The sequence below is a fragment of the Bidens hawaiensis genome, unplaced genomic scaffold (assembly GCF_021521415.1).
Source record: "Bidens hawaiensis isolate Kalapana, Puna unplaced genomic scaffold, B.hawaiensis_p1.1 tig00008566_1, whole genome shotgun sequence".
NCBI classification, from domain to species: Eukaryota; Viridiplantae; Streptophyta; class Magnoliopsida; order Asterales; family Asteraceae; genus Bidens; species Bidens hawaiensis.
The window spans coordinates 780,787-924,965 of NW_027491617.1; the positions used below are offsets into that span (position 1 = coordinate 780,787).

Below are 144,179 nucleotides of genomic sequence, written 5' to 3' on the forward strand. Positions count from 1 at the left end.
AGGTGCGTTCATACTTTGCTACGGTTGATTCAGGTACATATATATTTTTGTTGTATCCGAACTTTGTGGGTGTAGTTCACTATAAACCCTCACGAGACCTTACTCGTCCAACCGGGCTACCGGGGGGTTTAAAGGGCTTGTTGCATACGCTAAATGCAATCGGGATTCCTACGAAAGTGAGTTAGGTCTTTTAACAATTTTACTAGTTTAACAAATTTAATTATGAAATTTATATAACTTGACTTGGTAATTAAAATTAACGGTTTTGCAAACGGTTTAAAAGACCTATCCTAATGGTTGTGAGAAGCGTGCTTCTACACGTGTGAGAGTTTGCAGATACTGTTGAGTGAATTGAGGAGCAGGGTTTGTTGAGCGCAACCAAGAGTATATTTGAGTGGTTTATTTTCTGATCAGGTGATTTTGTTTTCATAATTCTTTTTGTTTTATTAGTTTTATTGTTAAAAGTGTAATTGTATAGTTGTATAATTTCTAAGGCCATCACATTAAGCCCGGTTTTAAAATTTATAATCAGTCAATTTTAACCCCGTCCTCGTTAATGTTCTTTTAAATGCTAAATTTTAAACATTGAGGACAATGTCAACCTCAAGTGTGTGGATGGGGGTAAAATTAAAAATTTTGCCTTAGAGTGCCTTGATTGTGCGCAAAAGCCGGAATTGTAAATAGTTTATTGCTATTATTAATGCCAAGTAGAGGTCTTTGGTCATGGTCAGTTTTTAAGCTTCTCGAAAGTCTTCCATGCAAATGTTTTTCAAAAAGAAAAATAAAATGGACCGTTTAGATGGGGATAACAAGTCATGGGGACAGGTACACATGTTTATATCAGCAGCCTTATTCCTCCGGTACGTGTGTGAGTTGACCACATATATAATACACATATAATACATAGTATATACACATGTCATACGATTGCCATTATAGAGAGTTACCAGTATGTCCATGATATCTAGAACTTGGTTGTCTCATGCATTTCGAGATCTTAATACCACCACCTGTATGGAGAAATAGGACTGTAGAAACCCACATTATAATGGCCTTTACATATAAAAATAAAAAATAAAATAATACTCCCTACCCTACATTATCCCTTAGGAGCCAAGTTTGTGCCTTTTCCCTTTCGTTTGTTTAACCCACATTACAAGCTGTGTTTGCCTTGGTCTTTATTATTTTTAACCATGTGGATGAAATTCGGTATGTCAAGAGTTGTATATAAGTTGTTTGTCGATCATAGTACACAATGTACGTATGTCTCGATTCAGTGGTTTGTATATATTGATGTTTTACATTAAAAAAAAGAAAAAAAAGAAGGAAAAAAAAAGTTGAAAAATCAAAGAAAAGCTCAAAAAGAGTCATGTTTGAGTTAATGTCGTTTGTAAATAATAGTGAGTGAGTTGTTTGTTTGTTTGAATAAATTGGGTTTCATCCACCATAAGTTACTAAATAAATCCACTTCCACACCCTAACCTAAGCCACAGCAAAACCCTTAGTTCTATTCTCTATGCAACCGGTGAGTAATGGGTGGAGATATGACTTGCTTCCAAGCTTATTACATTGTGATCATACTTGGTATAGAGGGCAGAGAGATACTAGCACATTTTTTGCTAGTCCAGATATTAAACCGAGATGAGAGATGTTATATTATGAGGGGTATGACCATGTGTGCCTTAACCGGAAACAAAGTACACTCGTTTGGGCGGTTCCATAGTTTTAAATTGTAACATTAAATTATTTGGTGGGTTATTAACCTTGACAGTGTTAGTTCTTGGGAATTGGGTATGACCTTATACCTCACTAGTATTAATCGTGGTAATTTATGAATTCTCGATCGAGGTGTATGTGTTGCATGAGAGTTTGCTTGAGGGCAAGCAAAAGATAAGTGTGGGGATGTGATGGTCGGGCAAAAGTCGTGTATATTATTATATTATTTGTTTAATTTTAGTTTAAATATTATGTGAACTTTGGTACTTCAAGCGTGTTTATGTGTTTCAGGATACCTGACGTTAAGGACGCCTATCGGGATGAATTACGGGCTTGGAACAAAGATATAGAAGACTCATGATGATTGGCACGCTTTCCTATGCAAAATAAATGAAGAAAATAAAGAAAATTCTGTCAGACGCCTTTAGCGCGGTGCTAAAAGGTCCTGATGGTGATGTCAGCGTATCTCTAAGGTCATCAGAATTTTGAGTTTTTAGCGCCGCGCGAAAATCACACCCCTGGGATGTTAGCGACGCGCTAAGATCCTCCTGACGGGAAAAATAGCCCTAACTTTGATATAATCCGTTTTTCAGCCCCCATTCGACCTATCCTTCATTCCTTCAACCAAGTACAAGCCCTAGGATGATTTTCCACCATCCCGAAGCCTCCGGTTCGTCCGTTCATCACATGCTTTCATCTTCTCATCAGATAAGCGAATCCTTTGTGATGCCGATGTCAGTCTAAACCACTGTATTCACTTTAGGCTAGGGTTTTGTGTAAACTAACTTTGATCAGATTCTATGTTTTGAATGAGTATGAACTTGATTAATTGTTTTTAATCTTGTTTACATTATGAATTGATTGTTTAAACAGTTTATGATTTTGATTATCAAACTTTGCATCACTTTTCTGGTTGTGTTCATCATATGTAGGGTTAACTCTTATGTCATTGAACCAATAATCGTTAGTCATTGCTTATAACTGATTTTCATATTTTAAACTGGTAATTGGGTAAACCGGAGTTCAGTTGTGTCAACAATTCGGTTAGGGTATCGTTTGTCCTCACAACCCAACTGTTAGGTTTAGTAATTACTGCGCAATTAATCTTTTGAATCTGTGATTAGTCGGTCATCACATTACCTGAACCTGAAGTGAATCGTTTTCTCATTATTGTTTACAAACTTTTCCAAGTAACCGTGTGTTCTTATAATCATCTTTATAAACTGCTTGACATCGATTGTCCGCTTAGAATAATAATTAATAGTAATGAACTTTACTTGCACTTTCCACTGATTCCCTGTGGAGACGACCTTACTTACCCGTACTAGTTATAGGTATTTAAGCTTCATAAATACTTATTTTTTATTAGAGCACGACATCTACATCATTATTTTTTGTTCGTATTTGCTAATTTTCGATTATGAAACATTAAGTATTTGTTGATTTATATTTTTTATTATTAGATTTTTTTTGATGTCATAACTTATAAGTATTTGCTAGTATTTGATATTATTTTGTTTTTGACTTTGATTCGTTTGTTGTAATTTTCAGGGTTTTTTCTTTGTAATTATAAATAATTATTTATGTAGATTGCTTTTGTAGTTGTTATTGTTTCTTATGTACTCATTTTTTTTAATTGGTATTGGTTCCTACGTTCTCATATTAATATTAAAATGTGCATTAACTTTCCTTTATATATCATTTAGTTATTTTTGTTTAGCTACTCACCACATTATATATATTAATTAATAATTATATATATATACACACACAAACATGTATATATAAATCGTATAAATGACAGGCTCATTTAGGCACGCGAGCCGCCTCGAGCTCGATAAGTTAAGCTCGGGCTCGTTTAATAAACGAGCTTACATTAAGGCTTGGGCTTAATTAAGCTCGGCTCAATTAAGCTTTTTCATGAGCAGATCTCGAGTAGCTCGCGAGCGGCTCGGCTCGTTTGCGCCCCTAGAACAAAAGTGTCTTAACACCTTTTATAGGCCAGGCAAAAATTTGGGATAAATACACATACTAATTATCCATGTTTACTTAAAAAATCAAGAACATTGATTTGGTTTCAGCTGGTTGTTTCCTCTCGGTTTCCTTGGGTTCGTCCAGGACCGACCCAAAATCAGAATTCAGGAAAAGTGAAACCCGAGGACCGGACCAGCATGATGGATGCTCATTTCTTGACTTCCATAGACACCAACATGATGTACTAATCACCGATTGAATTGCTTTACATTTAACTTTATCATAACCGCCACTGTGGTGGATTTTGAAAAAATCACGTACACCGGAGGGATACCACACCATCTACTATCATATTGGCATATTGCCATATCACCGATGCTACATAACAAGATTGTAGGATGTGTTCCGCCAATTCCCTTTCTTCTTCACAAAAAGTGGGCATCAATTAATTTCATTTACAACCTTTCTTTTATATAGTGAGTACGAAGTAGCAATTCGACCCCTTTCCGTCTTCCATCCAAAAAGGTTCATTTTTATAGGAACCCATTTATTCCAGTCCATTACAAACTCCGATAATAGTAATACAATTAAAATTAATTCTCTCTAAAAAAAATAAAAAATATTTTTTTCAAAAAACTAATAACCATGCATGGGCGGCATGGCTGGTCATCTTCCTAACTTGTGATTGGTTTACGAGACATTTAATTTGTAAGGCCTTTGCAATCTGCCTGTTCGTTTTCCATGCCTACACACACCATTATTATATATATTGTGATACCTCATAGTTCTTCTTTTGTAGTTGTTGGGTTGTTCTTTCAAGCTAGACAAGAAACCAAGTTGATATGGTATGTATATAGTTTCATTTTAATTCGTGGAAGTTTGTTTATGTTCTTCATTTATAAACGAATGAACATGAATAAAAAGTTTGTGTTCATTTAATTAAACAAACAAACATGAGCATTTATGTACATGGAACATGTTTTGTTCGTTTTTTTAACTTGTTTGTGAACATGGTTTATTTGTTCGTTTATGTTCGTGAATGTTTGTTCATTAGTGTTTGTTTTTATATGTTCTTTTTTAGATGAAATTTCGTTTATGTTTGTTTATTTTTAACGTTTGTTCATTTGTGATTATTTAAATGTGTTTATTTGTTTGTTTGTGTTTGTTTACTTTTGTTCATATATGTTGTTAACATTGTCCATTTATGCTTGTGAACTGTTCGTTTGGATTTTAAGTGTACGGACATAAACAAACACAAACATGTTCATTGTTTAAATGAATGAACACGAACACGAATATTTTTCCGATTAAGTGTTTGTGTTCGTTTAAAGTTAAATGAACAAACACAAACATGCACTTATTTGTGTTCGTTCGGTTCGTTTACAAGTTTAGTTTAAAATGTAATGCTACTTTTATTTGCAGGGTGGTACAAGGGATTTTGAAGGGTGCATAACTCATGGACCATGGAGTATGTCAGAAGGACACCGATGGGTTTATATGCCTCAAGGTTTAACCAAAAACATACAGATAAAGGCTCAATATGATTCTTTTGTTTACTCCATCGAATTCAAAAGCTACTCTAGTGAAGGTGAAGGCCAAAGATCGCTTTTTGGTAGTCATGGACAGATTGGCCATTCTACAAACGTTGTAACTAATATTCATCAAATACTGATTGTTATCATTACACGCATGTTACGGCGTTTGCAACTTATAAATGTTTTGTTTCTATTATCGCAGATTTGCATTGACAATACGAATGAATATTTGATGTCAATAAGTGGAACATTTGGTAGCTTGAGATATAACACTAAATATGTAGTCCTGAAATATATGCTTTATGACAAACTTGAACCTTTTTGGCCCTTATGGTACCCAAGCTGCTGATGATCATGTTTTCTCACATGATCTTCAAAACGAGGTGGTCGTAGGGTTTCCGTGCTAGAAGTGATATCACTGCTATTGGGATTTATGTAATGCCTAAATCACCTGCTTCAGGTTGAAACTCTACGAATGAAGGCAGTCATGACCGAGGTACATTTTTGTCACTAATGCTTTTGCTTATCTCAGTCACGCTATATATTGATGTAGTTCTTAAGTTGAAATGTTTATTTAGGTATGTAGTTACTTGGGGGGTGTTGTACTTAGTTTACAAAAATATGTAAATCGCCAATGCTAAATGCTACGTACGACCCATTTGTGATATATAAAAAAAGGAGAAGAAAAGAAAACGCAGCCCCTAAAGCAGGGCCGGTTCAACAATTTTAGAGACCTGAATGAGATTTTGTGGCCCTTTTATGACAATTGTTTTAAAAAAACCTATAAAATGCTAATAATGAATCTTGAACTCGGGATCTGCAACTTAGCATCACACAAGTTTGCACTAGACCAATAGATATATTTGTTTATAATCCGACGATTAAATATATATCTATATATAATGTTATGTTTTAATTCGGAGGTCTTAACTGAGTGTGGTCCTGAAGCCCTATCTTTATCTTTCTAGCCCACGGTCCGGCCCTGCCCTTAAGTGATTAGAAACCTAAATAAAGGTTATGTATTTTGTTGATTAATGTTTTCGCTACAGTTATCCTCAAGCATGCCTAGAGTGGTGATGTCAAGAGACATAGGCCCATGGGGGGCAATTGGAGGTAAATGTTGGGACGATGGAGTTTTCTTTACCATCAAACAAGTGCGTGTTCATGTAGGCGAGCTGAATGTGATCTACGCACTTCAGTTTGAATATCAGAAAGCAGATGGTTCGTTTGTATTGTCACGTATTCATGGAGGAACAGATGGACTTGAAGTACAACTGGTATGTATGCTCAAAATTTTATTTTTGTTTATTTTTGTCTGAGCTGAATAAGATCATGACTTTGGCAGGTTAATTTGGATGAAAACGGTGAGTTTTTAACTGGAATATCAGGGTTTTACGGGCCGGTTGAAGGGTATAATGGATTGGAAGCTATAACATCTATTAGTTTTTACACTAACAAGAGGATCTACGGGCCATTTGGCGAAGAAAGAGGTGCGGGATATGTTTATTTTTGTTCAACATCATCTCCTGGGAAAGTAGTTGGTTTTCATGGCAGGAGTAATGGCTTTTTAAGTGCCATTGGTGTTCTTATGGAGTATTTTTATAGCTGAAGAATTCTTGAGATTTTGCTAAAATGCATACTCTTTTGGTTTTTATGATTTCTTTTGTGATGATGTTTTAAATATATTTGGTTTTCTTGAACTCATCTGTATCATCTAAATGTCTAGCATCATTTGGTATTTATGACAGGTACTTATGCCATATTATTCAAATTAGTACTAGTTTTTTTTTTAACGATCAAATGTTACACTGTACGGATCAAATCCTTGACCTCATATTATACACCCAAACCACCTTACCGCCCCACCAAAGTAGAAATGACAATTACTACTAGCTAGTTTTGGTTGGCTAAGTTGTTGTGAAAAAGATCTAAAAATAATACTTTTTATAGATAGTAAAATAGTTTTAAAAAATATATAAAAAAAAGTTCTATGTTAAGCATGTTTATATTTCAAGAAAATGAACCACCAAAACCTTAAAAGATTTGAGGAATAGGTATTTGAAATTATGGGCCATACACATGGACTAACTGCATGGGTTCTATTTTGGTAGTTATATACTTATATCTAGAGGGAAAAGAACTGTTCGGAACCGGTTTGGAGCCCGGCCCGGCACCATTCAAAAAGCGGTTTGGGCAACTTATATCTAGAGGGAAAAGAACTGTTCGGAACCGGTTTGGAGCCCGGCCCGGCACCATTCAAAAAGCGGTTTGGGCCAAACCGGTTTCAAAACCGAGCCAGCCTGGCAGCCCGTTTATAGGTTTGGACTTTGAATAACTAAATCGGTTTAAGAATCGACCCCATTTAAAAAAACATGCTTTTTGTCCCAAACCGGTTTGGACACAACCCGGTTTTGACCACTTGTTGACTAAACCCGGTTTTGTACACCTCTACTCGTATCTACTTCGTAGTGTAGCTGAGTAGGAACGGAATTAATCATTTCAAAAGCTTTGGTTGATTTAAGATATGCCACTAAATAAGTCTCATATACATTTTTTTGAACGACTAATTTTTTTACATTTTATAGTGTTTGAACCAATGATCTTCTATTTCATACCTCAACCACCCCATCAAAGTCTCATACACATATATTTCATATTCGTCTTTAAAAAATGCATTTACTAAAATGAAGAGATTGAACATATTTCATATGCAATGAAATTATCGCATCAACCTTATACAACTGACACATATCTAATATCATGCCCGTTTTAAACCCAAAAAAATTTAATAACTAATCTCATACTCGGTCTCATACCCATAAACACGCTCCACTATTTTGCGTTTTGTTACTCGTCAGGCATGACGTTTTTTACCGTCCCTATATATTGATTCTATCTTAACGATTATTAAAATGCAAGTAGGTATATAATTGCTATTTGTAACTTTATTCCATCACGTGACAGAGACAGAAAGTTATATATTAATGATTTTGAGATTTATATAAAGAGAATATATAATAATCAATTGGTATTTTATATTACAAAAAAACACATTTTTTACTAATTATGATAGAAATAATAATTGTATGGTAGTGCATCACAATTGATCATGTAGTAGAAAATAACTAAAGAACTATAATATAGAAAATAATCCAACTTGTAAAAGTATTTTTAAGTTTTAACTATATCTTTTAGACAAAATAATGGTTTAATATTAATTGTGAATTATGAGTTTTCAAATAAACTAAAAATAACACACTAATTGATATTTGTATAAATTATTTAAGGTCGAAAAATAATTATTGTGTAATAATTTAGTTAAACATTACAAAAACTTGAAAATAGATTTGGCATGTAACGAAAATAACAAAAATTGATACTCTTAATGCAGAAACTCATAAGTTTGCTTTAATCGTTTGATGGCATGCTTGGTTCGTAGAAATTTGACGAAGTTACAATTAAAAATACCTATCATAAGGTGTTTTATTGTTAAAATTAGTGGAATTTTCAGTGATTTCGTGTTGATTTTATGATTATTATTCTCAAAATAATATATGTCTGTTTATGTTCATTTATGTTTGTTTATGTACATTTGTGTCGGATGGTGTCGATTAATGTCCAGCTACGTTTGTTTGTTTTCGTTTGTGTCCGTTTACAAATTTAATAAAAAGACATGGACGAAAACGAAAAATCTCAATTCATCAACAAACACGAACACGAACACAAACACAAAATTTCGTCCGGTAAAGTGTTAACGAATCATCCATTTTTACAACAAAAACTTAGCAACACAAAACAAAATCTCTACTATAACAAAAGGAAAAAAAAAGTGAAATAATAAAGCATTTTAACGATTTCTAAGGTTAGTGGTTGACTCACCTTTTAGTGACAAGACATAATGATAAAAAAAAATATAGCCACTTTTAATAAATTAGTGGTGGCTAAAAATCAAACGTGCTTCTTTATTTTGGTAGCGACACTTTTATTTTATATTTATTGAGGGGCCTTTCGTTCTTGACACCATTCTTTTTCTATGCACGTTTATTTAATGCGTCTTCCAATTATTTATTTTTAAACTAAATAAATTAAAAAGTTATCTAGAGTAGAATATGTGTTGCTTGTTCATTGTTAAGGTGGACGGAGCGGGTGATATGTGGGGCCGGTATTAATCGGTATCAGTTGTTACATCTGTTACATCGTTCTGTGGTGATATATGGTTGTTTTTAGCTGTTAAATTTTAATTTTTAATGATAAATATATTTTGACACTGTGAATAATCAACAGCTCTTTACCGTTCTAGAAAAATTATAAAAATCATTTTAGAAAAACTATAAATATCATGTATATCTGTATTATTTTACACAATATGATGTTATAAGACAAAGGAATAACGATTTCATTATTATACATATTCGATCATCCAAACATAGATGAGGTTAACGATAATATTTTAGGGGAATTACATGATCGTAATACACATGGACTTTCGATACAAACTTATTAAGCACAAGAAAACACCTATAGTATTATAATACCCCTATCTAGAAGAGTAGTTAATTTTTAATATTACTTCAAAATCATGTAACTTTTAATTTACTAATAAAATTACTTTTTTTTTTAAATATTATTATTATTTTAGCTTTTACATATTCGAATTAATTATTAAATGGTGAATGATGAAGATTACTCATACCACATTACCACCTCATGAAAAGATGAAGAAAAATTGAATGATGAAAATCTAACGTGACACGTTGAGAGATGTAATTCTAAGTTCGCACAAGGTCGATAAATCTATACCTCTAATGCACATCACTACAAGTCTGCCACAGAGGCTAAGTTAGTTTTGGACCACCCACGGGCATAGGTAGTCACAGAGCGTCTGAGGGGTCTAAGTCGAGCTAATAGACATCTATTACACCCAAATTTATTGACCCCGGTGGAAAAAAATCTTGAATCTAACACTTTATACAATAAACAAGAGGTTTTCATCATACCACTTATCATATAATTATTTTTTATTCACCACGCCCAAATTTATTGGCGTTGGCGAAAAAAAACATCTTGAATCTAACACTGTATACAATAAACAACAAGAGGTTTTTATCGTACCACTTTTCACATAATTATTTTTTATTCACTACGCCTAGATTTATTGGCGTTGGCGAAAAAACAATCTTGAATCTAACACTATATACAATAAACAACAAGAGGTTCTAATCGTACCTCTTTTCATATAATTATTTTTTATTCACTATGACCGACATTTATACGATTCTCATAGTTCTACCGTTAAAATTGGTTGGATGTTGAGCACAAGTTACACACATCAAAATTCAAGTTAGGTGTTTGTGTATAGTGTACACTAGTCAGAAAAACAAATATGAGTTAGTTGTCATGGTAACATGAATCTCAGTGTCTGTATAACAGGCAACATAATATTTGATTATAAGAATCCAAATAAACATGAACCATAACATTAGTATTTAGTAAGATTTGATTTTACATATAAACAAAGAGATTATACATAAAATTCACTCTAGAAACATAGGAATCAACCTAAGTATATATTACTATTACTACTACTACTACTATGTTACATTAAAAACATTAACTCATGCATCTTCATAATGGATCTAAAAGTCTCTTAGTTAAGGCTGAGCGGAGCTGACTTTCAGTATACAACTGACCGCCCATTTTCACGGTAGCTTGTTGGATCATCAATTCATTCACCACCGACACACTCGCGTGGCTCACTTCTAACTCGAGTTCTTCCAACCCCGCCATTAGCCTGGCGGCCGGGTGGTTCTTTTTGTTACATTGGACTCGAATCATGGCGTCCCACCCCATAACCTTAACATCCACGTCCAAATCCGTAATCGGACGGTGGCCAGTGGTGGCGGTAATGATTGTTTTCCACGAGTTTTTGGTTGCTAATTCATTCTTCAATGCTTCAAGTTTGTATCGTAACTCTTCTCTTGCGGATTCAGTGTTTTCGAGCTTTGATTTAAGCTCGTTAATATACGAAATGGCGTCGCCTAGTAACGAGGCTTTGTCCATTTTTGAGACGTTTGGGACCACGGCTCGTAACGCGTAGAACCGCTGATTTAGCTTCTCTCGCCTTTGTCTCTCGGCTTCCACGTGATTCAACGGCTCTTCTCGCCCGTTAGCCGGTTTCCGTCCCCTTTTTCGTGGCTTTTTCTCCGGTTCCACCATCGCGCTACTTTCCACTTCTCGAATCACACACGCATCAAGATCCGAATGCCCCGAATCCACCCTAGTCAATTTAACACCACCAGATTTCACAGTAGTACCCGGTGGGACCGCACCGGACACAAAAGAGAGCATCCCCTCTTCGTTACTCGAAGTAGGGGATCTCTTTTTCTTCTTATTATTATTAGTATCACTATTTTTATTATTATTATTAATATTATTATCATTATCTTCCTCTGCTCCAGTGAAGTGATTTTGACCTGAAAAACTCGTAAATTTACCCGATTCGGGCTTATTATACGACCAATCACCGTTTCCGCCACCGCTCGCTCCGTCAAACGATCTGAAACCCGAGAAATTCAACTCTCGGGTCCCAAAACTCCCCGGATTTTCAAAAGACAGTTGTTTGGCGGACTGGGACCCAGTTACCACCGGATCAGTTCCCCAAATCGACGATGGATCATTATTACCCTGATCCATATTAATTCGCGTCAGATCACTGACACAATTATTACTATTAATATTACTATTAAAATCAAACGAAACCCGAACTTTCTTCATCACATCCAAACTTTGAAAAATCAATTCACTCGAACCCAACTCAACAACACCATCAACCGTAGGAATACAAACAACGGTTTGCAACCCAAACCCTTGCGCCTGGCATGCTCGCTCACACGAGCACGCCATAAGCCGGTCTGGGCCAGCAATCCAGACCGGCTGGTTAGTAAGCGTAGCTTGACCAGGAAGCCCATGCCCATTAACAAAAGATTGTGTCATAGATATCAAATAAAACCACTCGGTATCGGTCACCTCTTCATCCACAGCTTCGGTTTCGGGTGATTGTACTCCGGATATCAACGAGTTAAGCTCGCGGAGTACTTTTTTACGGTACTGTTGTTCGGCTAAAGAAGCCGAAGAAAGCGGTTTGGTTTGCAATTTATATCTGTCTTTGTCTTTATGTGTTTCGCCTTTATAATACCCGTCACCCCACCCGAGGACCGGGTGACCCGAGTACTCATCGGTTGATAACTGCCAAAAAATAGCGTAAGTCCACGACTCACGAGACGTGTCGATTAAATTTTGTAAACGTTGTTGTAACGTATCATGAGAAGACTCGTGTATTGTCGTTGAAGCTGATGATGATGCGGGTGGGACTGGGGTTGGTGTGTTAGCCCATATGGATGTCATGTCGGATGACATAAAGGCGTCGTCCTGAGTCCAGTGGTTCATGACGGCGTAGGCAGGTAAAGAGGAACGGGTCCGGCAGAACTCGTACAAATTATTTTGTGAATAATAATGAGTGTGGGGATGAGATTGGGTGTTGTATATTATTGTGTGAGGAAGGAATCATGTGGTTTCGAATAAGTATTAAAGAATTGTTATATTTATCACGTTGTTTTTTTTGTTGTATTGTTTGATAATAATTGTTTTTGACATGTAGTGTATTTGATTACTAATTGTTATTATATATGGAGTTACGTATGATTAGATGATTAGTTATTAATCCAACTTTATCTTATCCAATGAACTTAATACACATCCAGGGGCGTAAGCAATTAAAGAGGAACGGCCGAACGGGTGTAAAAAGAAATTTAGTGTTATATATTCGAGCATTTAGGCATCGCACCTAGAGGTGCACAAACCGGTTTAAAGTTTAAAATCGGTTTTGGTTGAAACCGGTTCGGTTTGGTCAACAAAAGTCAAAACCGGTATATAATCGGTTTCGTTTCGGGTTGAACCGGTTTCTTGACCAGGTTATGATCGGTTTCAGTTCGGGTTTTAGTCGGTTTTGGTTCGGGTTTTGACCGGTTTTTGCCCAGTTTGGCTGGTTTCGGTTCGGTTAACCGGTTTGGAACCGGTTTTGGTGGAGAAAACTACAAACCGACTCCAAACCGACGGTTTCAATCGGTTTAAAACCGGTTTCTACATAATCGGTTTCAAACTGGTTCGGTTTCGGTTTGATTTTCGGGTCAATTCGGTTAACCGGTTATTTGCCCATCATTCACACCCATAAAATTTCGACATCGAACCCGTAGCAACATTTACATTTAACCCTTAGAAGCCTTGACAACGATCATGAACCCACTTTATAATTAAAAGTACTAGCTTGTTACGGCCATAATATTAACTTTTTTCCATTTTAATTTGATTTTTGCTATTTTTTATTATGTGACTTAATCGAACCGCTTAACCGGACCAAACAGAAAAACCCAACAGTTAGTGATAGATAATCGGTCATTCGTCCCTCGAAAATTTCAAAACTGTAATGTAAGCAAAAAAATCCTGGCTATGCCATACGTCTAGTTTGTTCTAAGGTTGATGGTTTAGTATCAGAGACAAAACTTGTTAAACAATTAAAGTTTTGGATTCAAGTTTCAAGAAAGTACGAAATTTGTTGTTTAATAAGAATAACACATGTTTATTGCTCTTTTAGAAAAGGTTGAATGTTTTTATTAGTTTTAATGGTTTTAAAGTTGTAACTTTGATGTTTACAAGTCTCTTAGTGCTTTTAGTCTTTTCACCATTGCATTAAAAGGAGATAACAAAGTAGTTAGGGAACTTTGGCCAAACATTGTCTTTTAAGTTGCCTAACAACTCATTCCAATTAATCCGGTTATACATTTGTAATGTTTTATGTTGTCGGGCTTTTTTAAAGTTTGAAACCTAACACAAAGAGTTTTCCCACATCGGTGGATTTCCTTCCTGATGTGGTTCTTGGACAAGTCATGTCTGAAAGTCTGAAACATCAAAATCAGTATTAACTATTAAGTATAGACAATTAACATTCCGTCTTCAGAAGGCTCATCCGGGGATTGGGGGTGGTTCCAAATACTATTACAAAAATAAGCATTTTCATTTTTGTTAATTTAGCAACCAATGTTAAAGTATTTAATGTAGCAATGGTAGTCTAGGCACTTGTTTGTAATATGTATTTTTTTTTTGGTAGAAAGTGTTTTTGGAGAATGATACGGAAAGTAATCTCTTTAAAATAGGTTTGTACTTTGTCAAGATAGAATAACTCATAGGTTTATTAAATGTTTTCTTGCGGGTTTCCCTTAACATAAAAGTTGTAGGTGTGTTTAGTATATGCATCAGATTCGAGGAACTCAAAATTCAATTTGAATTCGAATTTGAAGGTTTGAATTCGACTTTTAAAAATTCGATTTCTATTCTGTTTGGATTTTATTTAATAATTGAATTCGAATCGAATATAAAATTGTGATTTTATGATTCAAAATTTGAATACAAATTTTATATATTATATTTTTATTATATGTACACATAAAAAATTTGGAAGTTCACCATTTTAGTTATTAATTCATAATATTTTTTTGTGAATTGCTATTGTAATAGGGCATGGCCACTTTTAATATTTAGAATAATATTTAGAATGTTGTAACTTTGAATGGTTATTAACATATTAGAAACTTGTATTTTTATTTTTTTGTTAAAAAGCTCATGTGTGTATTAGTTTTGAAATTATAATTAAAGTAGTTTATACTTCTTTTACTTGATTCGATTTAAATTTAAAACTCGAATTGAATCTCAAATTGGCTATTTTGAAATTGAATCGGACTTGTCGAATATATTTTTGAATTTGAATACAACTCAATTTGTTATATTTTTTTCTTTATTTTGAGTGTTGATAAAATTAACACGAAATTGGCATTATATTGGTGTGTATTATAATTCCAGTTGGTCACAATAACTAACAAATAAATAAATTAATAAATTATTCCAACTACATTAAAATTAATACGTGAATAGTTACTTTAAAATAAACAATCTTATCTTATGTGATCATAAAATAACTTGATAAATGTGCGTATTTTCTTTAATTTATACATGATAAAAAGATACTAATTTTTTTGGAAACTAATCAAACATGTAATTTGTTAATAAAAATTCTAACATAGACGGTCCTTAACACCTGACATTATAAAGTAAAAAGAAATTTACAATCTTATAAAAATGATATAATCGGACTAACTTATAGCAAACCGACTACCCTAAGATAGGTTAAGAAATTAATGACTCAAGAGTCGAGACGTGAGCAATCTTTTTGTCATGAAATGGTGTAAATGGATTCTGTGTATGTGTCAATTCCATGTGTGGAGGGTTGAATTGAACAAAATACGTACTCAAGATGCGTTAATCAGGTAAAACATTCAAGTTCAACTAAGTAGGTCATGTGGGTTTTATGGCTCGGCGCCTGCATAAATGGATATTTTTTCAAATTGCTCGGTGGCTTCGAAGGTTTGGAAGTGAGTTAGCAACTGGTATAAGGTGCTGATGATCGCGGCTTCTTTAGTTAGATATTTACTTATGCTTCATGATCAGGTATGTTTGGGGAAAGTCGAGAAAGAGGCTTTCCAAGGGATCGTGGTTATAACCTGCTGGAGTATTTGGAAAGCCAGAATTGAGAAAAGATTTCGCGGTAAAGATATCAAGATTGAAGATATTATTGTAGAAATAAAATCGTGGGGGTTTCTTTTGTTCAAGTGTAGGTCGAAGTTTAGAACGATCACTTAGTTTGATTGGTGTTCTTTTAATTTGATGTAAAGTTTGGTGTGTTTGGCCTCCCTCTCTTTTTAGAGAGGGGTGTTTGGTGGTTGTTTTTACGGTAATGTTTATAAAAGTTACAGTCCTTAACAGGTTTTTCTTCAAGGTGCTACAAAACATGGCTTGTGTTTGAAGCAAATTCTAGCTTAGCTACCGTTGGAGTCTTGTCATATAGAATACCGTTGGAGTCTTCATGCTTGTGTGGACCTTACTAGGGTGTCCCCTCTTGTCGGGCTAGGGACATCGGGTTTGTTGCTAGGAAGGTTGTGCTAAAGGCAGAAGCAGGAAAAATTGCTAAGCACGAGAAGGCGTGTGCTGAGAATCAACATGCCTTCATGCCTTTTGCTTTTGATACATTTGGGTCCCTTGCCCCCGAGGCTGCTACGTTTTTAAAAAGAGTTCAGCGGGTCGTGCACGTAACTCAACGACGCCGAAGAACGATAACTTTATGTTTAGTAGGATCGGCTTTGTCATTCAAAAGGAGATGGCGGCGCAACTTGTTGCCCTCTTACCTGCCTCCATATTGTAATTGGATCTTTTTTTTATGAATATTTGTTTAAAAAGTATTATGTTAGGATTCGTCCCACTGTTGTGTAATTGTTCTTCAAAGGTTCATAGGCCATAGCAATTACATAAAAGCAATTGTAAATTCCACAAACATAGAATCACACCAGCACATATAAATAGGTATTCACATGCGAAGCATGGAAAATGACTAATTTAAAGCAAAATCCACCGAGGGCAGACATAGTATATATGTTAAATCTATTTATATGTTGCGTAATTGTCTGTACTTCTAGAATAATTATCTTTTTATAACTACAGTAAATATCGTTGTAGTGTAATTACTCTAGTTATAAGTAAAGTAATTATGTTAGTTGTATAAGCAATTACGCTACTTATAACCATCTCACCCTTTACATAATCCACAATGTGCTATTTGCACTTCTTTCACCACATGTTTTGATTCGCACGCTTCGCACATCCATAAATATAGACATTGGATCAAATAAAACGTGTCTTATATAAATATGCTAAGAAAGTTTATGAAACTGACACTCTTTAAATCAAGATTAAAGGGCGTATTGGTTAAAAAAGATTAACTCTTTTTTGTTTTCTCAAGTATAACACAAACATATAGCATAGTAATGCAATACACTAATACAACACAAAATATACAACACAATCATATAACACAATTATCTAAATATGCTAAGAAAGTTTATGAAACTGACACTCTTTAAATCAAGATTAAAGGGCGTATTGGTTAAAAAAAATTAACTCTTTTTTGTTTTCTCAAGTATAACACAAACATAAAGCATAGTAATGCAATACACTAATACAACACAATCATATAACACAAAAACACCGTATAGTTTCGTATATTTATTTAAAATTGTCATTTTTATATTGCATTAAAGATATAAGTGTTTGATAACGTATTTTTGTGTGTGTGTGTGGGGGTGGTGTGTGGGTGGGGGGTGGGGGGGAAGAATGTTGACCAAAAAAAAAATCATGAATGTTTAAATAAGGTGAAAACTTTCAAAAATCAAGTAAAATGTCTACTCAAAAAAAATACCATTTTTCCTACACTTTGATATCGTGATTTTCTTATGACTTATGAGTTGTGAACTTTGACCGGACGATAATAGGGTTGACCGGTGCAAGCATAAGGTATGTATACTCTAAAAGTTTTATTGACTGGTGCGAACATGAAGTATGTTATATACTTAGATCATTAGATCATGAGTAGTCATAAATTTCCATTTCCAGGCATTATGCGTTACGTAGCGTCCAGTCAAAGTTATGATTAAAACATGTTGTAGTCATAACTCTTCACCCCAGACATTATGCGTCACGTGGCGCCCAGTCACTTTTACACTTTTTGTTTTTTTTTTAATTTTTAATAAGAATAATCAAATAACAATAATATTTTATTAGATAAATGTTACATGAAAATAAAAAAAAAAACTATTCGTCGTCCTCGTCGTCTTCGCCCTCTTCGTCGTCTTCGCCCTCTTCGTCGTCGTCGTTGTCGTCCTCGTCGTCTTCGCCCTCTTCGTCGTCGTCGTCGTCTTCGTCCTCGTCGTCGTCGTCCTCATCGTCTTCGCCATCGTCGTCGTCGTCTTCATCATCATCTTCATTGTTACCCTCGTTTTCACCAGGCAAAGGCAGATATATCCAAAGATGTTGGACCAAATCCTCCTTTAGTGTGTTATGTATCTCTCTTGATCGCACGGAATTCGAGTTTTAGAGTCTTTGCTCCATACTTGCCGGAGTCCGTGGTGGATCCAGTTCCGGTATGAAAGTTGGACATATTGTTCTTCCCTCGTCCTCTATGATCATGTTATGCATTATGATACACACATACATAACACATTTCATTCTTTATAAAGACCAAAGACGACAAGGATATTTAACATAATGTCATCGTTGTTGAAGAACACCAAAACACCTCTCGATATCCTTTCTCGCAGACTCCTGCACTTCTTAAAATACTGTCTTTTTTCATCCATAGGGTCTCTGAATGTTTTAACGATTATCGCGTACTCTGGGTATATTCCATCACCCATATAGCAACCATGATGGTAGAAGTTATCGTTAGCCCAAAATGAAGCGACGGGAACAATCCCAGATATGTAACTCTCCATCACAGGAGACTGCTCTGAGACGGTTATGTCATTGTTGGAACCTGGAACACCAAAGAATGTCGACCAAATCCAAAGGTCGTATGAAGCGATCGCTTGAAGGCTGACCGTTGGTCCCTTTTGGTCACCTCGTGTGAATTGACCTCGCCATGCAGTTGGACAGTTAGCCCATTCCCAATGCATGCAATCTACACTCCCTATCATGCCCGGTAAACCATGCACCCTTTTATGTGCCTCGTAAAGACGTTGTATATCGTTACAGTTGGGCTCTCTCAGATAATGTGGTCCATATAGTTTCAATATTCCTATATTTTACAAAACTTTTAGAAAATAAATGATTAAAGTAAACAAGTTATAAAACTATTTAAATAAAACGTACCGTAACAAAAATACTCCAAGGTGTCCCGAGTTGTTTTGTCGGTCATCTTTAAATAATCGTCGTTGATGTCGGCCGTGTTTCCGTAGGCGAGCACACGTATGACTGACGTAACCTTCTGAATAGCCGTGAATCCTAGCGTCCCTCGACCGTCAGGCTTTTGCTTAAAGTAATCAAACTCACGCTCCAAATCATTGGTGATGCGCATAAATAAATTTTTAGACATCCGAAAACGACGCCTAAAGGTCTTCGGGTTCTTGTATCTCGGCGAGTCGCAGAAGTAATCCGCCATCAACCGGTTGTTGGCTTCGGTACGATCTCATTCGATATATGCTCTTTTTGAAACGGGGGGTGGTGGAGAGCTAATCGCACTCGTAACGGAACTCATATAAGTTGTCGCGAGCGTAATCGCACTCGTAACCGCCTGTTCCTCCGCCGCGTCCTCGGCTTGTTGGTCGGGCCCGAAAAACTGTTTATATATAGATGAGGATCCATTTATATAGTGAATTTTGTGTGAGAAATTATAGAGTTGAAAGAGAATTTTTATAAATTTGATGAGTTTTGATTGGGAATTAGTTGGTTTAATATATAGAAAATTAATTTTTTTTATTCCATTCCAACGTTAACATTCAATGGCTTTTTTTGATATGTGTGCCATTTATAGCGTTGTATATACAACGTTAAAAAAAATAGCCAAAACGCCGGGGGGGGGACGGTGTAACCTGGCGCTATACCCCATAACGTACACAAAACTTGCCCACTACGGATGGTGTTATATGTATACTCTAAAAGTTTTATTGACTGGTGTGAACATGAAGTTGTATTGTATGTATTAAATTCTTATTGTTGGAAGTTGAAACACTATGATCTTCTGATGTACACCATGAGAATGTTTAATTATTATTTAATATAATTTAAATTCTTTTAAATTTTAGGTCTGTTAGTGGTGGAGTGGTAATAAAGAGACTTGTGTTTCATTTGACACAAGTTCGATTTATGCCTCCAACATTTAATTTCAGCGACACAAAGGTGATGATGAAATACTAGGCGAACAGATGGTTTTTACTAGTCGGATCATCGAACTGAACGAGTTTTATCCCACCATACTTTCGTGCCTTCGGGTGAATGCTCACGGTCGTTGGCCTTAGGTTAGGGCTTTTCGCAGATCGAAACGAGTGTATCATGATGTGATCAATAGAGCCGATAGGCCATATAAAAGATTCGTTTTACGTTAAAAACAGAATATCTAACTAAATGAGCATGAATGATTATTGTTATTGTCGTTTAGTTAAAGCCTACCCTTGTTTCAACAAAGAAATTGCCTGGCTAAATTTAGGAAAAGTAATAGATAGACAACAAAAGGCCTTGTGGGTCGACCCAACCCAAACAACTAGAGCATAGTCCACAAGATTGCATGTGAAATTGGTGAGACTAAAGCTAACTTCCATCAAATTTGGTGAGTGGAAATGGATTATTGATCATTTGGGTGGGCATTTCATATTCAAAGTTTTCCTTTTTTTTTTTACCTTGAAACCACATGTGCTTTTTTGTAAGTTAGACATAAGTAAGTTATCATTAGCTTAGAAGGGTCTCATGTATTTATTATAAAATGTTGATTGTGTATAATAATATAACTTGCTTAGTCTTGGATATGGGTATTGGTTTAACAATGAGACCCCTTCTAAGCTACTAATAACTTAGTCTTGGATATGGGTATTGGTTTATTTACATAATTTGGCTAACTATAACACATAGTGAAGTTTTGCAAGAGTGTCCTAATCATCACTAGGTGAGAGATAGGCTTGACAACGGGACGAATACATGACTAGTATCGATAATCCTAATCTTAAATCCATTGTAAAACCGTGTCTCATACTTGATCCAACACCCGTTGGCCATTAGGTATATCCGACCATGCCCACGAGTATCAAATGTACCCATTAGTTTGTTATAAACTGTCTATCCTAATTTTCAGATATATTAAATATTAAAAACTGCACCAGTCGCCTATTTGAATCTTGGCCCAAATTGTTTTGTATTATTTCGTTTTCTTTTATTGAGCTTGGCCTTTGTATTCAAAAGAAACAAAATCATTTTCCCAATTGAGTTTAATTAATATTCACCATTTATATATCTATCATTTACCCATTTGGGTTAATGTTAGCTGAATTGTCCTCTTTTAACACACTAAATCTATAAAATATAAAAAAAGCGTGCAAAGTAAAGTTAGTTATACTTTACACGTTAAATAAATAAGGGATATTGATTTTTGATACTTTTAATTTTTACCTGCTGACTGATAATACTTTCAATTTTGATTTGTTATCCATCATTTCCAACTTTCACCCTATTTTATTTGTTTTTTACCCCCTCACTAACCGACGACTGACTTCATTAGTGGAATCCCGTCGGATGCACTTCACAACCGCCAGAAAGCCTTTGCATATGATCAATTGGCACTCTCTTTGCGTTAATCAGACCTTATAGTTACCGCAACCGCCTCTAGCTGATGTCCGAATCACCCTGAATCAGAGGCCGCCGCCCTTCGTATATATAAGCCTCAACCCTTACCGTCCCGACACGTATTCCACTCTCGTACAAGTACAACCCCCTATACCGCCCCTTTAAAGCCCACACCATATGATCCAAATGATTTTCAGAAAGTGCCCTGATTGTAGGTTTCCTGTGGTCTATTTACCAGTTTGATCCCGGGCAGAGGTACACAAAACACTCGAACCCGGAATCGAACCTAAGAAAACCCGGAAACGGTTTTTGTGATACACTGGTTTTTAATACCTGAACCCTACCCTACCCGTAGGGTATGAACAATGTATGCATTTCAGTACCAAAACCCAAACCCGAACTGGACACGATTTATACCCGGTAATACCCAAAAACCGGAACCGGTTCCATACCCGGAATCGGGTTTTTCAATACCCGAAACCGGGTTTTTCAAATACCCAAAATTACCCGAAAAATATCAAAAAAAATACCCCTAAATGGTGCAACCCCTTAAAAAATCCAATATATACCCAAAAAATATCCAGAAAAAAGCCCGAAAATAGGACTTTTCCAATACCCGAAAATAGGGTATCAAATACCTAGTTCTATACCTGACCCGAACCCGATACATAGAGTATGATTTTTAAAGACAATACCCTGACCCGAACTCGAACCCAACCCGAGTATCGTCAATACCTGATCTTTTAATACTCGATTATACCCGAACTCGGTTTCAAACCCGAAACATGGTATTTAAAAACCTAATTTGTACGTAGTCCAAGTTTTTTGCTTTAAAATAAAGTATTAGTTATTAACCCTTTCATTTTTTTCATAATAAAAATGGCGCCTTTTTTCCCCCTCCAATTTCAAACTTTCAAAAACCCCCAATTCTTAGAATCTTGATTTACCCATAATATTCAAACCCTATAAACTATAAACCAAAACCCTTAATTTTACAGCACCAAAACCAAATTGATGACTAATTCCACACAAACCCAACTCGCACAATCAAAACCCATCATGCCGTACACCCAATTGATGGAATCAATCCCTTGCCCCAATTTTTCAAGATTACCATTACAAACCCTTGACCCGGATGATTCCGGGTCACCCGGATTGAAAAACGAGTTGGGTATGGGTAACCCGTTGATGTCAACTGTAGTGATTGAAGATTCTGATGATAAGATGACTTATTCTCTGGCTGCTGCTGAAGCCAATGCTGATAATAAGTTTGATAGTATTGGTATTGAGACTGGTGAGTTGGGTTTGGGTAGTCGAAACGAATGCGATGGAGATAAGGTGGTGCGATCAGGTGCTTCGAGTTCGTTGAGTTGGAACGAAGATGGGTTCGGGAAGGCGAATACGGTGGTATGATTTGTTTAATTACTTTGAATTCATTTGGATTATTATTATTATTATTATTATTATTATTATTATTATTATTATTATTATTATTATTATTATAACTTAGATGGATGTTAATCAGTGCTGTCGGACCGATACGAAACAAAAAAACCGAGAAAGTCAAAAACTTTAGAACTTACTTTATCGGGTTGGGCTTAGTTACTTCATGTTTTTGGGTCAACATGTTGACCGGGTCATGCTCGGGTGGCTCGGGCCCGCTTGATGTCAGCATTGGTTTTCCAAAATGGGACGCACTGTTTGGGCGGTGGGATACTGGGGTGAGAAATAACTGAACTGTTAACTACTGAACCGAAAGCTGACTAAACTAACCGATACTAATCGAAACATGGTTAACTTGATTATCGGTATTTTTGTATGCTTGGTTAAACGGAATTAACCTAACCAAACCAAACCGAATCATTTGTATTTTTCAAATGTTTCAAGCTTTTATGTTTTCATTTCATGTATTTCATGTTTTATACCACAATTTGATGTATTTCATGTGTGTGTGCTTACAAAAGTTTAAATTTTGACCCATTTCTAACGAGCTGGCCGAAGTTTGACTAATTTTGATCCATTTTGACTTTTCCGATCAATGTGATCGATTCAGTTAAATTGTATCTGCCCTACGCTGATTTTCCGCTTTTTCCAACACTGCTATTAGTGGCAAAGCTTGGACTAAAACGCCGGGGTGAGCCAACTCAATACACATAAAAAAATTCATAAACCGGGGTGGCCATGCTCAAATTTTTTGGATGAAAATGGGTAAATTTACATGATGTATAAAAGTTTTTGAACGAAAACACATAAATTTACACTACTTAGCAAAAAACGGAGGTGACCACAATACAATCTTTGCCTTTGGCTGCTATTAATATTGTTTCTTTATAAGTATTTAGTTTATTCAGTTATTTGAGATTGCTATCTGTTACAGAAATTATTGTAATATTATCTTTTGTGAGAAATTCTGAAATCAATTTTTCTATTTGATTGTTTTTAACTAAAATTCTTGAGACATGATATTGATGAAAATAAGTAAGTAACCTCCATGGTAAATTAGATTAGCTGTTTTTTAATTTAATGCAGTATTTGAAATTTGCTAATTTAATTTATGAACTTGCAGGGTGCAGGCCTTGGAAATCTTGGCAACACTTGTTTTTTCAATGCGGTTTTACAGTGCTTCACGCATTCGGTGCCACTCGTTCAGGGTCTATATTCACACACGCATCCAACGCCTTGTGATTGTATGTCTTCGTCTTTTAGATAATAAAATTTCTTTGACCACATTGGCTGTTGTGAATGTCGCATTTTGTTCAAGAGTTTTTAATGAAGCGTATGATTATTAATATTAAACCGTGCGTTTGCAGGTAGCTATGATCGGTTCTGCTTGATCTGTACTCTGCGGAAACACGTTGAAATTTCGTTATCATCAGCTAAAAAAGTTATTTACCCCTGGAAATTTATTAAAAATTTGAGCTGTATCCTTTGATTTATTACAAATTATAGATAATATTTATTACTTGAACCTTGTCTTTTATATATATATATATATATATATATATGGAAAAGATCCAATACAGTAATAGCTTATTGTACAATAGGTATGCGAATCCCTTTTTTTTACAAAATCGATCCATGAAATCACATCCCAACATCTCGGAATCGTCAATACACATCCAATTAATAACTGGTCGAAAAAAAAGTTTTGGATCGTTAATTGATCAATTTTTTACTTTTTTCAAGAAAACCGTATTTGAGCGTTTTAGGTTTTTGGTTGAGCGTTTTTAGGTTTTGCCTTTGAGCGTCTCGCATACCTATCGTACGTTAAGGCATTATTGTACAGTATCTCGACCCTATATATATTTGTATGTATATGTAGTCCTTAATGAATATCAGATTTTTCGTCATCATTCCGAAGATATCAACAAGAAGATGCTCATGAATTCTTGCAATGCTTCTTGGATCGACTCGAAAGTTTGTTTAACATTTTAGAAACAAAAGATGACGGTTCGACACAAACTAACAATATGGTCAAACAAGTGTTTGGAGGTCGGGTTATTAGCAAAGTAAGAATTTTATATTATTCTCGTGAACTTCTTTATATTATTAGATCTTGTTATACTAATTATATGAAATTTATATATATATATCCAGTTAAGGTGTTGCAACTGCAATCACGTATCTGACACATACGAGCCATCAGTCGATCAAAGTTTAGAAATTGGAGACATTAACAGTCTTGCAACCGCTCTTGAATCGTTTACAAAAGTCGAGCACATTGAAGATGAAGAGATGAAGTTCACATGTGACGAGTGTAAACAAAAAGTCTCTGTTGAAAAACAGCTTTTGCTGGATCAAATTTCTCCTATTTGCGCTTTCCATTTAAAAAGATTCAAAAACGACGGATCTCATGTTGAAAAAATAGACAAACACGTTGATTTTCCGTTAGAGTTGGACTTGCAGCCGTACATGTGTGACAGTCAAACGGGCTTGAAATATGACTTATATGCAGTTGTGGTTCATGCAGCCTTTACATCTACCTTTGGTCATTATTATTGTTACATCCGTTTCGCACCCGATACATGGTACAAGTTTGATGACTCACAGGTAATAATAATAATAATAATAATAATAATAATACATGTAATTTGGATATTTGAAGTTGACTTATATTTTTTATTTTATTTTATTTATTTTTATTTTGTCAGGTTATTCGAGTTACGGAAGCTCAAGTGCTTGCAGAGGAAGCATATATACTGTTTTATGCAAAACAAGGCACACCTTGGTTTTCAAATTTTATGGAAACATATAAACCTTTATTTTATCCAAACTTATTATCACCCAAATCAGTACCGGAGAATGTGGACCCACCAAGTGTTAAATCTGATGTGGCGTTGATGAAGCCAAATGTTAATGAAGTTAAAGATAAGCCTCTGTTTATCTTGAAAGAATACGGTTCTAACCACAAAAATGAAGTTGCAAAGAATATATATGTCACTCCAGTTAATAACTCGAAAAGGAAAATTTTTATTGATAACTTATTATCACCCAAATCAGTACCGCGTGTTGTGGACCCACCGAGTTTTCAGTCTGATGTGACGTTGATTGAGCCAAGTGTTAATGTAGTTAAAGAAAAGTCTCCGGTGATCTTAAAAGAATACGATTATAACCGTGACACGATTGTTAATGACTTGCAAAAGAAAATTGATTTTGACGAGTTAGATTCTGACGATGAGATTGAGAATTCAGGTTATTTTTACTTATCTTTATATTCTTTAAATGGCGTAAATTTTGTAATATTTTAGTAAAATTTATTAACTAACGTTTTAAATGTTGGCTGGTTAATGGTTATTTAGGAGTGGTTTTTGCTGCAAAGCCGAAGCAAGTGAAACTCGTGGAGAAAGTGACGTTTAAACGACAAAGAGACAACAAAGTCGACGATTCTGCAAAACGTGAGGCGATGAAAATGTGTAAGAAGATGCCTGGTTTAAGGGGGGCGTTGTTAATGGCTGCATTGTTGTCAAAGAGTGAAAATTCGTTGGCGAAGAAGAGCAAGAAGATGACGTCGTCTTCAAGAAAGAACGGCTGCAAATCAGTTGATCGTTTTGGTTCTGGTAATGGTAAGTCGGGTCGTTTAAGTTTTCGGTGAAGTGTTTTGGAACTTATTTTTGGTTGCTGAGATATAGTTGGATTAAAGTGGCTTTAGGTGGCTGGTATCATAAAGTAGTTAATGTTTTAGATTATTTTTTGTTAATATCAGATAGCGTGTACCGATATCTGATCACGCAGAATAGATTCAAGCAAAAGTTTAAGTAAGTTATTTTTTTGCATATTGTTTTAGTAAACATATTAATGTTGTAGTCATATACATACTTATTTGAATAACAAAGTCTTAAGTGTTTAAAAACAAACATACAACTTGAATAAGGCCATGTCTGTCAAAGTTCCTTGTGTCAAACAACCTCCTGATGCCTTCTACGACACTTTCTACTCTTATAGCGGCTCTGTTTTTCTATAGATCCAATTGTTGGTCGCATCCTGGTTTTTGGGTGTTACACTTAAGTCTTGACTTTATTTTCACATGAATATATACAACAAATCATTCTCGATGTTTTATTTTAACACGATCCTCCTTTTTCTTGTACGTGATCAAGTCAGTAATCTTACAAGAACTCTACAAATACGCATGTTTTGCACGATTAAGTCACTAAATTAATATGATGTACAAGATGCAGGCCAACCTACATTTACCTTTTCCGCTTTTCTTGAATTTTAAAGTTATAATATGGAAAATATGATCTAGACTAGGGGTTAAGATTAAGTATCTCGTACGAGAGGTTTGGTATTATCCGGCACAAATGAGAAGAAGTGAAGAACCACATACCAAACAGAACATCATGAGCTCGCTACGAGAAGGACGGGGTGGGGGTGGGGGTCTTCTCGTAACCACCGTCCCGCATGAGAATCATTATATGGTTATGAATATAAGTAAAATGACACGCTCTGCGGAATGCTAGAGAGCATTATTGTGCAAGAGTCCAGATCCTTTACTGTTTGGAGGCAGTGAGTATTTATAGCGGGATTGGGGGGGGGGGGGGAGTGTGGCCACCTGCCATGTCGGGAATTCCACCAATCAGGATGCTTGTAGGTGCATTAGGGGAGTTGGTGGGCAGTATGTCCGACCAACATTGACGTTTTGTACTATTGACTGTTTGTTGTCAATTTTCTATTGGCTGGATGTTCTTTTCCATGATGATACCTTCCTTTTGTACCATGCTTATGGAGATCTTTGGCGCTTGATGATGTATTATCCAACATCATGATGTGTATCTTGCGCTTGGCTATTCAGACTGGCGCAAGCGTGTAACTGACCAATAGATAGGTTTGGGATCCTACCTCTACACTTACTATATAAGTAATACATTTGATACACATTTTAATACAACATTTCGTTGAAGCTAGTTATACGAGTAATACTAAATTCTCATATTTAGTTTTATGATACAAAATGACCATTTGGTTATTTTCACAATCTAGCATATGATAGGCACATTGTTATAAATAAAAAGAAGGAAAAAGTAGAAACAAAAGTTATGAATATGAAGTAATGACAAAAACTGTATATGAAAAGAAGAGAGTACAATATTTCAAACAAGTCCACTTACAAAATCAAGAGTCAAGATTGCTTGTGCATGCAAAACGCAATCCTAGAGTAGTGACCTATTAATGTTATGTTGGGTTTCATTTGAGATGTGAACACTTGAAGTAGTAAAGTAGGGCTTTTCACTTTTATGTGTTGAAAACAGATTTTATTTGATCTTTTAAGGCAGTGCTCCACTAAGCCCATGTGGGAGATCACATGGTGAACCAATTATACTGGTTTGGTTTGGTTTGGTTTGGTCTGGTTCATGAGTAGAAGTATAGCCCACCACTTTTGATTGGACAACCCAATTATAGTAGAAGGCCGAGTGCTGCGGATAACCGCCCAAGGCCGCTAACCATCCAAGAAAGTACCAAGTGGCAGCCCGGAGGGGGTAGCACGATGGTGACTTGACGTGGTGGCGGATGTGGATGGTGGTGGCACCCCCGACGTTAATCAACTACGGACAATCTGTGTTTTTGGATAGGCTAACACATATTTTAATTGGTTATCAAAATTTAAAGATTGTTTGTAAGGAAAAATAAATCTTTAATATCAATTGTTTGGACACCAAAAAGGTGAAATGCAAGTTTTTTTTTTCCCTTTAAGACCGCTTGTTTTAACTAAGTCATTGATCAGAAGTTATACATTAAAATCTAGTAACGAAATAGTCTAACAACATATTGTTTATGATAATACTAATACTAGAAATTAGAAGTAATAATAATGTATCTTTTTATTGGTTTTATAAAATTGGAAGGTTCAACTAAGTTGCATCAAGTCTAGGGGCCAAAAACTTTAATCTTTTTAGATAAGAAGGCTATAACAAATTTTAAAAACCGCATTTGTTTGTTAAAAATCCATCAAATTTTGATTTAAGGACCCATTTTTTCTAAATAACCCGGGCCTTTGAATTCTCAGGGATTTTAGGGATGGCCTCGGTTCTTGGGACTTGCAACATTGTTATGTCCGAGAAATCAAACCCAAACATGATTAAGATTGTAGATGATATAGTGGAACATGATATGCCATAGATGGTGTTAAACCTTGAATAACCCTTATAAATAGAAACAGTCTTTTCTGTATACTAGGTAAACTGATAACAATGTAAAAAAATTATCGAACGAGATGAAAGTTGCTATGGTGGATGACATGATTTTTTTAATCTGTTTTTCAATCTTGCAACAATTCTTAAAGAGAAATTTAGGATTAATGAAGTACGTATTTGGTCTTTATGACCATGTCTTGTATATCCCAAATCATACTATAGAAATCAAGAAGCCATTGTCTATTTTTAAATGGACTTCCTATAGGAATATAACCACCATGACACCCACATCCACATCTAGAACCACCGGTCCACACCTTGGTCCTTGACATGTCCACCAAGTGATTTGTGATCCTTTGGCCAATAAAGTTTATATGTATTTGGAAAACCAAAACAACATATACGTACACAAACTTTTAAATGCCTACACATGTAATATGTTTATGGATAATCAAATTAACACATTACCTACACTATTTTTTAACTAAGAGCCTAAGCTGTATATATGTATATAGAGAACCAGATTAATATATACCTACACAATATTGTGACAAATTACACATTAAATAAAAGTTTGATTATATTAAAAGTATAGCATTAAAAGTTTTAATATATAACTAATTATATTTGAACTCAATATGAAAACATATTGTGATGATGTTGATTGTATGAAATGGTAACAGAAACTTTTTATAATGGTGATTTGAGCGTAAAAAATGAACTGATTATTTGATTTGAATGCTCGAGACTACCATGTGGAATCCGAGATATCAAGCTGACTTGTCTATAGTATATGTAGGGTCCTACTAGGGACAAACACCCCCCCCCCCCCCTATACGCCCCGTATAGCTCTATACGGGGTGTATTGGTGGTTTTTTTTAGCAAATTGGGACGGTGTCACTAAAAACCCCTAAATGTATCTTTGCCAACATTCTTACGAGTTACAAGAGACTGTTTTCATGACTCGAACGCATGCCTCACGTTAATCAAAGGACACCCCTTTTCTCTTGAACTAATATTGATGGTAAAACTTCGACGCACTAACCATTTAGACCCATGTTCAATTGCACTTCCCGTATACCCTCAAAAATATAACCTTAACTATACCATCAATAACTTCACCAATCCACCAACATATCCAACACGATATTGTCTCGGTTTTTAAAGTGAAATAAATTGAACTTTATCTACAAGCAAAACAATTTTTCATTACCACAAGCTTTACAAGTATAAATACAAACTCAGCAAGGTGCTGAAACAAAGCAAAGTACATGATATGTTTGTTTAAAGTAAAATAAATATATGTATCGAGATAGGCCATATCACATGCTTTTAAATAACTTAGCTATTAATCCAATTGGTTAATAAAATACATGAAACCATGTTTGGGTGGATAAAGTGGATTGAGTTGGATATCCATTTTTATCTTATAATATCTTCTTAAAAATAAAGTTCTTAAAATTTTATATCAAAACGACTACGAACATTGTTACTAACATAAACCACACGATCATTTACGTGTTAGGCGAGATAAATTTGCATATAGATGGTAGCCTTTCTAGTTTTCTTCGAGACTTCGACTCAAAGTAGATCAATTATGATGTATATATTACACAATTTGTACTATAACAAGTTACAACACTCTAGTTAAAACAAAATACTTCTTGAATAGTTGTAAAACATATGAAGTATGAAATAGGGAAGTACACATTTGGGAAACAGCAAAAGCACACTACAAAGAAGAAACATACTTTGGTGGGCTATTTGTGAGCTGGACCACTAAAGCTTATCTCTTTTTTTCATGTGGTGATCGAGCCCACTTGGTGTACTGCTCTTAGAAGCCAACCCTTACCCAATGCCTATATATATGCAACTAAATTCATGAAGATTACAAACAACTCACTCACTTTCATTCAATATGGGTGTTCACAAACTATCAAGCGTGGTTTTGTTAGTGTTATTTGGTTTAGGCATTTGTGTGGCTACTACTAGAGTTCTCTTCAATGTTGAAGAGAGCATTCCTTACATTCATGGTGGTTTAGTAGGAGGAGGTGGTGGTGGAGGGGGTAGTGGTGGAGGTAGTGGTTATGGGGCAGGAGGAGTGCATGGAGGCGGGTATGGAGGTGGTGCTGGAAAAGGTGGTGGAGAGGGGTATGGTGGTGGAGCTGCAGGAGGTGGTGGTACTGGAGGAGGAGCGGATGGTGCAGGGTATGGTGGGGGTGAAGGAGGTGGGAGTGGTGCAGGGCATGGTGGAGCAGGTGGTTATGGTGGTGGAGCAGCAGGAGGGGGAGGGGGAGGTGGTGGTACTGGAGGGGGTGGTGGTGGAGGAGAAGGAGCTGATGGTGCAGGTTATGGTGGGGGTGAAGGAGGTGGGAGTGGCGCAGGACATGGTGGAGCGGATGGTTATGGTGGTGGAGCAGCTGGAGGAGGAGGTAGTGGTACTGGAGGAGGTGGTGGCGGAGGAGGAGCTCATGGTGGGGGTTATGGTGGAGGAGAAGGAGGTGGGAGTGGTGATGGACATGGTGGAGCTGGTGGTTATGGTGGGGATGCAGCTGGAGGTGGAGACGGAGGTGGTGGTAGTGGAGGAGGTGGTGGCATTGGAGGAGGTGGTGGTGGAGCACATGGTGGGGGTTATGGTGGAGGAGAAGGAGGTGGGATTGGTGCTGGACATGGTGGAGCTGGTGGTTATGGTGGTGGAGCAGCTGGAGGTGGGGGTGGAGGAGGTGGTAGCGGAGGAAGTGGTGGCATTGGAGGAGAAGGTGGTGGAGCACATGGTGGGGGTTATGGTGGTGGTAAAGGAGGTGGGATTGGTGGTGGATACGATGGTGCTGGAGGAGCTGGTGGAGGTGGGGGAGGTGGACACGGTGGTGGTGGAGGGGGAGGTGCTGGTGTAGGAGGAGCAGGAGGAAGCGGATATGGTAGTGGAGGTGGAGCTGGTGCTGGTGGTGGTTCAGGAGGATCATATGGTGGATACAATGGAGCAGGAGGAGGTGGTGGTGGCGGTTCAGGAGGTGGTGGTGGAGGAGGCGGCGGTTTGGGTGAGCATGGAGGTGGTAGTGGTAGCGGCGGTGGAGAAGGTGGTGGGCATGGTGGCTATATCCCTTGAACAAGAGTTGTGTATTCATTGTCAAAATGGACAAATGACTTTTTTCTATAATAATAAGATGGATGCAAGAAAGCAAGTGCATGCATGCATCAATTTGTAATCTTGTTGTATGTGTGTTTATTAATTTACCTGATGATGTGTACTTGGTTATTACCAATCTAATCTACCATATTGTTTATGTTGTACTTTAGTTACATGTTATAAGAATTTGAGAAATATTATAATTAGTAACAAAAGCAGCATAATTGATAATGAGAGTGATCATATTATCAAACTGAGTAGTCCAATTAGAAAAGTATCCAGGCCCAATAAAGCGATGAGGCCCAAACTCAAGGAAACCATTAAAAGAAGCAATATGAGGCCCATTGCCTAATTAAATGAATAAATGATTGACTAATTAGTCTAGTTTACTGGGTCTATATTTTTAGAGCACAAATTTATAAACCTAATTCTCACAAAAATAAATCTTGGGCAGTTGTTGAATAAACGTGAAAATAAGTAGACCCAATTTAACGAGCCCAATTCCTAGTTAGAGCTTCGAAAAAAGCTTAGGCCCGTCGCCTGTGGAATTATAGGTGCACAAAATGGTTCTTGGGCCGTATCGGAACCACGTACATGCCAATCGGGTACAACATGAACCAGGTTTTCATAGAAACCGGGCCCGGGTACAAGGTGTATGCTTCAAAATTGTATCCACATGTTTGAACTTTTAATTGTTGAAATAGGGCATACAAGTTGTTTAATTTTCTTTTTATTAATTTAATAAAATCTGATTCATTCATAAATGCTTCTCAAATCACAATTGGTCATTAATTTATTCAAGTTGTTTAGTTCATCACTTAAATTGTTAATTGTAGTGTCTAATCGTTCTTTAACACTATTATCTTATATGGGTTGTGGAAACAAAATTAATCACTACCGAACTGATTTGAATAGAGCAAAAGACGTGTGAAGCACGTTATTATTAATTTTAAGTAACCCCATCTTATTTTATATTTCTAATAATTTTTTCGTATTATTGGTAAGTTAGTCCTTAGTCCAGTGTTGTAAAAATTCTGACTAGTCACTGATTAATCCTCGATTAATCGCTAGTCCCCACTTCACTGATTAATTTTGGGCTAGTCGACCAATTAATTGGTCAATGGTAAAATCCGACCAAAATCAGCGGTTTCCAATCATGCCAAAATTGGCGCCTTCCGGCAAGATTCCGACCAAAAACAACGGTTTTCGGAAACCCTGGTTTCAAGCGAGATCCCAACCAAAATATGTTTGTGTATGTATAAAACTGAAAATTACACATAAAAATGTGTGCATGTATATATAAAACTAAAAATTATAAATTAAAGTCCGATCCGATTAATCCCGACCAATCCCGATTAATCGTTAGTCCTCACCCCACCGCCTGACTAGCGACTAGGATTTTTACAACACTGCCTTAGTCCCGTATAGACGCACAATGACATTTTTATGCAAGAAATATGAGTTGATATACCAAAGAAATTAGCATATGATTGTTGGCCGATTTGATATCTGATTTGAGCGTCTATGCAATAACATTTTAGTTGACCAAACTTATATTGTGGATCTTTGTTGATATTTCTAAGCATTTTCTAAAGGACATAATGGTAATTTACATTATGGGAACATTAGTTATTGTAATTAACACTAAACATGACCCTAGTGTTTCAACCAAAACATTTAGTTGCCCCTATTTTTTTTAATATAAGGTCAAGAACTCCCTAACTTTGGTTATACTTTGATTATGCTTGAACAAATAAAGTGTGCTACCTAAACAACTCCCTAATTTGGGGAGACTTTCAATAATAAAACCATTTTATGATGTTTTTTCCCTGTATTATACAATTAAAAACCATTTTTAAAATGTTAAATTATCTTCACATATGATTGGTTTAGTCATTAATAAACATGTTATATTTGAGTGGATTTGTTGAACTTATTTAATAAACGGGTTAATTTAGTATCTACTAAAATCAAATTGGATAGACATGTCGACCCATTTAAAGTTAATATGACTTTTTTTTAATTTTATATCGATAGGTTGAGCGATTCTTTAAACTCGCAAACATGATTATAATCCACATACAACTGATTTATAACAAATATATTTACATAGGGTCATGTTGATCTTAAATATGCCTATGTTATGGGATGTTTGGGATTCCTTATTTGACATCATCTTAACTTTTTGGCATAAGTTAATGTACCATACTACCATTAACATTTATAAAATCATTATTTTCTATTATTGTAAAAAAAATAGTTAAATATACAAATATACCCAAGTTTACAACTATATTTTTAAAATACGATACTTTAATTATTTTTCTTAGGTTGCAATGAAATACCCTCAACAATAATGTGGCAACAAAGCCTTTTGAAGGGAATCTCGAAGCCACCTCATCCTTGTAATTAACAATTCATGCTAAGAATGATCCAACTCACCACACCATATTATTGTTTAATAGAAACTAAAACACATACCTTTTGTACAAATAAAATAATAAGTACATAATTTTATGCATAATTATTAGACATTTTAATATTTATTACTAGTTATTTTTTCATTATCAAAATTCAATGATGCTATCTAACTAATATTCTATGCCATCATCAAAGTGTCATAGTTTAATCATTTGAATTTTATTTATTTTTTATTTAGTTTTTATTTTTTGTTTTTTTATTTGATTAATACTCTTACATATACAAGTTGAAACTTGAAAAAGAGACACAACTATATTATGTACCTTGCTAGAAAACTAGAAAAACATAAACTCCAAAAACAAAGCAACGTTACATTGTATTGTAAATTTTATTATTTAACAATGTTTATATTACTATATTGTGTAACATAGTAAAAATTTATTATCATGCCTAGTAAGCTTAATAAATTGTTAAAATTTAATGTTACTTGTTACTTTTCTATTATACCAATAAATATAAATTATATCCTTGTACTTTAGTTGAGGCTAATAACCTAACCTGGTAGTAGGGATGAGCAAAACGGTACCACCGGTACCGATTTGGTACCGTCGGTACCGAATCGGTACCAAAGTTTTAAGTTTCGGGATCGGTACGGTACCGGTACCGGTGTTTCTCGATTTTTTTACCTTTGGTACCGGTATAATCCCGGTACCGGTACCGAACCGAATATTTCGTTACCGGTTCCAAGAATTAGCGAAATTCGGGATCGGGATTTTCGGCCATGCTCATCCCTACCTGGTAGTGCCTTGGTAACAAGTGTAACGAATATCCCTAGATATACCTGATACTCGGTACATTTTAGCAAACGTGTATAGTCGTATCTACGGTAATAAAACCACGAATAAGACATAGTTTAACAACAGTTCACTTATATTGTCTATTGCGGCAAGACCAACGGAGCGCAAACTGTGAATTTGTGCCACATTACTCGTGAACACCGCAACAGGCATCAGCGACGAGGGGGCATGAACAGGCGAACACGATCCCACTCACGGGCGCTAACAGGCAAATTGGAGAGGAATGTTTGAGAATGTGGCTCACAGGTATGTGCTTAGCATGATCCAAAGTCTAGTCGGCACGATATGATATAATATTAAATGATGAATCGAAAGCCAATACCAAAGTTTTGCTTTTCAGTGAGAGACGATACGTATTAACCTATATATACGAGTAATTTTATCCGTTAAAAATTTAAAAAACCTATAAAGATTCACGAACACCCACGGGTTCAAATCCAAGGTTTCGGTTTCACATGTGGATTCCTTGTACCGGTTCCAAGTATGTTCGGGTTTGGTATTAACCTCGTAATTCGTTCATTTACATTAATTGTGTGAGCAGATAAGAACGACCACCTACCCACCCACTTTCTATACTCTATAATTCTATTTCTATTTTCTCCTTCAAACAAACACAACTACTCTTCTCAACCCGTCAAACTGGCGATTGATCATCAAGAAACCACCCTTGTCCGGGAAATCAAACCCAAAAACCGCAGGATTATGGTAAGTATATATAAATGCTAATTATATCATTCATGTTCTATGTTGTAACAGCTTCACAATGAACCAAACCGCGTCCAAAACAGAGCTAAAATGAATAAGATATCGGATGCTCGAAGTTGAGTATGTAATATTATTATTATTAATAATAATGTAGGGTGCTGGTGGACCTGATGAAGAAGAACAAAAGTGGCCGCCATGGTTGAAGCCTCTACTTCTTGAACGCTTCTTTATTCAATGCAAATTACACGCTGATTCGCACAAATCCGAATGCAATATGTACTGCTTGGACTGCATCAATGGCCCTCTTTGTTCCACTTGTGTCAATCAACACAAAGATCACCGCCCCATTCAGGTGTATATTATTATTATTATTATTATTATTAATCTTGATTCCTCATTCTACCAATATTTTGTTATTTATTTAGTGTTGTAAAAGTCGGATTCCAAGCCAAGTAATCGGTCATTGGATCTTTACCAAGCCGACCTTGGTCAAAATCGGACTACTCAGTCAAAAGTTAAATATACAATTATATTTACCAAGCCGAACTTAGTCAAAACGAAATGAATTTATCATTTTTAGTATAATCGGATTTGCTATTTAAATATGGCTGTGGCGCAGCTTGGTTGCCCGTTTACCTGTTACTTTATTGTAAGATTTTTTTTAGTTTAGCAGTTAATTAAATTAAGCTTATTTTTTAATACTTTAGCATTTGAAGTCCGAAATTTAAACATGTATCATTTTGAAGTACGTTTATTTTTAGATTTTTTAGATGAATTCTATTTATTTTGACATATATATATATATATATATATATATATATAATTAATATCTAATAATTAGTTTTCTTTATATTTTATGTGTCCAACTACGACTTGTGAGTCTAGCGACTCCTGCAACACTAAATTTAACATGTTTTTGTTTAATTTGCAGATACGGAGGTCATCATACCACGATGTAATTCGGGTATCCGAGATTCAGAAACACCTGGACATTAGTTCGGTCCAGACGTACGTAATCAACAGTGCGAAAGTCGTGTTCTTGAACGAACGGCCGCAGCCGAAGCCGGGTAAAGGGGTGACCAGTACCTGTGAAGTTTGTGAACGAAGTCTTCTTGATTCCTTCAGATTCTGCTCACTTGGTTGTCAGGTTAATGTTGTTGTTATTATTATTATTATTATTATTTCATTACGTCATTTAATTTTTTTTAAAAATAATAATAATAATAATAATAATAATAATAATAATAATAATAATGTTCAATACGCCATCGTTTCCTTAGTTGACTTTATATTGATGCGTGTTGTTATGTCAATGGTGGCCACTGGCCGTAGTTTTCGGCTATCGGAATCACTTGTCTACTTTTTATTATTATTATTATTTTGTTTTATTGGGTTTTTATTTTTATTAATCTGTTTGATGAAATATTCAAATTAGTTTTGTTTAATAATTTTGTCTGATATTGAATCTTGTTGTTATGGGTGGGTATATATCGGTTCGGTTATTCCGGTTTGGTTATTCCATTACACCTAAACCGAAATTCGGCTTTTGAAAATCATCCATCGAGACTGATAACAGAATTTGGTTTGGTTAATCTGGTTAGTTTGTCGGTTTTCGGTTTGGTTATTCCACTCTCTGAAACCGAAAACCAAAAATTTGTTTTTTCAAATTGTACACCGAAACCAATAACCGAAATAAGTTTGGTTAATTCAGTTAGTTTGTCAGTTTTCGGTTCGGTTATTCCACCCCACCAAACCGAAAACCGAAGTACGATTTTTTCAAGATCGTCCACTGAAACCGATAACCGAAATTAGTTCGGTTAACATAGTCGGTTAGTTTATCGGTCATTTTGGTTATTAAACTCCACCGAAACTGAAAACTGAAATTTGACTATTGAAAAATCATACATCATACATCGAACCGATATCATTTTTGTTAATTCAGATAGTTTTTCGGTTTTCGGTTTAGTCCAATTAATTTTAGCAAATAACCAAAACCAAGCTTGAGCTAAAATTGTTGCATTGAAATACATGAAATGGAGGTATAAGAACTAAAAGTATATAAAAATATGAATTATTCAATTTGGTTAATTCAATTAACCGATGGTGCTGAAGAAACCGATAACCAGTTTTCAATTAGTTTTGATTAATGGTTCCTCACCCTTAGTTTTTGTTATCGGCGCAGATTGTTGGAACATCGAAGAATTTCGTAAGAAAGAGAAAGATGGCCATCTCCGATTCAGAGGATTCTTATAGCAGTAGTAGCAGCCGCCACGGAGGTTCTCGAAGAAAGCGTCACGGCCGAGTCAACAGCTTCACGCCGTCAACCCCACCGCCAGTGGCCGCCAGCTTCAGGGCGGCCAAGAGGAGAAAGGGCATACCTCATAGAGCCCCAATGGGTGTACTCATTATAGAATACTAAAACAGTCAGTCAACCCCCTAAACTTTTACCTAATTACCCAAAGGTCCCTAATTATTTCCTAGAGGGAATTTGTGGTTTAGATATTGTTTGTACAAAGTTTGCACTTGATAGTAATAGTCATGAAATAGAAGGGTCAAAGTGGAAATAAAATATATACAAAATAAGACAATGTGGAAAATGTGTAGAGGGTAAGCTTTTTTTTCTTTCTTTTTTAGTGGTTTTAGATGTAGGAGAATAAAGAAATAAATCTTCCAAAAATGTGGATTACTTTGGTTATATTTGTGGAGAATGTAATTATGTTTTTTGTTTGACAATAAATTGTACTTGTGCACTTGTGTTTGTAAATTATTACATGATTGTTTGGTTTGATTGGTTTCCATTGCAATATGTACAACTTTTATTGTGCATTATGTGTAGGTAGGGTTGGAAATGAAATCGACCCGAGAGAGACATTGGCATTATTTATGTAAAACGATCGTTTATTTAGATTTTATTAGACAAAAGGTTGGTTCACGAACATACAACAACACAGAATTTTGTGCTAGTATTTTTTGTTGAGGAAAGTAAATTGTTCAAGTTCGTTCTAATTATGTAAACGGACATAAACTAATGTCATTAATATTTAAGGATTTGTATTTTCTTGTTTAAATATGTAAAGGGTAAAAAATGAAAATAAAAACTAAAATTTATCAAAAAAAAACCTTTAATGAATATGCGGGCATAAAGAAAACCATTAAATAAATGAACGCTAGAATGTTCAACATATATTGAACAAACGCGATATATATTCGTGTTTATTATTGTTCGTTTATTTATAAAATAAACTTTATGTTAATAAGTTCATAGAAAGTTCTGATTAAAGACCAAATCATGTCTTTTGGAGCCTGGACCTTCTAGTGACAGTTATCAGTTATGTGTTAGTTTCAAAGGGCTAAAGAATAAATTAAATGAATGTACTAATAGTGATGCATGAGTACAAGTGTGTTTAAAGAGGGTGGGCCATATGATGGGAATGGTGGGAAGAAAATAAAAAGGCTAACATCGGTGTAGGGATGAAGTGGGGTAGGAGGTGTCGGGTTGTGATTGGTTGAGAGAAAGTGACGTGTCTTTGTTTGATGTAATCAGCAATTGTGGTGATGGGTGAATCATTCACTTCGATCTAGGATGGAAATGTGTCAGGTATGAGACGAGTGTAGGTATTTTTAAACTTATACCCAGTTAGTAAAGTTTATTCGGAACACATTGAGTGTGTAGTGTATCAAGCAAACCCTTGAATTTTAGTATACCTGATCGAAAACTCACCAGGTATCTATCGGGTTTGACAATTTATAGCTAGGTTAATTTTATCGGGTAAGTAACTATTAATTGATTATAAAAAATGATTGTCATGTTGTCATTAACTAATCAATTATAACAAATCATTGTTATTGTTATAAACAAGTTTTGACTAATAAGTTTTTTTAATAGCGTTTGGATCCACCACCAATACTTGAATGAGGCTTTCTGAGACGAGATGTCAGTCGTCCATACTGATTTTGACGCTTCAGTACTGACTCACCCAAGAACACCATCAAAGAGAAAACCCACGACTGTGAGAAAACCCCATTGAATCATGTTTCGAACATGAGACCTTAACGAATAAGTAATGGTCCAAGTTTCATATAATACATCAAATTCTACCTGAATAAATAAATAATACAATTTCACAAAAAACAAAAAATAAATAATAATTTATAAGGTATGGTATATATTGGGCTACTTGGTATATAATAGGATAAGCAGGGCTGGTTATTGGTTAATCAGGTTAAGTAACTGGGCATATTACAAATCTCATGCCCATCCGAAACCCATGAAATTTTCCAACGTAATTCAAACCCGTTTGATATTACTGATTCCAATGTTTCAAGTTTCGAGCTTTTAATTGGGTTCGAGTTTCATTGTTATACTTCGGTGGTCGTTCTCTTCCTTTCAACATGGAATAAACTTAATAATAATGGACAAGTGAAGGTTGTGGGGTCTGACTAGATGGATGTTGTCACATCTAGTTAATGATATGGCAACGAGTCATAGGAAGTAATTTGGAACCATCTAGTTGTAAGTGTTGTATATCACAATCATGCTCAAGAATAGAACATGAGAAGGTAACATCAAAGCCTCAAAGGTATAAAGTATAAACCGTTTTTGTATTTATCAACTAGACAACAATAAAAATAATCATTTTTAGTATGGTATGTAAACATACAACTCATCTAGTACTTTTACTCTAATATGATTTTTTTCGAGTTTGACATGGAGATTCGACGTATAGATTGTTATTGGTAACCGGTTAATCATAGCCGATATGTCTCAGTCACGGGACACAAAGTTATATTCACAAGATATATGTTCTTGACATATACTGAAACCTTATTTTTAATATGAGAAGTTTTAACAATAGTTTTTGGAACTATTAAAGTTATATGACATAATGTCCATTAATGGAATATATAAAATGTGTGTGATTAAAGTTATAAAAAAATAATCGCTCTTTCTAACTAAAAATATGTGTGCTAAGGATACGACATTGATGCTACATAAATTAAGAAAAAAGTCTACATCTATCCAACTCATATAGTTTTTTTCTTCTTTTTTTCTTTTATTGTTAACTAGTATTTTACCCGGTGCAACAGGTCGATAAAATTCGGGTTGTGGTAAAACTCAAGTATTGTCAGTCTCAAGCGTTGAGACGGTAATTCGATACGGATACAGTTGGTTTCGGTTACGTGTGTTATTAAACTGAACTATACAAAAACAAAATAAAATCTTGAGGTGGACCAATGGGGTGGAGTCGGTCGATACTCGATTGTTGGTAGGACCCAGCCGTTATCGATCCCAGGCGTTGAAGCTGTCAGTCTATGCGAATTCGGTCGGTTTCCGTCACGTTTGTTACGACACCGGAACTGAAAAAACTTAGCATTCAGTTGGTTCTCGATACATTTGCTATGGTACTAAAACTAAAACGAAACACGGCGAATTTATGCGAATCTAGTCGGTTTCCGTCATGTTTGTTACGATTACCATAACTAAAATAAAACATTAACAAAATAGGTTTTCGATCAATTTTTGTTACGTGCGTTACGAATTTGAAATAAAATTTAAAAAACAAATACCACCAATAAGGTACCGTAAAGTGATCCAATGACTTTGCGGCACCAAAGTTTCAAATTATTATATATAATAATAAACTCACCAGAGGTCAATCATATAGAGTGTTATAGCATATTCTAAAATCGAATTCAACTATCTTAAAAAAATATTTTTTAATAATAAATTAAAATATACTAATACAAACTATATATGTTTTGTAACCTTGTTAATAAAATGTTTTACCTATAGGGGTATTTTCCGGATAAGCCGGACAAATTTGATAGACGTCTTAACCAAAGCGTTTATGTGAGTAAAATCACGATGAAAGACGGAAAAACTGAATATGGCAAGCAACATGCCAGCAAAGTATCATGTGGCAAAGAACATGTAGGATTTTAAGTCAATTTAAGTATCATGTAAAACAAATTTTCATAAAAATGATTTTTGGAATGCTACAATTTTCAAACAATATGTGCGTTTTAGCATTTGGCTCGAGATGTCTTCCCTGATTAGGGAGTGAGTCTTGTACCTAGAGGGACAGACCATTGTTATTGACAATATTGATCCATCCCTCATCCAGCACCGCTTCATCTTTCCACGACATTGTGCCCCTTTGGTGATCAATGTATTGTCGCCAATCTAATTTACGTGGCATATCTACTTATAGTTTGTAGATTCAACTATCAGATGTTTTTTTTCTTTTGTCCATACTGATAATTGTTTTTTTTCTTTTGTCCATACTGATAATAATTGAGTTGTTTACCCTTGTGATAGGAGATTTACTACAAGATACCATGCTTATCTTGTGAAAATCTTATTAGTTGGTGGTGTAGGAAGCACCACAATGTTGTTTATTCTGGCATAAAGACGGGTAACACATTGTTGCCTTAGAACATACAACAATGAAACTATGTTGATTGACATCTCTTCCTTGTGAGCCTCAATTTACTAGTTTAGGTGTTCATCCATTTTATGTTGCGACAATTCAAGACCGCCTCATCTATGGATATCATACCTACATTAGTGTAATGTATTGTTCTAAACATATAACGTTGTAACTTAGTACAGCGTCTGCAAATAAATTATCATCACGTGTTTTAAATGAATTATTGTTATACACTTATAGTTCATATTTTGTTCGGAGTAAATTACGTTAGTACCGTTTCTGACCCTGTGAAATATTGAATCAATAGTTTAATTAAGTTTATGGTATATTTTTATAAAAACCATAGAATATTCATGTTGTCTATTAGTATTACTATTAAAGTATTAATTATACATGTAGAAGGGCTTGGGGCCCAACTTGCCTAAGCGATGATGTAATTAGATTCTTCAACTTGTTTATTTAGTAGGGGTTGGTGAGCAGTGAGCTGTTAAAAGTAAGTTAAACGAGTCATAAACAAGTTAGTAAGTTAACTTGTTTAACTAAATTGGTTAAACATGTTAACCTGGAGATGACTCTTCTAATTAAACATGTTAATCTGAACATGACCATTTTCTAAATGGGCTAGATACATCAACCCAAAACCTAATTATTAACATATCGTATTTTGGGTCCTGTTGTCACCCTAAATGATACCCGTTATTTAAGGTCACGACGAAGATGTAGAGGTGCACATTGAAACCGGAAAAACTGAACCAAACCTAAGACCCAAACTAGTATTATAAGAACCAAACCGAAGCCGACCAAAACCCAATTATAACTGGTCAGGATACTTATATAGAAATTGATTATAAACCAGCTTTGACTTTTTATTTTACAAAGCAGAACCTATATCAACCCGAACCGGTTTGTGCACTTCAAAATAGAGGTGCACAAATCAGGTTTTTCTAATACATGATTCCGGGTATGGAATCGGGTTCGGGTATGACTGCGTATTGGAAAATCGGGTATTGGTTATACCCGGTTTCGGGCATTGTCTCTAAAAACCATACCCTATGTACCAGATTCGGGTTGGGTATAGAACCGTGTATTTTAAAACCCTATTTCCGGTTATTTAAAAAAACATATTTTTGGGTTTCTTCGGGTATAGATTGGATTTTTTAAGGGGCTGCACTTTTTGCGGTATTTTTCGGGTAATTTCATTTATATATCGGGTATTTGAAAAACCCAATTTCGGGTATTGAAAAAACCTAGTTTCGAATATGGAACAGACTCCGGTTTTTGGGTATTACCGAGTACAAATCGGAATTGGTTCCATATATGAGTTTTGGTACTGAAATGCATACACTATCCGTGCCATACGGATAGGTTTGGATACTGAAAACCTGGATATAAAAATAACCGGATTCTTTTTTTTTTTTTCACTTCCATATAGCTCAAAAGCCCATTTTAGACAACTGGGTCACAATCAACCCAACACATCAAATCCAACACAACACAAGTACACAACACAACTTGTTTAACAGTATCCTTTATTATCCTAAGCTTTCAAACAAGATAAACAAACAAACATGGCTACACTTGAACCACTAAACATCTCACACTTCCACATCATCTCATCTTCATCAAACCCCAAATTACACTTCCACACAAAATCAAATCTTTCACTCAAAATTCCAATTTTAACCCCCAAAATCATATTATCCAAACACCCAATTCAAATTCCAATATTAGCAGCACAACAAGATATTGTTTCAGTAGCAGTAGAAGACGATGAAGAAGAAGTTAAAATATTGAAGCAAACCCAGAAAGAAGATAATAAAAGGAAGCTGTTTGTTCTTAATCTTCCATGGTCTTTCACTGCTGTTGATGTTAAAGAGTTCTTTGGTGAATGTGGAAGTGTAGCAGATGTTGAGGTTTATGTTTAATTTATATACAGGGATGGTAATGAAACACGAACCCGATTGAAAGTGGGGTCGGGTTTTTTTAAATTTTCACAGGGTGCGCAGGAAACCGAAAAAACCGATAAAAACTGAAAAAACCTAAATATACAAACCGATAAAACCGAACTGAAACAAAAACCGACGATTTGGTTTTAGTTTTTTTAAAAACCAAACTAGCAGTTCGGTCTTGGTTTTGCATGTGTAATAAAAACCGAAAAAAGCCAACCGAAAAGAATTTCTAGATTTTTATATTTTTATTTTTCATTTTAAGTAAATAAGTAACTCAAAAAGTTTTGGCCAAGTGTATAATAAATAGTCTAATAATTAACAATTAAAAAAATTATTTACACATAAATTCTTTATTTTCGGCCAACCCGTTTAAAATTTTCAAGCTCAAATGGCAAAGATCGAAAAAACCGAATCGGAACCGAAAACTGAAACCGAGCGGTTTCAAAATTCCAAAAACCAAAGTTTTGGTTTTCGGTTTGGTTTTAGCCGAAACACGTACTGAACCGCACAACGCACACCATTATTATACCCGTATACCGAACCTGATTACCTGATAACATACCCGTTTACTTGATTATATACGAGAAATGTTTTATTTATTTATTTATTTATTTTTAGTATCTAACTATCTATACTGTTTTTGTTCTAAATATATATACCCGACATGATTTTCTTTCTTTATTTTATTGTAATTACTGTTTTGACATATACCCGTAACCCGATACCTAAACCTGTTCCAAACCCGACTCATTGCCATGCTTATTCACATTAAGAACATGTAATTTAGTGTTTAATAATTGGTTGAATTATTATGAATTTTTGTTTTTTATGGTTATAGATAATAAAGAGAGAGGATGGGAAGAGAGGATTTGCATTTGTTACAATGTCTTCTGGAGATGAAGCTCAAGCTGCAATCAAGAAATTTGATTCCCATGTAAGTTTAGTTTTTCGTTGTATTTTTTACGGAGTTTTTAAAGTTGATTAAACGTAGGCCTGTAAATGAACCGAACGAATACGAACATACAATCAAACTATTTTTTGTTAATGTCGGTTCATTAAGAAAATGGGCATGTTTGTGGTCGTTCATGTTCATGTTCGTTCGTTTATAACCTAAACGAACAGTTCAAGAATGTAAGAGAACATAAACAGTCAAATTTAAATGAACATAATTAAACAAACAAAAACAATTTACAACATATTTAGTTATCTTTTAAAAACTATAAAATTACATATTTAAAAGGGTTAAACGGATGAACAAAGACGAATAAACATAGACAGACATATATGAAGACGAATGAACATAGACAGACATATATGAACGGAATTAATGAGCGAGGACACATGTGTTCGTGTAATTAAGTGAACAAATTTTTTTGTTCAAGCTCGTTTGTTTATTAAAAGACAAAAAAAAAAAAAACTTCTTGCCAAAGAGTTCATGAACGCTCGGTTCTTTTACATGCCTGTCAAATGTAATGATATCGGTCCTAGGGCTGTAAACGAGCCGAGCCGAGTCGAGCCAGAGTGCGCTCGAACTCGAGCTCGAACTTAATCGAGCTGGATCGTATTCTTTATCGAGCTGAAAAATCGAGCTCGAGCTCGGCTCGTTTAAAGCTCAAGCTCGTCGAGCCGGGCTCCTTTAATTTTTTTTTATTTTACAAATTTTGATTTATAAAACACAAAAATTATAATTTTAACATACATATTATATAAAATTTATAAACTAGAGAATTTATATATTTATATGTTTTATTTTAGTTATCCTTTTATAAGGTTTTAGGTATCGAGTGACATAATATATGTATAATTTTTATTTATTTGTTTCTTGGTATGCTATTATTATATATAGATATTAAAATTTAGGGTTTTATCTAAACGAGCCAACGAGTCAAGCCAAGACCGAGCCACGAGCCGAGCTGACCCTGGCTTGAGCTCGGCTCATTTAGAAATCGAGTCGAGCTCATTTAGAAATCGAGCTCGGCTCGTTTAGAAATTTTGATATATGAAACCGGAATGAAAAATAAAAAAATTTGGTTTTTGTACTTTTTTTAATATATATATATATGTGTGTGTGTGTGTGTGTGTGATTATCAAGAATCAAGTGTAGATAGTAATATTGAATTGAGTTTACATCAACCAGAATTGAGTTATGTGGAAATCTTGATTTTGACTTCCAAAGTCAAACTAGAATATTAGTAAACTTTTGTATTACATGTCTTCCAGGAGCTTTTGGGTAGGATTATCAAGATTGAATATGCAAAGACATTCAAGAAACCTACACCTCGATCTCCCGGTCCACACTCGAGCGAGACCTGCCATAAGTTGTTCGTGTCAAATCTCGCATGGAAAGTTAGAGCTTCAAATCTTAAACAATTCTTTGTAGATTTCAATCCTGTTTCCACCAGAGTTGTTTTTAGCCCGTCAGGAAGCTCGGCTGGATACGGGTTTGTCTCGTTTGGTTCAAAACAAGAAGCCGAATCTGCGGTATTGACCTTGAATGGGAAGGTAACCATTTGATTTTAATAATTTCTTTTCTTTAATCATAATAAATACGTAATCTGGGTTGCCACGTGTTGACTTCTGGTGAAGTCTCGATTTTTATTTTCTACCTCTCTCTTCTATTGAATGATAATGATTTTAGATATTAAAATATCTACAATTTATTTTTAATATTTTGTTAAAACTTACTGAATAATCCGAAGATTTAATTATATTATATTGTAGTATATAACTTTATAATTCTTAAATTTTCATTGTTTTTTATTTCACCAAAGGAAGTCTTCATAGAATATGCTGGTTTACAACATGTTGGATATATTTAACCCGTGTAATACATGAGTTTCAGACATTGTTATTAATTATTAATAAAAGAAAAAGTGAACTGCGGTTTTCGTCATGTGGTTCATCCAAATCTGCGGTTTTAGTCCACTAGTTTCAAATTTGCGATTTTCGTTCTTGTGCTTTCATTTCAATTGCAATTAAACCCGAATTCATTAACCTCGTTAAGTCTAGTCGTTAAAGCCATTAGCATGCCCCTCACGTGAGGGGCATTTTCGTCCTTTTTCTCCCCAAATAAATCCCAGTCATAATTCACAAGCCCCCCTCACGTGAGGGGCTGGGGTGTATTTGGGAAAAAAGTACAAAACTGCCCCTCACGTGAAGGTTAGGCTGATGAGTTTAACAACCAGACTTAACGGGGTTAATAAATTCGGGTTTAATTGTAGGTGAAATGAAACCACATGGACGAACATCGCAAATTTGAAACTATTAGACTTAAATTGCATATTTATATAAACCACATGGACGAAAACCATAGTTTATCTAAAAGGAAACTTGTTCATAATGGAATGCTTCTTTCTGTAGGAATTGCTAGGGAGGTCAATTATTTTAAAAATTAGTGAAAAGCCTAGTGAGACTTCCGGACCGAATGAGGAAATCAAAACCGCTTCTGAAGAACATGGCGAATTGTAGTTGAAATGGTCGAGTGTAACTAGTGAAAGAAGCAATAGAGGTTTTGTTATGTTATGTATTAGGGATGCCATTTTTTTTCAAATGTGTAGATTATGTTGGGCTTATGTGTGATTAATCATATGGAATCAAAGTTTAAAAAGAATTAGTTATGATTTTTGGTGGTTGTGGATTTGTTGAAAGGTTTATTGTAAAACAATTTAAAGTTCCTAAAAATTACAATAACGATGAAATCCTGTTATGCGTCCATAATAGAGTAGTTCGGGGTGTTTTTTAGCGGACGTGAAGGATAGAGAGGATAAACGTTATTGTTAAACATGGGTTATGTGAGAGGGTAAGTAGGATAAAGAGGGTGCGTTTTTGGAGATTTTTTAGGTGCTTTCGGTTTGGGAAGGGGTAATATTAGGACACGGTGGGTAGAGCTGACGTGGTCTATGTTTTTAGCCCTCCTATTGTGGATGCTTTCGGAGCATCCGATAATAGGATGCTTTTAGGTGATTTTGAGGTTGAAGAGAAAGAGACCGAGGAATGAGCAGTTATTCATGTGAGCGTATCTGATAAGAACACGTTAAACATATATCCCATATTATAAGTTAGGAGTATTAAAAATTGGGAGTGGTGGGTGGCAAATCGAAAATTGGGAATGTTATCTACCCATGAGGGAAAATTAAGAGTATTAAAAACCAATATCCCATATTATAATGTAAACATTATAATAGTTTATGATTTAAGGCCTAACAAAGTACATGACTTAATAAATTAAAAGCAACTTAAGAAAAGTTTCTGTAATGCTCTTTTGAAAGAAGAGTATAGAAGGTTGAACTTTAAAGGATTTTTATATTTTGATTTCTAGATTTTTGAGTTTATAGATCTGAGACAAAAATTATAGAAGAAAATGGTATACGGTTTGCAAGGCTCGACCATATACTTGATTTAACACAGTTTATATATTTTTTTATACGTATTTATTTAACACATATAAATCGGCATAATATATAATTGTAAGTTTATACATACAACTAATAGCTTAATAAATAAAATTAACTACTATAGAAAATGATTTATAATTAGCAATGTAAAAATTACATTGCATAAGTGAAGTTAGCTGTGTTCGTGAGTCTAATTTAGCGATGAAAATGAAAGGACTTAAAACAAGATCTGAAACATTTGTGTTCTACAGTTTTTTTTAGAAACAAACCGAGAGAAAATGAAAAAGTATTTTTTTCTAATTAAAGGTTATTTTAGAGAAAAAAAGACCGTAAGCACATAAAATCTTTATCTTGTTAATCATATATTTTTTCATTCATTTGTTGCTTTTGTCTTCTCAGTTCTCTTTCTTTTTCTTTTCCTCTTGTTAATTAAACTCGGGAATACAAAGACAAGGTTGGATAGAAATCGAAAATTGAAACCAATTCATATATTAATTGATTTATTATAATTTGCTGTTAAAAAATTTGTAATTCACTCAAATATCGATTCTGTTGACCAAGTCAACTTCCACCGAATATTTTCTTTAACCTTTTTTGACACCGTGTTTCCTTTGACATTGAACGAGCACCTAACATATTTTTTAATTTTTGATTTGTACACGTAAAAAAACACTTCTAATTACACATGTTTATTTTTGTTTAATTAAGACTTTTGTTCTTTCTCGTTTAAAAGATTTGTTGGGGGTTAAAATGATGGCTAAAATAAACATGCAATATGCAGAACACTAATCAACTTTATAAATGACACTCATATTTTAAAATGTTCCAATTAAATGATTTAAAATTGACCTAATTGAAACAATTTTAAGAGTTGATTATTATTTTGTGATGTTTTCTTAAAAATAAATGATACCTCTATACAAGATGATTAAGTGCATGTATTTGTTTGTATAAATAAAGATATCATAATTTTAAATTGAGAATATATGCTTATTATCACACGATATGCTGGAACCACACAATAGCATCATTACATAGATCTATTTGCTTAAATTATATAATCTTCTCTCATAGTAAATATTAGCATCTCATAATTATGCCACACTTATATTCTCATCCTCCATTATGATTTAATATAGGGTGCTGTTAAACATACCTCCCTTTACATCATTTTTATTAATATACACCCCCCTTAACATATTAGATAAATTACTATTACCCTTTAATATTGTTTATATACATATTAGTCCAATTCAACATATTTTTCACTTAATAATCTTCACTACATATATCAAATTAAAAACTATCAAGTATTACTATTAATTTATTTTTTTAGTATTAATATTGTAAATATTTATAATATATATTTTTTAATTTTAATAGTATATATATTTATAATATCCTTATTTTACCTCTTTATCTTTTACAAAATAAACCCGAAACTCAAAAACCTAAAACCCTAAACCCGAACCCTAAACCCTAAACTCGAAACCTGAAAACCTAAACCCTAAACCCGGACCCTAAACCCTAAACCCGAACCCTAAACCCGAAACCTAAACCCTAAACCCAAAAACCTAAACCCTAAACTCGAATTCATAAAAAAAAACGCAACTTGTAAAAAAATATGAAATCCTTGTTTTTGTGCTAATTTGGTAATTATATAATTTCAAGGGGAAATATTAAAGTTGGTTTTTCCAGGGGGGGTATGACAAGCAACTAGGAGGGGTACATTTAGCCTAACCCTTCAATATAATGATTCAATTTGAAAATAAGTTCAACCCCAAAACAAAATACTGTAAGCTATAAGAGTCAACTATATAACTTTTTTTAACGTTCTTTGGATCATTGACAGATCACTTTCCCATTTGATCATCTCCCCTACGACCTCTGTATTTTAAAATTGAAGTCTTTGATTGTCTCACGCCGACCATTTGGGTTGGGGTTTATGATTATACAAAGTCATTATTATAAGGGAATATTATGACTTTTTTTGTTTAACTGGAATTCGATGCTCAGACACTCTCTAAATTACTCGTAAATTTCATCTTAGAGCATGTCTGAGATATTTGAGTTTGAAAACAACTTATTGATTTTTAAAAAGTTAATAAGTTAAAAAGGTTTTGGAAAAACACAAAACTGACTCTAATTTTAACATTTTGAAATGGTTAAAAAACTGTTTTCAAAAAGCCTCAAATCCTTACATTTCAAAGTGACTTTTTGAAAAACTGACAAGTTAATAAGTTCTTTTCAAACTTAATTAGCAGAAAAACCACAGGGTTGAATCCACAACCTTTGAAAACGCAATTGATGTTTTTATCTCATTTGTAATTCTATTAATTATAAAGCCTAGAAAATCTTATTTCTTCTTATAAATGAAAGATTTATTCTTTTTTATATTAAAAATGTGTGTGTTTCTTTTTCTTATCCAACCATATATACATTTGTCAAACGGTATCGGATTCAATAAAATAGTTTCAAATCTTCAAAAGGAGAATATATATAGGTTCAGGTTCTTATAAGATTAGTTGGACGGTTTTAAATTCAGTTAATAATATGTAAGATAGTGATTCCATCAAAATAGAAGACAATGATAACATTTTATGTCAAATTTGTTATTAATTAGCTCTTTAAAATAAAATTTATTACATTTATAACCTTAATATATGATGTCTAATATTAAAAAAAATATTAATTTGTATTATAAAATGCCCATCAGCCAAAAAGTTGCATGAAGGCTAATATCAGTAAAAGTATGATTTATTATTATTATTTGTTTGATACAGTTTAATATAAATGAGACAATTTGTTAATTTTGCTGTCTCATATCATTTTAAGATTATTTTCTTTTGTTACTTCTCTTTTTTGTTAATGTATATTGTTAAGAGATTTTATTCTTGCAAATGGTACTGTATTAGACTAACCTTTCTTCACTTCTATTTTTGGTAATGTAATTTTTATTTTGTTGCTAACTATATTTATTTTTCCAAATTAGAGTCAAGAAGCTTAGTTGATATGGTTCTATTACTTTATTACCTTATCATAGATCATTCATAATGAAGCATTATTAAGAAATTACAGGGACGATAAAGCACCTAAACCACCCTTTGTACATTACAGGGGATTAGGGGCATGAGTGTTTCTACAATAAAGTCATATGCGACTTGGAATTGTATTGATTGAATGAGCAATATCAACTACACAAATTTTTGGCTAAAAACGTGATGATGATGTGACGAAAAATACCCTTAAGGGGCATTAACCGTTAGTGTTCTTGGAACACATCCTATACAACTTTTCAAATCATATGTTGTCATTACCAAGGTGTTGGATAATGGTTTGTCTTTACGGGTTATAGTTAGATAGTTATCAAAGAATATGTGAACTAGAGTTAGAGCGTTAAATTTGCCATAGAAAAAAAAGAATAACTTTTTAGATCATATTAGTTATTTTAATCATGTCAGATAAACTAAAATACATACGAAATTCGGAATGAAGGCCTTTAGGTTATTCTAATCGTATATATATATATTTTCTAATTAACAAGTACTTATCATTCATTAAATTATTTATAACATATATCCCCTAATCACATTTTCTGTAACAAAGTTCTATTTAACAAGTGAAAGTAACAAGTTGCTTTGATAGATACCCCACCAACATGTCTCACAAAAACACCAACTTTAATCAACATATAGACATTTATTTTGTATCAAGATTATAAAATTTAAGACAAAAAGAAGAACTATAAGAAAAGTAAAAGAGAATTAACTTGAAGGGAAAAATCACCTCCATATATCCCCACATCAAAAGCACATGTTTATTTGCTTTAATCTACTTTCCAACCAAGCATGTCTTCATTGATATTTCAATCTTTTTCTTCTCTCTTTTCTTTTGTTTTTAAATGGCAGAAGTGAGACTCCAATCTAACTTATGATCAAGATTTTGATCACTTATGTTATGCCTTGTTTCTCCATAGTTAAAGGAGTTCAAAGTATCATGAAGTTCTTTGTTTGCATGGTATTCTCTTAATTAGTGTTTACTTGTAAACAAGTATTTGTTGATTCAAAGTTTGTCAAATATGGGTTCTTTGGATAGTCCAACAACATGGGTCCCTAGTATTAACAATCAAGATTGTTCTCAAAATATCTGTAGCTTATATTGTCCCCAATGGTGTAACTTTGCCGCTCTAGCATCTCCTCCACCACCTGCAGGGTTTTCAGATGGCGATTCAGGTGGGACTGTGCTCTCGCCTCTTGTGATCACGTTCATTGGTGTCTTAGGGAGCGTGTGCCTTTTGGTTAGTTACTATGTTATAATATCTAGATTGTGTAGCGTGAATAATGAATCGTCTGAATCTTTTAGACACAGAAGGGTTCAGAATCAAGAAACCCCGGATTTGGAAATGGATGATGATGATTTAAACATCGATGATGAACCTTTTTATCTCGGGCCTTGGCATGTTCAAGGTAAGGGTTTGGATGAGGTTACAATTGATTCGATTATGGTTTGCAAGTACCAAAAAGGTGGTAGCCTGATTTCGGGTACGGATTGTCCGGTTTGTTTAGGAGAATTTCATGAAGATGAGAAGCTTAGAGTTTTGCCAAAATGTAGTCATGCCTTTCATGTTTATTGCATTGATACTTGGCTTAAAAATAATTCAAATTGTCCATTGTGCAGAGCCAATGTAGGTTGTGACAATGACATGTTACATATGCTACCTCCACCTCCCCCACCTCCGCCGCCGCCGCCACCACCACCACCACCACCACCACATCGACCCAACATGGTTGTGTCAAGGAGGGTTCCTAGTGACTTGGGAAGACAAGATGAAATAATTGATATTAGAGAAGAGGAAGATGAAAGAGAGGTCAGAAGATCTATATCTATGAGTAATTTGTGCCAGAACCGAGTATCCATAGCTGATATTTTGTTTACTAATCAACATGATGATGTAGAATCGGAAGTACTGAAAATTAGGGATGATGTTGGGTCATCAAAACAATGTTGGATCTTCCAAAAGAGTTTTCATTGGAGATAACACATGCTTAAAGGTTAAAACAAATTGATGTTAGCCTTGTTAGGTTGAAAATATCATTTTCTAGTGTGAGATACTTGTTTGATAGAGGATGGAAAGGGAAGACCATAGAAGTTTTTTTTCCCTTGATTGAAATATTTCAAAACTTGAAGGAACACTTTTGTTATATTGCTAATCTCTTGTGTTTCAAGTTATGAGTGATATTCCCTCAAATTTCTTGTTTTTTTTGTTCTATTCAAGAAATACAATTTCTTGTTATGTTTTTTTTTTTTTAATTTATTTTTAAAAATTATAGACCTTGGCATTTTCTGTTTCTGTTCTATTTGCTTCTTATTTCATTCATCACAATTAAATTATATAAAATTGCTAAATTGATCATATAATAAAATAACTAGAAGAAACATGATGATAGAATGGGCTGATACGGATACTTGTATTTAGTTGGTCTATGAGCCCAAAAGCAAAGAATAAAAAATAATTTCAAAATTTCACCCTTTTAATGAATTGATGGGCCGGACCTAAATAGCCAGAGCCCAGAAGTTACAACACTTTTGTTCTTACCGGTTACCATATTCATTCCATTTCTAATTTACATGTTAATATTGTTATTCAAAATAATCATATATTCTAATTTTGTTTTGTATTTCACTATCAAATATAGCTTAACTTAATATATCATTGAGTATTAACTAAAAATGCATTTCATATATTCTAAGTTTGTTTTGTATTTCACTAAAGATGCAACCTTGGACCAAATGATACATTAAGTTAAGCTATATCAAATATAGTCAATTTTGGTCCAAGGTCGCATTTGAAGATAAATGTGTATGGGTTGATTTTGGGCTTTTACCAAATCAAAACTGAAATTTTGGTTTTAGGAAACTGGTCGGTTTTGTTTATATGGTGGTTTGTGTAAACTATTTCCGGTTCGCTTTTTGGTTAATAACCAAAACTTGACACATTGGTTTGGTTGTATAGGTCAATATGGAATTTCTGACCAATACCGAACCATCAATAATTTTTAAAGCCTGAAACTGAATAATTGGTTATGTAAATTTTTACCGGGTCCCTTATTTGATTGTCTTTGTTTAACCCTAGTTTATAAACGGCCCAAAAACAAAGCTTCTTGATTAATTTTAAATAATGCGCACATCACGTTGGACTTTTATTACTTACTAGACGGAAATTTTCACATTTGTTATACCCCAGGCGAATCCCAAATCGGCCGTGAACATAAGAAATTATTTGTTCATAAGTAAATGTCCACCTCTTAAATCACCAATGTGTTTTGGGTTTATTGCTAGTGAATGATAAAAGAACTTTACAATTAAGCATGCTCGGATGGGTGACCTCCTATAAGTCTTGACTTGGGAATACCAATACGAAAAACATTTTTATTGAAGATACCGATTAAATGTTTATTGGCTATTATCACTTTATTTTTTTATAAGAGTTATAAATTATGTAATATATCAGTATAACTTATTGAAATGGTCGATTTTGTATTCTCATTTAAGTATTTGTCATTTGAAATGTAAGTAGATATTTTGTGCCAATAAAAGGTTTAAATCTCTAAATGTAATATTTTGTTTTACAATAAAATCATTTTTTTAGTCGTTTTCTACTATAGCATGTTGAAAACCATTTATCCAGCACAAGCCATAATTTGCATGATTTTGTTGATTATCAGAGTATTGACGTACTTGTAAGTTTAGAAGTAATGTTTTATTACGGTTAAGTAAAGTTCTTTAAATGTATCATTCTTTGGAAATAAAGACACATTTCAACATCATAAACTTTAAACTAACGGGATAAAAACAAGCGTTTTTACAAAAAAAAAAATATGAAACATGATAAGATTTTAACAAATAAAACATAATCATAGTGAAGAACTAGATATTAAGTTTATGAGTAAACAAGGTTAACACTTAACAAATAAAACATCATCATAGCGAAGAACCGGAGGAGAGTCAAAGGCAGATGGGATTCAACATATCGACGTGATCCTCTTTATCTATATTTATAATAACTTCCAATAAAAGGCTACCAGTTTTTGCTGATGTGTCGCTCTCACGCTGCTCCTCATCTTTTAACTCATTTTCGAGACATGGATACCTTTAGGGGTTTACACGTGGGTTCAACCCGACACGAATTATATATAACCTTTATAACCAGCTTTCTTTCATATCAGATATATTTAGTACCGCTGGACACTAAATAGATGAGCAAGCTAATTTGATAACAAACTGAAAAGATATAAAAAATTAATTATAATATTTGAGATTCAAAATTTTAAGGCCTATAGCCTTTGTTTTATAAGGAGCCCATTGGACCAGGCTGCAACTGAAGTTAAGCAAATCATACAATAAACTGACATTTAAAAGAACTTGTATCAATTAAGTGAGACTAACAAGTTCGGAGGGGAGCTTTCGAAATTGCTACCGAAATAAGGATACTAGCTCGCCTCGTTGCCGAATCATGTCAAGATCTAAAGCAACTAGTTCGTATTGCTAGCTGCTCAAAAGATGTTTGTACAATTGTACAAAGTGTAGAAATTGACATGGTGTAGAAAATAATATTGGCAAGTGAACATATGTTTATAGATAGGTATGCAAAGAGAAAATGAAAAGGTGGTAGTAGCGGATCCAAGTGTTTTTTTTTTTGTAGATATTGTGATAATAAATACTTTATTTTGTTTATATTATTTCACGTGAAAATCTCATACAACCATTAGTTTGATCTATTGATAAAGATGTATGACCTTCAATTAAATAATTATGAGTTCTTGTCTCACTTGAGACATGAGAATAAAATACGATGAAAAAATAAATTAGCTATTTAAAAAGCAAAAGTAGATTTTATGTTGAGTTTTTACACTAATATATTTCATTATTTTGTGTTACAGGATTGTAACTTCGCCTTGATTTTTTCTACAGATTAATTTACAATCCCTTTTCATTAAACCGGTTCCATTTATGAAAAAGTAGAAGGTGATCCAAACGGTTCCAAACTAAGTTGATCAGCTAAGGTCAGCTTGAACTCGGCTTGTTTTCGAATTCTCAAACCAACTTGTGAATATTGGCTCCGTTTTAAAATATATATATATATATATATATATATATATATATATATATTTTCATTACCTATTACTCTATTAGATAAATAACTTTTTGAATATAGATGTTGAATCTTTTTGATTTAAGACATACTGCACACAAACGTAGTATATCTATTGCAGCCGGCCACACCATCATATCATCCCACTATGGCATCAAGCTTTTGAAATTTTGTGTTTTTTTTTATAATGACGACACTTTTATTAAAACAAAGGGCTTATAGCAAGTAGCTAACTAGAGAGATCAAGTACATCACCTGGAATTAATAAGACAAATATTGACAATACTAGATTACTAGGTGCTATCTAAATCAAAATTACACAAACGGGACCAATCCAACGAAATACTTTATGATCTATTCTTCACCTATAAAACCCGTGCGACTTGATCTCCTCGATGATCATGACAATTGAAATGGGTGTGTTATTGAAAATGATGTAATTCCTTGCTTACGTGAGTAAACAAACTGCTTGAACCACATGTCTCAATTTGCTAAGAATGCGGTCGTGTTGGATCAAAATATTTTGTATTGTAATGGCAAAGATATAAGGAACGTTACACCAACTGCTAATGAATTGCCAGGCACTATATACCACCATGATATGTTTTGCATTTCTCCACATATTACACAAGTAATTCAGATCAAAGGAATTTTCTTCTTGAAAAAGCTACCAATGCAGGTATTCTATCCAGTTCAAGTCACCAACCGATGACGTTCACGTTTGGTCGAAGTAACTTGTTTCGCATAAAAATGGATCAATTATCAGTAATAAAATATTGTTCTAAAGAAGTCATAAGACCATGTGTAGTGGACGCTTCCCACCCCCATGGCGCCCCCAAAAGCGCCAGGAACACCGTCCCCCGGGACGCTTTGGAGGGAGGGGGGAGAAATGGAAGGTGATTGGTGGGCTTTTTATTTGTTTTTTTATATAAAAAATGGTAATAAAATAATAATGATGTAATGGTCTGAAGGGTTTCATTCACCACACCCCTTTAGCCAAAAAGTCACTGTAGTGATGTGGCGTCACATGACGCAAAACGCCTATATAAAGACTACATTCATTACACATGGTCTAATGGAGTCATGAACTGAAAAGCAACCGATGTAATTACCTGCCTAGATCCATTTGTCTTCATCCACACTTATTACCAAATACTTTAGAAATTCAGTACATTCATTGAGTTCCCTAATGGCCTAATCTAGACAATTCCCGCCGGGGTCTTTTCCATCGCTATACTTAATGAGCATTAACACCAGTTCTAGTTTATTGTTAATATCTTTTTTGAATGTCAGAGAATCTCACTTGCAAACCTACACTGCTCAGGGTTATATTGTTCAAGGTCGACTTCTCGACCCGAGTACCCTGATCCTTGAAAATGCAAATATTTATTATATGATAAGACTGAGGGGTGTGGGGCGCTAGAGGGGGCGCTAGAGCCCCTCCGCTCGCGCCCCCAGGCGCTAGTACCACACCACCAAGGGCGCTAGAGGGGCACTAGAGGGGGCGGTGAGCATGGTAGCGGGAGAAGAGAGAGAGGAGGGCACAACTTTTGAGGGTTTTTCAACCGTTGGGGATTTTGACCAGCCGAAAAAAACAAAAAAAAAAATATATTCTATATAACTATACTCCATTTCACCCATTTTTATACCAAAACTTCAAACCTTCACCCAAAATCAATTCATCTTCTCAACTTTTTTTTTAAAAAATGGCTGGAAATTGATCCTACACAACATGACGTTAGAAGACGAGGGCAAAGCTATCTGCAAAACTACCAAGGTGACATTCCGTCACAACCGTCCACAATCAGTGATCAACAAAGACTTCATAACATAGCAAATATCAAGAGCCGTGAGACACACGGGAATCTTCGACATGAGTTGGTTGAACATTTGTGGGCGAGGCGACCCGATGATCTTGTATTAGATTAGTGTTATTATTAAGTATTATTGTTTGTTTAATTTTTAGTATGTTTTTTTTTTGTAATTTGAATTTTAGATATTAATGTGTTTTTTTTAATATTTTATGTGTTTTTTTAATAATATGTTGTTTGAATATATTTATAAAAAAAATAAAAAAAAATTTCGCTAGAGCCCCTCCACACCAGGGGCTCCAACACCCCCCTTATCCAGTTTCTCTCTCTGCCACACGTCATAATATTATTGGTTCTTGGCTCTGCTGGAGCTCCCACTAAAGCCCCCACACCCCTTAGTCTAATAGTAAATAACCATTATGAAGACATGCATTCCATTTCACTAGCGACAAATGATCGAGTCAATTAGTCACACGAGCGAGCTTACCTTATCATAATCTCGAATCGTTTGAAGAGTACTACCTAAGTACCTAGTAACTACCATATGATATCCAAACAAGTTTATAATAATAAAATACTACAGAAAGCTGAGCTTTGTTAAAAGTGCTATGCTGGATAGATTAGTAGTGATGCAGAAACATGTTAAAAGTGTCTGTCCCTAAGCTTTTCATGCATCCATCTCACTTTACACCAAATTTTTTAACCTATTTTTTATACACAAATTTATAAATATTATTAGATTTCTCAATTCTTGTAATTACATATTTTATTTTCAGAAAAGAAAGCATATATAGTTTCAATAGATTTTCTTTGGGTCCTACTAGAGACACCCAGACACCCCTCTATACGCCCATACGAGGGGTTATATGGGGGGTATACGGGACCTTATACGCCATGTATAGTCCTATACGAGACGTACAGGGGGTGTCTCTAGAAAACTCCTTTTCTTTTGCCGAGTTCTTAATTCTGTTGTCTACAGCTTATAACTAACTTATTCTTGGCCTTTAAAATTATTTTTAACACACAAAAAATTGACATAATGACAAGATTCCATAACGTAACAATTTATATCCAAATAACCTTTGTTCTTACTCGGTGCACGGTTCGACCGTGGCATCGACCATTAGGTCCTAACTTTTGTTTCCACTAAACTATTTCAACAACTCTTCATTCCACATTTTGATTTAACCTCTTGAAAGAAAACTAGACAATTTCCTTTTGTTCAAGTGATTTTTAATCAATAATCTAAACATATATATCATGGAGTGAAGAAAAAATAAAAACATCAAAATTGAAAGCAAGAGCAAGAGTGCAAAAAAAAATGTGGGTGTTACCATTGTAATATTCATTAGTAAACGTTTTGTATGTGAGAGGTGGGCATTACCTAGATTTAGTGCCTGATTGAAGATTTTTCATTGAGGCAGAAATTTTTGGGGCGATTGTTTATCGCTAAAATTTAAAATTTCCCGTCTAGTTTGAGCCATAAAAAACAAACAAGTTTTAATAATCTAATATAACCTACCATGAAGTTTCACTTTGTAACTTGTAAGCTAACACATAGTAACATTCAAATAAATGAAGCATTCAATCAAATATAATCAATTAATAAATCAAATAATCTAATTTACAAACTTTTAACTAATAGCAGTCAACTAAGAGCATCTACAACATGCCACACCTCCCAAGGTTTGGGTGATGTGGCAAGGAAGCAAACTTGATGTGGAAATAATTCACCATTGTGGTGCCAAGTTCATGAAGTAAAGTCCATGACTACAAACATGCTTCAAACTTGCACAGTCCTCACTTCTTATACACACACATACTATATATACATATACATACATGTTTAATATTTTTTAATAAGGTTTGCGGAGATTTGTTGTTGTGGAAGAAAATTGAGGCTTTTAAGAAAAGTTTGGAATCTGATGTGTCGGTTTATATGAATTTGTTGTTGTGGATGCCCTGATAAGGTAAGATAAGTTCGAATGGTCCAAATTAGTTGTTTAAAATAAGCTTGAATTATTCAAATTAACTTATTCTTGGGGCGATGCAAAATTTTCATTGAGACATGCAGTCTTAATAAATCGCATTTTGTATATATACATCAATAAGAAAAATCCATGGGTCTTCCATACCGTATTTCTAATATGTAGGTAAGTCACTGCCTAATAAGTGAGATATTTGGAATATGATCACTAACTTTTTTAGTTTTTAATACTAAAGTCTTATATTTAAGGTTTGAAAAAATGATTTTTATAATATTTATAAAGGAGATAAGAGAGGACACATGACAAAAAAAAATAAGCATGAATAGGGTCCACCCTTCGGGAGCACAATGTTGCATGTCAACGAAGGGATATCATAAGATGACAGATATACTTAATGAAGAGAGTGACAACTTCTTTTATATGTGGATCTTATATTGGAATCAACGCAAACCACATTGATCCAATCCCCTTCTGCATGCTACCAAACCACCTTATTTTTATTTTTTTTATTATTTTCTTCAAAAATAAACAAATGATAATAATATTTTGAGAAAAAATAAAAAAGAAACTCAATTTCGATACTGGCAAGTCAATGAGGTAGTTTTTATAATTTTTTTTAACAATGACTCATTATTATTAAGGGGTTTCTACTTTACACCAAACACCTCATATACGTCCTCGTATAGGGTTATACGAGGGTTATACACGGGCCCTATATCCCCATTATAGCCCTATACGGGGTGTATCAGGGGGTGTTTGGGTTGTCCCTAGTAGAACCCTATTATTATTATTATTTAACATTGATTTATTTTAACAATGACTAAGAAAGTGGTCTAGGAAAGAAGGATCGGAATGCTCAGCCACATAGACAAATTGGAAGAGAAAAGCTCGGAATGATTTGCATAATGTATCCGGTCGAGAGAAAAAATTTGTAGAAAATAGGACGGATTTGATCGGGAGGGTGGGAGCACCGTCCCCTCCTAGTGGAATCGACCAAAAATTATTTTTCGAATGCTTTCTTTCCGCGCCATTCCGTATAGCCTTGTGTTAAGTATTTTATAATTTTAAAACTCAGAATGCCTGAATTGTTATAAAAGAAAACATGTGAAGCGAAAAGAAATCACATATGAATTTAAAAAATAACACACCATATTTTGTTTGAATTATTTAGTTTAATTTTAGGATAATCATTTCAATAACTAATTTATAGAAACTTTATTATGATGATAGCAATTTTAAAACACAAAAGCTTCTCCCACTTACAGATTATTTTATATATATATCATAGGCTAGTGCTTATATATGCATGTATATATATATTTACATAAATTTGTGAAAGGATATGTTTTCTATTTTGAAGCAAAGGCATGTGTTCTGTCGCCCTCTGTCATACGGCACATTATAGACGACGAAGCTAGAGACACTTTTATTTCATTGGTTTTAAATTTATCTATTACCAAGAAGATAATACATATTGAAACTTGTGTGTGTGTAAATGTGTGGGGTTAATTTGGCTGTGTTAGACGTATTGTAGGCATTATTGACAAGGGTGGGGCGTAAGTAAGCATACTAACACAAGAACTAGTTGCCTGCATTCAACTCTTAGCTTGTTAGCTTCATCTTTATTGGTTTAAATCAACTCTTTATCTTATCATCAAGATAACTTTTTCATTTTGATTCACATTCTCATTAATTGTTAAAAGTCAAAACGCAATGATGACACTTCCCATTAGGAGTAGTCATAGACCGCAAATCTATTATCCAACATAGGACCACCTAGGATAACATGTTAACATATGCAAGTATGAAACCTTAGTTTTAGAATTAACGTGATAATAGTGATAGTTTTACAAAGACTAATTCATATCATATGACATTTTCAATGGCGAAAGTAATTAATGACATTTAAGCCACGGTATTCCATTGGGTATGCAATCCTAGCTAGAGATTGGGTCTAGAGTGCGAAAATAATTAATGACTACAAAGCCATGATATCACAATTTTTTTTAAACGCCCAACAAATCTTACAAATGAGTGGATAGCTAAATTCATCACATTGGGATGCACTTATTTTTCGATCCGGGAAAAACTCTCACCTAAGACCAACGCCCGTGAACTCTTGCGTGAAGGAATGAGAGTGCGGTGAAATAAAACCCGCTCAGTTCAAGGATCCAACTAGTGAAAACTTCTTAATCGCCTAGTCTCCCATCATCACCTTAGTGCATCTGAAACTAAATGTTGGGGACATGAATCGAACCTGAGTCACATAGAATACAAAATCTCTACCTTACCACTTCACTGCTAGCGCATTGGCATAGCTGAGTTGAGTTTACAATGTGCAGACTTAGTTAATTGGAAATTATATTTTATTTAATTCAAATTATTACCTATTGTCCGATAATAATTACTCCGTAATATTTACATTTTGACCAATGTCATAAATTTTATTTTTGTTGCAAGAGTAATCCCGATAGCATAATTATCATAGATTCTACACTTGAGTTACATATGATTTGTGCTCGATTTCGCTTGTACGTGCTTTCTTTCGTTCATAATCCTTATTGTAAGAGAAATCACGTGAAAATTAAGTATAAATTTATAATTATAATGCTAACGGGAGTGGTATTGACGAAAAAATGAAAATTAAGATTATTATTGATTAGTTTGTAAATATGAATTAATATTGTCTAATAGATCATAGTTAAAATTATTAAAATTTAATTTTTCTATTTAAATTAGGAAGCTATGTCAAAGATAGAAACAATTTTGCACATCCAATGATTACAATATATTAAAACAAACTCATGATTATCTAGAGAACAAGTGTTTTATAATAAAAAAAGAAACTTAATCATCCCTTATTTGTACACTAGTACACGTCCTACGAGTATCACTCTCACACCTCTCATCTAGGTGTAACATCTCACTATTTCCATTGTTAAAAAATATACTTGATACTAATGTTAAATAAATTGTAATGTTCTTTTATTTTTTGTAAAAACCTAGAGGGGTAGCGGACATGTCTATTTAATATCTATTGGGACTAAATAACACTTTTGACAATAAATCACAAGAGTAGAAAATTAAATGAATGGTTGAATTAGAAAGATATCATTACATAAACATCACGATATGTACACTATTTGATTGTTGATTAAGAATTTTCTCACTATCAATGTCTTTCTAAAGAGTAGAGATCACTATTGTAACGTCTCACAAAGAGGGCAATGATCAACAACCGTATCGTTTTAAGGTATAGATATCATATACTGCTCCCTTATTCATATGTAGAAGAAATCTAAAGTACATAAAAGCTATATAAGTGATTTCTATGCTTTTGATTTAAGGATCTTAGTCTTTGTTGATATACTTGAGGTTTCTAATGGATCGATGAAATCACTCAAGAGTGGGAAGGTATTATATGTACATTGTTTTGCAAGAGCTGAGTTAGTATGAGTGAAAAGATTGTTTATATAGTCAAGAGGAGAGAGCGGAGGAAGTGGTCCAGAAACTCGATTGCCGGCACATTAGTGTCGACTTCCTTTTATTAGTGTCGGTTTCGCGCTCCCACTTCCCCGGCATGTGACTTACGTTGGATTTACCACCAATTTGTTAAATGACATGTCATGAGAAGGCCATTTATCATGATAAAACAATTATGAAGTTTACAAATTCCATATTTGATCTACCTAAGAAAATTCTAGGGACTCATTTTCTGCCTATAAGAAAGCCGTTTACCAATCATACAAGTCTTTACCAACAATATTAAAAATTATTTACCTTGCATGCCAATCAACTATCTATCGGGGTTTCAATCTACTTTATACAACTTTGCAATGTTGAATCAACTTTGATAATCCAATTAGGAGCTTTGCTTATTGAACCCCACATTGGGGTCATGCACCGTGACTCTGACTCTGCATCCCGTGACGTTGCCTCCAAGCCCTCATTTTGGTAGGGGCTTCATCCCTAACAAGCTTAGAGGCAACCTCAAGCATTTTTTTGTCATGTGACGTATAGCTAACATTTTAAAATTTTGAAAAAAAAAACAAGTGTAGTAGGAAAATGTCCATAACTTTCATACTATTATTATTTTATTCTCCACACTCTCTCTCTATTTCTCACACAACTCTCCTCACAACGAGATACATTGCAAGTTATGTACATAACGCCACACAAAATGCTCACTCAAAATGCTTAGTCGGCATTTTAAAGTTTTGCAAAAAAATGTGGTGGTAAAATGTCCATTACTTAAGGGTTCCATGATATTGAAGTTAGAAACGCCACCCATAAAGCCTGGGGCGATGTTCCCATTAAGTTCTTAAAATTCTTATAACTCATTAAGTTCTTAAAATATCCATCCCCTATGTATGTATGTATTATGGTTCCTCCTTAACAATATACTCATCAAAGGATCAACTTCACTTCACTTGTTATATTGCTTTGCCTGACATTATTAAAACATTTTTTTAAACGATCAACAAATAAAACAAATATGCATTAAAAACACTTTTGAAAGAAGCTAGAGACATCAATACAACCATCAAAATACACACGGTAAACAACCACCAAGTTACATATCCAATTAAGACTGTAGAGTATATATATATATATATATATATATATATATATATATATATATATATATATATATCTAACTCATTTCTCGGAGTCTATGGAACACTTATGCATTTATGCCCTCAATCTATCTATCTATCTATCTATCTATCTATCTTGTTTAATTCAAGTCATTAACTTTAAAACACTTTAATTATCTGAATTTGAAAAGGATTTTCAACAGGAACAGGTTTGTGATCAAATTCAATAATATGTACCAAGTTACCACAAATTAAAGTGCCCATATCTGTTTTGAATTCTTTTGTCTCAAACTGCTAATTAACTCATATATCCATATTAACTTACAATTAAACAATTGTAGATAACCCTTTTACCCACAAGATAGATTATTCAAATATGTAGTAAGGAACCCTCTAGTTACAAGATGGTGACATGGTGTTGATATGTCAATTAAGGGCACATGCCTTTGCAAGTGAAGGACCATATATATATTTTTTGTACACTTGCAATTTTTACATAATGGACAATATGGCCCCTCTTAATATACCTACAGGTTAAAAAGAATTGCATTTTTATTCTATTTTTTTTCATTTAAAAAACTAGCGAGACGTTAGAGACCAACAAATACAACAAATGTTACAAAGCGGAATTACACCCAATGATTTATGTCGTTGGCCGGTTTTCCAAGGCACGCCGGCGTGTTAGAGAAGATCACTTTGTTTCTAGTTTTCCAAATATACCAACAAGTTGCATTTTATTCTGTATCCTATATTCAGTTTAGAACTATGTTGGTTGTTCATTGAATGCAAATCATTGCAAATTGCACCACTATAAAGTGAAGGAGTATCATTGATTCATTGATGACCATTTCCGTCGTTAACATAGCCTAACAACGAAAATCGACCAATTGGCAACGCACAATTATAAAATTGCAACAGGGCTGAGGGATGTTTATGACTTGTCTGATACATTTTACAAGCAACCAACAATTTCTAACATATGTTATGTGATGATTTTTTTTTAAAGTTTGTGAAGACCAAAAAATGAATGTCTGCATGAATGACACAGAAGCAACAACCCCTTTTCAGATTTCTCTTCCCCAAAGTTTTGGCATTGCATGTGAAGAGTACAATTTGAAGATATCTATACATATAAACCATAAAAATACAAATGTAAACGGGAATTTGTGCTGTACTATTTGTCTTTCTCTTTGCCTTCTTTCATTGACTCTAAATTAATAAATTTGGCTAACTTTGGTTCTTAATCATTTTGACTTTCTTGAAAATAAAACAAACTAAACTTTCCAAAGTACTATGATTTACTATAAAAAAATAACAATAAAAAAATCAAATATTAAAGGCTTGTTTATAATTTACTTAATCATTACTATTTTTTAGCGTCTTTAGCACAACTGGTTATCGAGAGGACCATTAAGGGACGTTCCCCGATTCAACCACACGCTACCCAAGTTCGAGTCCCTTTAGTAGTGGTGCTACCCATATTTCAGAACTCGCACATAAGCCGATGTTTGAACCTGAGATATCCAGAACGAAACCATAAGGAAAGCCGGCCACTAAACACAACAATATCAAACTTTTGCAATTACTAAATTATTATATACATGTTGACAGCATAAAACTTTCATCATTCAACTCACATCACTCAGTTAATCTTTGAAAACATCTAACTCAACTAGACAATTACAGTTATACATGAGAGAGAGAGAGAGAGAGAGAGAGAGAGAGTGGCATTATGATGATTAAACATAAGCCCAAAGGGGTAAAATGGTAACACACAAGAAACTATTTGTTCTAGTTTATTGAATCAACACATAGTGTAACTTCATCCTCAATTATTCGAAGCATCTGGTGAACCGCACCGGCTATCTCATCTGCTGAGTTGAGTTTGCATCCTTCTTCCACCTACATATTAATTCTGAATGTTACTGCATTGATGTTTTATCTATGTTGAATAATATTATATCCTTAAATTTAAATACAAGACAACTTGGAAACAATGTTGTTTTTGGAAACAAACATCTTTTTCTGGCCATCACTTCTAAAACATTAACGGAATTAGGTCACACATGGTGATAATATAATTAATTTTAAAATATATACTTATATTTTCTTCCAAAATGATGTCTTGTAATGTATTATTGGTAAATTATTGGAGAATACCACGTCTATATTTGCAAAAAAAAGTTAAAAACTGGATAGACCGACCCCTTGGTTAGTTCTATTTCCTTGACCATGATGAAAGTTTTATTTTCCAAGAAAAAGAATATTGTGTCTAATGATCAAAAAGGAAAGTACTGGTAGTATCTCAAAAGCTGGGTTTTTGGCATTGTGAAGTCATCCAATGTAAAGTCATTTTCTAAGCACACTTTTGCATGAGCAATATATCACATCCTATACATACCGTTTAGTTTAATTAGACGTAGCCATCTCCTCTCTTTTTACATGAAAACAACCCCACCCTTTGATTTAAGGAATTAAAATTGGTTTTATTAATCTTAACTTACTATAACTTATTGGTGAATAATAATAATAATTCATATTTAAAGTTTGACCGTGTAGCATAATCATTATAGATTTATACTTGATTTTCACTCGATTTCTCTAACATTAATAATTATGGACGAAATGGAGAATTGTACTAGTAAGTAGTGAAATCGAGTATAAATCAAATGTACATTGAGTGTTAAAATTAGGATTAATATTTTATCAAAGTGTAGGTATAAATTATTATCGGATAACATATAATAATTTAATTTATTTTAGTTACATACCTTAACACTTATGGAGTAGAGAACCAAAGGGTCCAAGGTGGTGACATTAAGGTGTAACACAGACAAATAAAGTGTGTGAAAACAAGCCACCATCTTTGAGAGTTGAGTGAGCCATTTTCGCGATAGGATTCGAAGATTAGCGTGTGTTTCGATCAAAGTGACTTCGATGTCCGCAATGGCTGCCTTGCTTTTTGAAGTGTACTTGTTGGGAATTTGAGAGCAAGTGTATTGTGGATAAGCAAAAAACTGTGAAAATGGAGGTGATAACTTTGTGAAATTATTATTATTATTATCTTGTCCACATTCTTCTTGTTGTTGAGTCATAAACTTTTGAGCTTCAAGAGATTGCAAAAGATGTTCAAGCTCCTTCACAAATTCTATAGCACCACCAACTATAGAAGCTTGGTAACCCTAAGAAATTAAATATAAATAACACAAAGGGGTATAATTGTCATTAGCAAAAATATTAATTTTTGGGAATGAATTAGTCATGAACTATGAACTAATTATTATTATTATTGTAAGTTTAGACAATGAAGTCAACCATTTGTAACCGTAAAACTTTGGCATGTTATTTCTTGTTCATGCATCCGACAAATTGACAAGAAAAAGGATCTCTAAAAAGAAGAGAATGCTATAGATATCAAACACTCTTAATTACAGTGTTTTATAGATTTTGTACCATGAGAGAGAGAGAGAGATGTTACACAACTGTTTAAACTGGTGGAGATGAATTTCAAAATTTATTAAAATTTTAAAACATAATCTTCATAAAATTGTTAAAAAAAACACTCTTTAGAAAGAACAAAAGTGCATTGCAATTTCTGTCAACCAAAAACCTTAAAAGAGTTACACCCTTTTGCAATTTTTTTTCCAATGTGTTCTTTTGAAGAAAAAAAAATATATGTATTACTATGACTACTTTTTGTAGAACTTAAACATGTTCTAATATAATTCCACATATGCAAAATGCTTTTTTATTATATTATACAACTTTATTTCAAAAACATTATATATCATTATATCAATCAAATTAAACAATTCATGAAGACTAAAACCCTATATATATTCATATATTCAATACAAAATTAAGATCTACATTTAGTAAGAAACAAACCCTTTGAACATATGATTCTGGCATGAGAGACCTCAAGACTGCAAGATGCTCATTCATTTGTTTCCTTCGGTTTCTTTCGACTGCAATGTGAGTCATTCTTTGAGTTTCAGCTTCTTCTTTGTTCTTGCAAACCCTAGGCCTTCTTCTCCTTTTCTTCTTTTGAACCCCTAAATTATTATTATTAATATTATTAATATTAATATTAGTATCATTATTGTTGTTGTTGTAAGCTTGGACTGCCAAAGACATCTTGGCAGTGGTTGTAGTGAGAGAAGAATTAGAACTCATAATATCCATTGCAGTTCCTGAAAGCTCTTCAGATATGGGATTAGGGTTTGAGTTTTGGTTTTGGTTTTGGTTTTGGTTTTGGTTTTGGAGATGGATGAAGAAGCTGCTGCTACAAGGATTAATAATATTATTATTATTAGTAGTGGTGGTGGTGGTTTCAAATGAGTCATTGCAAGTAAAAGGGGTAGCAGAGATGGTGTCATAGATTATGAAGTTGAGGAGCTCATTGGAAGAAAGTGTTTCTAAAGCCATACTACTCTTTCTCTCTCTCTCTTTCTCTTTTTGTTATCTAATGTGTGGCAACTTTAGGCTTTTGTGTTTGTTCACATATATCTATTTATATTATGTGAGGGAAGAGTAGTGTAACCCTATGCTATGTTATATTATATACTATACTATACAATTCAATCCATTTTGAAGAAACACTAAGTGACCCCGGGCAGATTACGGATAATCTGGGGGTTAAGTAATGTTTCCCACGAGGATGAGGTCCAGCAAAGAAAGTTGTTCTTCAGGTGACCTGCAAAACAGATACCGTAAGCTCGTCACTGAGAAGGGGGGGTTCCTCCTTGTGACCAACCTCCGGCGTGAGAATCAGACTAGATTGCTCTGAATATAAGTGTATATTAAGAGATTGCTAGAGAAGATAATGAGATATCAGATGATGTCCTTACCATTCCAAGGTGTTGGAGTATTTATAGCCGAAGGTAGGTTTCCTAGAAGGTACATCCAGCTGAATAGTATTCCTGTTCTACCAACAGTGGGCTACGCACAAGCCATGCTGGTTGGTAGATAGGCTGCGGCCGACAGTGACAAGGTCGGCTGTATACTGTTCCTTTACTGCCGGCTATGCACTGTTCCACCAACTGTAGGCTGCGCACGTCCCATAGTAAGGGTTGGTGAGTAGGCAGCGGCTAATAGTGACAAAACAGTACTAGAGGGTGCTCCTCCTCGTACTGTTGTCGGTGAGCTGTCACCCTGTGATTGGTTCATGGGCTGCTCTGGTCAGATCGTCTGTTTTGCCCATACCTTGGTAGGTATAGTACAAAAGATCTTCCAGAAGCATACGGATAGGCTCATTTGGGCGGGAGTATTCCCGCCTTGCTCATTCATTCAGGTGACTACTGAAGTAGCGAGAGTTAGTGCCTTGTGCGTTTAGCCTTGCTATCAGTGCGGGTAGCCTTCCCTGATGGCTTGTATCCGCAACTGCGGGAACAAGCGGGGTACTTCACCATTGGGAGGCTTTCCCTGCGGGTACAGCTGGCGTACTGCGCGTAAGGTCTTCTCTGAGCATGGTGGGTCCTGCGGAAGCAGTTGGTCGTTGCGCAAACGTCCCTGTTCAAGGTGAGTCTTGCGGGTCCAACTGGGCTCTGCTGGGACCTACCTCTTCAAGTCCCCCCAGTCCAATGTTCTTCTCATGAATTATTAATAAGTGAGGTGAACTTTTGGACTAGCAAGGGGTTTTGAAAAGGGTTTTTAGTTTTAAGGTTTTCCGTGGGGATTCTTCCCGCGGTTTTCCTAATGTCACGCAGAAATTCCCGACTTTTCTGCTTGATCTTTGGGTATGAAGCGGGTAGGTCTGTAACCTCCTCGCAAGTCAGGTGCGTTGAGTCCCACTTGTGTGGATTCTCCATGGGGTTTTGGTAGTTTTCAACATAGTGATCAATTATGGTTAAACCACCAATTCCATCTTGGAGTTTCAAACAATATAGTTCTCGACGTTCCCGCCATGCGGGGATGTTATTCCCGTTTCCGCAAGCATGGCCCAGAAGATCCTTCTTGGTTTGAATTCCCTGCGGAGTGCTAAGTATGTGAAGGGTTTTGCCTTGACACTGTACCCGCACTCGTCTTACGGTTACTTTACTTCCAAGGTATTCCTGGCGTCAATTCCCTGCGGGTGCTAAGTATGTGAAGGGTTTTGCCTTTAACACTTTACTCGCACCTGTCTTATAGTTACTTGGTTGCCAAGGTAAGGGGTATTTTCCCGCTTTTGAATCTTTTTGAAATTTTGAAATTCGAAGAGTTGGTGAAAGGATAAGAACAGTCCAAACTATTGAAACGTCCTCCGACTGTTTCTTCTGACAGTGTCAGGACGTGCAGGAAGTTATGGCGACGTGACAGTATATGGTCATTCCAGGCGCTTTTTCAGGGGCGTGGGCGCGAATTTTCGGGCGCGTGGCCGCGAAATTACTGGCACGCGTCCTTTCAACAGCTGTTGCCAGCTTGCTTTTTGCCACGTGTCATAGTTTCATTGCACCTGCGGTTTCTCTCTCTTCCGCATTAAATTCATCGCATTAATTGCGATTAGTATATAAAGGGGGAGAGGGTCCTTTGTAATCCACACTTTCACTTTTCTCTTCATCTTCAAAACGATTTCCGGCGAATACTCACCTTTTCAGTCGAGCATTCTCTTGAAATCGTTCTCTTTTTCATACCTGCAAGATGTCTTCTGCTCACGATCTTGAGGCTACAGCCCAGGAGGCTGGGGTGTACGCCGAGCACCCGTCATCCACATCCGACAAGGATGACAAGAGTACTGCTGGCGAGTGCCAGTGTGCTCTGCCTGTCGATCTATATCAGTACATCGTCAGGAAGTTCATGCTCGAGTCTATCGAGCCTGAGTTTCCTGAACCTCATCAGACGGTGTATGATGCCCCCAGAGGAAAGATCGGGGTATATGCCGCATTCTTTGTCTATGGGAATCTTAGGTTCCCTTTGACAAAGTTTGTGTACCGTGTCCTGGAGAGGCACGCTGTACACCTGACCGATGTGCACCCGATGGCGATCGAGAAGATTCGCCACTTCGAGTGGGTGTGCCGGATTCTGGGCGTTGAGCCCTTCGTCGACCGCCTGATGACCTTCTACTCTTGGAGGTGCATCCAGGGGTGGTATACTCTGATAACCCGGATCAAGGGTTTGAAGATTTGCGCAACCGAGCGCAGTCTTCGTTCATGGAAGCGGGAGTTCTTTTTTATCTCCGCTCGCGCCATCCCCCTTGCCATGAAGTTCAAGAATGGGCAAGCACTCCCCAGCCTTCACGCCTCCAACTATCAGGAGGCGGAATGGTTCTCGAAGATATCCCGAGTCCAATCTCCGGTTTACCGCTTTGCGGAGTCTGGGATGGTGATGCTCGGGATGAACCGGGTGTGGAAGGATGCGGATGCGCAAAAGATCCCGATCGTCCTTAAATACGGTTTGAACTCTGTCCCTTACGGTATGCTCTGTCTTCTTTGTTTATATATGTTTGTCTTCTAACTGTTTTTCTTTTATTTCAGAGGGGAACGACTTGCAGTCGCTCCTGTATCCGCGGGAGGCTGATAGTCCCGCTCGGATGAGTACTCGTGCTCTAGATAAGAACGAGTTGCCCATCCTTGCCCAGACGGCGGATTGGTTCGTGGAGATCTACCCGCCAGGCCACGAGATCCTGAGCGCCAGGCGGCCAGGTAATGCGTTATTCAACCCTCGACCCCTCAATGTTGAAACCTCTGCTGGAATTCCTCTAATCTTGTGTTCTGATGAGGAATCCGCAGATGATCCTTCGTTGGTGCGGAAGAAGAAGGCTGCCGGCGGGAAGGGGAAGGCGAAGGTGGCCTCCACTGCCGATCCGGTGCCTCGGTCTGATTCAGAGACCGAGAGCGAGGAGGTGGCGGGGAACCCCGGTGGTGATAAGACCACTGCTCCGGAGGCTGCGACGACTGTCACCTCCGGAGAGCCCAGGATGACAACGGTGAGCGGCGTGAAGAGGCCGGCTCCATCGGGTTCATCCCCGCCTGTCCGCACTTTCAGGCTCAAGAAAACCCGTAAGTACAAACTTTATTTTTAACTTCATAGCATTCCATCATTAATACTTTTTTTTTGTGCAGGCGTGGATGCTACCGCATTCCAGGGTGAAGCGGGGAGGAGTACCTCCGGACCCATGACGGTAGGCTTGGTCAGCCTACCTGAGGCGACGACCCAGGCGGTTGCGCCTGCGCCTACTTCCGCTGGTTCAGTTGCTCACTCCGTTGAGCCAACTGTTCCAGCTGTGATGACATCACCGCCGGCTGTCAGTGCCATATTTACCGCATCTTTCACTGAGCCGGCGGTTACTTTTTCTGCGGACTCCGCAGCGGCGACCACGGTTGTGAGTTCACCTACAGTGAGTTCACCTCCGTTGGTTTCTACTACCGCGGCGGCCTTCACCATGCCTCCTCCGTCATCGGCAACGACGGCCGATCCTTCAGGTATGCATGGGGCTTCTCGCCAACCTCTGCCTCATTCCCATCTACCTGATCTCTTGGACGGATTTCCCTTGGGTTCAGGTGATGGGTTTGGCGGCTATCGGCCTGTTGTTGACCCTACAGGTGCGTAGGGTTCTATTGGCCTCTTTTTTTTTTTTTTATATCATCTTTTCCTAACTGCTTTTTGTTTTTTGCAGTGTCGGATTCCAATGAAGTGTATGTTCCACGATGGAACATCCGCCGAGGAACAACCCTTCGCACACCTGTGGAGTGCGTGGAGTGGGCTCGTCACGCAGCTCCCAGTGGTGCGTTGGGGGAAGCCATGGCTAGCTACCAGGAGGGTCGGCTAACTAATGAGCTTCGGGTTCTCCTGGCCCGGATGCAGCAGCGCGTCGAGCTGCTTTGTCGTGAAAACGACAAGTTAAAAGCAGCTCGTATCCAAGAAGCAGCTCAGGCGCGGGCTGTCCGGGAGGAGAATAGGAGGCTCTCCGCCGCTGCTGCGGAGAAGGAGAAGGCGTTCAAGGCCCTTGAAGTTGAAGTTCAGGCCCGTCTCGAGGCCCGTTCCAAGGCTGCCCAAGCTGTTAACGAACAGCTTCGGCTGGCTAAGGAAACTGCTCCGAACGCAACTGAAAGGGCCACCAGGGCTGAAGCTGTTGCTGAGCCTCTACACCTCGAGAATGAGGAACTTAAAGCCAAACTAGAGGCGCTCCAACAGGCTCATGATGCCTTGGCGATGGAAGACGCGAAGAAGCTCCAAGAGATCCTGGACCAGAGGGGGGTGCTTGACCACACTGAGCGGAAGCTAAAGGGCGTTGAAGAGGCTGCGGCTAAAGAAGTGTTGCTTGCCAACCTCAACCAAAGTGAAGCTGAACGCGCCCGTAACCAAGCTCAAGCTGCCCTCCAGGAAGCTCTGGTTACCAAGGAATGGCTTCTTCGAGAAGCGTTGTCTCAGGTATGCGTAATTTCATCTTTACTCTTTTCTTTGCACATGGAAGAGATTTTGACACTTGTATTTTTTTTTCTTTTTGTAGGTTGTGCATCGGGTCTTCATGGAAACGTCTTATGACGATGCTATGAGCACAGCCCTCAACGCTTCTCATGAGGATGGGGAAAAGGCCGGCTTCCTGCTTGGTCTAGGGTTTGTTGAGAAAGGCATCCCGCCTTCCAACTTCCCTTTGTATGATGTGGATACTGAAGCTGTTTATGACCAAGCAGTGAATCAGTATGCCGCCTTCCCGCATCCGGTGGTGGAGAAGGTGAACGAAGTCGCTGCTGCTGATGATGGGCTAGCTATCCTTAAAGCTTTCCTTGAACCACCACGCTCTACTGATGGTGCGGGTCCAAGTGGAAGTGGTCCTGAAGCTTGATCCTGAAGATCCCTTTCCACCATTAGCGTAGATTTTTGTTTTTGTATAGCTTCTTTTGTATGCGGGTATGCACCCAGTAATCTTTGTAATGTTTGAATTTTGATGAAATAAAGATTGTGTTAATTCCTTGCCTTGTTTATTTTACGCATGTTTTGATTTAACTTAGCAATTTCTTTAGTACTTAGATAAGTTAACTTTTTAACGTGGCAAATTATAAGTTTGTTTCGCTTCCTCTTTCATGATTGTGCGGGTATGACCGTCACTTACACTTAGTATGATGGCTTAACTTTACTTATATCTGACCTGTGTGGAAGTTTTCCTCATATTTTCCTTTGAAATTTTCTAAGTGTTTAGAATAAGTTAACCTTTGAACGTGGAAGATAATAGGTTGAAGTTTTGCCTCCTTGTTCGTGATTGTGCGGGTAAGACCGTCACTTACACTTAGGATGGCTAAACTTTGCCTACATCTGACCTGCGTGTAGGTTTTCCTTAAAACTTTTGAAATTTTTTCTGTTGTGTTTATGCGGGTTTTGCCGCCTTCCACACGTAACGACTTCCTTCTTCCCATATTCATGCGGTGAATACCGGCACATCAGTGTGGGAAGTTCATAAGTATAAAGGTAAGGCTATCAACACATTGTGAAAGGAGAATCATTTCCATTAGAAGTGGCTCTAGGCATTTTCTTTACAAGTTTGGAATTGATCTACATATAACATATGCGTAATTGAGCTCCATTCCATGTTCTTGGGATGGGAGTGCCATCGAGCCTTTCGAGCCGGTACGCGCCCTTTCCCAGAACTTCTTTGATAATGTATGGCCCTTCCCAGACCGGGGCCAGTTTTCCTGGGCGTTGTTGGTTCGAAGCCTCGTTGTTACGCAGTATGTAGTCTCCTACATTGAAGTTGCAGAGTTTTACCCGCGTGTTGTAGTACTTTTGCATTTGTCGCTTGTAGTTCTCTTCACGCACTGCGGCTAAGTCTCTGCGTTCCTCGGTTAGCATAAGGTCTAACCGTCTTTCCGCATCATTGTCTTCTGGCTGAATCAAGACCCTTGGTGAGGGTAAACCAATTTCGACCGGGACCATGGCTTCAGTGCCATAAGTGAGACTGAACGGGGTTTCTCCCGTACTGGCCTTTTTCAGCGTTCTGTTTGCCCAAAGGACGTGCGGAAGCTCGTCCACCCAGCCGGACCTGTGTTCCAAGAGTCTTTTCTTTATGCCTTCGACGATGCTCTTATTTGCTCTTTCTACCTCACCATTACCCTGCGGGTGCGCCACTGAGGTAAAAGTGTGGGTGATTTGAAGTTCTTCCAGCCACTTTTGTAGCTTCTTGTCAGCAAAGTTGGTGCCGTTATCGCTCACCAAATTCTGTGGAAGTCCAAAACGACAAATAATAAATTCCCAAATAAATTTTTTGATATGTTTCGCGGTTGTTTGGGCTAAGGGTTTTGCTTCTATCCACTTGGTGAAGTAGTCGATGGCTACCACTAGGAACTGAACATTTCCTGCTGCTGTAGGAAATGGGCCTGTCACATCGATGGCCCACTTCTGAAATGGCCATGAAGAGGTGACTGGAACTAGTTCAATCTTCGGGCGGTGCGTGTTGGGTGCGTAGAGCTGACAAGGCCTGCATTTTCTGATGTATGCCAGCGCATCCGTATGCATCCCCGGCCAAAAGTATCCCGCGTTGTTTAGCTTAGCTACAACAGCGCGTGGACCTGCGTGTACTCCACAGATGCCTTCGTGTACTTCCCTTAGGAGGTAGTCAGCATCTTGGTTGTCCACGCATCTTAAGAGTGGGCCAAGAAAGTTACGTCTGTAAAGGATGTCATCGATGAGTTGATAATTCAGTGCTTTACAGCGTAGTTTTCTTGCCTGTGTTTTTGACTCTGGTAGTGTACCTGCCGCAAGGTATTTTATTATTGGTGTCATCCACGTTTCTGTGCTGGTTTGGATGACACAAATTTCCTTGTGCGGGACCGAAGGTGCCTCGAGGAGTTCAATGCGGATGTCCTTTCCCAAGTAGGTGAAGGCTAATGATGCAAGCTTGCTTAACGCATCCGCAGATTTGTTTTCACTACGCTTGATGTGTATGACTTTGCAATCGTTAAAATCGCGCATAAGGGTTTTTGCTTGTGCGAGGTACAGGGCCATTGTGTCGTTCACGGCCGTGTACGTCCCGTTGATTTGATTGGCTACTAACATGGAATCCAGTGGGCTTCCAAGTGTTTCACTCCCATCTTACGCGCAATTCTCAGCCCGGCCAAGAATGCTTCATACTCGGCTTCGTTATTCGTACTTGGAAAATCCAGTCGAATAGCGTAAGTGTATTCTTGGCCTGTTGGGTTGGTTAGTTTCAGCCCAGCGCCTGAACCCTCGTTACTGGCTGCTCCATCAGTGTAGAGTCGCCAGACATCATTGATGTCCTGTGCTGGAGAGGGTTGAGCCTCTTCCTGGCACTCTTTTTCCCGCGATGCAGGCACTTCCGCAATAAAGTCGGCCAAAACCTGGCCTTTTATGGCTGGTCTTGGCTTATACTTTATCGCGTATTCCCCCAACTCAATTGCCCATTTGGCTAGGCGTCCCGATAACTCGGGTTTGCGTAGAACGTTTGCAAGTTTGAAGTTGGAGAGAATGGTGATTGGGTGACCCTGGAAATATCGTCTTAACCTGCGTGAAGCGTGTATAAGTGCTAAGACTAATTTTTCGAGGGTAGAGTACCGGGTTTCTACGTCTGTTAGGATACGGCTGACATAATAGATTGGTATCTGGATGCTTTTCCGTTCAACTAGCAGAACCGCCCCGGTTGCTCTATTTGTTGCGGAAAGGTATAGGATTAACTCCTCTCCCGCTTTTGGTGCTGTGAGCGTTGGGAGTTCAATCAAGCGTGACCGAATCTCCTGAAAAGCTGCTTCCGCTTCTGGTGTCCAGCGGAAGTGCGTTTTCTTTAAACAGTTTCTCAATGTTGACACGAAAGGAAAAGACTTATCCGCGTGGTTTGCCAAAAAACGATTAAGTGCCACTAGTCGTCCATTCAGTGTCTGAGCCTGTTTGATGGTAGTAGGTGATTCCATTTTGATAATGGCTTCGACCTTTTCAGGGTTCGCTCTGAAGCCATCTTTAGTGACGATGACCCCCAAGAACTTCCATTATTCCATTCCAAAGGCACACTTGCTCGGGTTGAGTTTCATGTTTATTTTCCTAAGCGTGTTGAAAGTTTCTTCGATGTCTTTCAACATCGCTTATGCATCAGGGCTTTTGATGACCAAGTCATCCATGTAGACTTCCAAGTTCCTCCCAATTTGGGCATGAAACTGGTTGTCCATCAGGCGTTGGTATGTGGACCCGGCATTCTTAAGTCCAAATGGCATCATTTGGTAACAAAATGTGCCATCGGGCGTCCGAAAAGTGGTTTTGTCCTGATCATCAACTGCCATGTGGATTTGATGGTACCCCTTATACGCATCCAGGAAGCATTTAAGGCGAAACGGTGCTAACGAATCCACCTTAAGATCAATTTCGGGTAACGGATAACAATATTTGGGGCATGCTTTGTTTAAGTCCTTGAAATCTATGCACATGCGCCATTGTTTGTTATTCTTCGGTACCATAACGGGATTTGCAACCCATGTTTGATATCTGCTAACGCGTACGATGCCTGCGTCAAGGAGTTCCTTGACTTGGGTTCTACACGCGTTAGTTTGTTCTGGCCCCATTACTCTGAGCTTTTGTACGACTGGCGTAACAGCCGGATCGCACTTGAGCTTATGCTCTGCCTTACTTCGGGGTACACCAGTCATGTCAGCTGGTGTCCACGCAAAGATGTCAGCGTTTTTCTGTAGTAAGCGTTTGAGTAAGGTGCGTGTGGGATCAACAACTGTTGGGCCAATGGTAACGGCCTGGTCAGGGTATTTGCCGTTGAAGGCCCATCTCTCCGGTTCGGTGATGGTTGGTTTAGCCATCTTTGGTTTGGGTTTAGATGAGACAGATGCGATGCATACCTGGGGAATGCCGGTGATCATCGCTACACCCTCAGCTGTTGGCCATCCCATCATGCCGTGGACTGAGGATACCACGGCGTTGAGTCTTGCCATCCCGTCTCTTCCGAAGAGAATGTCGTATGTGTGGTGTGGCTTCCTCATCACGACAAAATCCACGTCTTCTATGCGTGAGTGATTCCCGTCCGTAAGAGTGACGGGGAAAGATAGGATACCCAGGGGGTGTTTGTGCTGCCGTCGAACCCTTCCATCGAGGCGTAGATCGTTTCCAGGCGTTCTTTGTCTTCGTCATCTAGCTTGTCGAAGAACTGCCTGTACATCACTGTTGACGAGGCGCCGTTGTCAGCAAGAGTGCGAGAAGTGATGTAGTGCCCCAGCTGGCTTTTGATGACGATAGGGCCTTCTTTGCTGGGTCCTCCTGGCACTCGCGGGAAGCGCACCTCAGCTTCCTTCCACGCGCATGGTTCTGTCGCTCGCCTTTTTCTTCCTCTGATGTTGCCATGAACCATGTTGATGCTGATGTCAACGGGCTTTCGTCCGTTGCCTCTGTACCGGTTATCATTCCTTCCTCCCTTCTTGATTGATGCCACAAGGTGTGCAAGTCTTCCATCCTTGACGAATGTTTCAACAATATCCTTCAAGGATGTACACTCCTCCGTACTATGACCTTTTGTCCCGTGGAAGTCACAGGATTTGCTTTGATCCGCATTAGGTCGCTGCCGGATCATTGGAGCTTTTGGCCATGGTAGTTTTTCGGTGGCAAATATCTCCGTGACGCTTTTGGTGAGTGGCGTCCACCGGTGTTTTCGGCTCGAAGGGTGTGTTATCTCTTCCGCCAACAAGAGGGTGAGAGCTGGATGAGGTGTCAAAGTTTACCCTTGACTGCCAAATACCTAGCTTCCTCTTTTTGTTCTGCCGGGCGATCCGAACATTGTTTTCTCTAGTCCTCTGCGTGTAGAGGTGTGTACTCTGGGGAAGATCCCTTCCCAGTTGCTTCTCCGTCTCGGCAAAGCGCTTGGCCGCCGTCATGATGGCATCCCATGTGGATGGCATGCCGTCCTTACCCGTCAATGTGCGGATAAGCTCTGGGTATTCGGCGCCCTGGATGAAAGCGGCGCGAACAAGATCTTCACTTATGTTGCCCAGACTTAGCTTTTTGGAGTTGAAGCGAGTGATGAAGTCTAGTAAAGATTCATCCTCCTCTCTAACGCAGTTGAGGATCGTCCACTGTTCTTCAGTATATTTCCTCTGTTGGCTGAAGTGTTGGCTGAACTTGTTCTGAAAGTCCGCCCAATCATAGATGTGGTGGACCGGTAAACGATCGAACCATGCCCTGGCCGCTCCAACCAGAGTCATCTGGAACATATAACACCACGTGGGTTCCGTCCAGTTACTGATGGTTGTCCCCGCAATGAATCTGTTCAAGTGGTCGTCTGGGTCGGATAGACCATCATAAGTGCCGATGTTGGACATTTGTTTGGCACTTCTCGGGGCGATTGCTTCCGCAATGTCCCTTGCAAACTTAGACTTTCCCGCATTTGCAGCAGTTGGTCTAAAGTTTTGGAGAAGTCACGCGGGTTTCTCCCCGCGTTCATTGGTTTAAAGGTTTCTCCAAAATTCCTTGTCGGTTGGAAGTCTGTTTCCTTACGCTTCCCTTTTGCCTTGTGGCGAGGGTTTGCGTCGGTATCGGATTCTTCCCGCTCATCGTCTGAGTACTCGCACTCGCTGTTCATGTTGAGATGTTGGCGAGTACTGCCGAATTCGTCAGCCTGTTGAAGTGAACGCAAGCGTTCATCCAACTCAGCTTGGAACTCTTTGTGACGTGCTTCGGCCCACGCCTTAACTTGATCTAGTGTTTGGCGAGGGACCCTCGTCCGTTTCTCCAACTGGGCATCAGTGAACCCCAGTGAAATATTGTTTACTGCACTTGTCCCGGCTTGGGTAACCGGGGTAGTGTACTTAAAATTTGTATAACCTCCGGTGTTCCCCCCAGTTGCTGGGGTTGTGGTTACCGGGGTTTCTTGGTCACTTACTGGCTTTGGGGCCGGAGTAACGTTAACCATTTCTTCAGAAATTTTGAAAAGACTAAGAATTAGTTCTAGCTTTTATGCACGGATGGCGCCAATGAAGAAACACTAAGTGACCCCGGGCAGATTACGGATAATTTGGGGGTTAAGTAATGTTTCCCACGAGGATGAGGTCCAGCAAAGAAAGTTGTTCTTCAGGTGACCTGCAAAACAGACACCGTAAGCTCGTCACTGAGAAGGGGGGGTTCCTCCTTGTGACCACCCTCCGGCGAGAGAATCAGACTAGATTGCTCTGAATATAAGTGTATATTAAGAGATTGCTAGAGAAGATAATGAGATATCAGATGATGTCCTTACCATTCCAAGGTGTTGGAGTATTTATAGCCAAAGGTAGGTTTCCTAGAAGGTACAGCCAGCTGAATAGTATTTCTGTTCTACCAACAGTGGGCTACGCACAAGCCATGCTGGTTGGTGGATAGGCTGCGGCCGACAGTGACAAGGTCGGCTGTATACTGTTCCTTTACTGCCGGCTATGCACTGTTCCACCAACTGTAGGCTGCGCACGTCCCATAGTAAGGGTTGGTGAGTAGGCAGCGGCTAATAGTGACAAAACAGTACTAGAGGGTGCTCCTCCTCGTACTGTTGTCAGTGAGCTGTCACCCTGTGATTGGTTCATGGGCTGCTCTGGTCAGATCGTCTGTTTTGCCCATACCTTGGTAGGTATAGTACAAAAGATCTTCCAGAAGCATACGGACTGGCTCATTTGGGCGGGAGTATTCCCGCCTTGCTCATTCCTTCAGGTGACTACTGAAGTAGCGAGAGTTAGTGCCTTGTGCGTGTAGCCTTGCTATCAGTGCGGGTAGCCTTCCCTGATGGCTTGTATCCGCAACTGCGGGAACAAGCGGGGTACTTCACCATTGGGAGGCTTTCCCTGCGGGTACAGCTATGTTATATTATATACTATACTATACAATTCAATCCATTTCTTTTCTAATTTTTGTTTAGACTAGATTGACTAGTAAGCAATTATTATTGCTAGCATTTGTGTTTGGATGGTTAATATTTGTTAGAATGTACTCAAGAGTCAAGACCTAGTGTGGGGACCCAAGGTATATTTCAATTATGGGCAGTTTTTCCAGTTTTTCCACTTAAATGTCTCTTGACCCCATGTCCTAATTTTCTATTAGTGTTAGGCTGGGGTTGTAAGATGGTAAAAGACTAATTGTGTTTTACTTAACAAAGGATTACTGTAATTACTTATCATATATTAGATACGAGAACGACGCTCAAGCTAATTACAAATACCACTCAAGGTTAAAATCTGTTTATGCTTAGATCCATATATGTTTTCATATTTACACTCAACATCTATAATTATGCTCAGAAACGGTTTTCGTTATTAACATGTCAAAATTGATCCGCTGACGATCCAGATTTATTTGTTTTGATGATCTGATGATTAACTAGATATAGATTGATAATTTCAAAATCGCGTATATGATTTCATTGATCAATTTCATAAATATTGGTTGTCTTTTACCTATTGTATGATAAACAATTTTATATTGTATTGTATTATAACTAGACATGTGACTTTAATCTCAATTATTTAAGTTTGAATCTCACTTACAGTGATGTTTCTCATAAATCAGAGCGTGTACATGAGTCGTGAATTAAACCTGGGACCTATAAAGAAACTATAGAGAAAATGTATTGACCACCCCTCAAAACTGTATTGGCTCTTTATTTTGTTTATATGGTTTCGAATCTATGAAAGAAAATCATTATTATCTTATTCTTCGTAGTAACTTTTAGATGTATTATTAGATTCGTTATTGGTTCTTTCAAATGGAGATTGCGATAAACATATAATGGCAAGATTCATGATTTGACTTTAGATTTTTGTTTCTTCTTGCTTTAACATTTTTTTTTCACATCCAACTTCCAAGTCCATGATTTTCTTTGAGTAATCAATCTTACTACAAAAAAAACTGAGTAGTTGCCATTCGATAATAAAATACAGGCGCTAATACCCATTTTTAGAATGTTGTCTTTTATAAATATTAACAATTTGTTCATTATCTAACTTCAAAGGTAGAGTGAGCAAGAAACGGCCTGGGACAGCCGAAATCAAGAAATCGGAACCGAACCGGTGTCTCATAGCCGCTAATGTGTGTTACCTTACGGTTCTTGGTTCTTAGTATTTGTATTAAACAATTCTTGGTTTGGTTGTAGATAAAACCGACAATTCTAGACTTGGAACTAAAGAACAGAAGTATTATAAACTTTTTAAATAAATTTACCAGTCCCCATTTTTTTAACAATCCATTCAGTTATTCTTTCATTCAATTCTTCTTTCTGTGCGTTCAATACCTAGCAATCAAGATCATCTTTTATTTAAGCTTTTAAGGTATTATGATATAATGTGATATGATATTCACTTAATGTATCGTCACTAATAATTCGTTTAACTTCAACAATTATTTTTAATAAAAAAATATAATTAATGTTTATGTTATAATCTAAATTAGTTTAATCGTGAAAGAAGACATACAATTATATAAACTTGTTTTGTAATTTCAATAATTTGTACAACCCATTAAAAATAAACGACCGAACTAGTACTGGCACATAACCGATTAGCAAGAACCGACTTTATCGGTTCTAGAACCGAACCGGTTTACTATAATAGGTTCTAGTTCTAATTTTTAGTCATTTTTTGTTCCGGTTTGGTTCTTGTGGTTTTGTACCGTTGCACAATCTTATTCAAATGTTATGTTTAACCTAGTTTTAGATAGGGGAAATATATTTTCTCCCGATATATAAAAGTGAGAAAACAATTAAGAAGTAATTTAGATTTTGTTTTTGAACAGCCAAGTGCAACTTGTTGTCAGGAGGACTTCGAATGGCTTAGCAATCGCATACAACCCACCTTACATTAGTCGAATCTCTTATTGTGATGTTGTCCATATTTTCATAGCATACACATGAGTCAGGATTTGAACTTGGAACCTCCTGGATAGGAACCCCACGTAAGTGGGTAAACCTTTCCAACTCCGAATAGTTAGACCGAACATCATTGACTAATTTAATGGTCTTTTATAGTGTTGTTATTTATATATGATGAGAATGGTCTCTTGTACTCAAACTATTTAATGAGTATCTCTTTCACCATTTCGCTATTTCATTTATTAGTTAGATTCATGGTTGTTTCTTTTCAAATAGAGACAATATACTTAAATTATGAAGAACAAAAAGAATGTATTTTAAAGGAAACATAATGGCGAGCTAGCTAATTTTGTTTAGATTCAAGAAGTTTTTTTTAACCAATTCAAATTCAACTTTAGATTTCTAAAATTCAAATAATCCGACTCAAGTAACTCAAAAAAAAATATATTTAATAAATTAAATAGTAAAATGTTAAAATTTAATTTTTTTTTAACAATTAATATAAAAGTTGAAAGATTGATGATGACGAGTTGGAAATGAAGAAGAATTTTTGTGAAGAATGATAGATCAATGAGAATATGAGACTCTTCGAAAGAGAAAAAATCAAAGAGAATATGATATTTTTAAATGTGGAAAGATGGTTGATGTGACTTGGGACAAGATACGTTGTGAACGTTTGTAATGTTGTCTAAGGGAGAGTTAATTTGTGAGTTTATATAAAAAAAAAAAAAAAAATCTAAACTTCTCTATATAAAAGATCAAAGTTGCATGGTTGTGGTATAGAAATTTCAAATGTTTCAAATTTATTAAAGAAAACCTAGTTACCGATTGATTACCAATGACTTATCCGTCGTAAAGGGCGTGCAACCGGAAAATGCATTTATAATACGTCGTTGAATGGTCAAATATTGACCTGAACAATTCAAAGATGGGTCTGAGAGGCGGTGCTGGTGTTCCATTGGCAATCCGTCAATAAGTCTTCTATCGGTGTTTCATCGCTAAATTCGTCGGTAATCCATCAAAAAAAGAATTACCCATGACCATTATACAGATCGATCGAGCTTCACCAATGGATTCTCGTTGGTGATGACATTTACCGAAGGAATTGTGATTGAAGTGTCCGTCGGTGAAAGCCAGTTTTCTTGTTGTGAACTAACGTTCCAAATATTGTATATGTATAGAAAAAGACCTACTTAACCGGCACTTATTATCATTTTTAAATGTTTATATATTTTATATAAGTTTAGATACTCAGATAGAATGCAGCCATAAAAACAGCTTAATTAGTATTTTTGTACGAAAATGATGGATACGTTAGCATCCAGAAAGTACTTAGAGAACCCACAGCGTGCTCTGTTTCCCGAGGTTTAGAGGACGTAACAAGGGGGGGGGGGGGGTTGTAGCTTCATACTGATGGGCGGATGTGGAGGCGGAACCTCTCTCTCTCTCACACACACACACACACACAAATTATATATATTGTTTTACTATTTTTAATGGGATTTATGAAAGTTTTGTGTTACAAAAGAAAGTATTGGTTTTTTGATAAAGATTTAGAATTTGATGTGACGCCGCCAAAGTGACGGTTTATGTTTATGAAAGTCCAGTGTTGTTGATTTTGATCAATGCAAAACAAATGCAAGTTGATAGACAATACGAATGAGATGCCATTAAATGTGGCAATGATGAGCTACATGAGATGTGAGTTTCTCATTAATTGCTACCAGCATTTAGTAATCTTGATACAGGCTAGTCAGTGTATGGAATGTGAATGGAATTCACGGTGGACAACCATAATTGCACTTGATATTCTTTGTCCCACACCTTTAAAAGCTCTTCTTTTACTCAACTTGGTTCATCATCATCTATATATACATAGCCTACTTTTGTAGCTTCTGTTTCAAATATTAGGGTTACTATGTTGGTGCACAAACAATTCTCTTTCTATAAAGATTCTCCATGATGATCATAATTGTATTGGACTAACATCATTACTTGATTCAGGTTTTGGAACCAACATATTGACACTTGAAAGTAACTTTATATCATGAGTCGAAGTGATATCGATATTGATATGCATGTGTCTTTCATTCTAGCTTTATCCAGGTGGTAAAAGTTCTTGTTTTTTGGAGTGAAACCCACGGTTCAAAACCTGACATACGAGTAGATTTTCTATTGATGTATTTTAAGAGTATGAGTAAAAACAGATAGATAATATGTAGCTGTTCAAAAAAAAGAAAGAAAAAAGAAAAGGATATGCATGATTGCTTATTCGAATCAACTATATATGTAAAGTTGAAAAAAATAAAGAATCATAATTGTTATATTTATAACTTCCAGTAACCGATAGCTTTTGTTTTCACTTAACGGGGTATCAGAGACTCGTGGGTGACTAAGAAGCTAATTCCCTCAATCGACCCTCCATATTTTGACCAATAAATAAATTTTCTTATTTACAAAAATTTCTACTTTATTTGTACAATGTGTATACGAACCCACGATTGTGAGAAAATAATAATAAATAAATAAATAAATAAAGATTTTTTGGATTTTTTTACTACTGTGCCTAGCAGGGACCCGTGGGATGATCTATCATTCTAGTTTTCTATGGCTCGTTGGGTTTTCATTTATTCATTTTGGGCTTCCATTTCTTCATTTTAAAAGTGTCGAAATTGTTTTCCCAATGCGAAGCTAGCCACGACTGGTAGGTTTTTGTTTTCACTTAATGGGGCTATCAATGACTTGTGGGATGACTAAGAAGCTGATTCTCTTAATCAACCCTCAATATTTTCACAATACTTAAATTTTTCATTTTCAAAATTTTCTACTTTATTTGTAAAATGTGTATAAAAACCCTTGATTGTGAGTAAATAATAATAAATAAATAAATATTTTATGGATTTTTTAATATTGTGTCTAGTAGGGACTCGTGAGATGATTAAGATGATGGGTCTCTTATTCAAATTTTATTTGACTTGTTTGGTTTTCATTTCATCATTTTAGGCTTCCATTTCTTAATTTTAAGAGTATCGATTTTTTTCTCTATGCGGGCAAACAGCAACTGGTAGGCTTTTGTTTTCATTTAACGGGGCTATCGACGACTCATGGGATGCCTAAGAAGCTGGTTCTTTCAATCGACCCTCAATATTTTGATCAATAATTCGCATATTCAAATAAAAATTATTTTATTTGAACACTGTGTATTAGAACCTACGATTGTGAGAAAAAATAACAAATAAATATTTTTTGGATTTTTTAATATTGTGCCTAGTAGAGACTCGTAAGATAATTAAGATGGTTAGTCTCTCACTCTAGTTTTATTTGACTTATCGGGTTTTCATTTCTTCATTTTTAGGCTTTCATTTCTTCATTTTAATAGTGTCGATATTGTTTTCTTTATGTGGGGTTATCAGCAACCGATAAACTTTTGTTTTCACTTAACGTGGCTATCAACGACTCATAGGATGACTAAGAAGTTGATTCTCTTAATCGACCCTTAATATTTTTATCAATAGTTAAATTTTCGCATATTCGAGAATTTCTACTTTATTTGTATAATGTGTATAAGAACCCACGATTTAGAGAAAAAAATAATAAATAAATAAAGATATTTTGGATTTTTTAATATTGCACCTAGCAGGAACCGTGGAATGATTAAGATGGTGAATCTCTCATTCTAGTTTTCTATGGCTCGTTGGGTTTTCATTTCTTCATTTTGGGCTTCCATTTCTTCATTTTAAATGTGTCGATTTTGTTTTCCCTATGTGAAGCTAGTTGCGACTGGTAGGTTTTGGTTTTTACTTAACGGAGATATCAATTACTCATGGGATAGCTAAAAAGTTGATTCTCTCAATTGACCCTCAATATAAACAATATGAGTGGTGGTAATCATTTTGTTAGTTAAAAGTGTTTCCAGCCAACGAGTGACAGTTAGAAATATTCAAATCAAATAACCATTTTGATTATATGTTTATCACTCCCAAACCATTTCAATAAATGTCACATCATAAAATATAAAAATAATTAAGTTTCATGTTAGTCTAGAAGTGCCCAAGAAAATAAGATAAAAGTTATTAGTGATGGTAATTATTTCGTTAGTTTAGAGTGTTTCCGGCTAACAAGTGACAGTTTAAAGTATTTAAATCAAATAACCCTTTTGATTAACCCTTTTGATTATATGCCTGTGACAAGTAAAAAAACTATAAAAGAAAAGAGAACTTGAGAAGGGAAGAGGAGAGCATTAAAAAAATAGTAAAATAATGAATTGTTTAAAGAAAAATAAAGGATACATTATTACTAGTTAAGCAGGCCATGATTACTAGTCATCTTGGTTAATGTCACAGCCATAATGTTAGTTTGTTTTTCAATCAAGTGTCATGCATTGATATCAAATGTTATTTTACAACTATTAACTAAACTAAACTTTGCTTATCTTTTATTATAATTGTAATATGTATTCATCGAACTTATGACTTGTAGTATAAAATTAGTTAAAGATATGACGGTTGAAGAAAACCAACTGATTACCAGTTTGATAGTTATTCCTGCCTAATCCGTGCATTTATAAATGTATGATATATCGCCCAATGAAGAGTGAAGACTACCAAGTCATTTGATTATTTCACAAGAATCGTTTAACCACTAGTTTTGTTATACTTGCATTTTCAAGGATCATACTTTCAGTCCTTGTTTTTGTATTCATTATAAACTAGTGAGTGAGATTAGAGAGATTTTGTATGCCAACAAACTTGAGAAGCGAAGAGGAGAGGTGAGAATAATATGAAAAATATTATATTATATAATGAAATAGTTAATAAATTGATAGGATAAATTAGTTAAACAAGCTATGATTACTACTCATCTTGGTTATTGTCATAGCTATAATTTTTGTTTTGTTTGTTTTATCAAATGTCATTGATGCTAAATGAATGGCAACCCTGACTAACTCTAGAGTATGTTGTTTGAACATATGCAGTTCCGTGAAAACTTTTTACATCATTAGTAATAGGCAAATATTTATTTTAAAAAATTAATATTATTTTTGTCTAACTCATAATCTTTTATTATATCAATTTAAGTTTCTTTTTTCATAACGACTAACTCACTGACTCACACGACACACCTTTAATGCAACTTAATACCAACAGCCTTCCGGTACCAATTTAGATTATAAGTTAACGAAAAATATATATTATATTAAACATTGTAAAATAAAAAAAAATTAAAAAAAGAAAAGAAAGAAAATCTTTTGCCCCGTCTCTTTATTTGTACTTCTTTTGCTGATACAACGGAAAAAGTAAAGATTTATTCCCTGTTGTTTACAAATGGATATAAACTTCATTTTTGTGTATTTAAATTCGTCATTCTTTTTACAAAACCATTTTAATTGTCATATAATTTGAACACAAGTTGGATAACAGCCACATACTATACCCATTAGTAGGGATGAAAACGGGGTAGGTAATTCTATCCCATACTAGTTTATAAAAACTTGTCTAATACCTGATCCACTTTTGCCGGTTTCTATCGGGTAATTACCCGTCCAGTATTGGGCAAATCCGTAGGTTTATGACACAACTGCTAGTTTTTTAGAAATACATGACAGATATACCCGGCTCAAACTCGTCGTATATCTATCGGGTTTTGACAAAAACTAATCAATCACATCGAATAACTATAGTATTTATACCATAAAATGCATGAAATGACTAACCATAAAAAATTAACTAAATGGGCAATATATTTAAGATAAATAAATAAATTAAAAAAAATATATGTCGGGTTACTTAGGTATATAATCGAGTAAACGGGGCTATGTTTTCGGGTAATTGAGTATATTGCAAGTCCCGTACAAGTCCCAAACCCTCGTGAAAAGTTTTAAAAGTTATCCCAAACTTCTTCCATACCCTAATGGGATGATTATTACGCGTCCCATATATTTCGGGTTCCAAACTTTCCCAACAAAATTGGGTTTCATTATCATCTCTATCCATTAATTTGATTATTAGTTTACATATGTAATTGGTAAAAATAGTAACAAGAAAAGGACAAAATGATATGTTTCATTTGTTTATGTATTGGTACAAAGATCTGTTTAACTTTTACGATTATCAGGTATTTTCTACAGTCATATCCGTAGCAAAATTTCATGACTAAAACCTATTAACCATAGCAGTTTACATTATTACAAAGCCATTTTAATCACGCACGACTAGTGTTACACCATCTTCTAAGACTATCTCCAATGAGTCATTAGGAGATAAATCTTTGGAGGCACTTGGACACCTTTAGCATCGAAAGGTATTGCCCTTAAGAGAAGTGCATTTACATAAAGGTATGTGCCCTTATAAATAGGTGGGTCTAAAGTAAAAAAATAAAATAAAATAAAATAAAATTTTATATAAATATTGCGTGTAATTGTTAGGTAAGGAGGTGAAAATTAAAGAGGATAAAGATATTTGTAGGATTGGAAATGAAACTAAGATTTTTAAAGATTTGTGAAGATATTATGTGACAAATGACGTAACAGTTAAGGACGTCCCGCACTTAGCATTGAAGATAACCTAATAATATAGGCATAGTTAGAGACTCAATTAAATATTCAAATCTCTAAACATTAAGATGACTGGTAACCATGGTAAGAAGATAAGCCAAGAGGGTGATAAGGGTGGGGGTTGGTCTCACTTGGACCATGGTCCAACCTGTTGATCTGACTGACACCAGTAGAATCCATGTGACAACAAGAATCTATCTACCCTTCTCTACTCTACATTCATATTATGTAAAAATGTAAATAATAATAATAATAAATACCAATCATTCACATTCAAAACATGCCACCCCACTAGGTTCATCATTTCCACCATCTCAAGACAAAGATCAAAAACCGGACAACTGCAGCATAACAGTGTACAATTTTTTTTATGTATTTGACATCACTACATTGCAATCCAAGGCAAAATTAGTTGTACATTTGTACATGCTAGCTAACTAGCTAGCTACCTAGTAGCTTCTTCAAATCTATGGGCAATTGGGCATGTGGTGTCCGGACCTAATACTTGTACAACATGACCCATCCAACACATTTGTATGCAAACATTTTCCAATTTCACTATTTCAGTGGCATTGCTTCCGTAATTCCGTCATAACATTTTATTTTTATTTTTTTTTATAATCTTTCAACGGCAGAGGATTTATTAAAAAAAACCAAGATGATCGTTAGAAAAACTTAACCAAACATCAAAGAAACAAATTGCATGAAGAGAAGCGGGTTGGGTGAAGATGATGGTTAGTGTTATGTTTTTACATTTTAGTTATAATCCGTACAACGAAAAATGTAGCATCGAATAAAAAATTAGCTCCTATTATTCCATATTACCTACCAAGTAGTAAACATAATTCCTTCTACAAATTATTTCTTTTCTCTAGAAAGGCAACATTGATCAAGCCAATTATAAAATGTATTAGTGTATTACGATCCATAGAATTCGTATTTGTTAATTGAAGCCATGCACAAATCGAATTCCATGTTGCCGATGCCACTCCACATTGGTTGAAAAGGTGATTCACCGTTTTTGTATCTTCGAACAAAAGGGGCACATAATAAACAGAACGTCGAACCCTTTATCGAATAGATTAACCCTGGCGAGAAGTCTATTCATAAATGATCTCCAAACGAAAATGCTTAATTTTGGGGGAACATGATTATTCCATTTAGTTTGCCATGCCACTTCTGAAAGGATTTACTTGTCAATCGAATTCCTAATTCGTTAACCGCAAACCCCTTTTGATCCTCGAAAGCCCAAACCCACCCAATCCCACGAATCTTTATTTTTTGACCTGAATGTTTTTCGATCTATTTTAATAGAGATATTCTGAAAGCAATATTATTTCCAAAACATTGCAGTTTAATAAAAATTGTAATCGGTTCAGTTGCATAGTTGCAATATTGGTAGATAAAGAAAATCAAGATTATGGTGTTCTACCAAAAGTGTAAACCTTCTTAACACATGTAACACTGAGCAAGTCTTTACATGGTCAAGACAATAGATATAAGCATATTTTGGCTAACACAATAAACAAAAATCAAAGACTAGCTTGCAACTTACGAGTCATCATATATTCCAAGGAACATGCAATATGTTATCTTCGTAATAGTCGAATGTAATTGTAAAAGGACAAATCACAAATGTACTTAAGAATATTTTTCTTTCGGTTTAGGTGGATATGCCAATGCATTATTTGTAAGACCATTCGCAATGTCGATGGTGTGAGCCCACAGACAACTAGGTGGAAAGCCACGGGCGGGGAACCCATGGACGGCTCATTGCGACACCGTATATGCATTGGGTATGGGTTTTCTTTTTCTTATTTAGATTTTATTGTGATATAAATTGTGTGGCTTACATATTTAGTCATTTGGCTAAGTAAAGTTTTATTTTAAGTTTTTAACATTTGGCAAGAATAAGTTATACGTTTGGCCTTTATGACAAATAGGCTGTAATGTCGCGAGCCAGCTCGTGTTTAATTTGGATCCTAGCCAAGCCATGGCTCAACTCAGCTTAGCATAACAACATTTAAGTATTGTTCTCCACCGCGTCGGTCGAGCATTCCTCTAGTATACAAATAACAATATCAAACATTAAACATCTCTCCAAATTTTGGATGTTGTTAATTGTACTCTCCTCTCTCACAAACATGAGTGTTGGCCCACCATTAAAATATGTTCTCACTCGCAAGATGGCATGTGTAGTTAGAGTAGTAAGAGACGGTGCCTTTAGACACACCAAAAATGTATAGTGTTCTTCATGGTTCCTTATTGTAGAGTAACATGAAACTCTGCATTTTACCCCTTGATGTGAATACACAAGCCACATTCAATGCGCATGCAATATTGATGATAGCATCTTTGTATCCTACTAGTAAGTGGAGGGGTAAAAGAGATGCCACATGTTACACTTACCATTTTTACACAAAACACTGTTTCTATCTTCTACCTTAAGTGTCATGTTGAACGTAGTTTCAGACTCCAAGTCGGGGAACTTGATGGAGCAATAATGATATGTCTGTCATAGTTTGTACAACATGTTTCCTAATTCGTTTTGTTATTATAATTAGTAATGTCTTGGTTGAAAAGTTATGTTAGTCTGTATATACCGCGTAATGTTTGGCATTATAATACTTGTGAAATGCAACCGAGTTAATGTTCATCTAGAGACACAAGAGATGCAACCGAGTTAGGATTCATCAAGAGTCAAACCGAGTCAGGGCTTGAGAGATGTAATCAGTTTTCTGATTAATATAAAGAGAGTTAGTCGTTTACTTGGTGTTTGATTATTGATCGGGACTTCACGTCAAACCAAAATAATTATAAAAAAACTGGAACTTAAAATAATAGTGACTCTTTGGATGTGTTTTAAATCTAAATACTATGTTTGATGTGCTACCATATATAAACATTAAAGAACATAAGATGTAACAAATCCTAGATACTAAAAACTTAATGAAATTAGTAAAAATTGGTTAACTATCCTATCCTATGTACTACTGCTGGACGAAGTTTTGCTTTTATATTCTCCGAATTCAGTACAGCTTCTTGTCCAGTTATGTCTTGGAATGAGTATATCTTGTACATCTTGAGGTAATCTTAACATAAACCTATCATATGTTTCACATCCTAAGTTGTTCCTAATTACAATTGAATGTCCGGTAGATTTGGACCTTGTGAATCTGTCTGTTATCTTGTCCTCCGGACCCATGTCAATTACCACATGCTTCTCCTTTTTGTTTTCGGCTTTATCTCTGTCCTCGTTACTGTCTTTCACATCGATAGTGACACTATCCGAATCGCCTCGTGAACTGTCGTCTTGAACTTCGTGCATTGATGCATTATTGGCCGAAACGGGGGATTTTTCGGGTGAGTTGATAGGTGTGTCAAGGCTACACCGACAGCACGGGCATGATTTATGTGACGCTAGCCATAAGTCGATACACTCTTGATGAAACACATGGTAACATTTCGTTAAAAGGCGTAACACATTCTCGTCCTTAAATTCACATAAACATATGGCACATTCTAATCCATAATTCTCGCGTTGATATTCTTTCACACTCGAGTATGTAAACGTAGGAAAAGAACTTATGATCAAGGGGTCTAGCCCAGGTGGCACGCAGTTGTCCCCTGTAGAGCCTGCTGGGGCCTGACGCACATGCCACCTAAAAAATAAACTTTGCATGAAACACCTACAAAAATATATGGAAAAAAATCCTATGAAAAAGAATAGGAGGAGAATAATGGTAAGGACAACGGTGACAGGAGGAGATGTGTAGGGTATCGTAGGCGGTGGGCCGTGTGGGGGGTTCATCGACATTTGCCCAAAGGCCAGGGTGATCGGAAACGTGGCCGGAGATAAAAAGTTGATGATGAATCCGGCCTTTTAGGAGATGAATAATAATATTGGGAAAGAATTAGTGGATTGTAGATTTTGGTAATGTTATGAGTCATGATTCTTAGGGTGTGAATGAAGAAAGACAATGATGTGGTAATTTGTTGGTTTTTCATATATGGTTAAGCGCGTAACATTGAACAAGACATTGAGATATTGTGTGTGAAGTAAAATTAGTAGCCGTTAATGTGTTTTGTGGTTAAAGTATTCTCATCTTTTGATAAAGATAAGTGAAAATCCTCAAAATGTTCATATAACCAAAAAATTCCTTATATGACCATTTTAAATTCGTCGGAATGACAGTTGAAAGATGGTCAGACGTAGGTATTTTACACATACAATTAGCAGTCAAGCGTAATAAAAAAATTATGTCCGAAGAAACTTTTGTGAGTTTAAACGAACTTTTAGTAAGGTTTGACGAGACTTTTGTCAGTTTCAACGAAATTTTGTGATGCCCGTTGAAATTATCTCTTAAGTTTAAAATAGAAGAGATGAAGGTCTTCGAGTAAAAGACATGTTTTGTTGACGGGGCGTGGCAAACAATGCCAAATACAAAATTGAATGGTCTTTGGTTCACTCATGACTATAAGATCATAGTGAATATGCATCTATTCATCATTAACAGGAAAAAAAAGGACAACTCGTTCACATTTTGTGTTAATGATGAATACGTATGTTCGGACTGGCAACGATCTTACAGTTACGGGTGTTAGATGGATGGCTGATAAATTATACTTTTGGTGTTGTTAACCAAGTCCCGTCCAATAAATGGGTTGTAAATTCTAAAAATTCGTCTGGCATCACAAAAATTTCGTCGGAACACACAAAAAAATTTTCATAACTAACAAAAAAAATTATTTATGTAGCTTCATGTTGTAGGTGTACAATACCTACGTCTGACATGTTTAGAACGTCACGTACGACGAACTTAAGATCAACATTTAAGGAATTTTTTGATCAAATATATTTTGTTAGATTTTGATGGTAAAATTAACATAAGGATTCTTATTTGGTAAAACTGTAAAACAAAAAAAAACATGAAAGGAAAGACAAGAAACGACATGAGTTACAACAACTGGCATATCAAATCATCTGAACTAGTGTAACTAATTATAAGCCTTTATGGGCCATACAACATTTGCAAAAAGCAGTTTCACTAAGCTACAAGAAGCCCACTCAATTATCAATCCAATCTTCGTACCGTAAATACGGCTATTGTTATTGGCCCCTTTCATTTCTGCCTGGTGATGCCAAATGCAATATGCTAACTTGGTTGTTTGGTACTTTGGTTTAGAGGTGCCAAAATCGGGTTTTCCAAATATCCAGTTTTGGGTATGGAATCAGGTTCGGGTATGATCGGGTATTGGAAAATCAGGTATAGGCAATAACCGAGTTGGGTTCGGGTCCGGGTATTCTCTAAAAACCATACCCTATGCATTGGGTTCGGGTCGGGTATAGATCGGGTATTTGAAACCCTATTTTCGGGTATTGAAAAAAATCATATTTTCGGGGTTTTTTTAGTGTTTTTTTAATGTATAGATTGAGTTTTTTTAAAGGGTTGCACTTTATAGGGGTATTTATGGGTCTTTTCCAAATATTTTTAGAGTATAAATCGGGTATTTGATAAACCCAGTTTCGGGTATAGGAAAAACCGGTCTCGGGTATGAAACCGGTTCCGGGTTCGGGTAATACCAGGTACAAATCGGGTCCAGTTCCGAATACGGGTTTTAGTACTGAAATGCATACCATATCTGTACCCTATGGGTACAGGTTCAAGTATTAAAAACCCAGGTATAAAAAACCGGTTCCGAGTTCAGGTTTTTTGTGCACCTCTACTTTGGTTTACGGTTTTGGCTGAGATATTATAAAAGTAAATAACTTTTTTTTGTTTTTAATTTTTTTTTTATTTTTAGAGAAAATAAAATGTTGTTTTCATGTATAAAATTCTAACAATTAAATATGTATAAGATTTTTAATTATAGTACAGTAGTTAAATAATTAAGGTTATTAATCAAACTGGTTTCGGTCTCTGAAGAAACACGGATCCAATCCCCGGGTATGGGTCCTGGATCCAATGAGTCTACAGGGTAAGATACGATAGTTACGACTAATGATATGAGTATAACTCCCCAAAGTCCAATGACCGGAACCTGCAAAACAAACACCGTGAGTCTCGTTACAGGAAGGACAAGAGGGGGGGTCTTCCTGTAACCACCCTCCGGCGTGAGAATCAGTAACGTTCGTAAATGGCGAAAGTACTGAAGTAAACAGACTAAGTGTAGTCAGAATGCAAGTGAGTGAATGGATACCTCGTACCTTTTGACAAGGTATTTATAGCCGAAGGGCGTAGGAAGGTGATTGGGCCAGCTGTCCTCTTCTAGAAGATCTTCAATAACCGCCTGGACGCGTGTCCTTTTATGATGGGTTGAGCTATATGTTCCATGTGCATGAGTATAACAACCTGGACACGTGTCGCCCAATGATAGGATAGATCGCACCCTGGCCATGTGCACGGTTATAACAACCTAGCCAGGTGTCCTTTATTCATTGGCCGGTAGGTCACGTATTCCTCAAGTAACAATCGTGGATATTCTTCTAGATGGTAATAGGTTGGTGACAGTTGTCCCGCTGGCACTTCCTCTTGGTCATTTGGGCGGACTGATATCCTATCCTGCGAATGACTTTCGAGGGTGCAAGGATGCTTCCGCACGTGGTATGAGGACGTTCTTCCTCTACCGTGATATGCGGGTGATCCGTATATCCCGCGGGTGGTCTATTGGAGGTTCCTCTATGACCCGCGGGTGGTACTTAAGAGTATTTGGGTCTTTTTGGTACCCTACCTCTATAAGCCCCCCCAGTCCAGTGTTTCTTCCGCGTGAAGTCTTTATGCGGGTGAAATTTTGGACTCTAATGAGTTTGGGGATTTTTGAATTTTGAAGTTTAAGTAAAAATATCTTCTGTTGGTATGGATAATCATGAAAGAATGACAAGTTGACCACTCACAGGCGCGTGAATAGATGATGGGACGGTTTTTACGGTTGTCACTGTACCCGACTGTGCAACTTTTTCTCTTTTTCGAATTTCCCGCGTGATGTGGCAATCACTAATTGGGCGATGATTTTCTCTCTCCACTGTTCATATCCTATTGCATTAATTCCAATGGGTATAAATAGTGAGAGATATCTTCTAGTTGAAGTTTTATCGCCTTTATTACCTGATCATCCTTTTGCTTTTTCTCTGATAAAGCACTGAACTTTCTTATAATTCTTTTACTAAATTCGTCTGTAATGTCGAATGTTCAGACTGAAGTTAATGAGATAGAAATTTCTTGGGACCATTCAAAATATGAGAAGCTGCTGGAGACGTATGGCATTCCACCGGAATGGGAACCAGAGTTTCCTTCACCGGGTTCGATAGCCAGTCTATCTCCACCTGGGAAAATGGCTGTCTATGCCGATTACTTTACCTGTGGGAATTTTCGTCTTCCTTTGACGAAATTCCTTATGAATTTGTTAACCGCTTATGGGATTCATTTATACCAACTACATCCTCGTGCTATGATGCGTATTCGACACTATGAATTTGTCTGTATATCACGGGACCTGGTGCCACATGTTGATCGATTCCCGGTTTTCTACCGTCTTGCCATCCGCGATGGTTGGTATTCCTGCCAGGGATTTTCTGACCAAAGTATTGGATATGAGGTCGAGAAAGTGCCTTCCGACTGGCGTTGTAAATTTTTTTGGATTTCTGAGGACGTGGTACCCGTTGCCATGGTCCGTCGTCCGGTCAACTCTCGTCTTCCGAACGTTGTTACAGCTGCTCACGAAGGTCGTGACTAGTTCCGTACCCTAACGATGGAACCAACGCCGATGCGGGCATTACCAGAAGAAGCCTTGGTGTGGACAGGCATGAGTAGCTTATCGGCCTCAGAATTTATGAAGCCTATTTTTGTTGACTTATATGAACGTAAGTTATCCTTACTGTTTTTCCTTCTTTTGCGATGTATTCTATAATTAAATTCTTTATCTCCTCAGGTCGAGGTTCTATGTTCAATGCCTTTTTTGAGGATAGAGGTTGTGTCCGACATGGCATCCGGGATGCCGGTGACATGCCTATTCTTGAGAAGACTAAGTCCCGCTTCCTTTTTCCAAATAAGGTGCAGGCTGAACCTATTGTCTCGAACGCCACCTTTGAGACAATTGCGTATGTTCTAAACCCTCATCCGCTTTTTGCTATTACTTCTGACGGTACGATCGCCACTTTATTGTCGAGTGATGATGACGGCGATGGTTCTGACTTCTCGATCTCCCAATGGGAGAGGGAATCTGATGACGATATACCTGAACCTTCTTCTATCTCCCATTTGTTGGCAGAATTAGAGAAGAAGAGAGCTTTTATGGCTTTTCGAGCAGGACAAGCGGGCGTCAAGACTGCGGATGCTGAGGTGGGACCTTCGAAGAAGAAACGGAAAACCCATCGTCCTAAGAAGCCACTGTACAGTCTTGCCGATCGTATTGACACAGTGGAAGGTATGTATTAATCTTTTAAAGTATTATACTCTCATAAGATGTGTAACTAAAACTAGCTTTTGTTTTTGTAGATCCACTAATCTTTGGTGAAGATGTCTCTGAGAAGTTGCCTACACCAACTCCTCAAACTGAACAGCAACCATCTCCTTCTCCAGAGAAGAATGTGGAGGATAAGCCTCCGACTCCTCCTAGCAATATTAATACGGAGGATCAACCATCCTCACCTCTGGTTGAGGTTGTCGTAGAAGAAAGAGTATCAACCCCTCCGATTGATACTACCACTGTAGAGGGAGCTAACGTCCAGTCTGAAACTGATACTTGCTTTGACTATCTTTTCCAGGCTGGGGGTGGTACTGATGGTCAGCAGGACAATCCTACTGTTAATGAGGAGGGTTACAGGACTGAGGCTTTTTCAACCCCAGCTCGCCTTAAACCTTCGGGTTCCCGTTACTACGGGGACATGGGCCTGGGTGACAAACATGAATTGTTTGTCCCTCCATGGGGCATTACTAACGGGTCACGGTTCTCCCATCCTAGAACTTGTATGGATTTCGTTGAACATTGTACGCCACCCGCTGAGATGGCATATCAACGTGACCTTTCCCGCCATGATCTTCACACGAATGTAGCTTATCATCTAGCTAATGCTTTTGCCGGTAGCCAGGAGATCTTAAGTGAGTGGGGTACTCTTGGCGGGAAAGTGGGAGAGGCTCGGCGGGCCACTGAAGCTGCTAAGAAAGAAGCTGAGGAGCATCGTATTGCTGCCCAAACTGCTAAGTGGAAACAGCCTGACACAGAGAATGCCCTTAAGAGTGAGCAAGATCGTAACGCTGATGCTGCCCGCCGATGGAAAGAAGCCTGTGAAAGGCAAAATTCCATTCGTGAAGTTGATCGGGCCAAGGCTCAAAAGGACCGAGAAGATTTAGTCCGGACCCAAGAAGCAAACTCGGCGTTGGAAAATCAAGTGGCTCTTCAAGGTGTTCGAATCCATGATCTTGAAGCTGAGCTAAAATTGTAGAAGGAGCGAGTCGATCTTAAGGACCAGAGTGCGACTGAGATTCAAACTGCCTATGACTCTCTCCTTCAAGCTCATGAAAAAGCAACCATGGAATCCAAGGAACTCCAGATGCGAGTAGAACGTGCGGAGCAGGACCGACAGTGGTTCCTTACTTGTGGAGTTGATGCTGTAAGTTATACTTTGACACTTGTTGTCTATTTATTATTTTTGGTAATGAAAACTTATATTTCTACCCCAACAGGTCGTCCGCCATGTCAAGGGAAGTAAGGAGCTTAATGACAGTTTTGCCAATCTGATGGCTGCCTCCTCTTCACTTGGGCGTGTGGCGGGCTTTCATGAAGGGATGAATTATGCTCAAAGCAATCGTTTATTTAAAGGTCATCCGCTTCATGGTGTAAATGTTAAACAAGACCGTGCTAATCGGGTTAAAGAGCATGATACTTTGACCTTCCCTTTACAAGATATGCTCCCGGAATTTGCTTCCGCAGATGACGGCTTGCAACTTTTGAAGATCTATCTTGGTGAAGAGTCTGAGGACGATTCTTCGGAAGATATTTCGTTAAAGGCTCCGGAAGACCCATCGACCTCGAATCCTTAGGATAGGCCTAGATGTTTGTAACTTGTAATTTTTTCTTTCTCTTTTTGTAATTATTTGTTGAATAATTAATGAGAAAAAACTCTTTAACTTTTGTGGACATTCAACTGTTTGGAGAAAATATCTCTAAAAAATATTTTTGAAATTTACAACTTTTTTGAAATATTTAAAAGTTTGGATAACTATGATGACGTGGCAGAGAGAGACTCCTTGAGGACAACTGACAAGACGTGGAGAACGCCGTTGACAGCCTGTTCACATTATCTTGAATTTCCCGCCTGACGTGTCAACCATCTGGCGGTCCGCGGTTTCTCTCTCCTCTATCACTTTATGGATCGCATTAATTGCGATGAGTATAAATATAACCCTTGTGATTTCCATTTAATCCTTATCACTTTCAGATTTCTCTCAAACGCTCTAGACTTTCCAACCTTCTCTGGATTTCTTCCCCTTTTCTGAGATTTCTTCATCTTTCTGTTATTCAAATGGCTTGTTAACGTATATGGACTAACGACGGAGTGGGAACCGGAACTTCTTGCTAGTGGTTCTATTGCCACTAGTCCGCCTCCGAAGAAAATGGTTGTATACGTGGACCACTTTACAACAGGGAACATCCGGATTCCGGTGACCAAGTTTGTCGAATCAATCTTGACAACTTATGGGATTCATCTCTCCCAGATCCATCCCTTTGGGATGTTGAGGATTCGACATTTCGAATTCTGTTGCCAATCTCGCAACCTTGAACCGACTGTTGGTTTGTTTGCCGTTTTTTACAAAATGACCTTTCGTGATGGGTGGTACAGTTTTGCATCCATCGAGAAGAGGACCATAGGCACGGAGTGGCTCCGTAGTCTTCATGGCTGGAAGCCAAAATTTTTCTGGATCCGAGAAGACGTCATTCCTTTCAAGATGACGAAGCGTAAGGCGGAAGCTCCCATGCCCATGGTTCTTGCCAGTGCTCACGAGGGTCAGGCGTGGTATAAAACGCTAATCTCCACGCCAACTCCCCTGCGCCCAATTCATGAAGGGGCAATGGTGAGCGCCAAGATGAGCCGTTTGTTGCCATTCCCCAAGTTAGAACCATATTACGAAATGACCAACAAGGGTAAGCTTCGTGTTATATCTGTTTTTTTTTTATAAAACGCCTAATTTCTGACTTATTTTATTGTTTGTACAGGTGAGGGTTCCGCCTTCAGCACTTTGTTGGATCATGAAGGGGGAATGATGGTGCATCGTCCCATCCATAAAAGGGATGCAGCCTTTCTTGAACGCACCCGTCCTAACTTTGTGTTTCCCACAGCTTTCCGCCCGGAACCCAAAGTTTCCGAGGCGATGTATGCCAAAGGCGAGGCATATGTTAAAGATTGCATCCAGAAAGGTGAGGGCGTTTTGAAACCCCGACCTGTGACTGCTATTACTTCTAGCGGAGTGATCGTACTCTTTTCTTCTAGCGAGGAGTCATCACTTTGTGAAGAAATTTGTTCAACTGATGTTAATAGAGCTGTGGGTTCAACTGCAGGTCTTACCCGTCAACGAGCCACTGCTAGCCAGGCGGTGGGTCAAGATGACGCTGATACTGCTGCGAACGTCAAGGGTTCAGAAGCTGACGATATTACCGCTGAGGGTAAACATCCAGTCGCTGATGCGGGCATTTCTAAGGTGGCGGGCAAGCGTAAAGTTAACCCGGTAAAGATTGTTTTGAAGAAGAAAAAATCCAGGAAGGAAAATCTTGCCGCCTTGGAAGCACGTCTGGAACAGCTTGATGCTGACGATCCATCGTTAGGTATGCAACGTCTTTTTACTTGTAAGCCGCTATGTATTAGAATATTTCGAATTTTTGCGGGAATGTCTTCCTCCCTCTGAGAGGGAGCGTCGTCGCCATAGTGTTCGCCAAGAGTTATTGAACTCCCATTCTTACTATGTGGCGAATTCTATTTCCACCAACCAAGAGATAACCAGGGATTGGTTGGCGATGAATGAGCAGTGGGATAAGCTGGCGGCCTCTGCAACTGATGCCAAGCAGGAAGCTCTTAAAGTGATGAGCGAATCCCGAGAGGTCCGCCAAGCTCTTGAGGCGGAGAAGGTTGCTCGATCCGCTGCTGAGGAAACCAAGGTTATTCTTCAAAAGCAACTAGAAGAATAAACCAAATCACTGGCTGAACAGGCTAAATTGATTGAAGCTCTGCAGGCTGAGTCTGCGGCCAAAGACAAGCGTTTATCTGATCTTAATGCCAAAAATCGTGACCAAGCTTTGGAGTGCGCTGGTCACAAGATGGAGCTTGTCCGGGCCAAGGCGGATCAAAAGTGGCTATTAGCAGAAGCTATCCCCAAGGTACATCTTTTATATATTTTTTTTAAAATAATCTAAGTATTTAAGGTTAATTAAACATAGCCGTTTTAACAGGTCATCGCCGATGTAAGGGCTAGCGATGACCTTGGGAATTGTGTTGCTATCCTTCTAAAAGCTTCTAAACAAGCTGGTCGCCAACAAGGCTTCCAAGAAGGTTACCACTTTGGTTCAACTTCTAAGCGTCCTGAAGAATACATCCTAGCTGGTCAGGATACTGTTGCCATCCTTAAGCAGAAATCAAAGGATTTCGATTCGCTAAAATTTTCCTTGACGGATCATATATCCGAGCTTGCTGATAAGGAAGACGGCCTCCAGCAATTAAAAACTCTTCTTGAACTTGATGAAGAAGAGGAAGATGCGGAAGGCAGGGATGCCGGGCATAATGACGTCGCACCATAAATTTTTCTGTTTTTGTAGTTGATCTTCTTTTTGTTTATGTTGTAATCCCATTTGTGTAAATATAGAAGGTTTAATTTTTCGTTTGGTACATTTTGTCATAATATAAATGTGTATAGGATCTTCTTTGTATGCCAATAAAGGATTACAAGTCATAAGTGACTAAAAAGAAAATTTCTATTAGAAAGGCATAAGCCGAATTACAAGAAATAAAAATACATAAGTTGTAAACATTCAACTAGGCACGCAGACCAGAAAAGAAAAACCGACTATATGTAGCATTTCTTTAGTTGGGCCCCATTCCAAGTTCTAGGGATCTCCGTCCCGTCCAACTTTTCTAGCTTATAAGCACCTTTAGATAAAACTTTCTGAATTTTATAAGGTCCTTCCCAAGTTGGGGCCAACTTGCCCAGAGGGTTTTTCCCGGAGGCTTCATTATTGCGAAAGACAAAGTCTCCCGCATCGAATTAACATCCTTGAACCCGCGAGTTATAATACTTTTGCAACTGTCGTTTGTAATTATGCTCGCGGATTGATGCTAGTTCTCTCCTTTCCTCAAGGAGGTCAAGGTTCATCCGGAGTTCATGATCATTATCCTCAATCATAAGAACTCTGGCGGATGGGATACCAATCTCGGCGGGAATCATGGCTTCTGTACCATATGTTAAACTAAAGGGGGTTTCGGAATTACTGGAATTCCTTTGAGTGCGAAAGGCCCATAGTACATGGGGCAATTCGTCCACCCATCCCGTTAGTTTCGTCCCTAATCTCGTTTTGATTCCTTCTTTGATCGTCCGATTGGTTCTTTCGACTTGACCATTCGCTTGTGGGTGAGCTACGGAGGTGAAGATTTGAGAAATGTGTAATTCTTTTAACCATTCTTGCAACCCACTGTCCGCGAATTGTGTCCCGTTGTCACTAACGAGCTCTAGGGGGAGGCCGAAACGACATATGATGAATTCCCACAAGAATTTTTTAACACTCGCTGCTGTTATAGAAGCAACTGGTTTGGCCTCCACCCATTTTGTAAAGTAGTCGATGGCTACTATTAAGAATTTGACCCGTCCCTGGGCTTCAGGGAAAGGTCCCATGATATCAATAGCCCATTTTTGGAACGGCCAAGCTGAAGTGACTGGAACTACCTCGTTCTTTGGTCGTAGGGTGTTAGGGGCATGCCGTTGGCAAGAATCGCACTTTCTGATTTCATTCACAGCATCCAAGTGCATCCTTGGCCAATAGTATCCGGCATTCATTAATTTATCCACGATCATGCGCGGGCCAGCGTGAAGACCACAAATGCCTTCGTGAACCTCTCTGATTAAGTAGTTTGCGTCCTCGGCATCCACACATCGAAGTAGTGGTCCGAAGTAAGAACGTCGGTATAAAACAACACCATGCATCTGATAGTTCAAGGCTTTGTACTTTATCTTCCGGGCCACTGCTTTTGCTTCCGGAAGTGTTCCGGATGACAAGTATGCTATAATGGGTGTCATCCAGGATTCTGCTCCCGTTTGGATCACTAAAACTTGATGCTGCGGAACAGACGGGTGGTCTAATATTTCGTTGCGGATGTCTTTGGCAAAATGTTCAAAGTTTGTTGAAGCCAATTTACTGAGAGCATCCGCTGATTTATTCTCGCGTCTCTTTATATGAATGACTTTGCAAGAAGATAATTGGAGCATCAAATTTTTCGCCTGTGACACATATGAAGCCATGATATCATTTTTTGCTTCATATGTGCCATTAATCTGTCCCGCAATTAACATGGAATCTACACAGACTTCCAAATGCTTAACCCCAAGCTTTTTGGCTATCCGTAAGCCCGCCAAGAAAGCTTCATATTTTTACCTCGTTGTTGGTACTTTTGAAGTCCAATTTTATGGCGTATGTAAACTCATGGATAAAGACCTGCGCCACATCCCTCACTGCTTGAAGCTCCGTCCGTGAATAAAGACCACATTTGTCCCGATTCCGGAGGTGCTTGGGGTTGTTGCTCGATCAAACATTCTTTTTCCTTGTGATGCGGGACTTCTGTTACGAAGTCCGCCAACACCTGCCCTTTGATTACTGGCCTAGGTTTGTATTCTATTGCGTGTTCACCTAACTCGATGGCCCACTTGGCCAATCGCCCAGACAATTCTGGTTTACTGAGAATGTTTTTGAGCTTGTATCCAGTTAAGACATTGATGGGGTGTCCTTGAAAGTACCTACGGAGGTGTCGGGCAGCATAGACCAGTGCTTAAACAAGTTTTTCAAGCATGGAGTATCTTGTTTCCGGGTCCGATAGCGTTCTGCTGACATAGTAGATCGGCGTTTGGACGTTCTTTCGATCTGTCAGAAGGACAGCTCCGATGGCAATGTCTGAAGCCGATAGGTATAACGTTAAAGGTTCTCCCGCTTGGGGTGCTGTTAACGTGTGCAATTCCATCAAACATTTTTCAACCTCCACAAAAGCTTGTTCCGCTTCCGTAGTCCATTTGAAATGTGCTTTCTTAAGGCAGTTTCTTAGTGTTGAGATAAAAGGATGAGAATTGGCTGCATGGTTTGCCAAGAAATGATTCAAATCAACCAATCGACCGTTGAGTGTTTGAACTTCCTTGAGGGAAGAAGGAGAAGGCATACGAGCTATAGCTTGAACTTTATCCGGATTAGCTTTGAAGCCCGCATCCGTGACAATCACTCCAAGAAACTTTCCTTCTTCCATTCCGAATGAGCACTTAGCCGGATTCAGCTTCATATTAATACCTTTCAAGGTTTCGAAAGTCTCTTCAATATCTCTCAACATCTGGTCTTCCTCAACACTTTTGATTACGAGATCATCCATATACACCTCTAAATTCCGACCAATTTGATCTTTGAACGCTATGTCCATTAATCGTTGATATGTGGCTCCCGCATTCTTTAGTCCGAAAGGAATCATTTTGTAGCAAAAGGTGCCTTGATCAGTGCGAAATGCTGTTTTGTCCACATCGCGCGCTGCCATGCGGATCTGATGGTAGCCCTTGTAGGCATCCAGGAAGCATTTGAATTTGAATGGTGCCACAGCATCAACCTTGAGATCTATTTCTGGTAAGGGATAACAATCTTTGGGACATGCTTTATTTAGATTTTTGAAATCAATACACATCCGCCATGACCCATTGCTTTTGGGGACGATAACTGGATTAGCAACCCAGGTCTGATAACGAATTGGTCGGATGATTCCAGCTTGTAAGAGGTCCTGGACTTGCTCGTTCATTGCTTTTGTTTGTTCCGGACCCATCTTACGTTGTTTTGAACAATTGGCGTAAACAACGGGTTTACCCCTAATTTGTGCTCCGCAATGTTCCGCGGGACACCAGTCATATCCGCGAGTTGCCACGCGAACACATCAATATACTTTGATAATAACTATTTCAAAAAGGTCTGTTATAACATAATTACGGTATGTACGTAATTATAAAAAAGTGTCACTGCATCATTTTCGTCCCTCACATCATATGTTTTATACCAGTTGTTAATTTGTATTTGATCTAACTCCTATATAACTCCTATATTACGTTAGTTGTAAATACTATAGTGTAAATGTTATTACACTAGTTAAATATTGTGTTATAACATAATTACGGTATGTACGTAATTATAAAAAAGTGTCACTGCATCATTTTCGTCCCTCACATCATATGTTTTATACCAGTTGTTAATTTGTATTTGATCTAACACCTATATAAATTATATAAGTTCTTGAGTGTAAATGAGTAAGTTAAGCAATTCCCAAATGTAGATGATAAAAAGGTATAATGAGGAAAGTGGGAGGCAGGAGTCGGTGGGTTGAAGAATACGCCACCATTATTTTCCACAAACACTTAACTCCTTTCACAATTGAACAATCACACTAGTACGTCATAAACTCATAGGCTTAGGTATATTATTAATTTTGTTATAAGATTAACCGATTGTCAACATACTATATTCTTTAGACGGAAGGGTGATTTATTTGTCAGCCTGTCAAGGTGGTCTCGGGTGTCTGGAATTTTACTGTTTAGATTAATTTGGTATTTTTATTTATTCTCTTAGACGGTTAAACTTCATGTTAAGACTTTGTTAATTCGAAACCAAATTCAAACTCATAAAAACGACTTAAAATACGATAATAATAGCACCATCAATTCACAATATATAATCTTACTATCTTATCTTACTATATTAATAAACAAAAAAAATAAGAATGGTTTGTTAAAACCTCATTCAATCCTAGGTTTAATATCCCTCCTAATTTTTATCTCTAATCTCTTTAATCGATTTTATCCATGATTCAAGAGTTTAATTGGTATGACACGTGAGTTATAACCGGATATATTCTAGGATTTACTTTATTTTGAGTTATAACCGGTTATCTCTTGCCTCTCCTGCCCTGTCGTCATTGCTTGAAGCCAGGCAATTATATGGTTGTAAAAAAGGGTTTAAGCAGGTTTGTGGGTCAACATGTTTAATTATATATGTTGACGAGTTAAATATGACAACCAAAGCACAACTGAAAACTCATTTTGAATGAGTTACAAAGGTCAGCCCAAACCCCCATTATTTTCGTGTTAGGTTTCGAATCTTATCCAAATTTTTCATCCGCACAACCTAAGAGTAAACGATCCATATGTTTTACTATAAAATTAGTTGCCATATTATTTTAAATATATAATGTATTAAAATAATGCATTTAACTTTGATAGCCAATGATTCCTAATTCAAGAGGTTGAAGTGAGACATCCAAAGACTTCATTTAAATAAGAGGAGTTCTTGAGTTCAACTCTTACCAGTGACGTAAAATAGCGGGTTTCAGGTTGAACAACGGGGTTTTCTCACCTATGAATAAATAGGTCAGTGATATGAATAGTCGTTCAAAAAAAGAAAATTGACTTTGATATGAAAGCATGTTTGACATCAATTTTAGGATCATCTAGTCAGGGCTTGTCTGATACCATAATTAATTTTAGACATTGATTTAACAACCGACCAACTGGCCCGGCTAGAAACTAGGTATGAAGCAAGCTAGGTAAAGCCTATTTAACCGTTTTTATTTACCGGTGAACTAGTTACTTTTATATTACATATAACAACTTCGTATTTAATCAAAAGTATAAATTCATACCAAAACATAAAAATATATTCAATTTTAAAATTTTTATATTACTTACAACGTCATCCGGTTTTTAAATCCAGTCCAGCTATGACCGGTTGAGTAAAGCCAGGTCTCACTAGAGTATTTTTATTTTGGATTTCCATCTTTAAATTTTCCAAACATATTTTATTTTAACAACTTTAAAAGTCAAACTTTATACTACACTTTAACCCACCGAATAATACTTCTTCAAACAAATTGTTAACTTGAGTCTGCCTCAAGTAACACCTACTCACACTTACTTTTCCTTAACATTTACACAAATAATATGTTTGTTGATATATAAAAACAAATATGTTGAAACAGAGATAAGCTCGATACCAATCCTGATTTTTTTAAAGATTGGTATCGGTACCTGAGGAGTGCAAACGAGCCGAGCCCAAGCCCGAGCTCAACTAGGCTCGAGCTCAACTCGATTAACTTACACATAGCTCGTTTCAAGCTCTATTTTCAAAGCTTAAGCTCGACTCCTGAGTAGATTTTCAAGCTCAAACTTAGCTCATTTACTATTTATCAATTATTTTTTATATCATTATAATTATTTTTATATATTTTTTTTGTTATAATTTTATGTATAAAATAATATCTATTATTTAGTTATTTTTATTTATTTATTCATAACATTGTATATATTAATTAATAATTATTAAATATATATTTTTATAAAATATATAAATGACATGCTCATTTAGGCCCGTGAGCCGGTTCGAGCTCGAAAAGTAAAGCTCAATCTTGTTTATTAAATGAACTTACTTTTAGGCTCGATTAAGCTCGGCTCGATTGGGCTTTTTAACGAGCCGATCTCGAGTAGCTCGTGAGCAGCTAGGCTCGTTTGAACACCTACCGATAGAGATGTTCAACGAAACCGGTTCCTGGAACCGAACCGGTGGACCCGAACCGGTTCCTACCCGTTTTTTGTAGGAACCGGACCCTATCTGATTCAATCCGATGATCCGTGACCGGTTCTTGCATTTCTGAGTGGGGGCGGGTAGGAACCGGAACCGAACTGGAACCGGTTCTGGAACCGGTTCCTAACCGGTTCTAGCCGTTGGATCAAATATAGCCGTTGGAAATCATTTTCTTGGCCGTTTTTTGACCGTTGGGGTCAAAAATAGCCGTTTTTTGGCTCCCCCAAGCACCCCACTGTATTTGGTGTCATGGGTTGGAACCGGTTACGGTACAGGAACCGGGTTAGGAACCGGTAAGAACCGGTTAGATAGGTTAGGGGTCCGAGGGTGGGAGAACCGGTTCGGTTCCCTAACCGGTTCGAGTCTGGAACCGGTTTAAAAGGGGGTTTTGAATATAGGAACCGGTTCCGGTTCCTAGTCCCAAACCGTTTTGAACATGCCTACCTACCGATACCAGTACCATTTGCTCATCCATATATGTTGAACTTATTTTTCTAATGAGGATTAATTTTAAAAATTAAAATCGTTTTGGTTTCAATGATCGATTACCAACAAATTTGTTGGACCACAACAATTAACTAAAAAGAAATTTTTTTTTTAAATTAGGCAATCAATAATACAAATTAATAGCACAAGCATTACTTTTTTTAGTGGCTTGTTGCCTCTTTAAGAAGATGTGTACGTTTAATCTGTTTTCTCTTATCTTGGTTTTTCTCTATACTTATTCATATAATCGTCCACATTGTAAGTGTTGAAAGCTCAATTTCACCAAAACACATGCCAATGAGTTGTGCAATTATATAATTTCTCTAAACTGGAAATAGTTAACAAAAAAATGGTATTATTGGATACTTGTATGATAACATTACCAACGTCAAATCAATGCCTATATCAACATATAAATTCGTCAAATAAATGAATGTTTGTGATGCTTTACGTTAAATATTAGTATTATAATTTTTGTGAGAAAGATATTTGTTGTGTAGGAAAAAATAATTATTACAATGAGAGTTTAGCGCTTTAGCATATATGTAATTAGTGACGGATGTAAAAGAAAAGTTGAGAGATAATGCATCAAAAAAAAATTTGTTCATGGGGAGCCAATACATAAAACGAAGAAGACAAAAAGTTGCACTAATAATATCTTTTGCCAAGAAAGTTGAGGGTAGCAGGGATGAAGCATAGTGAGGGTCAAAGGTGACTCCGACCCCCTGTGTTTTTGCGTAATGGTGTAAATTAATCCGTTTTTCGCTAAAAATTTTGTATACGTAGTGTAAATTTACTTGTTTTCATCCAAAATTTTGAGCCCCCCCCCCCACTCCCCCGCGCGGGCCCAGAGGGCGTTTTTGCCAAAGCTTCATCACTGGAGGGTAGTACGGGCTACCCCTGAACCTATGCTAGATCCGCATAGCATGTAATTATAATTATTTAAAATAATGTGACCTCTGAAATTTAAGTGCAGTTTCACTGTTAAGTTAAAACTACCATCCACTAAAACAAATTTGATAATTAATAATCTACAAATTTTATATCGGAAGAGAGAAGTTAAAGTTGTCATAAATGGCCATTTACTTTTTCATATTATTAATTAAGTTAGATAGGCAAGCCCAAACATATTAGACCGTTGTCAGAACAATTGACACAAAAGGGCTTTTAAGGTCTACATCAGTTAGCCCAAATAAGACTGCTTTAACTAGCCCAATACTGTGATTTAAAAAAATAAAATAAAAATACCTTTTAACCTTTTATATACAGCTGCAAAAAATCAATAATATTCAAGAGTTATGAACTAATATATTGCACGTTTATTTCATAACCAATAATATATTGAGAACCGTTAGAACTGCGTAATGCATGACTCCATATTGCTTTTAAATTAAACATATACATTGTAGTCTTACATGCATTGTTTACGCTTGTACAAATGGTAATTTCAAACAACATTCAGAATTTGATACAAAAATAATTAGGGTTTTGACTGACATATGCAACCCGTTTAAAGACGAGTTGTGCTTGAGTTGATAAATTATCAACTGCGGTACTTTGCTTTACGTCATATTGTGTGTTTTGTGTTCCTCTTCCTTTTTTTTTTAATATATAGAATAAATTGGATCTTATGGGGCTATGATCGAATCATCAAAATTTGTATAGATAGACTTTCCTTTACAATGTATTTCTATAATCTTTGTAATTGCTCTTAGGCTCTGTGTACTGGGCGGGAATAATGGGCGAAAATGGGCGTTTTTTGGTGGAACACCGCCCCCCGACGATAATTAGGCGAAAATGGGCGGGGGCAGGATATATTTGTCACCCGTTGAAGAAGAAAATAATAATAATTTAATAAAATGACCGTTGTGAAACTGTCAAATTAAAAAAAATAAAATTAACTATATATATATAAATAAATAAATAAATATATATATATATATATATATAAACATACACCCTTCTTCTCCATTTTATACACAAACCATACCCAATTTCTTACAAAAAATAAACAAAATGAAACCTAGAAACAACCCGAACCAACCGATCTACCAACTCCCTGCTTTCGGTCAAGCGTATGGTTCGCAATCGAGCCAACCGAACTACCAATTCCCTGGTTTTGGTCAAACGTATGGTTCGCAATCGAGCCAACCGAACTATCAATTCCCTGCTTTCAGTCAAACGTATGGTTCACAATCAAGCCAACCGAACCAACCGAACTTACAATGGAACCAACCGAGCCAACCGAACCAACCGAGTTATCCGTATCAACTTTCCGACCCGAACCTAAACATGTACGCCAACTTTCTCAGCCCCCAAAACACAATGTCGGCGTTCGGGTCTACACCACCAGAGTCGGAGCCGGTGACGGTACCGGATACGCAAACGTCATGGGCCTCCAGTTCAAGCAAAAAGCCGACCCGTAAACACAAAAAAAAAAAACAACCGGGGGAGACAATGGCGCAACGTGATCCATACAAGCATTGGAACGAGGAGGAGGTGGCCCTTGCAAGGGCTTGGATTAACATTCGGAGGATCCCGACGTCGGTAAGTTTTTTAATATTAAGTATTTATTAAAAATGTATTTAGTGTTTATTAACATATATACTAATTGTAACAAATAAATTTAATTTGTAGCTAACTTTCAAGCCACCGGGGTGTTTTGGAAGAAAGTATTTGAAGCTTGGCTCGCGATAACCGGTAAACCCGAAGACTACCGGGGAAAAGAAGCGGTTCAAGCCCACTGGAAGGGGCTTAACGCTTATTGTCAAAAATTTGCCGGGATAATTAACCGGTTGAAGGGGTCCGGCTGGCGTAGCGGAAATAACGACGTCGACATTATAGGTCAAGCCTTGAGTGACTTTCGAGCTCAGGGTCACACTGTTGAGCGGCCCGGAAATCGTTCAAGTATTTGAGTTCTTGGGAAAAGCTATGGCGTTGCTCGAAATGGAATGTGGTACCAACCGTTCCGGCCGGCTCATCCCGGCCTTCAAAAAGGTCGAAGACATCGTCGTCGACAAATCCGAGCACACCAAAAACACCCTCCGATGCTCGTAGATTCTTCCTCGACGACACGGTCAATTTAGCCGATGATTTGAATATACCCGACGAAGATGAGGTAGAGAAGTTGCCTCGACCACGCGGGAGATCGAGGAAAAATAAGGGGGAAGGTTCGTCGTCAACACGATTCAATACGGAGCCCGTTGAAATAAACGAGTTGGTCGGTCGTTTGGAAACAAATGTCACCGTAATTGGAGCCGACATTCGAGCATCCAACAAACAACAAGAAAAGCTGAACCAGACGTTCGAATTAAAACAAATGAAAGACGACTACGAATCCCTCAAAGCGGAGGGGTTTCACGAGGATGCCGCATTATTGATGCAACGCCGACGTGAAAAAATGCGCGAATATTACGGATATTACTTTCTTTTTTAGTTATGTTTTTTTTTGTTTCTTTAGTTATGTTTTTTAATATTTTTAGTTATGTATTTTTTTTAGTTATGTTTTTTTTTGTATTTCTTTTTATTTTTAATGCATTTTTATTTAATTATTTAAATAAATTGGTTTTAATTTAATTAGTTTAATTATAAAAAGAAAATAATAAAAAACACACTGTAGGCCCAACTTGTAGCCTCTACACCATTACACCCCAAAAACAAATTTCCACTCCATACTGACTAGGCATCACGTGTCACAATTCGCTCCCAGTTATAACTCCTCCACTACACATAGCCTTGTATCATGGTTCAACACTCCAATAATGTTTTCAAAACCACTTTTGGCTCATTTGTGACAATGAGAGGCATGTTATTATTGCTTTTTAATTTTATTGGTTTCTTTAAAGTAATGATTGATATATGATTAAATAATTTGCATTTCAAATGATCTTGATTTTGACTGATATGATTAAAAGTAAGGGGTGGGTAAGTCTATTCATATGATTGGCAGTTGCCCTTCATAATTGCCATCACCACTTTGGTGGGATGGTAAAGGCTTTGGCCTTTGGGTGAGAGGTTCAGGGTTCGATTCCTGGCATTGGCGGTATAATGTAAATAGTAGGAGGAAAAGCTTGAACATTCAAAAAAAAAGTTGCCCTTCATAATTTCTTTAATGTTATTTATATATGAAAATCCTACATCACTTACATGTAATTTTGATTGAACCCTCTGATCGTCCCACATGAAAAAAAATCATCGGTTCGTCAAATTTGTGAAGGTCTTTCCATAAAAATCCAAGTCGGGCCGACACCTTTCCGAACTTGAGTATGCCGAAACCTCGTGCACTAAAGTAAGCCAATTTTAAATAGACTGTTCTTGGTGACATTATCTAACTATTTGACAATTCGTAGGCATTTAAGTTGTAAAACATGGATGACGTAGGTATTTTGAGTTTATATGGTTGGGTTGGCCGGTGAGTAGTCTTTAATCTTTATCACTATGTATATATAGACATCATAGTGATTTTCATGGCCCATAATGTCACAATTTTAAAATTCTATAATGCCATGTGTTTGGGAATATCTAATGAAAGCTAGTTATTGCACAACGTTACTATTATGTAGGTAATTAGCTATCTCATTAATTTAAATATTATGGGTTAACCAACCAATACCCGTTAATATAATAATTAAACTATTAAAAAAAGTAAAAAGAAAGTGGTAAAGTGGGATTACATGGATTTTTTTATTGGTTTATACAATATAAATTCTTTGATTGTTAGTTGGGTGGACCCACAATTTGTTTTGTATAACGTTGTTGGGGTGGCGTTCTTCACCTATAGCGCCCCATATAAATTTTCTGGCGCAGTGTAGTAGGCTCTATCATGCCCATATGATATGGATGACACATCCACAAGACCACAAGACATGCCATATTTGCTATATACTGTGATATCTTTTTGATTTGTTTATAAGACTTACCTATTGTTATTCTTCAGTAACTTTACTATATATAATTTGGCATACAGGCTAGCATGTCTATCCTTTTTTATTTATTTTATAAACCTAAAGTATCTTAATATAAGTTATTATCATTATTATTTCTTATTATTATGCTATTAATTATCATTCCTCTAATCTTTATGTTTATCTAACATAGCATTCCCCCTTTTCTGCTATTTAATTATACAATATATCATACATGTTACAAAAACCAATTTGTTTTTGTACCATTTAATAATAATCTGTTCACCCCCTGGACATTATGCGTCACGTGGCGCCCAGTCAGAAACTTTTTACAAAAAACAAGTGTAGTCATAAAGCCTCTATAACTTGTTTATTTGTTTTTTTTAATCCTTAAAGGTAAAAGTAACGGCTCTTTTTTGATTTTGATGCCATTATCTGGCGTTTTGTGTATAACTTGCAAAAAAAAAAGTCCCATAACTTGTAGGGGGCGGTGTTTCCCAGGGTTATAGACCATAAAGTTGTCCCATAACTCTCCACTACGGATGGTCTTAAAGGCAAATGGTTCGAGAGTATATAATACACAGGTTGTATTAATGTTCTTAATATGACAAGACAGGCTAGGTCCAATGCTGAGGACAATTTTACTTTTTAGTTATTAAAAAAAAAAATAAACTCAAGTTTCATTGTATTCAAACTTTTTAATGTTTTGTTTCGTTTACTTTAAGTTGTAATAGTCATATTCCTAAATACATTTAATTATTTTAGATTTCATGTAAATCCTTATGTTAGCAAAACCTAACAGTAAGGTGAATCTTTCGTCTGATTCGCTTTGTGAAGTTGGTCCTCTAATCATAGCTACTAGATCATCTTCAATAAAAGATTTTTCTAAGTTCGGGTGATTATAAGTAAATTCAAAGTTATAAGTAACGGAGAGAGAGGTTTAACCTTCAAAGAAACAAAAATAATGAGCTATCAATATTATAAACGACAACATAATTGTCGAAGCATGGAATGAATCTGACCTGATCCATGACGATGTTTCCACGGATTTTCGAGATGAACGAACCACGTCTTGATCTTCTTCTCCGGTGGCTTGAGACCTGCAATGGTTTTTCGGGGGTGTGGAGGTGACTGCTAAGAAATCTCAAAGATCTCTTGTTTACAGACACAAAAAAGTGGTGGTGGCTCTTATTGAGCATGACCCTTTAATAAGGAGGTGGAGACCTCCTTATATAGAGAGCCTCATGGCCACCATCATGGTACCCTAATGGGCCTAGCCCAGTTAGGGTTACCTCCACAAAACCCCCTCAGCCCAATAACATTGTATTAGTCCATATAATAAAATAAGCCAAACATAATAAATTTAGGGTCGTAAAACCGGGTTTAGTACCATACCCCTACAAGCCCCCCAAGTCCAGCGTTGCTCCTGGGCGCGCAAGCGTCTAGGTGGAGCGCTGGACTTTATGAGGTGTGTTAGGCCATGAGGCGGTTTTTTCCCTTTTCTTCGGCCTTGCCTTTATTGTCTTTGAGTTTTGGGAGGTTTTCTTCATGATGGTGACATGTTGTGGTCTTTATGATAATGATGGTGCCCTGGCATGAATAAGATATAGCACGCATCATAACAATAGTGGCGCGAGGCCTGATAAAAGGTAGAGCGCGCATCTCGATAATAATGTAACATAACTTGCGCGCAAGGCAGCTTACGAGTTATGAGAGTAATAAAGCCTGCGCGCGAGGCGACTTACGGATCTATGAGAATAATAAAGCCTGCGCGCGAGGCGACTTACGGATCTATAAGAATAATAAAGCCTGCGCGCGTGGCGACTTACGAGCTATAAGAATAATAAAGCCTGCGCGTGAGGCGACTTACGAGCTATAAGAATAACAAAGCCTGCGCGCGTGGTGACTTACGAGCTATAAGAATAATAAAGCCTGCGCGCGTGGCGACTTACGAGCTATAAGAATAATAAAGCCTGCGCGTGAGGCGACTTACGAGCTATAAGAATAATAAAGCCTGCGCGCGTGGCGACTTACGAGCTATAAGAATAATAAAGCCTGCGCGTGAGGCGACTTACGAGCTATAAGAATAATAAAGCTTGCGCGTGAGACGACTTACGAGCTATAAGAATAATGAAGCTTGCGCGCGAGGCGACTTATGAGCTATAAGAGTAATGAAGCTTGCGCGAGTTGCGGCTTACGAGCTATAATAATAATGATAATGACAGGCCCACAAGGGCCTCTTCTACGCAGGATAACTATCCCAGCTTGTCTTCAAAATAATAATGGAGGCACAAACGGCCATAGTAATAATGTTATGGGTGCTTGTGCGACTCGTAGCCGAACATTGGCGCGTGGCCGTTTGGGATATTGTTAGGCTCCCGCCCTAAGATTCGGATGTCTTCCATCGCGATAATGCAGTGGTGGTATACCACGATAGTCCCCTAGTTCATTGCTGCTAAATGATGTTGTCCTTATCCTGATTTGGGATTAGACTATTCTCATTTGCTGTGTCGCTTGCGCATAGGCTTTGGGTTTGTGTTATGCGCCACGCGTAGATGTTGCATGCGCGTGCGCGTAGACTTTATATCCCGCGCCACGCGCAGATGTTGCATGCGCGTGCGCGTAGACTTTGTGTCATGCGCCATGCGCAGATGTTGCGTGCGCGTGCGCGTAGACTGTGTGATATGTGTGAGCATGTGATGCGTAAGCATATATAATATGCGTGAGCATATGTGATGCGTGAGCATATGTGGTGCATGAGCATATGATATGCGACTGCGCTCAAGCATCATGGTGGTGTGCATGTTGAACGGAGCGGAGCCGCGTTCGGTCTTGTACTCGGCGCGAAGCCGTATGGGTTTATGAGGATTCCCAACCTTTAAGTTTGGCGCTTGGCCTGATGGGTTTATGAGGATTCCCAACCTTTAAGTTTGGCGCGTGGCCTGATGGGTTTATGAGGATTCCCAACCTTTAAGTATGGCGCGTAGCCATATGGGATATTATGAGGATTCCCAACCTTTAAGTATGGCGTGTAGCCATATGGGATATTATGAGGATTCCCAACCTTTAAGTATAGCGTGTAGCCATATGGGATATTATGAGGATTCCCAACCTTTAAGTATGGCGCGTAGCCATATGGGATATTATGAAGATTCCCGACCTTTAAGTATGGCGCGTAGCCATATGGGATATTATGAGGATTCCCAACCTTTAAGTTTGGCGCGTGGTCTGATGCGCGCATGCACGGCGATGGAGTGGTGACTCGCGAGCGCGCGTGCATGGCGGAGGTCTCTTGCGCAAAACCCACATGGTGGTTTCCGCGGTGGTTTCCATGGGCGCTCACGCATGTCGGCGGAATGGTGACCCGCTGGCGAGCATGCGTGGTGGCAGTCTTCTGCGCAAAACCCACATGGTGGAGGTCTTTTGCGCGAAACCCACATGGTGGTTCCCGCGGCGGCACATGCATGGCTGCGGAGTGAGAATCCGCGGGCGCGCGTACATGGCGGCGGAAGTCTGGTAATTTTTGGATCTGCAATTTAAGAGTTAGATCTGCAATTTTAAACCTAAAATCTAGGTCTGTAATCTAGATCTAGATCTGTAAATCAGATCTGGATAGATCTGAAGCTCGGAGCGGATTTAAAACCATCACAGATCCGGAGACTTGATCATTCGAATCAGGCAGTTTCTTTTTGCACAGATCTGGAAGCCTCCTTTAGATCTATGGATCTTTTTGAGCTTTAATAGAACAAGCCTTGAAGCCTTTTTCTGTAAACTTCCGGATCTGGGTTTTTCCTGGGAGAGATCTGACAACCGAGAGGGAGATCGAAGGGTAGTTCGTTGCCGTCCCACGGATGGCGCCAATGCCGAAGCATGAAATGAATCTGACCTGATCCATGACGATGTTTCCACGGATTTTCGAGATGAACGAACCACGTCTTGATCTTCTTCTCCGGTGGCTTGAGACCTGCAATGGTTTTTCGGGGGTGTGGAGGTGACTGCTAAGAAATCTTAAAGATCTCTTGTTTACAGACACAAAAAAGTGATGGTGGCTCTTATTGAGCATGACCCTTTAATAAGGAGGTGGAGACCTCCTTATATAGAGAGTCTCATGGCCACCATCATGGTACCCTAATGGGCCTAGCCCAGTTAGGGTTACCTCCACAAAACCCCCTCAGCCCAATAACATTGTATTAGTCCATATAATAAAATAAGCCAAACATAATAAATTTAGGGTCGTAAAACCGGGTTTAGTACCATACCCCTACAATAATCAATTAGTATGAGCGAATGAGCGATACTGTTGATTTGCAAGTAGTATTTTTTGGATGTAACAAATGGAACTCAGTAAATACTAGCAATATAAAAAAATAAAGCATCTAAGTTTATTCGTTTTAATCCGATAAACGTTTTATTTTATGGTCTATATATTGATACCTAACGAAACTTACCAAACGCTTGTGACTTGGAAAAGGACCAAAGATTCCATGTTTTATAAACAAAAGGACATTTTTCCATTTTAGTCATATATAAAAAAAGGGTGTAGGCCCCAAGTTTATTTATGAGACACCATTTGAAGCAAAACAACATTTAATTGTTGTGGGGTGGGTTTTAGGGGGGGGGGGGGAGGGGGAGCGAAACATTAGTTTGCATAAAGGAGCAATTCGTAGCTAAATACAAAACCATGAGTTCCTATATGAGCAATCCATCAAGGCAAAGCGGACAACGTTTTGACACACTTTATTTGAGCTATTCATATATGGTGTATGCCACGTTGAGCGTTTGAGCCACAAGCATGTGTGGGCAGTACTACTTGACCTTGGGACAAACGTATCCGCCTTTGCATGGTTCTTTCCCCAATGAGACTAGGAATGCTAGACAAATGGCCAAATTATTACGGTCACTTAATTGCTAATATCAATTGGCAAACCTTGTTAAACATCACGGATTAACATCTTATATGTGTGATCTAGTATTGTAATGTTGGCAGGGTTTAATACTTAAAAGTTACTAACATCTTGGGCTCTTGGCTGCGACCTTGAGTGCGGATTGATTAGTGGAACACATATGTAAAATGCATACGTACGTCTACTACTATTTTATGACTATTGACTTTATGCATGCGTCTTGTTATGAATTCTTTTTACTTTATAGCTATGTATGTTTTGAGTACGTATTTATACCTTGGATTGTATTCTTACCTGGTATAACATTTGGTTCACGTTATGTAAAATGATTCATTATGCATAGTGTCGTATCAACTGGTAATGTATTATGTATATGCAGGGTCGTCTCCAAGAACTTAATGGTCTTCGTGGGCCTTGCACAATTTATAAATGTGGGAACTCAAAATATATTAAAAGAAATAAAAAAACTCGTATAATATATAAAATAAATTCAAAAAAATTAAAAACTTATGGGCCTCAAACCTCAATGGGCCTTACACAAAGCCGACCATGTGTATATGCTCCTTTTGACATGGTGTGACATTTGTATTTGTCAAAAGTCAAAACCACATTTGCCACTTTAATCCAAATCTCTTACGGCTCTTGCTGCTAATAACATTTCCTTTGTAGGTATATTTTAACAGAGTATTAAAGATTACAATTACATAACATTGTACATATCAAGATAAAATTAGGTTTAATAACGTAATGAATAAGAAACCAATGTGGGCCCGAGCTCGTGTTTTCTTTGTCGTTAATTTGAGCTCAAACCCGAAACTGGCCCAAAACCTTCATAAATCCTAAGAAATGGACGCAGTTAAAGTTTACTAACGCAAATAAAGAGTTTTCGATATTATAAATATTAAACAACAACGTTGTCAAGTAGTTACGTACCCTAATATTGACAATAAATAATATTATTTGACGTTTTGCTTAATGAATTTGTTACACTAAATGTACTAGACTTTTATATCTTTATTATTATGTTTGTTTTAGACGGTTGTTATAAGGAAAACTAATTTTGTTACACCTAATATGCTAGAATGGGAAAAACTTGTCACGTCACATTCTTGCAAGTTTGAACCGACATTATATACATTTATACCAGTTTTACCCCCCGTATTACGAGGTTGTTTTGCATTATTTGTTTCTAATGTTATCTAATGAAACGTACCAAACCCGTATAATGGTTTTTTGAACCTGCTATGAGTGATGTGATTTGAAAAGGGGGTTCTTCATGAACCGTTGTGAAAGATAAGCCGTTTTAGTCTAACAATTTTAATAGAGCCTTATTTAACCGTTGTAATGAGGTTTATTTACACCGTTTAAGTTTCATTGGAGTGATACACTAACGCCGTGTTCCCGAGTCTTATTTAAAGAGGGGAGGGGAAGGAAAGGAGAAGAAAAGGTGAATGAATTATGTTCCAGAGATTTTTTAAGGATGGGAGGGGTGGGGAAGGGAAAGAAAAGACTAGAAAATTTTAGTGTATAATCATCTTTTTCCAAATTGGAGAGATTAAGAGAGAAAATATATTTGTATCATTAATTGTCTATTAACTACTACATTTTCTTTTCCTTTTCTTTCATTTTCATTAAACTCGGGAACACGAAATAAAGTGATACATTTTCCTCCCACACTCTTTCTTTTCTCTTTTAGTACCATACCCCTACAATGTGTCCTTTTCATATATATATATATATATATATATTTATCTTATCTTAATAGTATACGTACATATAAATACATTACAACATATAGAAAATGTTAAGTGGTTAATAAAAATCAATAAAAACAACTGCTTCAAAATACTAGTGATGCTTTTGCATGTCACCAATAAACATGTTAAGTGTGCTAATACTTACAATCGGTCGAGTCGATGATCTATGGTTTTGTATCTTTGTTAGACATCTATCATTTTATGGATAACCTATAAAACGTATGTCGTTTTAAATATAACCAATTAAGTTTAATTAAAAAGAGTCGTAATTTTAATAGGATTTACATGTAAAATAATTAGATGTATAAGATTATCGTATTCACTTTCTCTATATATATTTTCTCAAATATGCCATTTATTAATACTAATAATTATACAAAAAGAAAAAAAAAGATAGAAGTACAAGAAAAAGATAGATAATATTAACAATAGAAAAAATATATATTGATGTGAGGTTTAAGACAAGAGGGTGGCAATAAAGTTAAGAGTGAATATATCTTTTCCATTAAAAACCAATAAAGTAGGTACAAAACAAAGGAGATTAAGTGATGATCATGTGAGGATTTATGATAACTATTACAATATATAATCAACTTTTAATAAACATTAACCTTTTATTTAACCCCTTAAATTTATACCACTTTGTCTACAATAAAACTTGAACCTTCATCATTTAAAAACACGTATTATTTTGAATTTTAAGTTACAAAAGACAATAAAATTGATTTAAAAAAATTTCACTCGTAATCACACAAAACCAAACCCTAAGGACCTACTAATCTCAAAGGCTAGTGAATTAATGGACGCAAAATGATTCGTGATCTAAGTTACACCATTAGAATTGGCTCAAGCCTTACTTGGCGCTTTTATGCGTGTTTCTTTGCATAACTACACAACATCCAATCACAAGCCTTCTTGCTTAGCAGTAGCTCGGTTGCTTCTCCTAAGACCAATCGCTTGTTCAAGCCTCGTCGTCTACATCCAGAGGATTATCCGGTTGTTGGGTTTCGACCTAAGGGGGACTTTCAAGCCAGACCCAAAGCATCAAATAATTGGTGACGATTGAAATTCCGTAACATGTAGACTCGAAAAACAACATTGCTAAAAGAACACTAAAATCTTTACAAATTTTAAGCAAATCTTAAAACACCAATAGTTGATAAACAACTTATTACTTAATTAAATCCCTTAAATAATATTATACAACAAACATTTCACAAGTTTCCAACAAGAGTTACCGAGTAACACCAATCTGTGAACCATCAACCGGAGCCACTAGAGCTTGCCTCATCACCAATGCTTTGTAGAACTCCATGATCACCTTCTCATCATACCCTTTCACCGCGGGTTTCATCCCGAACCTCGCTTCCCCATAACTACCAGTTCCAGCCACCAACGACGAGTTAGCGAGTCGCATCATCATGTTAACATAAACGTTACGTAGCCCGATTATTAACTTCCTTGGAGACAACCTTAGTTTAAACTTAAGCTTTGGTGTTATTCGTATCCTCCAGAACCGCCTTCGCCACTTTAGTCTAGACACGTCGCGGCGCTTGCCCCCTAGCCGCTCGTAGTGTCTCCTCCGCCAGTATCCTCTAACTCCTTGGTACACTCGAGTTGTGACACGTTCCATTTTAGTGATTTATCGAAGCAGTTTCTTCAGAAAACAACTGTGTCTAGTAAATCCCACAAATAATAAAACTTATTATTAGCAGGGACTGTGCAGGGTGTGGTGAACTGTGAAGTGGTATAACTGTAATAACAGTACCCAAAAAGTACCCAGTATATCTCACAAAGAGCAAAAGTTGCTGAAATATGTGAAGGCAGTGATGCAGATAAACATAGTACGACTATAAATCGTATCGATTGAGGTGGTGTTCGTCAAATCGTAGGAGAAAGGGGTGGCTAGCGAGGGTTATAAATAGAGTGTGAGTGTGACAATGGAAGTAACGTGGATATGTCATGTGTAGGGTTATATGGCCGTGTGTTATACTTCTTGAGGGTTTACTTTAATGTGAAGACTATGATCTAGACCGTTGGATTATTGAGTTTGACCTTGACTAAGGATGGCTAAGATTTATTTGGTACGTTATTAGCGTGAAATGAGGTATATTAAATAAGTGATTAGTTGTTAATTGTTTTAATTAGTTACGTATTTTAAACGAATGGTACTACAAATGAAAGCGAGTTTACATATTGTTAAAATTGCTACAACTTAAGGATATGGATAGTTATAGGACTGGTTCTTAACTTTTGATAAACTGGGATAAGGTTTTCGTTTACATGAAATAGCTTAATATGCTTCATCTTTAAGTAAAATTGTTTTGTTTATTATGTATTTAGAGTGGACGTAATGGAGTCCGGGATGAACCTGGTATCGGGTGGGAACAACACCTCCTGGTTACTAAGTAGGGTTTTGATCCTGGAAAAGGTGACACCTTTTACGTGTCATGTACGCACTTGTGACTTACTTCTTAAAAATTTCACTTGTAAAAATCGCATAAGATGTGAATTTGTTTATATATATGTATTTTATGAAGTTTACTTTCTCGAACACGTATCTTTTTTATTTGTTGGAGAACCAAATTAGACTTATAACTCTTTCACTTGAGTTGATCGTATTCTTTATTTTACACCGTACGTGAACAAGAACACATATACCTTTGCTGTTGACTTTTCGTTGGTGGTAAAACAAGAAGAATTAATACTAAAGTGTTGTAAAGATTTAATATTGAAATAGGAGATGTGGTGATAATCGATAATGGAAGGAATGCACAGGAGGTTTCTTCAAAAAACTCAAATCTCTTCTCTTTCTTATTATTATTATGAAATCAAACTCAAGTATTTATAAACCTAACAATCACACTTTGACTAGAACTAAAAAACTAAAAAGATAAACATAAACATTTAAATAAATAAAACTTAAATAATAAAATATTTGAATTTTGATCTCCTCCTTATCCTCCCCATGAGATCAACCTAGCCACCCCAAATCTTTAACGAATCGGGATTATAATTATCATTCACCCCCTTAATCTTGATTCGTTCCTTTCATATCTTCAATCCCGAGCAATTTCCTCATCTCTTCAAACTTTATCTTCGGTAGTGCTTTTGTAAGAATATTCGCCTTTTGTTTCTCTCCACTAATGTGCTCAACTTGGACTTCACCATGTTCAATACATTCGCGAATGAAGTGAAATCTAATATTAATATGCTTGCTTCTTCCATGAAACACGGGATTCTTCATCAGATCGATAGCGGATCTATTCTCCACATGTAAAATCACCACCTTTTCTTCATGCCCGGTCAACTCGCTTAACAATCCCCTTAACCATATAGTTTGACAAGCCGCGGTTGCTGCTGCCATGTACTCAGATTCACATGACGACAAGGCTACGGTTTGTTGTTTTTGTGAGAGCCATGAGATCAATGCACCACCATAATAAAATGCCATTCCGGTGGTACCTCGTCCATCCGTTTGATCCATACCGTAACTACTATCACAAAAACCAACCAACTCTCTACTACCGCATCCATACGTTAAACTATATCCATTCGTGCCTTGTACGTATCTTAATATATACTTTAGAATCTGCATATGGGATTGTTTCGGTTCTTGCATAAACCTACTAGCAACTCCAACTGAGTAACTCAAATTGGGCCTCGTGTGTGTCAAATACCTTAAGCTACCGATTATTCTTCGATATTCGGTTGCATCAACGGGTTCTCCTTCTTCATCTTTCGTCACTTGCAACCGATGTTCCATAGGAAATCAAGTCGGGTTGCACTCGCTCAAACCTGCACTCATTAAAATTTTATTAGCATAAGCTTCCTGTTTCAACTTTATCTCGTGCTTCTTTTGGGTTACTTCAATGCGCAAGTAATATGATAACATTCCGAGATCTTGCATCTCGAACTCATTCTTCATTTGACTTTTGAATTTCTCAATCTCGGCTTGACTCGAACCAGTCACGATAAGATCATTGACATATACACCAACAATGAGAATGTCGGTTCTCGTATTCCGTTTGTACACCGCGGGTTCTCTTGGACATCGAGTAAAATCCAAACCTTTCAATGTCTTGTCGAGTTTTTCGTTCCAAGCTCGTGGGGCTTGGCGAAGACCGTATAAAGCCTTTCGTAACTTATAAACCATACCGTGTTTCCCGGGAACTTCAAATCCACCAGGTTGTTTCAGGTACACTTCTTCCTTCAACTCGCCATTTAAGAACGCCGATTTAACGTCCAAATGGTAAACGAACCAACCATAATTCGCTGCAATTGCTCAAATCAAGCGTACGGTTTCCATTCTCGCCACCGGGGCAAAAACCTCATCAAAGTCTACCCCGTGCTCTTGCACGTACCCCTTCGCGACTAGTCTTGCTTTGTAATTTGTTATTGACCTGTCTGCATCACGTTTGGTTTTAAAAACCCACTTCAAACCAATCGCCTTGTGACCCGCTGGTAGGTTACATAAGTCCCACGTATTGTTTTGTTCAATTGAGACTAATTCAGATCTCATTGCTCCCGCTATTTCTTTGAATTCTTTGCCTCTTCAAAGGTAGCTGGCTCTTCATCTAGGAGAAGACATTCTCCTTCACTCAACATTACATAATCTTCAAATCTTTTCGGTGGGACCGATTGACGACCAGTTCTTCGCAGCTCAGGTTCGGGATTTTCTTCCGGTTGGTCTTCAAATTCAGGCATGTTAAGGCTTGTTGGGTCTTCGTTTTCAACTGGAATTTCTTGTTGAACTTCTTCTTGGACATGCTCGATTATAAATTCAACCCATTCAGGTCCGTTCCGACTTGAAACGAGTCGGTATGTCGAGACCAGTCAAACTTTTGACTTTCTTCGAAACGGACATCCCAGCTCACATAAATACGCTTTTGAGCCGGGTCGTACAATCTATAAGCTTTTGATCCCGGTTCGGTTCCGAGATGTACAACCTCCATACTCCGATCATCTAACTTTTGAAGGTTGACGGTGGGTATCTTCATGTACGTTAAACACCCAAACACTCGTAAGTGTGTTATGTTGGGCTTTCAGCCCATCAAGGCTTCGTAGGGGGTTACCGTCTTCAATGCTTTAGTTGGTACCCGATTCAATACGTAAACCGAGTGTCTCACCGTTTCTCCCCATAAATTTTGTGGAAGGTCCATAGCTTTCATCATACTTCTTGTTGCATTTAGGACCGTTCGGTTTCGCCTTTCGACTACACCATTTTGTTGAGGAGAGTAAGGAGCCGTAAACATTCTTTTTATTCCTTCTTGATCACAATATTCGGTGAAAAGTTTGTTGAGAAACTCTCCACCTCGATCACTTCTTAGAGCTTTAACCTTTAACGAATGCTCTAACTTCACTTCTTGTTTGAACTTTTTGAAAATACCCAAAGCATCATTCTTATTTTTAATGGTATAAACCCACATGTACCTTGTATGATCATCTACAAGAAGCATAAAATACCGGTTTCCTCCTAAGGTAGGAGGTGAGATTGGTCCACATAAATCGGTGTGAACCAACTCGAATGGTCTTGTGGCACGGAACATGGTGGCTTTAGGAAACGGATTTCTCCTATGTTTGCCTAGCATACATGCATTGCAAACATGCTCACCATGTAAAATTTGAATATCACCACGTACCATATTTTTAGACTTCATATTAGTTAATGTTTCAAAACTAACATGACCAAGTCTAGCGTGCCATAGCCATCCTTGGTCTTTAACGGAAGTTAAAAGACATACCGGGGTTCCGATTCTAAGCTCGATCTTATAAAGACGGTTTGGACTTCTCGGGACTCTCATTAGCAAGCGATCTCCTCCCTCGTATAACCACAAGTGGTCGTTTGCTATCCAAACCTTACACCCTTCTTCGGTTAACTGACCGATGCTCAATATGTTGCTACATAAGTCGGGTATGTAATAAACATCATTCATAACCCGCTGCTCACCATTCTTGCAATCGAAAAGAATGGAATCTCTCCCTTTAATATTCACTTTGGACCCGTCTCCAAATTTCACCAAACCGCTCACTCGATAATCAATTTGGGCAAAGTGGGCTTCACATCCGGTCATGTAATTAGGCGCCCCATTATCTAAATACCAAATTGAATCGCTTACCGAGTCGTTTGCGTAACGGATTGGATGAACCTTCTCTTCGTTTAACATAACTTGATCTTTATCAACTTCAACTGAGGCCATCATAAGAGTGGGCGGCTTAGCCTCGGCTTGGTTAAGATTCGCTTCTTGAGTCGGTGGACTCGGACATTCCCACGCGAAGTGGCCCAAAACATTGCAATTATAACACCGAACACCGCTTTTAGCTCTACCATGATTTTGATTATTATGATTATTACCTTGATTGCCATCTCTGCCTTGGTTGTTCGTGTTCGGTTGGTTACCGTCTCTTCGGTTATCATTGCTTTGATGAAACCGACCCCTTCCTCTACTCGAACCTCGACCACGGCCTCTTCCATGGCCCCGTTGGTCATAACCCGAGGAGCCACGACCCCGAGCATAATTTTTTCGGTCATGATCGGTGTAGTTTTTTCCTTGATTATCGTTTTTGGCATACAATAACTTTCCCATCTCGGCCATAGCTTCCTTGCCTTTGATTCTCTCTTCAAAAGCTTTTAACCTTGCTATACAATCTTCAAACACCATAGTGTTAAGATCGGCCCATTGTTCGATAGTTGCTACAATAGCCATAAAACGGTCCGGAACACTATCGAGCAATTTTTTTACGAGTTCATGTTCTTCCATCGGACTACCCAAACCATCAAATTGCGAGGCGAATTCCGTTACCTTCCCGGCAAAGTCTTCAACGGATTCTTTTTCTCCCATCTTCAATTTATTAAAATCTTGCTTTAACGATCGTAAGCGAGCTTGTTGCACTCGATCAACACCAAGAAATCTAACCCGTAGTGATTCCCAAATCTCTTGAGCATCACGGGTTCTTGCAACTTGCATCAACACGTTTTCCGGTAAGGCTTGGAAAATAATAGCCCTGGCCACCTTGTTCTTTCTCTCGTCTAGGGCTTCACCGGACACCACCTCCCATAATCCTTGAGCATCAAGGATCGATTCCATAATTACAACCCACGTGTTGTAATTTGTTTTTGTTAACTTCGGACACTGCAACGAAGTTGAACTTGGTTCCCTTGCTTGCACAACTTGGTTCGCACCCGGTACCTCGTCTCCCATAGTCACCGTCTTCTTTGTTGATTGATCGGAAAAACGTGAGCCGTACTTACGGCTAAATTGTTTCCCGTCGGTCGGATGTGGTTATTCCCCCCACACCGCTCTTTCCCAAAGATCGTAGATCTGTTGATACCAATTGTTGGAGAACCAGATTGGACTTATAACTCTTTCACTTGAGTTGATCGTATTCTTTATTTTACACCGTACGTGAACAAGAACACATATACCTTTGCTGTCGACTTTTCGTTGGTGGTAAAACAAGAAGAATTAATAATAAAGTGTTGTAAAGATTTAATATTGAAATAGGAGATGTGGTGATAATCGATAATGGAAGGAATGCAGTGGAGGTTTATTCAAAAAACTCAAATCTTTTCTCTTTCTTATTATTATTATGAAAACAAACTCAAGTATTTATAAACCTAACAATCACACTTTGACTAGAACTAGGAAACTAAAAAGATAAACATAAACATTTAAATAAATAAAACTTAAATAATAAAATATTTGAATTTTGATCTCCTCCTTATCCTCCCCATGAGATCAACCTAGCCACCCCTCAGTTTTATCTTTAACGAATCAGGATTATAATTATCAGTTGATATGTTATGTTAACTTATAAGTGTGCCTTCAACATATTAAAAAAATTAGTAGGAAGAAGAAATGGATGCAGTTATTAAAAAATGAACATTTGTTTTAATGGTTGTGTGTAGACAGTGTTGTAGAAATCGTTAGTCGCTAGACAGGTGATGGCATGAGAACTAGAGTTTAATAAGAAATTAATGGAGTTAATCAGGATTAACTGAGATTAGATAGCGATTAGTCGGGATTTTTTATACCATGTGTGTAGGGTCTAAACTACTAGCCTTTTGTTTTGTTATAAGGAAAATAGTGAAGACAATTCTAGGTACAATAATGCAACCAAACCTTGTTTTCGTATAACAAAAAGTAAGTCCACTTGGTCAACATTTTTGTTAAATAACAAAGCAAAGACAAGAATACTATGTTTTAATTCTATATTTATATGAACAATTCAAAGGTGACAAAGCATATGATATTAATGTATTCAGTCACATTTCCACCTGGTCTAATAATGCCACCGGTTTATACCTGGCGTTTAAACTTTTAAACATTTCTTTCTGTTCACGTTCGTATATTTGTCTCTTTCACTTGAAAAATAATAAAAGATAATCTCATGTTGATTAGTAGCAAAAGTCCAAAAACTCAAAGTTTTATGGATATAAGTGCAGGTTTAAAAAAGTTTAGAATATTCCCTGTGGTTACTATTGATAAGAGTGTGTGTTGTGAGGATTTGTTGGTCCCGGATTCATCCTTTAATGTTACGCCAAAAAGAAATACATGGACGCTGACTGGGCTTCGAATAAAATACATGCTCGCTCACTTGTCCCTGTTGTGGATAAAACCCCTGCTTGCGAGCCATAAATAACCAAACATTTACCTTTTCTTCCTTTGATGGCGCTAGTGAACTTGCGGGATGCCATCGCGCCACCGCTCATGTTGGGGTGTTGTGGTGTTCGCAACTGTTGTGGCCGTGTCACCCTTGCTCGCGCCCTCACGCCGCCTACCACAATAGGTAGTCAAACACTTAAAACATATATATTTTACATAACCGTTTTATTATAATTACTTTCATTCAATTTTGTGTCTGTTTCATGAGATTGATTTTTTTATTTATTGTTTTTTTTGCTATATGCCTATATTAAAAAAAAAAATTGGCGGCATCATGTCAGGCACATATTAAAGAAAAATAAAACGAAACAAATAAATGGGTTCAGTGTCCACGTATTTTTTTCCAGGGAGTGCGGACGACCCAATACTCCTAGACAGGTCTATCTTTGGTTTTAGGCCAAAACCGACCATTACACTACACAACCCTATCAGAAAGGATTAGGGCTAGAGATGCTCTTAAATATATACATATATATTTTTATACTTGTCGAAAGAATATGTCATAATTTGTCCATTATCAATTGAAAGGTGTCGTCGTTAAGAAAACGCGTATACGAGAAGTAACTTGAACTGCATTGCATAAAAAATGAGAGAAAAAAAGTCATATAATTATATTGTTGAACCAAGAAAAAAACATTTTGTTACATGCTTGAATACAAAAATATAAAATATGAATTAATTAGCATGTGTATTATATATTAATCTTACAACTAGGTACGGGTTGCTTACTCCGACATTAATAAATATCAACACATGACTGACAATATGTCCTAAAACACGTTAGGTCACTATGTGAAACCATATACTATTTCTAGTATTTTATGTAAATAAAAACAATTTCATCACATTGGTGCATTCAAAATTACATATAATATTATACACTAAAAGTTATAAAAATTAAAAGATTGTATCACTTTAAGAAATAAAAGAATCTCATCATTGATGTGTCTAGTACTTCTATTGGTATAAATAAATCGTATCGTCAAAACTAAAAATATCGTATATACATCATAATATTTATGGTCATGTTCACAGTCAATGAATTGGAAAGATTTTTGAACTTAATTAGTTACGTTCTAATGTTCTCCGTAATTTTTGCGAAATAATACTATTTTTATGCTAACCTTAAAAGTAACTAATAACTAATTAGAGTTTTATTAAGTTTTATGACGATATTCATACCTAAGCACGTTCAACATATAATCAGTTTTAAATATATAGAACCATAAGGATCGCCTAATTCTACATTATGTTTTTCAGATATAGCAATATAGAAATCAACACAAAATGAAACCCGAAACACCAAATACCAAAACGAACCATCAGGAAACCTAGTCCTAAACTAGTCGAAACATGAAAGAGACGCACAAGGCCATTCCATATCCAACGTATTGCTTCTAAATTGTGTCGATTTCTATGGCTGATCCACTTAAATAGCCGACTTTTAATCTCTTAAATAACTTTTGACTCGGATCGCATTTCTTTGTTGAAGATCCTTGCATCTCTAGTTTTTCAAATGAACAGAAAAATATATGTTTACCAACTTTTAATAAATTTCACCTGGTTCCAGATGTTCGAGACAAAAGACCATTGAAAAGTTGGTTATACCAAAAGATATGTTTTAAAATTATATTGTTAAGGTCAGAAAATTATTTTTAAAAGTTAATTTTATACCATCATCCACGTTTTAGTCGCACATATCCGGTAGTATTAAACTTAATTTATTTTCTGATAGTTCACACGTAATAACTTTAAACAAATAACAGTGGAAAGTCATTAGTCTTCGGTCTTCCATGCATGTCATATTCGAATTGACTTAAAATTACTATAAAATAAAATTCTGACTTTATGTTACCATTACAAATTGATATATGAAGTTAGATGTATTCTAAGTTCTAACTTTATATAACTAACAATTTTAGCATGCAATGAGCAGTGACTAGATCAATTTATATACCTTTTAGAGTAGAGTACTGTATGTGTATATGTGTTAAATCGGCGGAAACAACTTGCGACCCTATTTTTAGAAGCTTTTTAATTTAAGACTATCCGTAAGTGATCCACATTAGATTGAAAAAAGTCCCTTCGCGTCACCATCATGTGGGACGAGGGGCTTTTCCATTTAGGTGTGTAATGGTTTCGCTCCATTTTAAAAATAGTTTTGGTTGTTGAATTTAAATAATATCTTTAAAGATTAAAATTGGTTTCTTTTAAGGTCATTCTTAAGTACCGTTTGAGTATAGGGCCAAAGCATGTCTGCAGTCGAATTTAAATAATATATTTAAAAATAGTTTCGCTCCATTTGCCCAAGATTTTCTGACTGTTATCCCGATTGATGGCTTGGGCCAAAACATGTCTGCGGTCGAATATAGGGCCATTCTTAAGTACCGTTTGATGGTCCCAATGTACCCAGAAGATGAAACATGTCCGATCTGCCGTAAGGCTTGCCTGGATAAATTCGGAGAGCATGGGGTTCATTGCAAGGAGATGCCTGGGTTCAAATACCGACATGATTGGGTGCGGGACGTTCTTTTGGACATCTTAAGGCGAGCTGGGATATCAGCTAAAAAGGAAGCCCCCGTAAACTTCCTTACAGACCCCACGGAAGGGAGATCCACTCTACGACCGGCAGATTTGCTCGTCTTTGGTTGGGCCGGGGGAAACACGCTTGTGTTGACCTCACAGGGGTATCTCCTTTAGCTGGTTTGAGGGATAATGGGTTTGTAGCTGGGCAAGCAATGAAAAGGGCTGAAACGAATGTGGAGAAACATGCTAAAGCCTGCGAAGAGAACCAACATGTTTTTGTCCCTCTGGCTTTTGATACCTTTGGCTCCTTGGCACCGGAAGCTAGAGGTGTTCAAAAAAACCGGTTACGGAACCGGTTTGGCCGGTTCAACCGGAAACCGGTTTTTTAAAAACCGGTTTTTTTAAAAACCGGTTTGACCGGTTTACGTAACCGGTTTACGTATCGGTTATACGTTTTGGAGCCAAAACCGGTTTTATAACCGGTTTTTTTTATAACCGGTTTTTTTTAATAACCGGTTATTAAAAAACCGGTTAACCGGTTTTTAAAATAACCGGTTTATTACCGTTATAAAAAAAACCGGTTAACCGGTTTTTTAATAACCGGTTAACCGGTTAAACCGGTTTTCGAACGTTACCAAACGGCTTTATAGCCGTTTTTTTTTTTTTTTTGACCGTTTTTTAGCCGTTTTTTTTTTTGTTTTTTTACCATTTTACCCCCACAAACATCTATATATAGTTTAGGTTGGGTATTGGTTAGATCACACTTGATTATACAACTCCAAACGCTCTAAACGTTTATTTCATACGCGATTATACAACTCCAAACGCTCTTCTTTCGTAGTCGTTTATTTCATACTCGAGTATACCACTCTTAATTCGTAGTCGATTATCATGGCCTCCCAAAGTGCTGCTTCATCGGTCAACATGGGTGCCTCGAACACGGGAGAAACCGTCGTTCGGGTCATCCCCACGAAACGAAACCAAGATATTTGGCAACATTTCGACCTATGCGAAATGTCTAACGGAACCCAAAAAGCTAGATGCAAACATTGTTTGAAGTTTTATAACAAAGAAGCAAACTCCAGTTTAAGAGCTCATGTAGAAAAGCCCTCTTGCAAGGTCTTGAAGGACGAATCCGGAAGTAGTTCGCAGCCGGAGATGACGAATCAAGGAACGGTGTTTACGTACGACCTTGAAGCGGTACGTCAACAGTTTGGCAACTTTGTGATTCAACAATCACTTCCTTTCAACCACTTCGACAACCCTCAATTCACGGAGATGATGCAAAAGTATGTTCAACCACGCTACCAACACGTAAGTCGTTCGACCCTTAGAAGAGATTGTCTTAAAGCATGGAAAAACGCTAAATCCGAACTAATTTCATACTTTTCAAACTTACAAACTGGTGTGAACTTAACAACGGATGTGTGGTCGGTACCTAATGGTTCGCCCGACTCATACATTTGTGTGACGGCTCATTGGGTTGACCCCCGGTCGTGGCAAATGATGAAACGAACCGTTGCGTTTCAATTGTTTGATTACCCGCACACGGGTAGAAATATTTTTAAACTCTTGGATAAAGTCATTCGACAATACAAGATTGAAGATAAAATCTTTTCAATATCGTTTGATAACGCGTCCAACAATACGGCCGCGGTTGGCCATTTAAAATTAAAGTATAAACCTATCTGTGATGGAGCGTTTTTTCATAGCCGATGCATTGCACATATTATCAACTTGGCCGTGCAAGATGGGTTAAACGTGATCGAAACGCAAAGAAACAATTTTAAAAGAATGTTACGAGATGTTTTTAGCAACAATTCAACATTTTCAAGATACAAAAAATTTTGTGAAGAAGCTAACTGTCAATGGTTGGGGCCTAATTGGGATTGTCCAACAAGATGGAACTCGACTTGTGAAATGTTTGAGAAAGCCATCCAACAAAAACAATCGTTAATTGCGTTTCATCAAATTTTGTCAAATAGGGGTAAATGTGCATCGTACGATCCTAGAAACTGGTTATTGATTGAGATCGTTACGGAGGTTCTTCAAATTTTTAAATCTTGCACAACTAGTTTATCCGGGGTTTACTATCCAACAAGCCCCATTGCTTTACCAAAAATTGCTGTCATGTGCACAAAGTTGACTGAAATTCATTGTAGGGGTGCACCTTATTTTGATATGGGTGCAAAAATGAAAGAAAAATTTAGAAAATATTTTCAACAACTACCCGCTGTTTTGACCTGTGCGGCTGCGTTAAACCCTTGCATCAATGTTGGTGGTGTTGAAGCTTTAATAGAAAAAATTTGTGATGAGCTAGAGTTAAACGACGATCAAAACCCCCATTATAACCAAACTTTAAAGAATGCTTTCAACACCACCTTGGCAAACATGTATGATGTTTACCTTACAAAACACGGGTCGTCTTCCCAAATTCATGACTCGTTAAGAGCTGTTGCCCAATCCCAATCCCAAACCGACCTTGAAATGGGGATGTACTACATGATTTGGGAAGACGCCGGTAAACGTCAAAGGGTAAACACCCCAAGCAGTGAACTTGGAAGGTATGGTGGTACCAACTTTGTGAAACACATGACTCCGGATGAATTTAGAAGTCTTGATTTGCTGGCTTGGTGGAGAGGTAAGGAGGATGAGTTTCCGATCCTCGCCGCCATGGCCAAAGATTTACTAACGGTCCAAGCTTCCACGGTAGCTTCGGAGTCTGCTTTTTCTGTTTCTGGCAGGGTTATATCGATTAGGAGGACTCGACTCACTCCACCAGCTGTAGAGATGTCGATTTGCTACAAGGATTACTTGGACTCTTTAGATAGGGCACAACATCAACGCTCACTCGAGGGGGAAATGGAGTATGAGGCGGCCTTGTATGAAGACGAGGTCAATCAAGGACACACTCAACCAATGACCGATGAAGAAGCCGCGTACGACGATTACCTAAGGAATAGCTCGGGATCGGGTAGCGAAGAAAATGAGTAACAAACATCAACTTGTTAATGTAATCGTGTCTAAGCATTCTTTAATGTTTGTATTTTTGAGTTACGAATATGCGATAACGATTTAATGTTTGTATTTTTAATGTAAAAGCTATAAATGAAAGTTATGTGTTTTTAATCTTCCAAGCAAAGAATGCTAACAACGAAACCCTAAACCCTAAACCCTAAAGCAAAAAAAAAAAAAAAAAAAAAAAAAAAAAAAAAAAACCGGTTAACCGGTTAGACCGGTTATTAAAAACCGGTTGTAAAAAAACCGGTTTAATAACCGGTTCTAACCGGTTTCTAAACCGGTCCAAACCGGTTTGGCCGGTTTGAGTTTTCATTGACAAAAACCGGTTAATAACCGGTCCGGTTATTAACCGAACCGGTTTTTTTCTGGATAAAAAAAACCGGTCCGGTTAATAACCGAACCGGTTTTTTCAAGAAAACCGATTTGTGCACCTCTACCGGAAGCTATCCGTTTCCTAACCAAGGTCCAACGGGTTGTGCATAGCAATGTGTCGACTCCGAAGGGGCAGGGGTATGTCTTTAGCAGGTTAGGGTTTACAATTCAGAAAGGGGTGGCGGCGCAGCTTGTTGCCCGCCTACCTGTTATGTTGATGTAATATCTATGTAAAAAAGAAATACAATTTTATGTTTAAAGGTTAGTTGCATTTTTTTTGGCATATGTTACACACTTAAAAATTAAATATTTTATGATTTTTATCAAATATATTGCGCTTATCATACACACATCTCATGATTTTTTGCAATACTTGTTCAGTTGAACGAAATCTACTTTAGCTGGTTTTATTGGTTTTTTAGGTCTGGAACGGGTCGGAGATAAACATATCAAGGATATATGCATGTTCATATTTGACATTAATGGCCAAATAAATGATTAATCTAGAAGTGAAAATTATCGTTAAGTTAGAGTTAATGGGTCATCACTCATCAGGTTAATCAACCACATGGGCTTCATCAAATAAAGAATGCGTTCTGAGCTAGAATTAAAATGTAAACTAAGTCCATAAAAGAAATACATGGATTTTAATAGTTGGGCTGAACAAATGAGAACATGCCCATAAGAAAGAAAGCTAGCAGAATATCTTGCTGATATCCAAACTAGAGGTGCACAAAAAACCCGTATCAGAAACCAGACCAGAAAAAGAAATATCCGGATAAGGTTTTTTTATACACGGGTAATTTATACTTGAAACCGTAACCGACTCTATCTAGAGGGTATGGATAGGGTATGCATTTTGAGCTCAACACCCGTACCCGATTTATACCCGAAAGCGGTCATACCCTATACCCATACCCGGTTGTACCCGATACGCTTTGTAATACATTTTAATTATTTTTATAAATTACAAAGCAAATTTATTTTTAAACGAATTTAATATGCATAAAAGATTACAAATTCAAAACCCGGTACTAATACCCGGACACATACCCCGTTCCAATACCATGTTATACCAGAACCCGATCATACCCTACCTGGGTACATAGGGTTAAGTTTTTCTCCTCAATACCCTACCCGATTTCTCTTAATACCCAATCATACCCAAACACGGTTCCATACTCGAAACTGGGTATTTAAAAAAACTCGATTTGTGCACCTCAAATCCAAACGACATGGCATATAGTACTAATAGATAAAATTTAACTAATGATCATTGCACCATAGTTGTTAATGATCATAAGTATGTATTAAGTTTGGGTGTGCACTCCTGTGTTGTGTCCACAACTCGCCCCCAAAACGCCACCATGTTTCGGTGCACAGAGCGTTTTTGTCCTACTCGTGCTTTCGCTCATACATGTAACCTAAAGTGAGACAAGATACTTGCACAGCCATATTGGCCAAGCATGTTTTAGTTAAATAATCCTTACCCAACCCATATTTTTATTCATACCAATCACCATATATATAAAATCATACAACCCTACAAGTTTTGTGTAACCAATTTATTCGAAAACAAACCACTAACGGCTTAAACTTATACTTTCTTAATCCTAATAATTCAAACACTTATTTTATCTTTTCCTTTACAATGACAACACATGCACGTAAACCATTTTATGTTCAAAAGCCGGCCATAAGCCGGCATTAAAACAATTAAACAACCTCTGAACCGGTCAACTCTTCATCTAAACATATATCATATATATATAACTTCTTGTTCCAAACACACTTCTCATTACTATGTTCTAAACAATCAAACAAACCTCAAAATGATCATTAATAATATTTTCATCTTGTTTTTCTTGTTATTCATTTCAATACCAACAACATTTTGTCAATCTACAACATGCAATGGTATCTCAATATCCTACACATACAACTCCGGCTTCCGAATCCCACCATCGGCCGCCAACGCGCCCGATCAAGCCTACAACTTCCAATCCACTCTCATTCTCACTAACAACGCTGCCGAACGGCTAAACTCATGGCGAGTATTCGTCGGTTTCCAACACCGAGAAGTCTTGGTTTCGGCTTCTAATGCCATACTTGCTAATGGGACATCTTTTCCTGCCAATGTCAATGGTGGGGCTGTCTTTGTGGGGTTTCCGGTTACTGATCTTAAGACCGCGGTTGAGACTGCTGGTGATTTTAATCAAATGCAGGCTCGGGTTCAATTAGTGGGGACCGAGTTTGGTGTCGCGCCACCGAATGCTTCGTTTCCGGCGAATATGTATCTTGTTAATGATGGGTTCTTGTGTTCTGATCTAACTACTCTAGGTATATACCTGTTTTGTAAAGTGTAGACCTTATACGGCTCGTATGATCACTTTTGACACAACACAACACACCACTAACACATAAAAGCTGGTTTTAGTATATTTATGAGTTTGCATAACAACTCTAATGCGGGCCCACATGTACGTTTTCGTTGTACCAAATGGTCTGTATAGAATTATACGACATATGATACGATAGACATGTTACATAGGGAAAATTCCCGAAATAGTTCATTTAAGAAGAGATTTTCTTAAAACAACCCTGTTTTTTTTACATTTCAATAAAGTCCCTCTAAAACTCGTTGGTGACGATAAGTTTTGAAGCAAATCCATCTCCGTCGATGAGTTTTGTTTATGTCAATCAAAACCAACCACTGTTCTCTTGGACGACAACTTTTGAACCAAATTCAAATTCCAATAAAACTTTTCATGTTTCATTTTAATATTATATTAGAATAATTAATTTTATTTATATTTTGTTTTTCTTTTATAACGTTTGAAATATAAAGTTTTGTAATTTTTTGAATATACCGTTAAGACGTACTTATTTTTATCTACTACCTACCGTTATAACATAAATTTTATCCAAAACCAAGTTGTTCAAGTTTGTATTGAACGCTTCGACATAAATTAGACCTAACTAAGTTTTGAATAAAATATATATCGGCACGTAAATAAAAATATGATTGTTTCAACGATATATTCAAAAAAATTTAAAATCATATATTTCAAAAGTTATAAAAGAAAAACTAAATTACAAGTAAAATTAATTATAATAATTATAAAAAAAGGATATAAAGTTTGGTTCAAAAGTTGTCGTTCAAGATTGATTTCGTTCAAAACACATCGGCGAAGATAGATATCGTTTAAAACTCGTCAACGAAAACGGATTTAAAACGAGGGAATAGCTTTGATTAGCTCAAACAAAACTCATCGAAGACGACGGATTTGGTTCAAAATTTGTCTCCGTAAAAAAGTTTCAAAGGCACTTTATGGAATCTTAAAAAAAGGGGGCTATTTTACATTTAAAATTTAAATTGGGTCATTTAAAATTTTTTTCCTTTCCTAACATTTTAGTGCTTTGCAACATGAATTTATTATTGGTGATTATAAACACAGTTTTATTAGTATATTCTAACTTGCAAGTCGGATTTCATGCAGCAAACAACGAGACACACGTCTGTTGCGAAAAGGATCCGAACGCGACACCCAAAGACGTAGAAGAAGAAGTATTTGAGACTCAACAAGAGGGCGATGTCGTGATTATGTACGATGTAGTAAGTTCACAAGAAACCGAATACATGGCACAAGTCACGGTTTCAAATCACAATCCCCTTAGCCGCCTCGATTATTGGCAGTTAAGTTGGGATTGGATGCGAGATGAATTCATTTACTCCATGAAGGGTGCTTACCCGTCGGTTGTCGACACAAACGCATGCATATTTGGCCGACAAGGCGAGTTTTATAAAAAATTTGATTTTTCAAAGGCTTTGAATTGCGAGCGAAGGCCAACTATTGTTGACCTTCCGCTAGACATGACAAATGACACACAGTTGGGATTGGTCCCGTTCTGTTGTAGGAACGGGACCCTGTTACCACCATCGATGGACCCTAGCAAGTCCGTCTCGGCTTTCACAATGCAAGTTTTCAAGATGCCACCGGACCTAAACCGCACGCAACTCATCCCACCTCAAAATTGGATAATCAATGGGACTATGAACCCTAGTTACCAATGTGGGCCACCCTTAAGGGTTACCCCGGCTCGATTACCGAATCCAAGCGGCCTTAACGCTTACTCAACCGCAGTTGCTAGTTGGCAAGTGGTTTGCAATATGACAAACAACACCAAACACGCCAAAATGTTGTGTATCATTTTCAACATTTTTTAATAAGTCTGTGGTACCTTGTAGTACCTGTGCATGCGGGTGCAGTAGTACTGCAAGTACTTGCAGTACGACTGCACCCGCACTTCTTCTACCTTCGAAGGCACTTTTGGTGCCATTCGAAAATAGGACTTCGCTGACAGTTAGTTTTGCAAAGGACAATGATTGGGCTTTGCCCGATCCATTGCCCTGTGCAGATAACTGCGGTGTCAGCATCAACTGGCACTTGCTATCAGATTTCAAAGGCGGATGGACCGCAAGAATGACCATTTTCAACTGGGGCGAAACTAGTTTTGCCGATTGGTTTGCGGCGGTGGAGTTAGACAAAGCGATGTCAGGGTTCGAGGATGTGTTCTCATTTAATGGTAGTCGCCTTACCGGTTCTACCAACACAATTTTTCTACACGGTCTCCCAGGATTAAACTATCTTGTGGCCGAAACAAATGGGCGTAACCCGAAAAAGGATCCACGTGTCCCTGGTTCACAACAATCGGTTATTTCTTTTACTAAGAAAAACATAGACGGGCTCAATGTGGCCCGAGGCGATGGGTTTCCGAGCAAGGTCTATTTTAACGGGTTAGAATGCTCGCTTCCTTCGACTCTTCCCATCACAAGTCATGGTCCCCGAACAATCGTTGCCGTTGGTTCAAGTCTTTTTACACTTGTATTATTATTGTTTCTACATAATTTGATCTAATACATTTGTATTTCTTCCATCATAAAATAACTTTCACACACATTATTAAAAAGGAACAATTTATTAAATATTATACACATAAGTTCTTCTTAGAAAGCCTAGAGTATTTGTACATCTAGATCAAATCTCGAATTCGAAAGGCATAAATCTCTGGAACGTTACACCAACGAGAGATTGCATGCCATACATCTTGGGCAAGATTACACGATGCATTTGACCGACTGGTGGGGCTGTGAATTTCTAACACATGCGAACCTAACACGATGTTCGTGGATTTAGGTTTAGCGTAAACATGTCTGGGTCAATTTGGGATGAACCTTTGAGCACGATTTTCAAAACGGGTTGTGTTCGTGTCAACATAATGGGAGTTGAATGCTTGGCCTATTTATTTTTTAAAGTGTGTTTTAAGTCATAATTCAAACTTGTTGGGCATTTTATGCCAAAATTTACATCTTAAATGATAAAGTGAAATAAGGTTTTTATAAAGAAATGCAACTATTTAATAAAAATTTGTCTTTTTGGTTGTAAGATTATAATTTAAAAGTATTAATATGAAAATTTTTTTGGATTAAATGGGTTGTGTTTGTGTCAACCCGCAAATACACATGTCGTGTTCGGGTTTACATGACCCAGGGTCAAATACCCTACTAAGAGGTTGGGTAACAAAACAAATGAGTTCAGGTTGAATCAAGCCTTTTAGTTGTGGCCAAAATGTAAGTACTAGGTATGATTGAATAAAAACCATTTAACAGATTTAAATACTTAAATACTGAATAGTTAAAACAAATGTACTTTTAACCCATTTTGCCCATTTGAGATAACATATAACAAAAATAGACTCATATAAAGGTAATACTTTCGTATCCGAGTTGTATCACAACATCCACGATTTTTTTATGTAGTTCATGAGTCCAGACCAACCGATGCTTATAACCGCGAGCCTTATGTTGCTTGCCCTCAATCGGAACACCATTTGAGCTTCCACAATACTCTTTTTCTTCTCCTTAGTGACTCTAATTCAGTTCACTTTTTACCTTATGTTTGGAACACAACATTTTGTTGCGAGCAACATGTTGCAATAAACACTTTACATCATCCTTTTGTTGCATGCTCCATAATGACTTTGGTTTTGTTTTCTTCTGACACGACTGGTAATCGAATCGACTGATATAAGAAACACTAAAAGTCAACCATTGTTTTCACGGACCGTATTTCCATTTTTTTTCATTCTAAATCTCGTTTTATGAGTCATTTAATTCATGTAAGTCTTACTATTTTTATTAAAATTGTAAATTCACACAGAAAAAAAATTATTAACAACTTTTATTCTTTATTAAATACGTATGTATAGTTTTAATTTATTTATTATTTACGACGCCATCAGGTTTTCAATCCTACCTTCTAAAAACAATGATCGAAACTATGAATATTGGGTATATGGTGAGAAATTGACTTCGGTTATGAACAAATCAAACTTGAACATGTCATCTTTCTGGAGGACCATTAAACCTTCGGTTCGTTGCGTGCATAGGGTTACCGCAACAATCAAGAACAAATACAAATTAGTAATTGTAATGGGTGAGAATGTTAGAACAATAATAAGAAGGAACCTTGGTAAATTTACAATACTGTGAAAAAAAACGGGGGGGGGGGGGGGGGGGGGCCTTCACTATGCTTCGCCCCCTACACGTAGGTTTCATGGATATGATCGGCGATTGATTCACGACGATTGATCGAAAGGGTGACCGAGAAAGAAGAAAGAAGTTTGCCTGACAATTGTCTTTGATGTACTCATCAATTGTCTAAACAAGGATGTATTAGATATTAATTCTAAGATAACATATGTCTATGGCATAGGATTTACATGACTATATTATTGTTGTAAAATTTTTTAGAAAATAATAAATTTATTTACTTAGCAAAAACTAATTTCAGTAAGTTTATTTAATTTACTTTCACAATTTTTGTATTATTATTGATTGTTATTTATAAATTATATAAAAAAATTCTTAATGGGCAAGAAAAAAAATGACAATCAATAATAATAAAAAATATTAATAATACAATATAGAAAACAAATACTTTGTTATTCAAATAAGTCAGTTAGAAAAATTAAATGTAAAAGATAATGAATGTGAACAGAAAGATTTACGTTACAGCTGATATATGAGCTGGAAATTTAATTTGAAACAGAACACGAAACTTTGTTTGACAAATTTTGAAATAACCATCAAACTTAAAGCATTAAACACACACACACACACGAGAGTTTGAATCAAAAACAAATTAACTTAACGTGCTAAATGGTGCGAATCAAAGTGGCCAGTATCTTGGGCCCCAAAAAATAAAATAATCTTAATAATACAATATAGAAAACAAATATTTTGTTATTTAAATAAATTAGTTAGAAAAATAAATGTAAAAGATAATGAATGTGAACAAAAAGATTTACGTTACAACTGACATATGAGCTGGAAATTTAATTTCGAAGATACATAACACAAAACTTTGTTTAATGAATCTTTAAATAACCGTCAAACTTAAAACATTAAACACATGCACACAAGGGTTTAAATCAAATACAGATTAAATTAACGTGCTAAACTTGTGAATCAAAGTAGCGAAGCTAATTATGTTGATTGATTCGTAACCTTGTAGTTAGTCAAACCGGTGACAGGGTTTGGAATCTGTACTCTTTCAAAGGCAGTCGCCTTACGGGCTCCAAAAGCACAACTTTTCCTCATGGTCAATTTGCGGGTTTAAACTATCTAATGGCCGAAACAAACAAGCATAACCCGAAAAAAGTTCCACGCATTTCGGGTTCGTAGCAGTCAGTTATCTCTTTTACAAAGAAAAACATAGATGGATTCAATGTGGCCCGGGGAGATTGCTCCCAAACAAAATTATATATACATAATTTGATCAAAACATTAT

At 36.8% G+C, this 144,179-nt stretch overlaps 7 protein-coding genes and 5 pseudogenes across 8 annotated transcripts; 7 read left to right on the forward strand and 5 right to left on the reverse strand.

The window, feature by feature from the left end:
- Positions 1-4,813: 4,813 nt before the first annotated feature.
- LOC143529529 (agglutinin-like) lies at positions 4,814-6,944 on the forward strand (annotated as a pseudogene).
- A 3,736-nt stretch (positions 6,945-10,680) lies between these two features.
- Positions 10,681-12,783, reverse strand: LOC143529554 (transcription factor MYC2 pseudogene; annotated as a pseudogene).
- Positions 12,784-23,005: 10,222 nt separating this feature from the next.
- Positions 23,006-26,028, forward strand: LOC143529566 (ubiquitin carboxyl-terminal hydrolase 20-like). Its single transcript, XM_077025336.1, has 6 exons — positions 23,006-23,212; positions 24,058-24,178; positions 24,831-25,000; positions 25,089-25,541; positions 25,643-25,869; positions 25,992-26,028. Exons 1-6 carry the CDS (start codon positions 23,006-23,008, stop codon positions 26,026-26,028), a joined length of 1,215 nt encoding a protein of 404 aa, XP_076881451.1.
- A 4,997-nt stretch (positions 26,029-31,025) lies between these two features.
- On the forward strand, positions 31,026-32,228 carry LOC143529532 (uncharacterized). Its single transcript, XM_077025306.1, has one exon. The coding sequence runs from the start codon at positions 31,041-31,043 to the stop codon at positions 32,226-32,228; it is 1,188 nt and encodes a 395-aa protein (XP_076881421.1). The 5' UTR covers positions 31,026-31,040.
- A 3,931-nt stretch (positions 32,229-36,159) lies between these two features.
- Positions 36,160-38,707, forward strand: LOC143529530 (protein RGF1 INDUCIBLE TRANSCRIPTION FACTOR 1-like). Its single transcript, XM_077025305.1, has 4 exons — positions 36,160-36,232; positions 36,387-36,584; positions 37,164-37,379; positions 38,415-38,707. Exons 1-4 carry the CDS (start codon positions 36,230-36,232, stop codon positions 38,649-38,651), a joined length of 654 nt encoding a protein of 217 aa, XP_076881420.1. The 5' UTR covers positions 36,160-36,229; the 3' UTR covers positions 38,652-38,707.
- A 5,477-nt stretch (positions 38,708-44,184) lies between these two features.
- LOC143529533 (RNA-binding protein CP33, chloroplastic-like) lies at positions 44,185-48,274 on the forward strand. The gene is made up of 4 exons (XM_077025307.1): positions 44,185-44,576; positions 45,451-45,546; positions 46,833-47,114; positions 47,973-48,274. Exons 1-4 carry the CDS (start codon positions 44,232-44,234, stop codon positions 48,078-48,080), a joined length of 831 nt encoding a protein of 276 aa, XP_076881422.1. The 5' UTR covers positions 44,185-44,231; the 3' UTR covers positions 48,081-48,274.
- Positions 48,275-53,059: 4,785 nt separating this feature from the next.
- Positions 53,060-54,243, forward strand: LOC143529534 (E3 ubiquitin-protein ligase Os04g0590900-like; annotated as a pseudogene).
- A 12,922-nt stretch (positions 54,244-67,165) lies between these two features.
- On the reverse strand, positions 67,166-70,034 carry LOC143529536 (transcription factor bHLH94-like). The gene is made up of 3 exons (XM_077025308.1): positions 69,444-70,034; positions 68,327-68,737; positions 67,166-67,457 (listed from the first exon to the last, which is right to left on the reverse strand). Exons 1-3 carry the CDS (start codon positions 69,981-69,983, stop codon positions 67,347-67,349), a joined length of 1,062 nt encoding a protein of 353 aa, XP_076881423.1. The 5' UTR covers positions 69,984-70,034; the 3' UTR covers positions 67,166-67,346.
- A 23,713-nt stretch (positions 70,035-93,747) lies between these two features.
- On the reverse strand, positions 93,748-95,071 carry LOC143529537 (RING-H2 finger protein ATL30-like). Its single transcript, XM_077025309.1, has one exon. It carries the CDS (start codon positions 94,659-94,661, stop codon positions 93,828-93,830), a length of 834 nt encoding a protein of 277 aa, XP_076881424.1. The 5' UTR covers positions 94,662-95,071; the 3' UTR covers positions 93,748-93,827.
- A 27,904-nt stretch (positions 95,072-122,975) lies between these two features.
- Positions 122,976-123,374, reverse strand: LOC143529567 (uncharacterized). The gene has a single exon (XM_077025337.1). It carries the CDS (start codon positions 123,372-123,374, stop codon positions 122,976-122,978), a length of 399 nt encoding a protein of 132 aa, XP_076881452.1.
- A 1,398-nt stretch (positions 123,375-124,772) lies between these two features.
- LOC143529568 (secreted RxLR effector protein 161 pseudogene) lies at positions 124,773-125,507 on the reverse strand (annotated as a pseudogene).
- A 12,528-nt stretch (positions 125,508-138,035) lies between these two features.
- On the forward strand, positions 138,036-141,245 carry LOC143529538 (COBRA-like protein 7; annotated as a pseudogene). The gene is made up of 2 exons (XR_013134679.1): positions 138,036-138,666; positions 139,827-141,245. The product of XR_013134679.1 is annotated as a COBRA-like protein 7 (transcript).
- Positions 141,246-144,179: the final 2,934 nt, after the last annotated feature.

Bases quoted from the DNA above. Each gene is read 5' to 3' on its own strand.
- LOC143529566 (XM_077025336.1), top strand. From the start codon at position 23,006: ATGTTAATCAGTGCTGTCGGACCGATACGAAACAAAAAAACCGAGAAA. The intron at 25,001-25,088 runs GTAAGAATTTTA...ATATATATCCAG, and splicing joins GAGGTCGGGTTATTAGCAAA to TTAAGGTGTTGCAACTGCAA. The intron at 25,542-25,642 runs GTAATAATAATA...TTATTTTGTCAG, and splicing joins ACAAGTTTGATGACTCACAG to GTTATTCGAGTTACGGAAGC.
- LOC143529532 (XM_077025306.1), top strand. From the start codon at position 31,041: ATGGGTGTTCACAAACTATCAAGCGTGGTTTTGTTAGTGTTATTTGGT.
- LOC143529530 (XM_077025305.1), top strand. The intron at 36,585-37,163 runs GTGTATATTATT...TTTAATTTGCAG, and splicing joins AAGATCACCGCCCCATTCAG to ATACGGAGGTCATCATACCA. The intron at 37,380-38,414 runs GTTAATGTTGTT...TTATCGGCGCAG, and splicing joins TCTGCTCACTTGGTTGTCAG to ATTGTTGGAACATCGAAGAA.
- LOC143529533 (XM_077025307.1), top strand. From the start codon at position 44,232: ATGGCTACACTTGAACCACTAAACATCTCACACTTCCACATCATCTCA. The intron at 44,577-45,450 runs GTTTATGTTTAA...TTATGGTTATAG, and splicing joins GAAGTGTAGCAGATGTTGAG to ATAATAAAGAGAGAGGATGG. The intron at 45,547-46,832 runs GTAAGTTTAGTT...CATGTCTTCCAG, and splicing joins TCAAGAAATTTGATTCCCAT to GAGCTTTTGGGTAGGATTAT.
- LOC143529536 (XM_077025308.1), bottom strand. From the start codon at position 69,983: ATGGCTTTAGAAACACTTTCTTCCAATGAGCTCCTCAACTTCATAATC. The intron at 68,738-69,443 runs GTTTGTTTCTTA...TTAATTTCTTAG, and splicing joins CAGAATCATATGTTCAAAGG to GGTTACCAAGCTTCTATAGT. The intron at 67,458-68,326 runs GTATGTAACTAA...ATTAATATGTAG, and splicing joins TCTACTCCATAAGTGTTAAG to GTGGAAGAAGGATGCAAACT.
- LOC143529537 (XM_077025309.1), bottom strand. From the start codon at position 94,661: ATGTCGATGAACCCCCCACACGGCCCACCGCCTACGATACCCTACACA.
- LOC143529567 (XM_077025337.1), bottom strand. From the start codon at position 123,374: ATGGAACGTGTCACAACTCGAGTGTACCAAGGAGTTAGAGGATACTGG.